This window comes from Alosa pseudoharengus, unplaced genomic scaffold, assembly GCF_046254945.1.
Source record: "Alosa pseudoharengus isolate Yale_2024_CS ecotype anadromous, Long Island Sound unplaced genomic scaffold, YU_APseudo_1.1 YU_APseudo_1.1_scf_18, whole genome shotgun sequence".
NCBI classification, from domain to species: Eukaryota; Metazoa; Chordata; class Actinopteri; order Clupeiformes; family Clupeidae; genus Alosa; species Alosa pseudoharengus.
Genome location: NW_027468650.1, coordinates 22,549,282 through 22,668,215, shown reverse-complemented (window position 1 = coordinate 22,668,215; position 118,934 = coordinate 22,549,282). Strand labels below are relative to the sequence as shown.

The 118,934-nt window shown below is 42.6% G+C and overlaps 8 protein-coding genes and 2 long non-coding RNA genes across 12 annotated transcripts; 6 read left to right on the top strand and 4 right to left on the bottom strand.

Moving 5' to 3' along the window:
• The first annotated feature begins 5,685 nt into the window (after positions 1 to 5,685).
• csrnp1b (cysteine-serine-rich nuclear protein 1b) lies at positions 5,686 to 21,909 on the top strand. Its single transcript, XM_076290588.1, has 5 exons — positions 5,686 to 5,843; positions 14,517 to 14,695; positions 17,258 to 17,517; positions 17,853 to 18,149; positions 18,556 to 21,909. Exons 2-5 carry the CDS (start codon positions 14,530 to 14,532, stop codon positions 19,588 to 19,590), a joined length of 1,758 nt encoding a protein of 585 aa, XP_076146703.1. The 5' UTR covers positions 5,686 to 5,843; positions 14,517 to 14,529; the 3' UTR covers positions 19,591 to 21,909.
• A 20,347-nt stretch (positions 21,910 to 42,256) lies between these two features.
• On the top strand, positions 42,257 to 48,286 carry ngdn (neuroguidin, EIF4E binding protein). The gene is made up of 11 exons (XM_076290587.1): positions 42,257 to 42,297; positions 44,303 to 44,362; positions 44,481 to 44,552; positions 44,657 to 44,794; positions 44,888 to 44,972; positions 45,070 to 45,122; positions 45,199 to 45,316; positions 45,509 to 45,683; positions 47,098 to 47,245; positions 47,354 to 47,414; positions 48,140 to 48,286. Exons 1-11 carry the CDS (start codon positions 42,274 to 42,276, stop codon positions 48,157 to 48,159), a joined length of 954 nt encoding a protein of 317 aa, XP_076146702.1. The 5' UTR covers positions 42,257 to 42,273; the 3' UTR covers positions 48,160 to 48,286.
• Positions 48,287 to 48,970: 684 nt separating this feature from the next.
• pabpn1 (poly(A) binding protein, nuclear 1) lies at positions 48,971 to 60,640 on the bottom strand. 2 transcript variants are annotated; one of them, XM_076290585.1, is made up of 7 exons: positions 60,182 to 60,640; positions 57,997 to 58,105; positions 57,273 to 57,340; positions 56,836 to 56,942; positions 55,594 to 55,681; positions 54,886 to 55,034; positions 48,971 to 49,794 (listed from the first exon to the last, which is right to left on the bottom strand). In XM_076290585.1, the coding sequence occupies exons 1-7, from the start codon at positions 60,314 to 60,316 to the stop codon at positions 49,599 to 49,601; spliced, it is 852 nt and encodes a 283-aa protein (XP_076146700.1). In that variant the 5' UTR covers positions 60,317 to 60,640; the 3' UTR covers positions 48,971 to 49,598. The 2 variants fall into 2 exon arrangements, with proteins under 2 accessions (XP_076146700.1, XP_076146701.1); XM_076290586.1 differs by lacking the exon at positions 48,971 to 49,794 and adding an exon at positions 50,959 to 51,000.
• Positions 60,641 to 62,849: 2,209 nt separating this feature from the next.
• Positions 62,850 to 72,938, bottom strand: zfhx2 (zinc finger homeobox 2). Of its 2 annotated transcripts, none has more exons than XM_076290583.1 (5): positions 72,852 to 72,938; positions 70,386 to 70,544; positions 70,013 to 70,073; positions 65,662 to 69,896; positions 62,850 to 65,498 (listed from the first exon to the last, which is right to left on the bottom strand). In XM_076290583.1, the coding sequence occupies exons 1-5, from the start codon at positions 72,855 to 72,857 to the stop codon at positions 65,112 to 65,114; spliced, it is 4,848 nt and encodes a 1,615-aa protein (XP_076146698.1). In that variant the 5' UTR covers positions 72,858 to 72,938; the 3' UTR covers positions 62,850 to 65,111. The 2 variants fall into 2 exon arrangements, with proteins under 2 accessions (XP_076146698.1, XP_076146699.1); XM_076290584.1 differs by lacking the exon at positions 72,852 to 72,938 and adding an exon at positions 71,232 to 72,837.
• Positions 72,939 to 73,731: 793 nt separating this feature from the next.
• On the top strand, positions 73,732 to 75,825 carry thtpa (thiamine triphosphatase). Its single transcript, XM_076290582.1, has 4 exons — positions 73,732 to 73,837; positions 74,145 to 74,220; positions 74,435 to 74,956; positions 75,130 to 75,825. The coding sequence occupies exons 1-4, from the start codon at positions 73,808 to 73,810 to the stop codon at positions 75,228 to 75,230; spliced, it is 729 nt and encodes a 242-aa protein (XP_076146697.1). The 5' UTR covers positions 73,732 to 73,807; the 3' UTR covers positions 75,231 to 75,825.
• Positions 75,826 to 75,949: 124 nt separating this feature from the next.
• Positions 75,950 to 91,702, top strand: dcaf11 (ddb1 and cul4 associated factor 11). Its single transcript, XM_076290581.1, has 15 exons — positions 75,950 to 76,148; positions 76,743 to 76,947; positions 77,216 to 77,343; positions 77,728 to 77,846; positions 78,615 to 78,679; positions 78,928 to 79,028; positions 81,111 to 81,257; positions 81,989 to 82,043; positions 82,701 to 82,769; positions 83,259 to 83,316; positions 84,086 to 84,271; positions 86,494 to 86,647; positions 87,775 to 87,927; positions 89,917 to 90,023; positions 90,621 to 91,702. The coding sequence occupies exons 2-15, from the start codon at positions 76,754 to 76,756 to the stop codon at positions 90,696 to 90,698; spliced, it is 1,614 nt and encodes a 537-aa protein (XP_076146696.1). The 5' UTR covers positions 75,950 to 76,148; positions 76,743 to 76,753; the 3' UTR covers positions 90,699 to 91,702.
• A 2,144-nt stretch (positions 91,703 to 93,846) lies between these two features.
• Positions 93,847 to 95,530, top strand: LOC143131149 (uncharacterized). The gene is made up of 2 exons (XR_012988042.1): positions 93,847 to 94,425; positions 94,939 to 95,530. It is a non-coding gene; the product is annotated as an uncharacterized LOC143131149 (long non-coding RNA).
• Positions 95,531 to 95,574: 44 nt separating this feature from the next.
• LOC143131148 (uncharacterized) lies at positions 95,575 to 97,489 on the bottom strand. The gene is made up of 2 exons (XR_012988041.1): positions 96,928 to 97,489; positions 95,575 to 96,517 (listed from the first exon to the last, which is right to left on the bottom strand). It is a non-coding gene; the product is annotated as an uncharacterized LOC143131148 (long non-coding RNA).
• Positions 97,490 to 103,663: 6,174 nt separating this feature from the next.
• On the top strand, positions 103,664 to 105,411 carry fitm1 (fat storage inducing transmembrane protein 1). The gene is made up of 2 exons (XM_076290579.1): positions 103,664 to 104,159; positions 104,409 to 105,411. The coding sequence occupies exons 1-2, from the start codon at positions 103,924 to 103,926 to the stop codon at positions 105,088 to 105,090; spliced, it is 918 nt and encodes a 305-aa protein (XP_076146694.1). The 5' UTR covers positions 103,664 to 103,923; the 3' UTR covers positions 105,091 to 105,411.
• psme1 (proteasome activator subunit 1) lies at positions 105,257 to 109,396 on the bottom strand. Its single transcript, XM_076290580.1, has 11 exons — positions 108,693 to 109,396; positions 108,446 to 108,478; positions 108,291 to 108,353; positions 107,972 to 108,073; positions 107,746 to 107,800; positions 107,410 to 107,510; positions 107,134 to 107,202; positions 106,708 to 106,775; positions 106,403 to 106,457; positions 105,652 to 105,738; positions 105,257 to 105,530 (listed from the first exon to the last, which is right to left on the bottom strand). Exons 1-11 carry the CDS (start codon positions 108,729 to 108,731, stop codon positions 105,450 to 105,452), a joined length of 753 nt encoding a protein of 250 aa, XP_076146695.1. The 5' UTR covers positions 108,732 to 109,396; the 3' UTR covers positions 105,257 to 105,449.
• Between the last annotated feature and the right edge of the window lie 9,538 nt (positions 109,397 to 118,934).

The window sequence follows — 118,934 nt, the reverse complement described above, 5'->3', positions numbered from 1 at the left end:
AAACTAATCCAAACAAAACTACATTCCAGGTTTCAGGTGGAACTGGTATCAATACACTTGTCTATTTCCTTCTGAGGTTTGACACCCAAGTAAGCATGAAACAGTCTGTTTAACCATCAATGCATGGATGCAAGGCCAGTACTTAAGTTTCATTTTACATAAAGTGCCCATCCAGGTGTTTGAGTGATACGTATTGCCCTGAAACGTCTCCAAGAGTGTGGAGTGTGTGTTATTATGTGTGCATGTGTGTGTGTGTGTGTGTGTGTGTGTTCTGCCTTGTGAGAATACTGTGAAGTCTCAGCGCAGAAGAGCCAAGTGGTTGGAGACACGTGCACTGCATGTAAACAAGCCCAGATGAGGAAGTGCTCTCGCTGTTTTCAAGAAATGACCTGACATACACCCAACAGGAGCATCGACCCAATGACGTGCGGTAGAGCAATTATCTCCATTATAAGATTGCAGACATGTGTGTAGGCAGGTGTTGTACCACTCTATTAGCCTTCAGCATGGAAAAGATGGTGCATTAGCTGCAGTCAGTCATTCAACATGATGTTTTCTTCTAGTTTTGTCTCCTAAAACATTTTGATCTGGTTTTATTCCATATCTCTAAGTATGAGATTTGTTATGAATTGATTTATCCTGGTGACACTGAATGCTAGTTGCTTGGCCAAACATAGTTGACTTAACCTATTAGAAATATGTTTGTAGAACCTCTGATAACAATGTCAATTCGGTTTTACATAGAAGATTACAGAAGTGAATATTAATAGTCGACCGAGTCTAAAGGTTGGTTAGATTGGTGTTGTGTGTTGAGAGCAGGATTTGCTTGGTAATCACAACAAAGTGAGGCAAACATTGATGCATGATTGGTGCAAAGAGCAGTAAGGACGCGAAAGACTCTTGGGGGTTGGGAGAGAGAGAAATTGAAAGAGAAAAGCAAAGAGAGAGAAAGAAAGAGAGATAGAGAGGCTTGAAGGGGTTGGGGGGAGGGGGGTGCTACATATCTAGGCAGTGGAGGCCATTTTAATCCCCCTGTCACTCATCATTAACCTATACAGCTCCAGATTTGTGACCCAAGCTCACTTTCAATTCGATCTCACCAAACGTATACTTAAGGACAAGGTGGTAAAGCAGGAGTTAATTCACAGGATCATTTTGGCCATATTAATAAGTTCAGGTTCACACCAACGAGCAATCAGACTGATTAAAAGTTGGTGTCCTTTCAGCTTTGTGCCCACTCATTTTCTACTCGTGACTTAACTCATTTCTGATGCATGGAAACCTTCTCGAAGTCTTAATTGTGCAATCAATTACACCAAGTCGGAAGGTATCTATAATAAACTGTAAATCAATGCATGGAAAATGGAATATAACTTTCTGAAATGGACTCATGAGTGCAGCTTTCTTCCCACCTTGCCTCTCTGCCAAGCAAACAACAAAGTCAAGTCGCCCCTCTTTTTTTGCCCCCTCTCCCTTCCCCTCCCTCTGCCAGAGACGTGCACAGAGAGTCTGTGAAGGGGAAAAACACATATACACATGGAGGGCAGGCCGCACAGAATGACTGTTTGTTGGGGCTGTGAAAGGGAGCCTTTTTTTGCACACAGTGAGTGTGTCGCCTCGACATGCAAATGAAACCAAGAAAACGCCGGTTTTCTCTAGTGAGAAGGTTGCTGTGTGCCAGTTGTAAACAAATATGGTACATCTGACAACTAGCACACCTCATCAACACTACTGTCTGCACTTATATTATTATATTTATATTATTAAATGTTAATATATTTGAAGGATTTTATATTCAATCGGGAAAACCCCACAACTAAGTTTTGTTATTATGCTATTTTCTCTCAGCGTTGCAAAAGAAATCAGGTTTAAGAAATAAATATTTCTGCTCAGACTGTTTTTCCATATGGGCTCTTGCCTTAAACCTTCCAATACACTGGTTCTAATCAAAAGGATATATATTATCTGTCCTCAGCACACTCAACAAAGGCAAGGGCTCGCACGTTTAACAAACAGGTCTTTGTTTCCAAACCTCCAATGACAGAGTTACCAGGGAGAGAAGAAGAAGGAAAAAACCTCACATTTCCCCAACTCTTCTTCAAAAGAATTGGGAGTAGGGGACGGGGAAAGGGGGGGGGGGTAACCTCTCCTTTCATGGGTAGCTGATGATGTCATATCACTGGTTGGATTCTTCGGTCTCCAAGCAAAGCTATTCCTCTGGTCGGTGATTGGCTGGAGGGTGTACTGGAGGGGGAGGGTGTCCGTTTCTCCGACTCTCTCTCTCTCTCTCTCTCTCTCTCTCTCTCTCTCTCACTGCCTGTTCATTAACCCTTTGCCTCACTTAGTCAATCTCCAATTACAGCCATGTTGTTTTTTTCTTCTTACAATCTTAGAACTTCTTAGAAAACAAAAGGAGAGAATAGTACTTTTGAGACTGTTCTCTAGCACTTTACAATAACATGTTGTTATCTGACCACTTCTGTTTTCTAAAACATTGACTTATCTTCAGAATTGTGAACCAAATGCCAATTTTGGTAAAATTACAGAATATGTCAAGTAAATGGTATTGGCAATTGTTCAAAAGAAATATGTGTACGAAAAGCTCCAGCCATATAAACAAATACAAACTATAGATGAGCCATAAGAATTTCTATATAACTGTGTTCTGGTATGATTTTGTGACAGAGGCCTAAACTGTGTGATTAATTTATTACGGGTTTGTTTTGACTATCAGGTCCCAGTGGTTCTAGACAGGCAGGCAGTAGGGAGGCAGTGTGCGCTGATTGGCCTCCCACTGAATAACAATACCCCGAACGCGGCGGCAGAGCAGGCTGCAGCCACAGGTGACCAGCTGTCCAGCTTTCTTACTCTTGCCTTAGGGACAGCTGGAGCCATCAATCTGGCGTGAGTGTGTGTCTCTTTCCCTGTCTCTCTCTCTCTCTCTCTCTCTCTCTCACACACACACACACACACGCACACACACACACACACACACTGCACTTTGCACTTCACCCTGACTGACTGGCACCCCAGTCCAGACTGTGTGAGGGTATCATAATGTGAAGACACATTTTTTGGGGGGGACAGAATAACTTTGAATGTCTTACCATGGTATATATTCACAATATGCATATTTTGTACTATCAGTCATACATGTATGTGTGTATGTAAGCATTTATGCCTACATTTGTTTATATATTGCGTGTGTACAAATAAATACATTGTGTGTTTGTATTTCTGTATTGCGTGTAGGTATACATGTTTTGTATGTATAAGTGAGAGAGATTCATTTTCACAAAAGTGATGATTATAATATTGTAGATAGCATAAATAAACCCTACAGGCATATGAAGATGTAACACATCAAACATGTGTAAATAGAGGTGTTGTTGAGGTAGTCCACACACAGCACGTGCAGCTGTGGTCTTCTTTTTTTTTGTTCCGTCCGCAGATGGAAAGTATTGAGGGCCATCATTGTGCTCTTTGTGGGGCCATCTTCCAGTGAAGTCTCTGGCACACTTTTAAAGAGTGAGCCGGTAATGTATTCAAGGCCGATTTGTTGTCGCTGGCAACAGGGACCCCTCCCCCCTGCTCATTGACGGAGGAGGTGGTGGTGGTGATGGTAGGGGTTGGAAGAGAAGACAATCATTTGTGAGTGTCAGTGTTTGCCAAAACTTTTCTTCTTCATTAAATGGCGCTCTCTCTCTCTCTTTCTCTTGCTCTCTCTCTCTCTCTCTCTCTCTCTCCCTCTCTTAGTTGTTCAGTTATTAAAATGGAAATATATATCAGCATTTGCCAGTCATGCTCTGTCAACATTAGTGCAATTTTGGTATTTTCCATTTCAGCATGCCATCATCATTATTTCATTACATAACAAGGCCATTTAATGTAGCCCCTTTTCAGAAGAATCAAACGGCTTGTTTGTGAACGTGCACCGGCCGATGAACAAAATCCCTGTAATGACACGTTTTAGGTGGACCGTGCTGTTTGCGCCCAGTATAAACCCCCTAAGCACTAGTCAGCCCTTCTGCGGTTTGAGGCGGTGAGGTGGATGTTGATTAGTGTTGTGGTTGTGTTAGTGCCGAGTGCAGAGTTGAGTTGAGCCAATGGGGCTGAATTCCTCAGTAATCATAGGGGGGGTGGGGGTGGGGGGGGGGGCAGTGTCATACGACAGGGCCACTCAGGACTCTCAGACGGGACATTATTTGTGTCTAAATGTGCCGAGGCAACAGCAGCTAATCATAGAGTTGGGGAACGTATGTAAGTCACACTCTAAACTCTCTCTCTGACACAGGCCTACATATACAGACACACTCACTAACATTGACCTACTAATATGATACACAGACAAACATACAAACAGAACAAGCATCATAAACTCACACACACACACACACACACACTCATACATACACACACACACACACAAAAACACACCCAAACAGGCACACTTCAGGTGAAGCTCTACCCATTACAACACTACTTAAGTAAATTACGAGTGTGCCACATTTCCAGAGCTGTCTCTTGCTACGCCGTCAGACATCCGTCTCTTCACCAGAAAATCTAATGTGTTACACAACAATTACAATGGAACCGGGTGTCGGACCTTATAGTGAACTGGGTGTGTTGCTGGGAATGAAGGCAACAGTGATGACACATTACAGTACATCTTCACGTTAATTGCTCCATCTCCTTAGCCAGCTGATGTCTACAACTGTGTTGACATGGGTAAGGCACCCTGTTCACTTTCAACTAGCCAATGGCAAAAGAGAGGAGTTTCATCGCAAGAAGTGAAAGGTATAGTCTTTGTCAAGCAAATCACTGTTCCCACACATTGTGATGTCATTAGGTGTGGCCCATTTAGGTATCTGTGTGGTCAGGGGTGTAAACACCATGGCAACAGCAGCCTAGATTGTGATTCATTTGTATTAGATAATAGCCTACATAGCATAACAGGCTAAATATAGGCTTATTCCACATCTATGTGTAAAACACTCACGTTCTCATATGGGCAAAGTTTGCTCTTCTAATATAAAAAAGAAAAAAATATATAGCCTAACCAACCTGGAGTTTGGATCAAATAGATAACTAATCACTAAATCAAATGGTCTTGAATGCGTAGTGTTGAAACGTTGTTGTGTCGTCACAACTAAAATGGGATTCAAACACTGGCTGTTACAGTAATCTGACTCATCATTTCTAATGAAGCTGACTCAATGGTGCATTTTGACGGTAAATCGTGGTGGACAGAACAGAACACTGTGAACATCTTTAACAGGCAAGACTATAAACATATTAGGATATCTGCGTTAATACCATAACATTATCACCATAATACAGAATTTCTACAGTAGCCTAACTCTAGCTCAATGTGTTACAAACTGAAAGTCTACGTGAATTTCAGAGGTGACAGACCAGGGGGCGGTCACGCTATTATTGTCATTATGTAGGCTACGCTACCTTTTTAAGTATTTAGACATAAAATTGCTATGACATCTAAAATGGATATGTAATAAAAGTGATTGCTATCAGGGTGCTTCTGCGGCAGGACTGCCAGTTCAGTCGGAACTGAGGCAGGAAGCAGCGTGGGCAGTCTCTCCCTCTGTCACCGCCTGCGTCAGACGCCAGGAGGGAGTTTTCCACTGACGAAAAAGGTTGCGCTGCCGAGCAGACTGGTTCAGACAAGGGAAACGCTTCAGCTGGTACGGTGTCCATACAATAGCGAGACAAAAACCGAAGGCTCTGTGCACGGATAAAGCAACATTGTGTCGCCTGGATTACTATTATTTCATCTGCTTATTTCTTCTATTGTTACTAATGGTGATCGGATACGTTAGTCCTTGGTAAGTGTCGGGATCCACTACACTTGTAATTATGTCCAATAGGCTCTGGGGTGTAGGGTAGCCAAATAGTTTGAATGCTCCTTTTCCTATGTCACTGGAACAGATACGCTGTCGTTGTAATGATTTTTTTTTCTTAGGGAAGTTTGTTTGTCTGTGAGATGTGAGGCATCTGTTTGTCGATGTAACTTTATGCTGTTATTACACTTTTTATGCAATGTAGCAGATCTGTCGGCGCTAAAAGGGCACTATGTAATTCTTAGCGAGTGGTGCTAAAATATTAAAACCTAACATGTTAATGTTCTCTCTTGTGAGATATTAGGTTAGGTTACTAGACCTATATCGATATATTTGTCATTCAATAATTATAGCCAATATTTGACCATGAGCCATGTAATAAGGCTTACATTTTCAACCACTGTAAGGAGCGTGTCGCTTAACATAACAAACTGATAACGTTATGTTGACTCGCAGTTGTCCGCTAGTGTAGCCTGTTACATCTGGGATGACTGGTTTCTCGCAGGGGGGTGTATTTCCCATCAAATCAGACTTTATTCGCGGTGGATGCGCTCACAATTGCGATAGCCTAGACCTTGTTATCCAATAGTTTGGATTTGGTATGATAACTGCTCCTGTTAGTTGTAGCCTATGAGAGCCAAAGTAAATTGATTCCATGTAGTTCTCTGCGGTGGCGCGTCTCTCGTAACTAGAGCGACTCCTGAAGGTACTACAGGACTTTTCAGGGAGTGAGTGTTGTAATTAGCTTTAATCATTGGGATCATCGGGCTTCTATGAGCAATAGTGTGCTTGCCAGTTTGCCACCGGCAGGTTAACCAGACAGACGCGTTGTGACGTGATTGATTGCCAGTGAATTCATCCATCAGCGGTAGCCTATTAGTCGCCTTTGATGAAGACACTGATTGCGTTACAATGTGTCGCCTGTTTAATGAGCAGGTGATTCCACATTAGTTGCGTAGGCCTACCCGAGCCATGTTCATTCAGGTAAGCGTGTGTAACCTGCCTACCGAACGTAGGCGCTCGGTTACAATATTTATATCAGCCTACCTGTTGGGATTGTTTTGTTTTATCGACGATAGCATAGCCTTAGGGTAGTATAACAGTGATGCTCAGGAATTTCTGGAAAGTTCAGTTTATTTTTTAATTATCACCAAAATTATTTTCTCTGAGGCTTTATCCCTTACTTATCGCTTGTTGAAAAAAAATATTCTACTGTGCGGGCGATTTTAACACGGAACTCTGATGGTATGCTGTATTGCTGTCTCTAGCGCGACCTCACTCGCTTGTTTGTGGGAATCATGTTCTTTCAGATTATGGTCGCTTGAATGAGTCTTTGTTTAGACTCTGCTCTAATAGGCTGCTGTGCGGCTTGTTGGTTCGTCGTTTGCCTGGCTATTTTTTTTCCATGTGAAATGACTTTACTATCGTTCCTCTTAACAAGCCTACTGAGCATGTCCAGGGCTGCAATTAAATGTTTTGCTGTGTGTGCCTGTTAAACCACAACGTCTTTAAAAATATAACACTAGATCTAAAGAGCTTGATATTTAGATGTGTAGCCTACATTTGAACTGATTTTGAGTAAGAGAAAATAAGTAGAGAAAATAAATGGATTAATTATATGTTGGAAATGCAATGTGATGGAATCCTCTTTATTGAAATAAACCAGTGAGAATACACAGACTGTAGGGCAGACAGGTGTGGCTGCAAGGTTAGGGGATTAAGATACTGTCTCACTGATATCCTGTCCAATGCCACCTCACAGGTCTCACATATAGGCTAAGTCGACACACAGCCTCCTTCCTCAGATAGGCAAGTGGCGGCCAGAATCGCCCTGGCCCTTGAGTCGCTTGTTTTCACCCGAACAGGAAGTAGTAGTGTTTTTACTGGAAACCACATGCTTTTGCTGAGCCACTCTGTCTGTTTTCTTTTCCCTTCACATCTCCTCTTGTAAAACAGAGTCGGTGGTGGGGTTTATCAGTGGTTCCTTGCCACTGTCTGCTTGTCTGCTATGCTTGTCCCACCATCCAACCATCCAATGTGTTTGCATGTTCACTGGCTGTGCTGGGGCTTTTGTGTCTTGGGATGGGGGGGGGGGTGAGAGGGGTAAGCTAGCAGAGGGGTCCCATCTGTTTTGTCATTCTCCAGCATTCCTTACAGCTTGTGAGGTACCAGCGAGTGGCCCAGACAAGGGGTGACCCCTCTAACACACACACACACACACACACAGAGGGGGGAAACTTGGAGAGAGACTGACCTCCCTAGGGAGTCTCCAAGCATTAGAGACTATTGTCTGACTCATTTTCTATGAGTGAGCTAGTTAGCCAATCTCTTTGCCATGTCACAAGTCCAAAAATATAATGTCCATGCTGATCTATATGTGATTGCTTTTGTTACTTGTGTGTGTGTGTGTGTGTGTGTGTAACACACATGCAACATTTGTTTGTGTAATTTAATTTGGTTCAGCTGATGCAGTCTATGCAGGGCCAATTGGGACTTCGTTCATGCAGTTAATGACAAGCTGACAAACTCCCCAGACAGCAGTTTGCACTGGCTCTGATCTGGCCCTGATCTGTTGTGAACCGAGCGAGCCAACTCTGGTGGCGTGCATGTGTCACACACGGAGCTCTTATCAGAGTCTCTGGAAGCTATAAAGCCCAACTCGTGCTGCCACCACTTGAGCTGGATTTGTTATTTCAGTGCTATTCATGGATGCATTTGGGAATCTGGAGGAATTTGGTGTGTTTGGTTCCTCCTCAGTGAAAAGACATTAGCCATGGTAGTTTTTCATGCCCACCATCAGTAGGGGGGTGGGGCAGGCGGCGTAAGCTGCTTGTGGAATTTACGAACTACGTACTGCCAGCATCACCCACATGTGCTTGTGCAGTATGTGGTGGTCAGGCAAGAATGCAACTAACAGGCACAAAAGCAATCCTCCAGCATAAGGTCTGCATCAGGCCCTAACAGGTGTGCCCTTAAAAGGCATCTCTGGCTCTTGCGTGTGTCCCGGCAGGGACACTAGTGCACCAGAGAGCGGAGGGAGCGCATCTGGGTTCAATCGAGTCCCTTCCATCCCACATTACAGAGGGGCTCGCCCTGCCAGAATGGAATGCCTGTGGCTTGGAGGCATCGAATTATTTGTTTGTTTAAAGTCCCTCGCTGCACCAGCACTACTATCTGGGAAGGATATGCACACAAGGTTTGTGTGTGTGTTTGTGTGTGAGAGAGAGAAACTGAGAGACACAGGAACAGAATGTTTCTCTGGCAAAAGTGGACTTTTTTTTCAGATGGGCTCTTGATTGTGGTTGGAAGCAGCCATCTCTGGAGAGAGAGCTGGGGTGTTTGGTGCTGTTGAGCCACCAGGTGGAGTTTTTCTGTCTCTTTATCGCGCAGCAGTTGTGAAATTTCATGACTTCCTCATGAGTTGTATCTGGATATCACCCACCCCACCCATTAGATTGCATTCTAAGTGCTGTTACAGTACAACAGTGCACATAACGAGAGAGAGAGAGGGAGAGAAAGTGGTAGAGAACGGGGTGTAATTGCACAAAGGGGTGCTTTGATCTGCCACAGATGATTGCAAGGCGCCCACGCCCCCCCAGGTGTAATAGCTGGCTATCAACACTTTTTGTGAATGGCATGCAAATACGACGTGCAGATCGGGTTAGCGTACGTTCAGTGCTGAAGAGCTCTCTTATCAGCTGTTGACGTGCTGCTGCGTAACCAGCTGCTAGGGCAAAGTCAACTTTCCAGCACCAATTCTGTGTGTCCGAGCGAGTGTGTGCAGAAGCATCAGCTCAGTATAGCTCAAGCAGGCTGCTTGGCTGGGTTCACTCTGGCTTGATCCACCCCGGTGCTGGATTTGCACAAAGGGTTGGTGAGTCCAGCAGTTTTAACTGCAATTTATTTCAGGATTTGTATGCACCTCTGGAGAACTGTTTAGTAATCTGTGTTGAAGCTTATTGTAAAACGATTTCATTTTGGGATATGTAGGTGTGCAACTCCCATAATTTGACTTTCAAACTATATGGGTTTTTTTTTTTTTTTGTGGCTTGTTTAAGAAGATAAAATAAGTGATAATGCTATTAATGAAAATGAGTATCATCCGTTGATCCTTTGAAGAGAGTTAATGCTGTTCAAGAGTGCTTCAACAGAGAACTCCCACCTGTGGGTTTTGATAGGTGTGTGTGTTTGTGTGTGTAGAGAGAGAGAGAGGGGGGATATTTTTATACTATATACTGGATCACTGCCAAAAGGTTTTCACAGTTCCCCAGTGTTCTTTTGTTGCGCAGAACAGAGAGTTTGTGAAAGCATACCACCAGCCTCTGTTTGTAACATCTAGGCAGAGTCATCTCAACCTACCCTGCTGACCTGATCAGGTGTGTGTGTGTGTGTGTGTGTGTGTGTGTGTGTGTGTGTGTGTGTGTGTGTGTGTGTGTGTGTGTGTGTGTATGTGTGTGTGTGTGTGTGTGTGTGTGTGTGTGTGTGTGTGTGTGTGTGTGTGTGTGTGCACTATCTGTGTTTGTGGAGCTCCTCCAGTGGACGACCCTTTTATTTTCATTGCCCCCTGCGTGAGATTTATCTTTCTCAGATGGATGACAGCTGGGAATACCTCATCTTATGGTGTGTGTCTGTGTGTCTGTGTTGCCTCTGCCTTTTTATTGGTCTTTCTTAGCAGCTTTGATGGAATGACAGCGATGCATAATTTATGGAGTAGCGAAATCGCTTGCTGTTCCCCCATCTCGCCTGTCTGATCAGATCCCTCTCATCTCCAGGGCCTGGCGAAAGGTCTCGTCCTCCGCAGCCTCCACATGAGGTCCTCAGAGGTGGACGAAATGGGGGTCGCGTCCATGTTTTATTTTAATTTGTTCATTATGTTGCATCTCTTTCTGCATCCTTCTCAATCCACGTGGTTGTGCTGGAGGGGTGGGGGGGGTGGGGGGTGGTGAGGGACCCCAGATGTGACTCTCTCAGACTGTAAGGTTATGTCCTCAACCCCCCTTCCCCTCCTCTCTTCACCTCTCTCTCCCTCGCTCTTTGGGATTAGCTCCTCTTCATTGTTTCTGCCCGTTGAACAAGATTAACAAATCAATGTGTCAGGTAGGCTGCAGTCAAAAGACAATGACCCAGTTCTGACACCATAGATGCCCCCCTCTCTCCCCTCCTCCTTTCATTCTCCCTTGCCCTCCCTCTATGGCCACAGCCTTTAATTAAAACTCATCTCTCTCTCTCTCTCTCTCTCTCTCTCTCTCTCTCTCTCTCTCTCTCTCTCTCTCTCTCTCTCTCTCTCTCTCTCTCTCTCTCTCTCTCTCTCTCTCTCTCTCTCTCTCTCTCTCTCTCTCTCTCTCTCTCTCTCTCTCTCTCTCTCTCTCTCTCTCTCTCTCTTTTCTCTTTTCACTTCTTTCCTCAGGGGCATCCTTGCAGTTTTGTCTGTCCTCTTTACACAAATGTGTGTGTTGGTGTGTCAATGTTACATTGACAGGGCTTGTGTCTCTTAACGTTTTGTTTTGGGAGAGGCTTGGCGATCCATACACTCCAGGCTTTGGAGCCCTGATAAAGCTGAATGCAAATGCCTGGAGATTAGTCTGTGGTTGGAAAAAGTATACAGGTGCGATTTCATAGTCAAATGAGAAGATTGTGATCAGTCTTTTTACTGTAGCTTTATGAAGTGAAACAAAAATAATAGCATGCCATTGAAGGCTGCCTCCGTGCACCCTGTGTGAGCGAGATAGGGGGAGGGAGATCTCTCTAGGTGTCAAGGTCATCTCTTGCAACTTCTCAGAGGAAGTCCTTGAGTCTTTGTCACTGCCTCTTTGGCAGCTCACAGCTCAACATATCACTATATATAGTGAGTATATAAAGCCTTTGGTTGTCTAAACAAGGGTGCCGTAGTGCTGAATCGGTGCATGCTCAGCGTTATGAGCGAGGCCACCCCATTGGTCTCAGTCCGTGCCCTGTGCAACCGAGTCTTGTGCCGTGGCCATGCGCTGCTGCTGTCCTTGCGTAACGGCTCACATTGACTGTGGCGGCGGAGACACCGTGGCGCATGGAGAGGGACTTTGAAGTACCAGGCAATTATTATTTTATTTTTTTTATTGTTTGCTGTGGGGACGCTTACGTAATACAGGCAGATAAGGCCACTCAGGCGTGGAGTCCCATGCGGATTTACAGTTCCTTGAAAGACACTGGGGTGGGTGAGCGGGCGGTGGGGGGGGGGGGGGGGGTGGTAAGGGAGATTTGGCTGCTGGATGGGAACACCTTGGCCCTGGCACCTACTGTGTGTGAGAGCTTGGCAGTGCAGCCTGGGGCACAGATGACACTGACAGTGTCTCGCCGTCTGACACATTGGTGACATCACATGCCTCCCTCTGTGCCCTCCTGCTGTTTCTCTGCTACTTAGCTTCTACTGACTAAAAAACATTTAGAAGGAGATTCAACAGAAGGGATCTCTTGTTACAAAGTGTGTGGTTTGTTTATTTATCTCCCTAAATGTTCTCTAGTCTGTACCCACTAGTGAGTCACTTGTCTGAGAGTCTTTATTAGTATGCGTCATCTTCAGTAGAGTGTGCTTTCTTGTCTGGGAGGGGTTTGGCATGGAGGGGGTGAGTCGTTGTGTACAGACCTTACTGATGACGATCTCATCTTGAAGTCTTGACCGTCTCATTTTTTTTTCTTCCTGGAAGTGTGGTGGAGTAGACAGTCGGCCAGGGAACCAGTCAGTCATGCACTCACTTGACAGACTGGGTCATTGCTGCAAGCTTTATTTATCACCCAGATTCCAGCCTTTCAGGAACATGCGTTCTTCGGTTGTGGTCCCTGGAAACGAACATGATTTCTTTGCCTTGATGGCCTAAGAACAGACGTCACATCTGTTTATGAGGCTGTTGAACACGAGAGGGCTTCAAAGACACGGGGCTGTGCGGTTAATTAGGACACTGGAGGGAGGTGTGTGTATGTTTGTGTGACTGAGAGACAGACTTACAAGTTCTAAAGAGGCAATAACAACAACTTGAGCCCAGGAGACGAGGTCAAAAGGAAACCCTGTGTGTGTGTGTGTCCTTGTTTTTGTACACACAATGCATAATCCTGAGATCTTGCACGTCTTAATAGTCATGATCGTCCTAGTATTCTGTATCCGAGCCTCTGTACTCCTGCCTTCTTCAGAGTCCAGACACTGGCTGGGTCAGCAGGTGCAGTCGTAGGGACAAAAAAAGAGGCAGAGCTTGTAAACAAATTGATCTCTCTCCTTCTTGCTCTTCATCTCCCTTTCTCTTGATCACCCTCTCGCTCTCCATCTCCATCTCTCTCTCTATCTTCATATCCCTCTCTCTTCATCTCCATTTCTCTCTCCATTTCCCCCCCTCTCTTCATATCTCTCTCTCTCTCTATGTGGGGGAGGTGGAGTATGTATGAAGGAGTGAGCAGACAGCAGTGTAGTGACCTCCGGTGGAAAAATCAACAGATTATTCAGTGGCAGATGCTGATTCTCTCTCTCTCTCGCGCTCTCTCTCTCTCGCTCTCTCGCTCTCGCTCTCTCGCTCTCTCGCTCTCTCTCTCTCTCTCTCTCTCTCTCGCTCTCTCTCTCTCTCCCCTGCTCTCTCTCGCTCGCTCGTCAGGAGGCTTTGCTCAGAGAGAGGGGTGACCGCCTAGTGACCGAGCCCTTCTCGTTCCCCTCAAAGGATTGATTGTTTTTACTGCTGAACAAGCGGCTTCTCCTTCTGCAGCTGGAGGGAGGATGGAAGAAAACTGCGTTCAGTGGAGTTGCATAACAATCATGTTTATTATGCCAGAATCTGTATACATAGTTACTTCTTAGTGCCTCAACACACAAGCACACGCTCACTTGCTCATACCTGCAAGACTCACAGAATCTTCCAAACATGCCTGGTGTAAAACTGGTGTGTTAAGTGTGAGGTGGGGAGCTGAAGGCTACATCCTTCTTGAGGGTGCTTGTGCTAGGCTGCCATCTCTGTGTGCGCACTTCTTCGCTGCTGATCAATGCTTTCGTTTGGCTGATTGGATTTGTAAGCAGGTGAAGGGTCTGGTAATTGTTGACTTGGCCTGATTGATTGCTTCCTGTTCCCCTCGAGGCCTCCAAGGGGCTACTGAGCACGCACTCGGCGGCGCCCAATCAGAAAGGCCAGTGAGAGAGAGAACACTCCTGCTCCAGTTTGGCTCCTCGGAAGTGCCATTGTTGGAAATGTTTAACAGGCTTGGCGTGCGTGGCGGTCTGCTCGACATGTTTGATTTGATCAGAGGTCGCTGCTGGAGGTTGTTGGTTATATGGGTTGGGTTTGGTTTGGCTTGGCCCTGTTCCCAACAGCTGTTGTGTTTATTAGCCTTGAAATGTGTTTAAAGTTGAGTCTTTGTTATATAAATGGACATGAAGCACAAAGTTGATGACAAAGCGTATTGGGAATGGAGAACATGCTGTGGTCATACCAATTACACACACACACACACACACACACACACACACACACACACACACACACAGTGCCCCTGAGGCATGACATATTTTTTGCTGATGATGTCAAATTAGCATGTTTGTATGTAATGAGAAACAAAGTAATTACTATGCTAATGACATTAGCCTCAAATAAGATTGATAATTAATGTCTCCCACCCCCTCTCCATCTCCATCTCTTTTTTCTGCTGCAGATCATCTACCGCCATGAGTGGGGTTCTGAAGAGGAAGTTTGACGAGGTGGATGATGACCAGTGCTACTCCTCGTCCTCCCCGTCGTCCCTTACCTCCTCTGCGGGATGGGACTCGGATGGTGAGAGCTGCTTTTCTGACACGCTGGACTCTCCTAGTTCGCCGGCAACAGCTCCAACCAGTAAGTGTCCCATCCATCCTTTTTTTTCCCCATAGTTAGTTGATACACACGGCACACACTGCACACGCACACACACGCACACACACACACGCACACACACGCACACACACACACGCACACACACACACACACACACACACACACACACGGCCCACACACACACACACACACACACACACACGGCACACACAGAAGGCACACGTCACACACACACGGCACACACACACACACACGGCACACACACACACACACACACACGGCACACACAGAAGGCACACGTCACAAAGCTGGTCCTTATCTCTGTGAATGGGCTCCCAGTGTCCCAACTGATAAGGCCTAGGTTAGATGGGCTGCTGATTGCCATGCAGTAGTTAAACTTACACATTGCAAATGCAACCCACTGCCTCTGTGCTTGCAGCCTAACAAAATAACACACATGTCAGTTACGTTGGTAACAAGGGATTTGAAGGACCCATACATTTTTTAGCAGTAGCATTCCTTTTGGAAAGGCTTGGCAGCAAAAAAGCCAGTGTGGCTTTGTGTAAAGACTGTTGTTCTCTGTGTAGAGTCCATGCCACTTGAGGCCTGCTTTTTCTGCCCCCACTGTGCACACATGCACACATGCTCTATGGCGTCCTAAGAAATCATGGGAGGAGGGGGGCCGGGGGAGCAAGGGCAAGCAGTTGTGACGTTCCCAGGATGACTGGGCACAGAGCCAGTGAGCGTCAGTGTGGCAAAGAGCCAGTTGGTCCAGCACAGACGGGGCCTTGTCCGAGAGGCCTGTGCATACACTCGGCACAGGTGCTGCAGGAGGTCAGGAGGAGAGATGGCGGGGGGGAGGGGGAGGGGGGGGGGGGATAAGAGATGAGAGTTAATCTGGAGAGGTGTGTGTTTGTTGGGGGTGGCTGAGCATGTGTCAGGAGTCTGATGTGGTCAAGACCCTGCAGAGCTGCTCAGCCTGTCTTATTCACAAGTAGCGCTAGAGAGAATGTCTGTCTCTGAGAAAGAAAAGTTATTTCTGCTCAATTCTTCTGTCTGCGCGATCAGAGTCAGGTTCAGACATGTCCACCGGTCCGCATTGTATATTCACACCAGTAGTCTCCAGCTGCAGAAGCCAGCTAATTTTACAGATTTATTACATTAATTATCACGCTTGTCTCTGGTTGCCTTTGAAGTCGAGCCTTGTGGTCGTCTTTTGGCAGATTTTTAATTAATGTGACAGACGTGAAGGCTTTTGAGATACACTTTTTTCTTACTGAGCTAGACTGAGAGGAAGCCAGTGTTCTTAAGAATACAGTCAAGGACCGAGAGTATGAAGTAGAATTCCCAGTGAGAGATTTGGAGTAAAATGACAAAAAGCTGAGCTGGAGTCGAATGGAATAATCTGATCTGTCAACAGAAAATCAGTGAGCTGGTGTTCTGGTTCTAGTTCTGCTGGTGCTAGAATTCATAGAGAGAAAGGGACAAACAATTTTGCTGCTGTTGCTCAAATGTTGTGTTCCTGCTGTGCTTTGATCTCCATAGAGCTTTTATGTTGACTGTGTCTCGCATGAAAATGGCCTTCCGGTGTCTGATGGGTAAATGCGTCTGTGGGAGAAGTGGTGCTGCCTGCCTGTTGACAATGACTGGTGGTCCTGTTGTGCTGTGAGGGTGGGGGGTTGTTTGTCAGGGTTGTCGAGGCATATAAAGTTGGGCAGAGTGGCCTCTTATTCCCAGCCTCTCTCTCTCTTTCTCTCTCTCTCTGTGTCTCTCTCTCTCTCTCTCTCTCTCTCTCTATCTCTCTCTCTCTCTCTCTCTCTCTCTCTCTCTCTCTCTCTCTCTCTCTCTCTCTCTGTGTCTGTCTCTCTGTCTCTCTTGCTCTCTGTGCGCTTGCATTTGGCCTTCCCTGCTCTGCTGTGCTCTTACAAACGTTTACACACTGGTTTGAGATTCTGGCGGTTCTGCTTCCGATGCTCCCAACAGTCGCCGCCTGCCAAAGGGAAATTCCTGGCTGGGCTGTTTGTGTGAGGAGAAGCTTAGTGTGCTGGTTATCCCATATCACCTTTGCGGGTGAATTCTGAGAACTTCACCCTTAAATATCTTTTCATTGTCTTTAGAGGAATGTTTTTACAAGATTTGTGGTCATCATGACCTAATAGGCTTACTATTGCCTCAGTAGTGCTAGTACTCACTGTGGAATGGTAGTGGTGGTTCATTTTGCTGTGTGTAGTCTGCCATCTAGTGGTCCTCTGAGAAATCGCGTCTCATTAGTTGGAGGGCATTTACTTGAGACACTCTCTCTCCCCCCTCAGCACTGGTAAACTTCACATCAAATACTTGCCTGCATGATTTCTGAAGAGCAGCTCGCTCACTCTCTGTCTCTCTTTATTTTAGTCTAGAATCATTTCATTGAATTACTTTTAGTGATTTTGTTTGACTGAATTAGTTCTCTCTCTCTCTCTCTCTCTCTCTCTCTCTCTCTCTCTCTCTCTCTCTCTCTCTCTCTCTCTCTCTCTCTCTCTCTCTCTCTCTCTCTCAATATTGTTAAAGCATTAAACATTTATCTCTTTCTCTCTCTTCCAGCAACGTCCATCCTTAAGAAGTCAAAACGGACGAGGAGGGGCAACGTGCAATTTGACCAGGTGGAGGTGTACTTCTTCCCACGGTGCCAAGGCTTCACCAGCGTGCCCAGCCGTGGCGGCTGCTCCCTGGGCATGATGCAGAGGCACAGCGCCCAGCGCAGCTACACGCTGGCAGAGTTTGCCGTGGAACAGCGCCTCCTGCGGCGTGAGAAGATGAAGCACCGCATGAGGGAGGAGAAGCTGGAGGCCCTCAGGCACAAAGTGAGTTTGGGGGCAGCTGCTTGTTCTAGGGATCAAATTCCGATTTCATGGTAGCTTTTTTTTTGTTTCTTCATACATGTTAAGACCATGTTTTTATTCAGGTGACTTCTGAATAAATAAAGCATCTTTTGTGTCAAACATAATAATTCTGCATCATGGTGTAGTGTTCATTGTTAGTTATTACATTTTTTTCATTGTCTTACTTTAATAAGAAAACTGTATTAATATAAAATTTCATATATTTAAAACATCAGCCTGAGGACTGTTGTAACTTCTCTTGCTGTTAAGCTTAGAGACTTTTGTTAAAGTGTTTCCTCGACTTTCCTTGCCCCCAGCTGACGAAGAACGGTACTCAGGAGTCGGAAGAGGCCGACCAGCTGACGCTGGACGACATTCCTGAAGACGAGATCGACCTGAGCGGCGTGAACGTGGACGACGGTTCTTTCCTGCAGCCGTTCCCGTCCAAACGGCGACACGCACTGCTCAAGGCCGCCGGCGTCAAGAAGATCGACAAGGAGGAGAAGCGCCAGCTGCACGAGCTGAGGCTTTCGCGGGAGAACTGCGGCTGCGACTGCCAAGTGTTCTGCGAGCCCGAGACCTGCAGCTGCAGCCTGGCAGGCATCAAGTGCCAGGTGAGGAGTCCACCTGTGCCTTAAATCAGGACAGATAGCACACCTGTAGCTATGTGATCCTGAAGGATTGAACTGTAACCATTTACACTGACCCGAGACAGTACTGAATGGTGCATCAGGGTTTTTTTTCTTTCATTAGGCTATTCATGTTGCAGGTGTGTCTAGAACTCAGTACAGCTGTAAAGTAGATGTAATGATATTGTATTTTCTGGTACAAACATACTGTGTAATAATATATTTAGAGACATTGTTTAATCTTTTTGATTGTTTACCCTAGAAGGGGAGATTGGTAGTTAGTATTAATGATATGCACCACTGTTTACATTTCAAAGCTGCTCTCAGAGAGATGTGATGGAACTGAATTATTAAGCCTTTAATGTTTGGGTTGTTGTTTTCTTTGTCTCAGATGGACCACTCGTCCTTCCCCTGTGGCTGCTCAAAGGACGGCTGTGGGAACACGGAGGGCCGCATCGAGTTCAACTCGAGCCGCGTGCAAACGCACTACATCCACACCATCATGAAGCTGGAGCTGGAGAAGCGCCTGGAGGAGCACTCGGACCAGGGCGACCGGTCCCCGCCCCCTCAGGAGCATCACGCGCAGGAGTCCCACCCCCACCAGCAGACATCAGCACCGGCCATGCCCGATGTGCCCACTTTCCACTTCAGCTCAGAGCTGACATCGGTCGGGGAGAACAGCTGCAGCAGTGACATGACGGACACGTCAAGCTCGTCGGGCCAGAGTGAGGACTCTGAGGAGAGTCCTGCGGTCGGGGAGCACTCTCCGCTGGACGTGGACGAGAACGGCCTCACGCGCATCCTCAGCTTCACCGACACCGACAGTGAGGATGCCAACTGTGGAAACGGTGACATCCGACATGACTGCACCAATGATAATGACAACTGCCAGAAGAGAACCAAGTCATCATCAACAATGACTACAACTGGCTTCAGCATCTTTGGAACATGTTCGGAGGACAATGACAACTTGTGTGCCACATTCTCAGGCAGGCACGCGGACCTAGACGACAACAGGTCCTCCTCCATGTCTGAACTCTTAGACGAGAACGCCAACCAGGGCAACGCATTATTCCACAGCTGCACGGTCCCCAACACACCTTCACCGTCGTTCGACCACTCGTCCAGCTACATGGACCTGAGTCTGTCCTCGGAGTCAGACCTGGAGTTTTTCGATGGCTTCCCCTGCCTGGGCCCCAGCTCACTGTACAACTCCCTCAAGGAGTACGAACACATGGACAACTTTTTTCAGTTCCAGTTGCCTAGCTATCCCAACCTGCCCCAGGGCAATGACCCAGGGACCTGCCTCCTGGAGTCTCTGATTGGCCTATCAGAATCGGTTCCAGAGCCCCCGCCTACTTTCACAGACAATCAATTGCTGGAAGAAGCTATGAAGTTGTCTGTGATGGAATCTGTAAAAGTCTAATGTGAACCAAGATTGTGAAATGGACAGTATTGTACATATTTAAAAAAAAAACTTTGGGGACTGGATGTGCACATGTATTTACTTTGATGTGAAACATTTTGATGGCTTTGATGTCACTTGCCCCCTCCTGGTATTGAGATTTCTCGTTTGCCTTTTGAAACTTCAGCAGAGCAGTATGTTTAAAGTCATGATCCAATCGGTAGCTAATATTTGTATTGATATGGGGGAAGCCAGCAAGGTAAAACAAAAAAATAATAATTGGCTTTTGAAAGCTCTATGCCCACGGATCAGGGCTCTGGGTATCCCAGTTGGTTTCCCCCGAAGCTTAATTGGTCAGCTACATTTAATTTATATTGTCTTCAGAGGGGGCACGGGGGAGGAAGTCTACCAATATCACAGAATGTGAACCTCAGGGAATTGTTCTAGCTTTTGAAAGAAGCGCTTGGAGACCTGTCCTTTAGATGGGAACTCTTGCTTGACTCTTCAATGGGGCTTTTCACCACGGAAACGATGCCAACATTTTCAAGGCCTAATTTTAAGAAACCTTAATTTTTTCAATCACAAAGCTAGAGGTGAACTCCAGATCCCTCATGATGGCGAACTTAAGAATCTGATATATGGTACACAGTTCCCCCAAAGGCTCCTCAATCAGCACTTTATCTTTGAAGATAGTCATGAAATAAACAAAAGTATAAGGCAGAGGAGCGTGTCTTCATCTCCTTTTGTGTCTTTGAAGTCGAGATTGTTGTAAACTGCCTCTGATGATGGGTCAACAGTTCAGAAGTTTACCAGCTAGAATTACTGAGCTTTTTTTATTTATTGTCAAACCAAGAATATTACCGCTGTAAATCATTCAAAAATGATAGTATAACTAATATCTATTATCAATATCGCTTTTTATTTATTCCTTAAGTTTTATTAGTTTTCTTTTTTTAATTTATTTCTCTAAACACCGATTCAAAGATGAGCATTGTATAACCAGCTAATGCAACCATTTCTATTTTGTCCTTAATGTTTTTTTTTTTATCCTTGTACACTTTGTTCTTTTCTGTGAATGGGAAAGATGAGCATACAAGACGTATTTAATAGTCTATACTATTTCACATTTTTAACATTTTTATTAAATTATTCCTCACTTCAGCAGTAATTTAATTTATTACATTTTGGGGGCAATAACAGAGGGATGTGAAAAAGAAAAGTTTACTATTATGTGCCTGTTCATCAAAGGAGCCATGTTTGCCCATTTCTTGTACACAGTGGTTGTTTTCCAGCAGTTGGATTGGACTAAACCTACCTATCTGAAGAACTGTGGGTCTGCATTATAGCTTATCATGTAGCTAGGAACTTATACTAAGATTTTCTAACTAATTTGTGTAGATGTAAAAAAAAAAGAATTCTAATCTGTATCAATGATAAATTATTTTATTAAAAAATGAAATCTGCAATTTTCTTCAAATATTGACACATTTGTAATATATTAATATAGAAAAAAGTATATGAAGACCCTTCATTATTGGGTGAAAGGCCTTTTACAAAGCCCCTCTATGGGGGTAGATGGTCTTCTATTAAACTAAAAACTATGTAAATTTGCTAAGCCAAATTTGATTGTACTCAGAATGTTGAGATATAAACAACTGATCAACCTAACTGTGGCTGTAAATTATTTTCTCTTTTTTCTTTTTGGATCAAGCCTGCATATATTATGCAACTTGTACCATATTATGCAAAACTGTTGCCTGTGTTTGTTTTCATGATAACCTTAAGGCAGATGGAAACTTATTGCTATTCGCCCAATAAGGTGTGATTGGAAAATCACTAGACCAATACATATTCCCATTCAAATGTACATATCCCATCAGAAACATGTCCTGTTCCAACCACAAGTTCTGACTTTATTGGGAGAAGATGCATGTGGGACCCATACATATGTTAGTCTGAGTGGCATAATTTCAAAGAGCAAAATGCACAATCTGAAAAGTATTTGCCTTTTGCTTTCCTTTGCTGTTCTTGAATTCTATTTCATGTCCAAGTGGACTTTGTTTTTTTATTATTATTTTTTAAACACTTTCCCATGAAGATATGAAAACAATGGGTATTTCTTGAGCGTGAATTATTGTATGTTTTCAACAACACTGCTTTTTTGAAGTGTTTCTTATGTTTGCCTTTTTTGTTGTACATATTTCTTCAGCTTCAGTGGTACTACAGAGCAAACAATGCTGCTTTTTATATTTTCACTCTTTAACTGTTAAAGCTGTTCATTTCAAATCATTCAACAGTAGTTTGTCCCTGCAAATAAAACAGTTCAGCTTTTTTCTTAAATTATCTGACTTCTGACTCTTTTGTTATAATTTCAGTACATTTCTTAGAATGGTTTACAGTTTACTGAGCATGTTTGGACCAATTCATGTTTTGTAAAATAGTGTTTAACATATAAATTAAGGGAAGTCTACTTCTTTATACACCAGTATCAAACTATCAAACAACTATCTACTGTGGTATCATATAGCCATAACAACCTTTTGCCAGATAAGCAACATCCAGCTTTAAAATACTGGCTTTTTTGCCATCCATCCTCAAGTCTGGAGGTAACTCGGGACTCTTGCCTGTACCCCAATTTAAGCCACTGAATTTTGAAGATTTCTCTGGATGATACAGTGGTGGCTTAATTCCCACACCGATTGATATCTGCCTTAATGCTTGGTTTGGAGTATCCTACATCTCGTGCAGTGTTTCTCAAAGTGTGGTCTGCAGGGCTATCCCACGTGGTCCACGAGCAGACGTAAAATATAATATAGATAAGTTGTTTGCAATATTGAACTAACTTGTATGTTAATCCAAACAGTTTGACGGATCTTCAAATCTTGCATAGCTAATCACAAGGTTCAATACATTATTTGAGTAATCAAGGTTATGGAGTCAAAGATCAAGGTCCTTTGCAGTGTTTGCTCAGTATCTTCCAAGTCTCTTGAGGGATCTTCATCAAACCTACCATAGTTAATAATACACTAGATTGCCTGGTTGGATACTAATGCTCACAGGGTCAAAGGTCAAGGTGTGAGGTAGGCCTACTACTTAAAACATGTTTGGGGCATAAATGTGGGTCTTAAAAAATCTGAATATCGTGGAAAGGTTCATTTATCCCCCCTGATGTATCTCAAAAAGTGAATCTCCAGATGAATTAGATATAAATTGAAATATTTCAATCCATTTTTTGTTTTAATTTTTTGTTTCTATGGCTTACAGCTCATGAATACAAATGAGTATCTCTAAATATTAGAATGATATTGCTGCAGTTCACTGGGTGCTTGACAAGTATAATCATTCTATGTTGTTTTTTATATGTTTTAATTATTACTTTTTAAACACTTTTAAACTATTGCCATATGTGTTTTAATTATTATTTCTTAAACACTTTTAAACTATTGCCCTTTTATACTTTTATGTATTATTACCTTGTGTGTTTTTTCTTTTTTATTCTTTTATTCTTGTGTTTATTGTTTATGTATAGCACATTGAATGTAGCCTGGCTCCGTCTGTCAAACTAATTTAAAGTAGTTAATTTAAACACTCAATACTTAGTTGGACTGATTTTGCACAAATTACTGCATCATGCAGTGTGTAGTATGGGGTGTTATGTGTTGGTAATTGTCTGGTACCAAAGTTAGCTGGAAACTCAGTCAAGATGAAGGTCAATCAAGAAACAGGTTTATTCTTGTCAATGAGGCGCGTCAAGTGAGAATACAGCTTTCAGCTCGGAAGCTTCGACTACAATTCTAAAGACTACAGGAAGAGGCTGGCCTTTTATGCTCAATTTGTAGGGGTGCGGTTCACGTGGTGGTCATAGGTACAACGTCCTATGATTGGCTTTCTCTTCCCGCCGTTTCCGTCAGCCACACCCAGACACACCTACACACACCTACTTGATATTAAAGCGATGGTTCGGAGTAATTTCACAAACGTTGATGCAGCGGTATAGTAGCAGATAATCAGGCAAGTCTTATTTAAATAAACTCCTGGTGCACTTACAAACTTTCTAATGCCTCGTTATTGGACTAAAGGTCGTAGTTGTACTACTGCAGAAGTTTCGTACCATTCAGGGCATTATTAGTGGGGTAATTTACGAGATAAAAGTTGGTTCCATCATGACTGCAGAACGTCATTAGTTTCTGACAGCGCTACTTGACCAGGGCTCGACCAAGGGAAAAAAGGTTCTGGGAGGGTGTTTGGCTCGGGGTCATGGTGCAAAGAACCCTAGGGTGAAATTACTCCGAACGCTTTAATATATTAGGCAGGCTCCTCAGGTAGAAATGTTATACAGGATGTTCTAAACATTCTTACACTTAATTCATTGTACTCCTTGTACTGAGACTATAAAAATGATACCAAACATGAATACATGTACAGTTAATAACACAAACATATAATTCAGCTAAAGTTAACTCTAAGGTCTTTGTCTAACCCAAAGACAGAACAAAGGAGATTGTGGACAGATGGTAGGAGCAAATGGTGCCCAGCCAGTGGGGAGCATTTCACACCTACATCTGCATTGAATAAATCAAAGGGAAAGGGAGAGAATACTCTCTAAATGAAAAGAGGCCGTTTACACGACACCGCCGGGTGGATTTTCTCTTACCGCTTTCACACCTTTAACGACTCCGGCAAGAAAAAACCTTGCGTGTACACACAGAGGTGTAACCGGCTAAATGTGCTGTAGTGCATATGCCAGACCAGTCAATGGCGCCGCTGTGCAGAAGCTTCACGATAATTTCGTGAATCGCGTAGAAGAAAACATTGTTATAACCGTTTGTTAGGTTATTCTACTGGTAAAAGGCTGCATTGACTTTGGACTTGATAAAAAAACACATTGGACCAACACCAGCATATGACACGGCACCCCAAATCATCGCTGACTGTGGAAACATCAAACAGGACTTCAAGCAACTTGGATTCTGTTCCTCTCCACTCTTCCTTCAGACTCTTGAGACCTTGATTGGACCCTGATATCCAAATTAAAAGCAACATTTGTTTTTATGTGAAAAGAGGGGTTTGGACCACTGAGCAATGGTCCAGTTCTGTCTCTTATTAGCCCAGGTAAAACACACTAATGGTCTCTGATTCAGGAGTGGCTTGACACTAGGAATATGCCACTTGTACATGGGCGGATTATGAACCTTCGGGCCCCTGGGCCCAGATGTATTAAGGGCCCCCCACTAATTGTCGCATATGTGGGAGGGGGGGTTTGGGGGTCCTCCGCCAGAAAATTTTTAGTTTGTTTGATGTGATTTCCTGTATTCTGGTGCATTTTGGGGATGGCCAATACTAAATTCAATCAGATTCATAGCCTACATCCTGATTTGTTGATATTGAGGCAATGATTCCATGCAAAGGCTTGGGCTTCAGGGCCCCCTGACCCCTTGGGCCTCTGGGCCCGGTAGGCCCATCCAGTAATCCATCCCTGCACTTGTAGCCTATTTCCAGGACACACACATCTGTGCATGATGGCTCTTGATGCAGACTCCAGCCTCAGTCCACTCCTTGTGAAGTTCCCCCAAGTTTTTGAATCGATGTTGCTTGACAATTCTCTTAAGGCTGCTGTCATCCTTGTTGCACACCTTTTCCTACCACACTTTTCCATTCCAGTCAACTTTCCATGAATGTGCTTTCATACAGCACTCAGTGAACACCCTGCCCACCTTCTGTGGCTACCCTCTTTGTGGAGGGTTTCAATGAGGGCCTTCTGGAAAACTATCAAGTCTGCAGTCTTTCCCATGATTGCGGTTGTGTTTACTGAATCAGACTAAGAGTTTAAAGGCTCAGGAAACCAACATTTCTGTATTATAACCTCTTTATTCTAATATTTTGAGATACTAATTTTTGGTTTTAATGACCTGTAAGCAATAACCTAGCCTCGTGAGACCATCCTGATCTCGCGAGCTTCAGGGTTTCACTCGCAGATCAGTCTGGATACTTTCCGTTAAAGAGAATTTGGAGCAGTTCACCAAACGAACGTCCAATCAGCGTTGGCTTTGAGGCGGGTTGAGGTGTGACGCAACGAACAACATGACGGCATCCACAGAGATGAGCATAGCTATCGCGCAAGTTTTATTCAAATTAGAAAGTATTCCTGGGTAAGCTGTGAAGCTATGAGTCTCAGCCATGCAGCTGGGAGGAATGAAAAACACAGACATCCTCCACGGCTGATTCCAGTTCAAAATGGAGGAATATACTTTCTTCAGAAGTGTAGGGCCTACCGTGAAAACTTGATGTGAATTGTCGTTGATTAGGTTCATGTCACATACAAATGGTAAGTTAAAACATCTTAACGTTAGTCACGTTACCTAACTTAATTGTATGTTAAACGAAGGCATTAGAAGAACACTTTGTTCATCTAATTGGTTGATTTGGCCCGTCGATAACCAACAAAGGTAGTGATAGACAGATGGTTTATCCAATCAGCTAACCAGTATTTCCGCCCCTTCCCAAAAGTTCTTCAATGAAAAGTTCCCAGATGGATATGCGGAGCAAATCCATCTGGCGGAGTCAGGTTAGCAATAACCATCAAGATTACAACAAAAATTGGCTTGAAATATTTCACTTTATATCTAATGAATCTAGAATATATGAAAGATCCACTTTTTGAACTCAGTTAGCGGGGAAAATGAACTTTTCTACGATATTCGCATTTTTTGAAACCCAAAGACCAGGTCGTTTCTATTTTATATCTATTCAAGTTCCACGTGCATACCGTAATTCACATCTCAGACTGAAGTTTGGTATGGGCCCTAGTGGGGAATAGAGACATGACAGGTGGGCCACTTACATTTTTCCAATCATCCTCGATATTTGCAAAACAGTAAGTGCATTTCTCAAAACAATTCGTACAAACACCATGGATTACCTGCAAAAGCCAGTCTCTTGCTCAACATCCTTAGTCAATGAACATGTCAGAATGACAAATCCTTGTGTCATTGTGTACGCCAAAGACAGTCAAATTGCTTAGTCATGTTGTCAATATAACAGTGTACTCTGGAGGGATTTTCTGATGTAAACTATGGCTATGGTTTTGATGATACAGTTTTTTTCAGTCGCTTTGGTGCTTTTCTCACATCACCATTAACATTTGCACAGCAGTTACTCCATTTCTCAAAACAATTTAGTGCAAAATGCAAAACCTAGTGGATAACCTGCAAAAGCATGTCACTTGCTCAAAATGGGTAGTTCATTCCTCAAAAGCAAGTATTCAATGCACTCAAAACTATGAGTGATGATGAGTGTCATCAAAATGAGAAGTCTTGACACCATCGTTTATGAACAAGATAGTCAAATGGCTTTGTCATGTTTTCATCATGACAGTTTATTCTCTCAGTGTTTTCCAATGCTCACTGGAGGAATGCGACACTGGTGGAATGCGACACAACAAAATGAAGTGAAGTGCTAGTGGATCTGTAACGGTACAGATCCACTAGCGCACTTCACTTCATTTTGTCGTATGGCATTCCACTCTAGTCCTATGGGTGACGTCAAGCGACTTTAACGCGCCCGCAAAGCATTCCGGGAAGGCAGCGATGCATTTGAAAATATGTCACGCGTCAAAAAGCTGGGCGAAGCCCATCTTTATGCAAATGAATCCGTTGAACGCGAGGCGACTCTCCAATGAAAGGACGAGGTTGTAGGTCCTTTGTTCTACCACAACGGTGCCTGTGATTTGGTTCCGCTTAAAAGACAAATAATGTTTTAACGATCTCTTCCACGACCACCTAGTAGTCCATAAAACAAACGAAACTAGGATTTGGATTCATATATTGACTGTTGGTGTTTCTGGTGAGGATTTGAGATTGCATTGAGTAGTTTAAATAAAACACGATTTTGATAGTTTGTTTAGGGACCGTTCGTTATTTATAAACGGGGTCACCGGAGGAAAATAGGGGAGGGTCATGTCTTTTTATTCTTTGTTGAGGGGAGGGTCACCTAACTTTTTTTTGTCTAGAAGGGAGGGTCACCCATCTTTTGTATTAATGAAAACAGCAAAAAATCAAAGTGGCTTGTTTGATTGTTGATTTCTTTCGCCATATAACGTTCTCTTTCGTTCCATAGCTCTGTCAACATTGAACAATGAAAAATAAGGGAGATTTCCCGGGTTTCTCACGCAAAATACGGAAAATGTCAACATTCGTCCCCATTAACGTTGAAAGGGTTGGAGCAACAAAGTAGCCTACTTTATTCACGCCTAACAGCCTATATCCATTTGGTCAACTTTATCCAGCCCTAAAAAAGCTAAATTTAACTTTGGTTTACTTGTAGTTTACCGTGTAGCCTAACTTTAAACAGTCTGCATGCTTAACATAGCCTAAAGCATACTTGTGCTTCATTCATCCACACATCCAGCTCCTAACGTTTTGACAAGCATTTCTACCAATTGACCTTGTTCCTGCCCATCTCTAGCTTTGCTGTCTCCATCCTTTCTGTTTTTGTTGTTTGCAAAAAAATATATTGTATTTATTGGTAACCAGCAACAAGTGCAATTTGTTATTCGCTGTCATTCTCTCTCCTGCCAACAAAAACGTTCCAAGTAGCAGTGTGTAATTCTGCTTCATAAAGTTGAACAAATACATTTGGTCATATAAATAGCCAGTTTATGGTCTACAGTGTAGTTGTTAAGTTATGGTAGGCCAACTTGGAGTGAATATACAGGGGGAATTCTTTGTCTAGCTGAGTAGCCTGGCAGGTGCGCACGTAGCCTACGGCCGAACACTGCAAGCGCTAATAATTCGTGCTCTCACGACAACCACGTCGTTAACTTAAATAGGCCTAACATCACTCTGAGTTCGCATTCAAGCAAGCAAAACGATGATTTGAATACATCTGTTTCTCTGGAAGGGCAAGGGATAACAACAGGACAACACAGAGACAGGCCAGAATGCAGGACTAATGTTATGAGAGTATTACACTAATATGGGATATTCTACGGAAAAATATATTAAAACGGCAAGACAGCGGGGAAACGTTAAAATGATAAACCCGGAAAAAGTTGGCATGTTAGGTATTTTTCGGTCCCTGTGATTATTTGTGAAATTGTGCAAACGGTTTTTCAAGTCATTTGAGAAGGAAGAAGTGTAGCAAGCTCCCAAATTGACGCTCGTCTGAGAAATTGAGTTTTGGATAATGTTCAGCTTCGGCAGCTTACAATAACTGAGGAAGCCTAGAGACGAGTCCATAGCAACAAGTTCATGTGTTGAATTTGTTATTACCCAGTGTGCTTTGTTGAATGGTCTCAATGCTTTATTGTTTTATTTCATGTGAATAATTACTAGAGGAGTAACTTTTCAAGTAGGCTAATGCAGTTGCAGGAAGTGTGCATTTAGTTTCCATTGTGTTTCCACAACAATATTAGTGAGTAAATACTGAAATGGCCACCATCTTGGTGAAGTATGATGTGTAAGATCAGAAAGCAGAGGTTGAATTTAGGGCGGTAGCATATGTAGCATATGTTGATGTGTCTTCATAGCACGGAAGAAATTGACAATTGGCCAGAGAGGGTGATGTCATTTTTGAAAATACTGCTGGAGGGTCGTTGAAATTTATATATCAGGCAGGGGAGGGTCATGCAAATTTTGATCGAAGCACTTAAAATCCCTCCGGTGACCCCGTTTATAAATGACGAACAGTCCCTTAGGCTATTAATGTGTTGTATACTGTTAAGTACATGCCTAAAATTGTGGTCCATTTGTGGAAAAACACTTAAGAAACGTTAAAACGAACTGAATATGAGCTGCTAACTGACATTTTAAACAAAACGCCAACACATGACTGAACGAGGGAAGGCAGCGCGACCCCATGCGTATGTCGTGTCATGCAAGTGGATCGGTACCGGCTCCTACACACAGCTGCGTGTGTGGCGCCATAGAAGGTTGTGGCTGTTGTTAAGTACTTTGTTTCTTGTTTTGGTCAGACCCCCCATTCTTATTTTTGGTCTTTTAGAATTAAGACTCACAATATGCAGTACCGGAAAGTGTCATGGGGTGGCGCTGTGAGATAACGCTGGTATTAGGTAGCCACTAGCCAGCAGCAAGTCTCGGTTAGTTATTCGAAGCCAACGAGACGAACGAGTATCAAGCCACTCATGCACTTTTGTTTTGATGCTTTATTTGATTTCAGGTGAGTCCGAAATCACAGGAAGGATATATAATTAATTTGTTAGTAATGTGTGTAATGTGTGAGCAGATGATACACGCTGTAAAATGTGTTCACTCGTTAAATACATGTTTATTTGTAATCGATGCTAGCTATCTGCTCGAACCAGTAACTAGCCATCATAGCCTGATGTGAACGAGTAGGCTGGTTGGGATATTTGCGGGTGATTATGCGAACGAGAATGTTAATGCATTGCTGTTTGTAATGCGAGTTAATGTTGATGTAAAACAATAAGTCTCGGTTAGTTATTCGAAGCCAACGAGACGAACGAGTATCAAGCCACTCATGCACTTTTGTTTTGATGCTTTATTTGATTTCAGATCAAACTTTAAAAAAATAAAATATGTGGCACTGAAGAATATTGTCTCTTCTCTGCGTGTGCAACATATTTTTGGCGAGCCAGCCAGGAGAAGACTTCTGAGTACTTGAGGAGACGGTATCCGGACGGACACTCCTGCTTAGAGAAGAAATCGGAAGATATGGAGGAATTACAAGACACTGTGAGCACAAAGCTACTGACACTGCAAACTCCTGATCTCATCAAAGTGTGCTATCACATTAAATGCAGCAAACCTGTGGGTGGATTTGAAGGACAGTCTAGGCGTGCATTGACAAGAATGGTGGAGAGGAGTTTGGATGAGATTGAGGCAAGTGAAGAAGATGCTGAGACGTTCTTACAATTCCTCAGAGACCTCTTGTCATTTATGGAGACATTGCAAGAAAAGCCAAATAAAACACCTTCAGACCCCAAAGACAAGAGCAGACAACAAGAGCTGGAGCAGTTAAAAAAAGAATATGCACAGCTGCAACAAGCACAGTCAGCAGCACAACGCACTCTGGAGGTACAGATAGAGGCCTTAGAGGAAAAGCTGAAGCTGAAAGACCCCACAGCCCCAGTGACTGGTCCGGTGCCTGAGGTTACCCTCAGAAAGGAATTCAGAATCTTTGGACAGATCGGAGAAGCCGGCCAGAAAGAAAAACTCTCCTACACAAGCCTCACCAACCAGATCGAGTCAGGTCTAAAGAAGGGCTACACTGAGACGGAAATCATTGAGGCTGTCATAAGGGCAGTGAGTCCTGGCCTTCACTTGAGAGAGCTACTGGAGATTAAGCGAAACATGACACTTCAGTCATTGAAGACCATATTGAAGGGGCATTACAAGATTGATTCATCGTCAGATCTGCTGCATAGGCTAATGAACATTACTCAAGAACCCAAAGAGTCGGCCCAGAACTTCTTGTTCAGGGCAATAGAATTGAGGGAGAAATTACTGCGCACATCAGATGATGATGAGGTTGATGAGCAATTTAGTCTAGAATTAATACAAAAGAAATTCCTTCGCTCTGTAGAGACTGGACTTCTAAGTGACTCAGTTAAATTTCAGATAAAGCCTTATCTCAGCAATCCCAACATTACAGATGAGGAGCTGATAGAGAAATTAGGTGAAGCTGCAAATTTAGAGTTTGAAAGACAAAACAAGCTGAAAAAAACAGTTGTACCAAGACCCCTCAAACTGAATGAAATACAGACAGGGACACATGATCCAGAAGAAGAAGCAGTGGGGAAGGAGACAGCTACATCACGGGAGAAGAAAAAGCAGGGACAGTGCAAATGGGCTGACATGGATACCACCAAAGCGATTGAGGACCTCAGAGCAGATATGAAGGAAATGACGAAGATGTTCTGTGAGACAATTCAGGCAACCAAGACAGTCACATATGCAAACGTGACACCACTGCCAGCTGAGAGGCGGCCGAGGGGATGCAGACCATGCCAAGATGCGCAGAGAGGTGAGACATGTAGTCACTGCTATCGTTGTGGGCAAGATGGGCATCTCTCTCGGGGATGCAGACAAAGAAGACCAGCACAGGGAAACGAGAGGGGGCTGCTGAACCGGGACCCCCAGTAGCCCACTCCCCCTCCTGGTCCCATGGAAGTTCAGCGTTCCTACAGGCCTCACAACCACCCCAAGCTAAGCATAACAGTAACGAGTGTGATATGCATAATGACACTGTTGAAAGCACCATTGCCGGCAATGCCAGCCGCCTTTCCCCTCAGCATCAAGCCAGACTCCTGGATCTTATCGGAAAGAGATGCCTGGTTCATTGCCAGCTGGATGATGTCATTGTGGAAGCCTTATGGGACACCGGGGCCCAGGCTAGCATTATAAATGATGGTTGGAGGAAGGAACATCTACCCACCAGCATTGTCAGACCAATTGAAGAGCTCCTGGGGCCGGGAACACTAACTGGATTAGCTGCAAATCAGACAGAGATCCCGTTTGATGGCTGGGTGGAGGTGAGATTTTGTTTGAGCAGTGAACCTCACACCAGGGAAACACTGCAGGTGCCCATGCTGGTGACAAGTGACTCGAATGTAGCAGAAAATCCAATCATTGGATTTAATGTTATTGAGGAGCTGATTAACAGATGGGACAAACAGCGATCAAAGCTGAATTCAGTTCAGGTTGTAAGCCAGGCCTTCTCAGTGTCTGCTAAAACAGCAAGGTCAATGATAAACCTCATGCAGACTGCAGATACAGATGGAAACGTGGGGACAGCATGGACCAGCAAGAAAAGTGTACACCTGGCTGCTGAGCAGATAACCACCATCTATGCTCGGGCACGTGTCGGTGAACAGTTCTTAGGTGAGAATCTGCTATTTGTGCCATGTATGTCCACACAAATGCCAGAGGGTTTAGTCATGCAAGAAGGCCTTGTTAGAGTAACAGGTGAGAGAATGATCTATGTGCCTGTGTCCATTGCTAATACCAACATGCATCGAGTGACCCTTGGCCCACGCCTGATGTTGGGCCACCTTCAATTGATAAAGACAACTTACCCAGCTACAACGGAGCTCAGCCAAAGAGATAAAACTCAGAGCGAGCTGGCAGCTCACTGGACACAGCCCACAATACAGCAATGCGAGGTAGCCCTCACCACAACAGGCTCACCACACCCTCAGACACCACGGCCAACCCAATATGACCCACCTGTTAAGCTAGACCATCTTAGTGAAACACAACAACAAACAGTGAGACAGCTGTTGAGAGAGGAATGCAATGCATTTGCTTTTGATGACCATGATGTTGGCTGTATCCCCTCCCTCAATATGCACATCACATTGCATGACAAGACACCTGTACGGAGGACATACATGTCAGTGCCAAAGCCCCTCCATCAGGAAGTTAAGGAATATCTCCAAGACTTACTGAATCGTGGATGGATAAGCAAGTCCAGATCACCCTACTCCTCTCCTATTGTCTGTGTTAGGAAGAAGGATGGTAGTCTGAGGCTATGCTGTGATTACCGGGAACTCAATCGCAAGTCAGTGCCTGACCGACACCCTATCCCAAGGATCCAGGATATGCTTGATTCCCTTCGTGGCAGCTCCTGGTTCTCTGTGCTGGACCAGGGGAAGGCCTACCACCAGGGCTTTCTGGAGGCAGAGAGCAGGCCACTAACAGCCTTTATAACACCGTGGGGGCTGTACCAGTGGAACAGAATCCCATTTGGCCTCAGTTCAGCCCCTGCCGAATTTCAAAGGAACATGGAAGACTGCTTAGAAGGCCTGCGGGATGTTATCTGCCAGCCATATTTAGATGATAACTTAGTCCATAGTACCTCTTTCAATGATCATGTCAGTCATATCAGAACAGTTTTGCAAAGGTATCAGCAACACGGGGTCAAGCTCAGTCCACACAAATGTGAAATATTCAGAAGAAAAGTACGGTTCCTGGGACGGATGGTGTCAGAAGACGGGTATTCAATGGATCCAGCTGAGATAGCTCCTGTTCAGGCCACGCACTGTGGGAGAACTTAGGAGGATGATGGGATTCCTCTCCTACTACAGGACATATATTCCCAATTTCTCTAGAGTAGCACAACCCTTATATCAGCTGTTGGCTGTACCCCCCAGTGAGTTTTCACCTCCCAAGCAAAATAAAAACAAGAAAAGACTCTGCACAAAGGCAAGGGGTCACATACCACCCGGTACCCCTATCAGCTGGACTCAAATCCACCAAAATGCATTGAACACACTAATAGACCACTTGACAGAGCCCCCTATCCTTGCTTACCCAGATTTTACACAACCATTTGTACTTCACTGTGATGCATCACAGGAAGGTCTAGGCTGTGTGTTATATCAGAGACAGACAGGGGAGATGTCAGTGATTGCATATGGTTCCAGAACTCTCACACCCCCGGAGAAAAACTATCATATGCATTCCGGAAAATTAGAGTTCCTGGCACTTAAGTGGGCCATTTGTGAACGCTTTAGGGATTATTTGTTTCATGCCCCACATTTTGTAGTTTACACGGATAATAATCCCTTAACATATGTCCTGACAACTGCAAAATTAAATGCCACAGGCCATAGGTGGGTTGCCGAGCTGGCCGATTTTAATTTCACGATCAAATATCGGCCCGGAAAACAAAATGCAGACGCAGATGGCCTCTCCCGCATGCCATTGGACTTCGATGAGTTTGTGAGGCAGTGTACAGAAGAGGTGAGCCACAGTGTCACCAGTGCATCTATGCAGGGAGTGATAATGAAATCCAGTGATCCCCCACTCTGGGCAAACATGGTGAGTCTACAGGCCATAGACCTTCTTAGAGACACTGACATACAGTCCCCTAGCCAGTCTTTTTCACCAGTGCAGATAAGGGCAAGTCAAGAGAGAGATGCCGTTATCAGCCGGCTTCTGCAGTACAAAAGCGGCGGTCACAGGCCACCTAGACAGACCCTCAGGATAGAGCACCCAGATGTGAAACTCTTGCTCAAACAGTGGGACAAACTTTATGTGAATGATAAAGGAATCCTGTATAGGAGAGTAGGAAACAGAGAGCAGCTCCTGCTACCACAAGAACACCGCATGGTGGTTTTCAGGGAATTACATAAAGAGATGGGGCATCTTGGGGTTGATAGAACACTGGCCTTAATCAGAGATAGGTTCTATTGGCCCAGAATGCAAAAGGATACTGAACACTTTGTCACGAGCGAATGTGAGTGCTTAAAAAGGAAAAAACCAAACAAAGTGACCCGCGCACCTCTGATGTCAATAAAGACAACACATCCATTTCAGCTAGTCTCAGTAGATTTTCTCCACCTGGAAACATGCAAACAGGGGTATGAATACATACTAGTCGTAATGGACCACTTTACACGGTTCGCCCAGGCTTATGCCACAAAGAATAAGTCTGCTAAGACTGTAGTGCAATGCCTGTTTAATGATTTCACATTGAAGTTTGGGTTCCCAGAGAAGATCCATCACGACATGGGGAGAGAGTTCGAAAACCAGTTGTTTGCTGACTTGCAGAAGGCGTCTGGTATGCGTGGTTCTCACACGACCCCCTATCATCCGATGGGAAATGGGCAAGTGGAGAGATTCAATAGGACCCTCTTATCCATGCTCAGGACACTGAATGATGATGAGAAAACAGACTGGAAACGTTCACTGCCAAAGGTAGTCCATGCGTACAATTGTACGCGCAGTGAAGCAACTGGGTTTTCCCCTTATTTCTTGTTGTTTGGTCGCTCTCCTCGTCTTCCTATTGACCTCATGTTCAACCTGCCAGCCAAAGAGAAACAGCAAAGCCATGCAGACTATGTCGCAGACTGGCAAGCGCGTATGCATGAGGCCTATGAAATTGCATCAAAAACAGCAGAGAAAGAGGCTTTGCGAGGAAAAAGATACTACGATAGGAAGGCTCAGGGTGTTGAACTCCAAGTTGGCAGCAGGGTCCTTCTTCGTAACCTGAGTGAGAGAGGAGGGCCGGGTAAACTCCGGTCATACTGGGAAAACACGGTGTACAAGATTTTGAGCAGAAAGGGCGCTGACAGCCCTGTGTATGAAATCAGACCGGAGACTGGTGGAAAAACCCGTGTAGTGCATAGGAATCTTCTTCTGCCATGCGACTGTTTACCTGTGGAAGAACCGCTGATGAAGAGGAAACATGTCACACAAAAGAGAGCAAAGATGCCACTTGGGAACAGACAGCAAACAACACCATCAGCCTGGGACACAGATGGAGACGATGAGGGTGAGAGTTATGTCCTGACCTACAATCCTCCATTGCCTAGAGAGGACGGTGATCGGCTCATCACTCTGAATGCAGAAGCAGAGCCCTTTGAACCAGCACAAGCAGTGGATTTAGACCATGGTCTCTCTGGGGAAGATGAATTGGAGGCTGAGAGAACAGTAGTGGAGGATGTCTTACAGCAGAATGAAGAAGCCATCGAAGAAGAATTAGACTACGAGGATGTGCAGCAGAGACATCAGGAAGCGGAGGAAGATGCCACGGAAGAAGAATCGGACTACGAGGATGTGCAGCAGTCACCACAGAGGTCTCCGTACCCCCAGAGGGAACGGCGCCAGCCCAAGATACTTACTTACAATGAGTTTGGAGAACCCACTGTGATATCAAGAAACACAGCAGTGAAAGGAATAAGTTTGACTCCTTCTTGTCGTCAGTTTCTGTGGAGACCCTGGACTGTTGAGAGACATTGAAATGAGTTATATACACACATAGCAGTCATTGGACTTAAATGAAAAAAAAAATGAAAAAAAACACAAGGCACAAACACTGTCTGCTCGGAGATGGGTTAATGTATTATTATGATATGATGTGTTGAATATGTACATTATGTGATTTTTTTTCTTTTGAAAACCAGCTAAATGGCAAGGTAGTACAAACTAATTACTTTGTATTCCATTTCGGTGGAAAGTAATTCATACTAGGGCTTAGGTTTATTACTAACCTGTTCAGCAATGTTGTAGAGATAATTGAAATTCTTTTAATTATTGGAAATGTCAGGAGACATTTTAAAAAGTGGGGGAGGGTGTGGCGCCATAGAAGGTTGTGGCTGTTGTTAAGTACTTTGTTTCTTGTTTTGGTCAGACCCCCCATTCTTATTTTTGGTCTTTTAGAATTAAGACTCACAATATGCAGTACCGGAAAGTGTCATGGGGTGGCGCTGTGAGATAACGCTGGTATTAGGTAGCCACTAGCCAGCAGCAAGTCTCGGTTAGTTATTCGAAGCCAACGAGACGAACGAGTATCAAGCCACTCATGCACTTTTGTTTTGATGCTTTATTTGATTTCAGGTGAGTCCGAAATCACAGGAAGGATATATAATTAATTTGTTAGTAATGTGTGTAATGTGTGAGCAGATGATACACGCTGTAAAATGTGTTCACTCGTTAAATACATGTTTATTTGTAATCGATGCTAGCTATCTGCTCGAACCAGTAACTAGCCATCATAGCCTGATGTGAACGAGTAGGCTGGTTGGGATATTTGCGGGTGATTATGCGAACGAGAATGTTAATGCATTGCTGTTTGTAATGCGAGTTAATGTTGATGTAAAACAATAAGTCTCGGTTAGTTATTCGAAGCCAACGAGACGAACGAGTATCAAGCCACTCATGCACTTTTGTTTTGATGCTTTATTTGATTTCAGATCAAACTTTAAAAAAATAAAATATGTGGCACTGAAGAATATTGTCTCTTCTCTGCGTGTGCAACACGTGCATTGCATTGCTGGAGACGCATCCCATTCACTTTACATGGGGTCACGTCATCTGTTGCCGAACTGAATTGTGGGTTCGTTGCGTCGCATTTCTCCCGTCGATCGCGTTGAGAAGTTCAGCCAAAGATCTAGGGGTTACAGTAAGTCATTGAGAGACCTCAGAACCATACAGACCAGCCTCAGACGAGTCCAGGAAGTGCATCAATTCCGGAAATAAGTACATCATTTACTTTACTCTTTATGGTACGGAAGCGTATTAGGGCCACATGAAGAGAAAATATTTTAGAAAATTCCGAGATAAAAGTAAAAATTTTCGAGATAAAAGTCAAAATTTTCGAGAATCTAAGTCAAAATTTTCGAGAAACAAAGTCAGAAATAATTTCTGAGATTAAAGTCAGAATTTCTGAGTAAAAAAGTCAAAATATTCGAGATAAAAGTCAAAAATTGAGATAAAAGTCAAAATTTTCAAGAAACAAAATCAGAAATAATTTCTGAGATTAAATTCAGAATTTCTGACTTTAAAGTCAAAATTTCTGACTTTAATCTCAGAAATTATTTCTGACTGTTTCTCGAAAATTTTGACTTTTATCTCAAAAATTTTGACTTTTCTTCTCAGAAATTCTGACTTTTATCTCAGAAATTATTTCTGACTTTGTTTCTCAAAGATTTTGACTTTTATCTCGAAAATTTTGACTTTTTTTCTCAGAAATTCTGACTTTAATCTCAGAAAATATTTCTGACTTTGTTTCTCGAAAATTTGGACTTTTATGTGGAAAATTTTTACTTTTATCTCAGAATTTTCAAAAATATTTTCTGTTTTCATGTGGCCCTAATACGCTTCCGTATTACGGAGAATACAGCGGGAAAAAACGTGTTTTCTTTTACAGTTCATGGAAAAAATAGTTTTGATAACATGGTTGATTACGAAGATACTTCCTGAGAGGCCATTTCCTGTCCCCGGGAATGTATGCAAATAGGGTAGCAGTAGTAGGCCTACACGCCCCGCACGAGGGGGGGGGGCACTATCCCCCATTTATGCAGTGATCGGCTCCCTTTTTAACATTGAGGTCTATGGCAGAATCCAAGAATTTCCCAGAATTTGTCAAAGCCTTATTTTTCTGAGCAATGGATGCACATTTCGGACACGGTATCATGATCTCCAAACCCTCCTCCCCATTTCAGGAGAATGTCGTGACAGTATGACCCTCCAGTCGGGAGAAAATCAACATTAATGAAGGTGTACACCAAGTCTGTTTTGTACTCCAGCTTCTGTCTGGCGTGGAACTGAGGCGTTCAAACGTCAGTCATACGTCAGTGACACGCCCCTGTGCAGGCGGAGACTGAACCAGAGCCCATCTCTGACTGAACTCCACTTTGCCCTCAGACATGAACTAGGACAACCCATCTTGCTACCATTAATTATCTTTGGTTCAGCTGTTGCTGCATGCACCGACAGACGGCACCGGCCAATCAAGCCAATCTACAGACGGCACCAACCAATCAAATTAAGGTTAGCCTATACTTCAAGTAATTTGCATAGCTACCGTCGGGAACACCCACTGGCATGCGTTGACGGAACGCAACTGTGTGTAGGAGTACAAGACACTGATTACGTAAGTTTCACATTTTTACTGTGCTCTTTGCAATTCTACAGCATTGTGACAATTTGATAACTAGTTCACCAATTTTGTATGAAACGACTCAAGCAATGAAATGAAGACTATTAGGCCTAGTTTTAACGACTATTCAGCATCCATAAGTAGTTCATTTTGACTGACATGACATAAGCAAATGATAATGTTAAACAGCAGAGAATTGTATGAAAGCAAATGATACATGTCCAAAAGCATTTGCAATTCGTTCAGAGGAAGGAGAAATTGCTATGATGTGCACAAATGACTAAATGTTGTGGAGGTTTAACTAATAGTTATGAGAATTTTCATTCTGATCTGAGAAAAGCACTAAAGTGACTGAGAAAAACTGTAATTATTAGAAATTGGTTACACCTTGTATGTGGGAGTTTGATTGCAAGAGACTGGACAAGATTCACATTTATACGCTACAGTTTGTACCAGGCGCGCCTGCAGGTGTACGTCCGTACACACTGTGCGTACTATCACTCAACGAGAGAAAATTTACCTTGTGTGTGTGTATATTCACACCATATTGGCCTACCATACCTTTCCAACTATGCACAGTATCCCATTAGTTGCATGCCATCAGGCTATTTACAATTTTCTATTAAGTAAAGTTAGTGAACACTTATCAAAATTAACGCGCACACATGCACACATGAGCAGGAGAGAATACGCACGCAGGCACGCATAGGCTACTTGTTTTCTTTTACTCGGCTTTCTATATGGTTATCAGCACACAATGTTGAGCTAATTCACTAACTCAATACTCATCATGGATATCACAAGTTTAAACAACGAAAACAGAAAGGATGGAGGCAGCAAAGCTGAAGGTGTCAGGATGATCAGAGGAATCAAATACAGATTACCGAATATCTTGCATGGTTTATTGGAGTGAAAACATTCAAAACTCCACAAACTTGGTCATCAACAAAAACAGGCTCTCGATAACAAAAAGACCTCTCCTCAGGTGGGATAAGTTCAAAACCAAACAGAGCACAAAAACGTAAAAGACAGCAGCGCTTACGACTGTCAGTAACAGGTAGTCTTAGGCTGGTCTCACAAACACAGACACGACGATCAGACAAAGAACAATGAACAACACAGGGTTTAAATACTCAACAAACGAACTGAGATAAAATGCAGGTGGGAAGGTAATTGGGAGACAATAGGCAAGACAGGAAACAGACCAAATAAGGACAAGGGTGTGGCAACAGGAAAAAACTGAAATGCGAAACAAAAAACATAGATCAACACCAGAGGGAGCCAAAAACAACCAGTCCTATAGGCTCCCTGACAAAAGGAGCTATTCAAGATGGGCAAGAACAAGGTTGGCTAAGCAATTGGTGTGCTTGTCAGAACGACTGCATTACAGCTGTTTAAAGCCAGACGTTACAGTAGCTATAACACAACTAAAGGTATCTTTAGCCTGTATAGGGATGTATAAAGTTGCCCAAATGAATAGGTAATTGTAGACGTTGTTGTTGCATTATTGCATGTGGATGTTGTTATGCTATGTATGCACGAACCTAAAGGAAAAATACTGTCCACGCGTGAACGTTTTTTGTTTTTGTTTTTTTTTTGGGGGGGGGGGGGGTGATGGGTGTGCGTACCATAGCATTACAGTTTTTCTCAGTCGCTTTGGTGCTTTTTTCAGATCAGAATGAAAATTCTCATAACTATTAGTTCAACCTCCACAACATTTAGTCATTTGTGCACATCAGAGTAGCAAATGCTTTTGGACATGTATCAGTTGCTTTCATACAATTCTCTGCTGTTTTTTAACATTATCATTTGCTTATGTCATGTCAGTCAAAATGAACTATACTTATGGATACTGAATAGTCGTTCCCTATAAAACTAATAGTCTTCATTTCATTGCTTGAGTCATTACATACAAAATTGGTGAACTAGTTATCAAATTCTGTCAAAATGCTGTAGAATTGCAAAGAGCATACAGTAAAAATGTACGTATTCAGTGTCTTGTACTCACTTACTCCCCTAACTACAGCAATGTGTAACTTTACTGTAGTTTTCAAATGGCTGTACAAGTACTGTATAGTGCTGTCTTGAGCATGTTCAGGTAGCGTCACCGAGTTCTGACCTTTTTTTTGCATTGGAAAACACTGAGAGAACTGTCATAATGAAAACATGACAAAGCCATTTGACTATCTTGTTCATAAATGATGGTGTCAAGACTTCTCATTTTGATGACACTGACAGTTTCATTGACATGAATACGTGCTTTTGAGGAATGGACTATCCATTTTCAGCAAGTGACGCACTTTTGCAGGTCATCCACTAGGTTTTGCAGTTTGCACTAATTGTTTTGAGAAATGCACTTACTGCTGTGCAAATGTTAATAGTGATGTGAGAATAGCACCAAAGCGACTGAGAAAAACTGTAATTCCTGCAGACGCCCCTGGTTTGTACTGTCATTTTTGACAGACCATGTCATTGCGATACAGAAAGGAAAAGACAGCACTGCATAGCACAAAGCAAAAAACAACAAAAGTAGAAATGTGAACATACAGTCTCCTTAGGGAAAACTGTACATGCAGTGCTAGGAAGTGCTGTCTTACATCTATAGCGTTCCTGTCTGTTGGCCCACAAATTTTCATCCACATCACAATGAACATCTTCTCTTGACATATCATGACAACTTGTTCAGCCATTTGCATGTAAAGACTTATGCTATGAACTAATGCCTAATGTTGTGGGGGAGACTATTCAACAGACCCATTATAATACATTTTAATCAACATGACATAAGCAATTGATAATGTAGAAAACAGCAGATAATTGTACATAATCATTTGCATGGATGTACCAAAGCATTTGCATCTTGTTCAAAGAAATGAGAAACTGCTTTTTTTGATGTGGACAAGTGGTACAAGTGACACAATGATGTGAAGATTGTATTTTGAGAATTTTAATTCTGATCTGAGAAATGTACCAAGCGACTGAGAAAAACTGTAATGCCTTTCTTTATTGAGAATAAAGATCATACACTAATAGGCCTACATAGCCTATACATTAAACACTCCACCACAAATCTGTGGGAGAGGTTGAGGTCTATTTGCATTAATGCAGAAAATGCTATTTAGGTTAGGCTACATCATTCGTCTTATTCGGAATATTGTTTTAACGGGTTGCTATTGGAATATTAATATTCAAACAAACCCATTGTTAGAATTATAAACTGGTTGATGTAACTAGAATCTGAATAAGTCACAGCATATAACATTTATTGACATTAGAAAGGCGAAGGGCCCATGTCCCATGTCACTTTCCGTAGTTAACACTTCCGGTCACGAAATCAAAATGGCGGCGTCCCAGGATGGCAACGTGAGTATCAGACAATTGCAAATTATAAACGATTTTAAGTTCTCCTTCGTTGGTTTGGTATATAACTGTTACCAGAGTAGTAGTATAGGTCTACAATACATTTAATTCTGTAGTCTAAAAGAATAGCGTAACACAATTCTATGATAAGAAGTGATAGGACATGAACTTTAGCGTGCTAGCCGGTGTAAGCTTATGTTTATTTACCCTCCACATATTTGCCGGTTAATGTTATGCATGTATTTAAGTAAGTATAAGTATATATACTCTTTTGATCCCGTGAGGGAAATTTGGTCTCTGCATTTATCCCAATCCGTGAATTAGTGAAACACACACAGCACACAGTGTACACAGTGAGGTGAAACACACACCAGGGTTCCCGCGGATCCTTAGTCTTAAATACAACTTTCGGTTTTTAAGGCCTAAAAAAGTCTTAAATTGGCTGGGATGTTTTGAATTTTCAAAAGGGAGGTATTAAATTTGCGTATGGGACCGCCAGCGGGTGCGCGAGGGCAAGAGAGCGAGTCAAATGTTTCCATCGGTTTTGTGTATTGTAGTGACTATAAGTCTGCGGGAGGAAGTGTAGTGGTTGCAGAGTGAAGATGTTTTTCACGGGTGTGGTTAAAGGTGTGAAAACGGTAATAATACAGTATGTACAAATATGCCTGACGTTTTCGTGGTGTAGCCGAGGCCTGAGACATACGCAGGTAGCCTACGTGAGAAAGAGTTGGTAAGCCAGTTAGCGATAGAGTGGCCATACGTTCGAATTTTGGCCGGACATGGATTTTAAAAGTCCTGTCCGGCGCAGAGTTGCACTGGGCATCTAGAATCTTTGCTTGGACACAGCATCGTTTCACAAACTATGGACACGAAGACTGCTGGTAAAATTATGCGCAGTGCTTCTGTCACTCGTCTGATAATTTGCTGCGCAATTTATGAAGGAACCACGGACTGACAGAAAAAGAAATCAAACGTTTTCGCAATCAGGAGGAAATACTGTACATGTTAATTTGATCTGTTTGCATCTTTCCAGTGTGTGTTGCTGGCCTAGCCTAGGGAAGAAAATATCTGTCTAAGTTATAATACCTGTAATATCTGCCAGCAGCTTGATGGCAGCGTTTCCCAGTAGGCCTACTTCGCAAAAGTTGTGAAATATAACCGCATTTTTTTTTATGTCATAATATGTGCGTGCTTGAGATGAAACCAGCAGTTTTCAAGAGGATCTGTCTCTTAATTAATTTAAAACAAGTCAATGGTTTTACAATGTTTCAGTCAAGCTTTGGTTGGTTTAGATACAACTGGTATGCTAAATGTAAAGCAGTGGATTAACTTTAATTTGCTGTGCTGCATATGGGACAATAGATGATAGTAAATTATATAAAGTAGGCCTATTAAAATATTTAAATAGCTTAGTCTAACTTTGAAAAAAATATTGAAGGGAATCCAGTCCAGTGCACATGTCTTAGGCAAGTAGCCTAGGCTACTACAGACACAGGTGAAGAACAGTCAGCCTCAGCCAGTAAGCACAACCAAATATGTACAGCCGGCTTCAAAAGCAAGCAGCCCAGACCCTAAAATTGGGCATTCATAGCTGTGAAGGTAATTCACACAGAATTATTTTTCTAAATCCAAAATGGGGTGGGGGTTAAAATTAGTAGAAAAAAAACTATTGCATAAAACAGTTTTAAGTTGTCGCATGTATTTTTTTGCCGTGGTATAGTCTTAATTTTTCCATTTAGATGTCTTGAAAAGGTCTTAAAAGTCTTTCAATTTGCACTTGGAAAATGTGCAGATACCCTGACACACTAATCCCGGCGCAGTGAGCTCGGGGAGCAGTGAGGGGTTAGGTGCCTTGCTCAAGTGGCCTTCAGCCGTGCCTACTGGTCGGGGTTCGAACCGGCAACCCTCCGGTTACAGGTCCGAAGTGCTAACCAGTAGTTCATGGCTGCCCTTAAATTTGGCTTGACTTGGGAAGAAACTTCATGCAACATAATTTTGTTTGTGCCAGGATTTGGTCGACAGTGATTTGCCCGCTGCTGTTAAACTATTGAACACTCTCACAGAACAAGTAAGTTTCTACAATAACATTTGTCAGTCAGAGTATAATGTTACGGACACGTACATCCTACTAGCATTTGTTTAGTATGTTTGTGCATTATTTTCTTTATTTTTAATCATTTTTGAAGGTAGTGTCAGTCACAAGTCACGTCCAGAACTTGATCAAGAAAGTAAAGGATAAAGCATATCAAACGTCCAAGGTAACGAGACAGTCCTTCCTAAATCGTTCATATTCGACAATACCACTTACTATTTTATGAGTTTAATATGTATTTCTGTAATAAACAAAATTATTCTGTTTTAGGGATTGTCCTACCTCGATCTGAGGTACCAGTTGCTGTTGTTCTACCTCCAAGATGTAACACACCTGATCAGTGTCAAATCGGAGGGGAAGAGCTTGAAAGACAACGATGCCATCCACAGACTTGTCACTGTCAGAACGGTGTGTACTGAAGCCTGTTTGCATACAACTAAGTGTCTCCTTGCCTGTGTGTTGTACCCATTATATGTAATGTTATTTGTTCATTTCCTCTAGATTTTAGAGAAGATGCGCCCACTGGACCAGAAGTTGAAATATCAGATTGATAAATTGGTCCGCACAGCAGTAACAGGAAGTCTTGGTAAGATACTAATACAACAGGTGTGGTTGTTATGGGTATAGTGTATATATAGTATTGGCACACAGTGACCTTTTTTTTTTCCCCTCATTGTTTTCAGCTAGACATGATCCGCTGCATTTTCGTCCTAATCCTGACAATCTTGTCAGCAAAGTAAGTAATCTCTCCATTCCTATTGACAGTAGTGTGCATTATTCATTATTATAATATTTTATTCTTGATTATTCAGCTGGATGAGTCTGAGGGTTCTGATGAGGATGACGACATGAATGTTGGAGATTCTGAGAAGAAGGACGGCTCCTCCGCAAAGAAATATGTGCCTCCCCGAATTGCCCCAATGCATTATGGTATAGAATAACTTATACCTCTTAACCTAGCATCTTAACAAAAATGTATCAAGTGAAATGGCTGCTGGTGATAGCATTAGGTTTTTATAATGTAAAATATCTTAAATGTTTATGTATTTAGACACAAATTAATAATATACTTGTCTGTTAGATTGTTGTATCTTTACTTTTGTCTTGTGACCTTCCCTTTAGATGGCGATCTGACAGAGTCCGACAGGAAGAAGGAGCTGACCGACAAGCACAGACGCGCCGCCCTACGTAGTTCTGTGATTCAGGAGCTGCGACAGCAGTACAGTGACGCGCCAGAGGAGATCCGGGATCGGCAGGATTTCCAGACTGAACGCGAGAGTCGGGAAGAACAGCATAGGTTAGTGAGCTTGGAGCTTTAGTGACCCCAAATCCCTAATTTGAAAGACGGCCAAAGTCACAAGTGTCAAACACTGAGACCAAACATTCTCTTTGCTGGGCAAATATACTTTTTTCAAGTTTCCCAGGAATAAAGTTTGATCCATACATTTGACTTTAAGACCCAAGACTGGGATCCCCTGGGATGACTTATGAACGTTTATGTCTGCTGAATGTATATGAAAGTATTTGAAGTATATTTGCATTTATCTTAAATGAGACATAACTGAAATTCTGTTGTCGGGATCCTAGTATGATACTCCAGTGGGTTGGGAATGGGAATAAATCTCTTAAAACCTTTTATTTGAAACGTTTAAATTCTTAAAGGTTGTATCAGCGATAGCGGGGATACGTCACTTCGGTTGATTGATGTTCAAACAAAACAGAGAGCTAGTTCGCTCCTCCCTCCTTAAGCAATTAAAACTCTCCTAAACGCGCATCTCGACGGTTATTGGTTGAAACTAGGGATGTAACGTTTTCGGTATTATCACGGTATTTCTAAAAGTGTGTTCAATAAGTTCAGAAAGGACTGATAGGCCTACACAATCTGAAATAGTTTCAAAAAGTGTCCCGTTCACTTTTTTCTTCATGTTTAATTGGCTATGTGCTTATAGCTTAACTTACCTTACCATAACTTGGAGTTTGCTATTTCTGTTATTTGGATCCAATGAGTGAGACCAAAGTAAGCGTTCAAAATAAAACTTTAGGCTACTGTATTCTCCTGATAACGTGAGTGGAATGGATTTAATGTGGACGTGAACATAAAAAGAAGCAGAGTGGCTACATGATACAGTGCACATTTTGCGGTGAAAAAGTTCCGCCTTTTAAAATCAGGTGTAGCCTAATCCGAAGCGTAGTTAAAACCATCAATTAGACAACAGAATCAGTAGGGTACCAGTTTTGTTCCATTGTACCAGGCCTACTGTATGTCAACTGCAGGCTCGGATGAAGCTGGGAGGGATTAAACACACGGTTTCCACACCGCGGTAATCAATAGTGATAATCATGATGTTTGAAATGAAAACGCTAATTATTATCTTCAACATTTTTATCACGGTTTACCATTATACCGGTAATCGTTACATCCCTAGTTGAAACACTTTATTTTGCCTTTGAGTGAGTTGCCAACCCTTGTTGGTAGCAATTGTTTTTGTGTACAGATCTCGGAGCCTAGGCTGCCTACAGAGACGCGTTTTTTTGACAGCCTGCTTATGGGGCAGACAGCTAGCGGATCGTTTAGATTAGATGAATATGACCATTTATGTTTCGGCCTTTTTTGGACCTGAAATCGCTGATAAAACCTTTAAAGTGTGTGTGGAGTTCTCCATCCCATACTGTCATTGCACTTTGTGAGTGAAGAGATTTGTGGTCCACAGGAAGAACTATGAGGAGACCATGATGGTTCGTCTTGGCATGACCCGGGACCAGAAGGTCAGGAAGAGAGGGCTGGTAGGAATGACCTCCCAGCTGAACAACATCACACGTTTTGGTGACATCACAGGACTGATTGGTGGGGAAGGACAGGTATGTTTGCCACTTCCTCTGTACACTGCTACTTTGTTGTTCTATTTATAACTGCTTCGTTACATTACAATTTCTAATGAAGATATTGCTGTCTGTTCTTCAATGTAGGAGATGGAAAAACCACGAACCAAAAAGAAGAAACTGATGAAGAAGAACACAAAAAGAAAGGGTATGTTTGATCATTGAAACTTTTCCCAGGCTTGAGCAGCTTATTTAAGTGTGTAAATTGAAATGAACAAAAAGAAATTACATTAGCACAGATCAGTTAGCTGCCTGGGAAGAGCCAGGATACTGGGAAATCCCCTGCTCTTTGCAATGAGAATTTTTGGTGTAAAATCTTATTGTCTCATTAGCCACATTTACTTTTACTTTAATCTTAATGAAAGAGGTGGTGTAGTCCGTTCATATTCAAATTGAACAGCCATGTATACGCTCAATCGGACTACCCGCTGTATCTTCTCAAGGAAAAGTAGGCAACAACGGCTATTCCACAATCAAAGATTGTAAAGCGCTTGAGGGCACCTGATCGGAATAGAACATACCCTGTGTAAACAGACAGCACACATTTTTCAATCGGAATGACAACAAAAAAAAAACTGTCCATGTAAACGTGGCTAGTGTAGCCATCGCTGCATTGGTATTGTTTTGTGACCAGAGAGAGGACTACCCTCTACTAGCCTACCAACTTACCCAGGTCTCCCACACAGTACTAACCAAACCCACACCTGTTATTCAGCAGACAGGATATCCATTGGTCTGTCTGCCTGCAAACATACTATACTGTATTATAGACCTAGGTTTAGGTCTGAATGGTATGGAATTATGAAATAGTGTTTTCCAAACAGATTAAGATGTCCACACTTTTAAGTCATATTTTTGGTGTTCTTTCAACAGCTTTCAAGAAACGTCGTTAGAGCGAGCTGGTACAAGCCCAACGGCTGAAATTCCACTACATACCAGCTCACTTTCAACTTGGTGCATAAATATATTCAGCTTTCACTGTTGTCATTTGGTTTATTAAATGTGTATGCTGCAAATTAATCTCGCTTCTTGGGTTTTTTCATTTTTAAGGAAATAAACCTGTCAAAAGGGTTACTGAATTGGCCTTTCTTTAATCAGACATACATGTACTGTCGGATATTTTAGATTTGTGTAAAATGTATTTGCTATGAAATTAATTTTGAGTTATGTGATTCATTTTAGCCACCGTCATCCTTTCACCGAACTGGAACTCAGGGTTCCTACTCAAATGAACTAAAATTCCATTCATTTTCCCTGACAAAAAACCTGAATTTTTATGACATGAATGGTACAATATACCGACCAATGATTTCAGAGTAGCTGCGTAGCGTTCAAGAATCTTGTATCAAATAAATGGGCATTGAATAAACAAGGTTAGGCTAACCACAACCACTTAAGCAAGCAGTAAAGCTAATAATGAGCTACATGAATTCTGCATGAAAATATATGTATTTTGGGAAGTAGAACTTTAAACTGCTACAACAAAATTCCCTGATAATTCATGACTTTGCCCCAAAAATTAATTTTTTTCTTGACTTATTCCAGACACTTTCCATGTCTGGAATAACTTGGATCAAATTTCCATATTCCAGAAATTCCATGACCTGTGGGAACCCTGACAACTGTAATAGTTATTTAACTATTTCAGTCAAAACAATCACAAGATAAAACATTGTTACAGATAGAAAACACTGACAACCTTCATTTATTTTTACACAATGTTCTTTTTATTTTATTTTTTTTTCTAATTACAGACTCATGGGTTAAAAATAAAATAAAAAAAGCAAAACATCTTTTCTCTTTTTGTGTTCAAACCCGCTCCCCCGTCTCAAAAAAACCAAACCTTTCCACACAAACCCCACCCCGACCCACCCCAATCCCCAAGGAAATAAAAGCCCTGTCCTGCTCTCCACCATTAAATAAATTGATGCCTACAGCCCCAAACCCCCTCACTAAGATCTCCTGCCATGCCATGGACTGCCCTGCGCACTGAAAGAGAAAAGTGAGAGAGAGATAGACAGAAACAGAGAGAGAGACAGGGGCCCGGGCCCTGGAACCCTCCCCAACTCTCTCCGCTCCCCCTGCTGGGTCTTCCTCACTCATCCAAACTCCGCCTCTGCCGCTAGTGGGGCTTAGCTCTCTTAGCCTGGCTCATCCTCTCTCTCTAGATTTATATATATTAATATATGTGGTGGGATGTATGCCGTGCTGTTGGCCTAGTGTTTGTGTACGTATGTGTGTGTGCATGTATCTGTGTGTTTGTGTGCACGTGTAATATGTCTGGGTTTTTTTTCTTGTGTGTGTTTGCTTGCTTGTTTGTTTGTGTGAGAGATCAACGCTTGTTGTTGTAGTAAATACCAGCAGCAGTGGGCCTGTGGTCGCCCTGCCCCCCACCCCCGCCCCCCCACACGGACAGAATGGGGTGAGTGTGCATAGCAGGAGCGGAGAGAGAGAGAGACGCCGCCGAGACAGTAGGGGGCGCCGCCGCCACTTGAGGAGGAGTGGTCAGCCTCCACTGGTCCTGAAACCTGAAACGACAAGAAGTGGTCTAATATACAGAGAAAGATAGAGATAAAGGATAGAATGAGAGTGAAGGATAGAGAGGTTGAGAAGACAGGGTTTTGGGTGACAGTAAGAGATTCATGGGGAGAGGGGTTTAGACACAGGAAGCGGGACTCCATGAGGGGGAAGATAAAAAGAAAGGGAGGGTTACTAAGCAGGGCAGGAAAAAAGGGTAAAAAAAAAAAAAAGAAAAATCCAAAACAGTGAAGATGGCAAACATGTTTCTGGCCATGCTTTTCTGCAGAAAGAATGATGAACACTACGCAGGCGCGGCCCGAGAGGGAGGCGAACAACAGATGAGTGTGGAAATAACCAAACAAGCATGATCCACTGAACACTGAAAGGGCCACCATGTGACCACTGGGGGAGGGGGGGGACTGAACGCAGGCAAGCAAGGGATGAACCAGTGGGAAGAAAGGAACGCAAACCAAAAACAGCGATGGGAGGGAAAGGAGAGACAGAGGATGAGTGGTAACTGCTTCTTAGAGTACAAAAAAGGAAGGAGGAAGGGAGGAGAAAGAAAAACAAAAGAAAGTAATATATGATACTCCAATATCATAACTTAAAAAATTAAACAACATTCTTTGCTATTCGTTCGAAGTTCACATATTCAATACAGTAATCTTTTTCTTAAGGTTTTCTTTCAACTTTGCAGTTTTGATGTACTGAACACAAAACAGGAGAAAGCCTGTACTTGGTGTGAAAGAAAGAAGTGGGGGTGAGGGAGGTTCACAACCAGACCAAGGAGACATCTGCAGCCTGAGATAACATCTTTTTTTCTTTCTTTTTTTTTTTTTTCTCCAAAAAACAAAAACAAAAACAAAAAAATAATCAACAGATCAAGAAAGAAAATGCCACCCAAGCTCCCCCAAAACGGCCACTTGATACCTTACCAGGATGACCGCACCACGTCCGCACACGCACGCGCACACACAATCGCACACTGCATCCAGCCAGCCAGTCAGTCTGTCTGTCCAGGAGAGGGTCTTTTTTTTTCTCCTCTTTTTTTGTCTTTTTTTTCTTCTGAGATTTTTTTTCTTCCTTTATTGGGGGGGTACTTTTTTCTTTTCTTTTTTTTTTGTTAAGGGAATAGGGGGAGATGATAGTAAAGAAGAGTGGGGGGGGGGGGTTATTAGTAAGGGGAATACCACGATGTTGATCGCCCTCGGCCCCTGGAAAAGAGAGAGAAAAAGAGGGTGAGTTTTTTTCTTAATTATTTCTTTAAAATATTTGGTTGGTTTGATTTGAGAGTTAAAAAAAAAAAAAAAAAAAAAAAAGAACACCAATTTTCATGTATGGTGCAGTTGTGCGTGGTAGTGTTTGGGTAATGTCTATGGTCAGAGAGGTTGGTCATCAATACTTGAAAAAAAAAAGGGGGGAAAGGATCAAATACAGTATAAATAGTGCATAATTTCATCTGTAAATTTCTCATCTGTAATATGTATACCATTGTTGTGATTAAGGCCCTTACAGGCATAAACAATAATCACAATGATCAACTGTGTGCAAAGTAATTCAAGTGGCTGGAGACACTGAAAGAGTTTCTCCCAACATTATGTGATGTGTGTGTGTGTATGTATGTATGTGCGCGCAGCTACAGCTGATTAGAGTGTGCGCCTGTGTTAGGGGACAGGGAGGGGGGGTGGGGCAGTGAAGGCACTCTCTCTCCCTCTTTCTCTCTCTCTGTGTAAGGGCGGCTCCTGTGGTCTCTGTAGGGAGAAATCCCTGGAACAGACATCAACTGCCCCACAAGTACAGACACACACGCGCATGCACACCCACACACTCGCACTTAACACATCCAAGACTTTTGGGCAAAAACTGCAAACACAAACCACACGAGAAGCCTTAACAAACCTTAACATAAAGCACTCATGTTCCACATGTCCATACACAAATGCTACTTATTGCAAATCACATCACTGCCCAATTTGTAAACACACACGCACAAACACACGGCATGGGCCAGACTCTTGACAGATCATGGAAGAATACAGCTAAGACCCAAGCACATCCCGTTTTTTAACATACACACATATCTGCATGCATTCAACTAGTCTGAAATCTTCAAACAACGTGCTGGCTCCACAAACACACAGATACACACATATAATACAACACTACATGGACATCCATTCCAACAGCCATACATAACACAAAACCAACACAGCTTGCTTGGCATTCACAACCCCCCCCCAACCCTCTACTGTTTAGGTATAATACTCCAGCACACCCTAAAATGTCAGGGCTCAAAGCTGGAGCTGACACCAGAGGTCAGATAGGCCAAATAGATCAGCGTCAGAGGTCAACATCAGGCTGCAGGAATGAACCCTCCATTCTGTTTGTGATTGGTCAGGAGAAAGTCACATGGACTTTAGTGGACTTGGCGTGCCCTCTGGTGAGCCCCTGCTTGCCCAAGGCTGCAGCTTGCAGCATAAACTCTGGGCACTGAATTGCATGTTCAGTGTGTGTCTTTATTGCTATAACTCAAATTAAGAAATAAAATAATAAATTAAAATTAACTAAAAAGCAGGATTGTGTGAGCGGTCGTTGTGGGCCGATGAATGCTGGTCACCATCCAGAGTGCTTTGTTTCAAAAGGTCTAAGAATTGATCGTTCCAGACTTTTGATGCCAACAGTGCAACCAGGCACTGGAATGTGACACTCACTGAGCTTGAATCAATTTGTGATGACAAGGGTTTTTTTTTTCTTCCATTCATTTAATGCAGTTAATGAACACTGGATCTTTAACCACCCAGTATAATCAATAACAGCTGGGCGAAAACAACATTTTAGCTCAGCAAAGCTTACTTGATGTCCAAGCTTAGAGTTTTTCTGTTAAAAGGCCAGATTGCTGTGGGTTTTTCAAGAAATGTTCCCACTCACTCCAGGCAAAAACAGAGACTCGACGGCCTGCTCGGTACCTCTCACACCCATGCCAGGGTTCAGAACATATGAGGCGATGACTAGGAGATGATCTGTATGGTGATGGTGTTTGCAACGTATGCTGTGTATGTGTGTTGCATGCGTGCAAACACCTACGTTGAAGTATTTCTCTCAACCAAACTAAATGAATTGATAAACAAACAAAAGCAGCAATAAATAAAAACAAGAGCGCACGCATGGGTGGGGGTGGGGGAAGGCAGGAGGTAACAGATCGTGTGTATATATACGTACACGTTTGTTTTGTGTATCTGTATTGTGAGCATGTCTTCCTCACTTAGCACTAACAGTTAGGGGGCGGTTAAGTGATTAAGTCTCAGCCACATTTTTGTCCAAACAACCTCTGTAAGAAGAACACTTTTGTACAGACTGATACATGATCATAACAGCACAGGGTCTGATCCTTCTCTTACTTAGGCGAAACAACTACCACAGACCGACACAGAATTTACAAAATCTCCAACTCCATTTTCATCCAATGAAACTCCGTTAAGCGTTAAAAGGCAACCAGAGAAGACCAACAAACAAGGCATGCACTCAGCTCCTTTTGCCAATCCCATCAATGGCCCTGTCAATCACACAAGCACTCAACAGGGCCAGGACAACCAATAAGCATCAGCAAGAGTGAAGGGCCTCGCCACCCCCCATCACTAGGGATGCACCGATTGTGAAATTCTGGGCCGATATCAATACCGATGTCAATAACCGATACTGATATTTTTTTTAACATTCATTAAAAAAAGCTGAACCATTTTCAAATCGTTCAGGCCTTCATAGCACAAGATTTTCCAAATGCAGCATTGATGCAACCTAACAGATAAACACGGCCATCAGTAAATCTTATAAATTTGTAATGCCAATATCAGTCAACAAGGCCGATATATCGGTGCATTCCTACTCATGACAGGTCAATGCTTCAGGTGAAACAGGCTGCAGAACTAAACAGTATACACCACTGCACTACTGTGGATCCCAACCTGGCCAAGTGGATTCAACGGCAGTAATGACCTGGGCATTCAGCTTAGACATGGCTGGAGAACAATCACTATATTGGCGAAGCTTCCATTTTCGAAATGCTTTGTTTTGCCCCTGATATTTCAGTTGGAGAAAACACTTGCACAAGAATGACAGGGCACTCTACAGTTTTACATGCAAGCGACTGACTTCACTACTGTGCACAAACATAACTATTGAAGGTCGCCCACCCCCCCTGCAGGCTCCTCTCTCGACTACCTGACTACAGCTGCCACTAGTATCATTCACAGGCCCACACCAGCTCAGAGAACAAGGGCAGCTCAAACCACAGCAGGGTACAATATGCTAGAACTACATCAATGTTAACAACTCATTTACCAGCAATAACAATGAGACTACAAGACCTGCCGTGTACAGCCAAACACATCCATCATATCACCATTACAGGGCATCCTTTGCAGTCTCCAATGCCATTTGACTTCAGCCTATTGGTTTGACCAAAGAGTAGCAGACTTACTGTTCAGCAAAAACAGTCCTTCATAACATTTTGTTTGGAGAGTGCAATTGGTCAGCAGTTAGCTGTTAGAGAATAGAACTGCCCTGCCCTATAATAGTCCTGAATGACCAGACTTTAACACAGCCATCACATGCAAGCCCCTATATAAAGCAAGCACCTGCCAGGCTGGAGTAAAAATCTAGAGCAGGTCCTGCTGTGTGTACACCACACTCTACCCTAGTAACAGAGTTTAACACCCGTCTTCTAAATTACTACCAGCCAAGAGAGTTTAGCCAAAACCACAACCAGACACACTTGCTTCTACCTTTCCTGGAGAAGTCGTGAACTCTGGTTTAAACCCATCTTATCTGTCTGGAGTCTGACTGAAGATCAGGACCTGCTGCAGTAACAATGCCTACTCCAGACACACCACCCCCTTAAAATACTCTCTTCCTGGTGTGTCATTAATGCTTCTCTCACTCAAAGACCCAATCTCCATCCCTCTTTTACTCTTTTCTTAAGCAATGCTCAGACTTAACTCAATCTTCATCTCACTACACCTCCTCTCTTTCCTTGTGTGTGTGTGTGTGTGTGTGTGTGTGTGTGTGACAGAGAGAAAGTGGAACTGGCCGTCCGCTCTCACCTGAAGGCCCGTCCTCTGCCTCTGGGTGGCGTGTAGCCGCTGTAGTAGCGTGACCGGGATGAGAAGTTGACCCGCGAGCGGAACCGAGCACGGGGGAACCCGCGGTCTGTGGTGCTGATTCCTGGTCGGTTTGTTCTCTTGGCGCCGACCTGCCCAAAGGAAGAAAAACTGTGAGCTACTCTTAAAATAAGCTCTTCAAAGGAAGTACCTAAAAATATTCTTGACACTACCATGTATAGAGCAAGATGGGAGCAGAACTAGACTCACTGGGACACATCAGTATGCATACTATTATAGATAACACACACACTTATACTGATTTTGTTATGTCTGTACATTAAAACAACAATATGCATTCTGTACATTGAGCAAGGTATTGCCATTGGGGCCGACTGAATGCAAATGGAGCCGACTGAAATTAATTTAGTTTCTGCGTTACATATCAAGAATGATTGATTGCAAATTCAATAGCGGAGGAATTATAATGGCCCGAACAAATTCCACAACTGGCTTTAATGTGCTGGCCTGTTTTTTATTTCCATAAGAATTTCAATGAAACCAACCTTGTATCCAAAGTCGTCATACTGATACTGGGCAGTGTACATACGAGCATGGGATATGGAATATGATTGCGTACGAAGATAATCTACTTGATGTTTGAGTAGGAGAAATCACTTACAAGAGGGAGACAGAGCGCTCAACACTCACCTTAATCTGTCGTCCTCTGAAGAGGGATTCGTCTAGTGCCATGGCTGTCCTCACAGACTCCTTATCTGCAAACTCGATGTAAGCAAACCTGTAACCAGACCGCACACACAAAAATCAATACTCATTAAAAGACTCTTTTTAAAGTCAATATCTCAGGTAATGAAATAGATGCCTAATGCATGATCATATCAACAGTTTTTCCACCAGATTTATTGGAAGGATGGAAGAGCACAATTGACTACTTTATTGTTGCTGGGGTATTGTTCTTTAAACCTACAGTTGCACATTACTGTTGTACTCCCCATACTAAATGCAATCCTTTTAAAAGTATATTTTGTCCCCCCCCCTTTATTCAGATAGGACAGCGAAGACTGACAAGGAAGCAAGCGGAAGAGAGATGGGACAAGAGCAGGAAACGACCATGGGTCAGACCCCAACCCTTGTCCCCCACAGGACCCAAATAGGGTCCTCCTGTGCCACAGCTTCCTCATCTCGTGTGCATTTCTGCCACCGTCAGATAGGCTCCCCAAACTCACTGAACTGTAATAAAGAGAGATGTCCAAAGGCCATTAGGCCCAGTGCTGACCTACATAGCTACTCCTCCTGCTTTTTAGGACAACTCCAGGGGACAACTAGCCTTCCTGACACCGTCTGTCTGCTTTAGACAAAAACTGTTACAATTAGATGCCAAACTAGCCCAAAGGAGGAAGCTTTGCATTATTCAAGTAGGACAAGAGAACAGCTATACCACATGACTAACTACCACACAACCTTATTGAAGAAAGGTCAGCCCACTCAGCGGTCTTAAACCAGTCATATGTGAAATGTAAATCTACATAAATAGATTTATATTAATCCACTGTAAAGCTACATGCTGGGACGAACCTGCTAAACTAGATTTAAAAAAAAAAAAGTCAATCAATATGATGTCCTTGCATGTCCACATGTGATTATAGCTCAAATAGATTTTAGATGATCATTTTTTAATTAAATGCATGCGTCTGATTAGCCACTCCCTTCCTGATGTAGGACCAGTCACATTCTCTGGCAGCTGACAACATTGATATCTACATAAAGACAGGCTTTACACATAGCAAATGTAGCAAACATGTAGCAAGTTCCTTTGTAACTTTGTGAACATATAGGGCTTGGTGAATAACATTTTGATTTACACTTGGATCTCAAACATTACTACATCCTTAGTGAGAAAATAGCAGAGAAACCACAACAGTGGCGTAATACCCTTTGGGGTGGCCTGTGTACTTGTCACACAGGATAGTGACTCTGTTTACGGAGCCGCAGCCGTGGAAGTGAGCCTCAAGCTCCTCTGCAGTGGCACCATAGTCCACCTGGTGGACAGAGGGAGAAAGTGAGGTCACTCAAACCAAAACCGCACAGGAAGTAGAATCATTTTAATGCATTTTTTTTTTGTCATTTCATATTTGACTGTACTGGTACATAAAAGACAACAAAGAATACACACTGTCTTTCAAATGCAATGAATGACTATTTACTTATATTAATGGACCCAAACAAATCAGTTGGCATCACCTGCGTGGGTTGGTAATTCATTTATTAGTTATTGATTATTAATACCCTGCATAAACTGAAGATGGAGAACCAATCAAACCATTCCCATGTGTCCTGAACAGTACTGAAAGAACAAAATACACACTTACGTTTCCGACGTAGATTGACCTCCCATCTGCCTCCATCTTCTCTTCAATGGACATGATGACCGGACCAGCTGGAGAAAGGACCACATCGTTATTTAGCCGTTGGGACCACATAGTTATTTAGAGATGTATGCTCATACCCAGCATACATCTTGTTTTAACACATTGCATCTGAACACAAGCTGGAGAATACTTGTGTGAGAATTCTACAATAGATGCAATTCAAGACAAACACCATCCACAAGATACGATACACCAATTTGGGCTCGACTGTGATTGCAAAGGTACTAGGACAATAAAATTTAATTCAGCATCGAACAACATACTGTAAAAAAGGTAAGCGCCCGACAGCCAATTACTTGTAAAGTTGAGGAGGTACTCATATCTCAGATTTGTGTTTATCTTTTGTGGAACATAAGGAGAGCTGAAAAATGCAAAGGTTCATATTTTAAACACAAATACCTGGTAAGTGACTACAAGCCTGTTTGACATAAGAGCTTATAAGGCTGAACGGATGCCTCATCTGAACAGATACCCGGGATGCCAAACAGGACCATAGTGGTCTCTGTCTCCCTCTGCTAGATGCAACTGGTACATGATACCGTCTCTGATGCAAGTGCAGTGAATTGACTGCAGTGCTCTCCTTGAGCTGCACGACACTTGCTGTTCTCCTGCTCGTTTCTTGTCATCTCACCCCCCCCCCCTCCCCACACACACACAAACTCACTGGGTGGAGGGCTCAGGTTCATCTGTTTCTCCACCTCGTTCTGTAGCTCCTTCAACTTCTCCGCTTCCTCCTCCATCTCTCGCACCCGGGCTTTGATCGCCTCCAGTTCCTACAGTCCATAGTGGGGTAGACAGAAAAGAAGATGGGACAGAAGCAAAAACAAATTAAAACACACACACACAGTACACTACACACCAATGTTAACCACTAATGAATTCCTCAATTTCCTCTTAATCAACTACACCCTTAATCAACACCCTATCCAAATTACATAAATTCAAATTGTATTTTGTGTATAATTTCTAAATCATAAAAGTGCATAAAACTAATCACATCGACAAATAATCTAGACGATTCTCCATAGTGGAGATGGGAAAACTAGCTGGATGCTGGCACATTCATCTCAGTAACGTCGGGGCATTACGCCACAAGCGGCTGCAGCCCCGTTTGACCCCGTTCCAGCAGCTACCACGGGCAAACTGAAGGCATGCACGTACAGACACGATGGGCCGAGGTCTTTCAGTGGCATGTCCATTAACCATTCAACTTCAGACTGTCCACTCAGCAAAGACGCCCCCGTCGCTGCTGCAGTGCTACTGTCGTGGACACTACCGACATGCCTGTCTGCATGCACGGTGGCATCCTCTCACACGAACACATACAGTTTCTCTCTCACACACACACGCGCGCGCACACACACACACACACACACACACGAGCCTGCCCTCCCATCTCTGCTGCATTGCAGGGCAACGAGAGCCGCTCCAGCTCCATCCTAAATCGACTCGCATGTGATGCCCTCTCTTATCACAATTGAATCCAGTCCAGGTCTTCACGATGCCACATAAAGGAGTTACTAATTCAATTCACAGCTGATTTTTAAGGGACATAGCATAACACCTATATCACTAAAATGACTGTAAATCGTCTGCCTTTGTCAGCACCTGAAACACGACGAAATCATACTAAATTTGTTTGACAAACACCTTCCGAAGAAAAAGACAACGTTCTGCAAGGGAAAGAGATGCATCCTCTGGAGTACCGCACCCCATGTCTTGTGAGCACAGATCTTGAGCTAGCTACACCATACACACGCCAAACACATTCGTGGATTAAAACAAATCTTCAAATGATATTACCTTGCAGGCTAAGTAAATGCATGTTAAGATGCATCAAAAGCATTCTATAAAAATAAGAAATACATACATATACATATATATATATATATATATACACATATATACATACATACACATACACACACACACACACACACATTTAATTGCATTATCTAGTGGTCTAACGTCAGGGTAATAAGAGTTTCTATGACTTACCCTTTGCTGGAAACAACTAACGTTAACGTTACATTAAGTAGCAGCTTGTCTCGCTATCCAGCATCACAATTATTTAATAGGTTTAAATCTGCCATTCCACCTCCGAGATTAAGCCACTTTATCCAACTTGCCGGCCATCTCACAATGTCCCTTAGCAGCTAACAAGAAGGCCATTTGTGGCTAACGTTAACGTTACCAGTGATAGTCGCATCACCATAACTATTAACCCGCTTGCAAGGCTCAACATTAACTCTGTTCACTGATGTCAGTGCCGCATACCGTTTACATTCATGTTAGCTACTTTGCTAACGACTGACAATGGCCATATCTTTCCAAAAAGTTGACAATGTAAGAACAAGTCTTTCCTAGCACCACACTGAAAAGCTGCTGTAAACAGACCCAATTCGAATAAGAAAGGAGGCGTGTTTACCGTCAACTCTTTCCTTCTCGGCGGATAGACTCACACTGCTGCTAATGGCGGCCTGTCCTATCCTCGCCCCTGTCTCTTACATCTCCGTCTCGCATTTTTGCGACGAAGATTTTTTTCCCCACTAGGTCGACAGCTCTGGCGCAGGGAACCACAACCAACGCTGCGCCAACATGGCCGCCAACACCACGCATGTCACCATCCGATTCTGCTGCACTGCGTGAGCCACAATGGCGGATAACGCAACCCGGCGGTAGCAGTTACATGGTGTGTAGCACGAGTTTAATTGTGTGTATGTTTTAGCATTTAGTCACCTTGGGAAAAACCCAAATGTTGTGTTCAATCATGATACACTGACTTCCAACAACACGCACGCCATACAGCTAGACGTATTTAACGTTAACGTTATGTGTCCTTCACTCACCGGGTCCTCAATAGCGGCCTCTCCCTCTTCTAATCCTGGCTCTTCGTCGCCGACACCTGGGTCTTCAAGTTCTGGGTGTCCTGGATCTGAGTCCAGCAGAGATTCCTCCGCCAATCCGTTACCAAACTCCGCCATCGCCCGATTCCCGCTGGTCCAACACGCCTCGTGGCTACACTACAGGCCCCTACTCACACGGAGGGGATAGTGAGTGGGGCTAGCGAGAAAAAAAAAAACGGCGGAAAACGCCGCTCAGGAAAGTTAAAATGGGGAATAAAGGCCCGCCTCGATTCAAAAGCCTGTACGATTTCTCAGACAGAAAAATGTGACGACTCAGACCGGCTGGTTTTTCTTAATAATGTTCGTAAGACAGAGTCCAGATTGTAGGAGAATTACATTAAAATAAAATTTAAAAGCAACGATTTTCTTCGCGAGCACCGTGTCTTCCAGAACAGAAATGGATGCCGGGGGTGGAGTTTCAGATCACTGCGGGCGACACATTGATTGCTTATTCGTCACTTGCACATTGAAGACACACCTCCACCATGATTTGAGGGTAGCGATTGGTTCTATGGCAGGGCATTTCTGTCCTCTGGCTAATGTGGTTTTACAATTCAAACTACAATTCGACGACGGTAGCGTCATTCAGATGAGGGCAGAGTGGAAGCCTGTCTACGTGTATGTCGTAAATTTGGCCTAATGTGGATGGGAGAGTGTCAGCACTTCATCTCTACTCCCAGACACTACAATTAAAAACTGGTATCGATTCGAATATATAAGCTGATTAATTCTTAAAGATTAATAGACCAGACACAAACATATATATATATATTTATATGTGACTAGTATAGTGAAGTGATGTGAAACTGAAATGTTAATCGGAATGCTGTTGAACAGCCTCAAAAGCTCCGTCTCAAAAACAGCCTCTATCTGAGTAGAAAATATATAATAGGACATTTTTTAATTATTTGGGGAAAAAACAAACTGGACACACCATGACTAAGACCCACTCACATTTTTATTTGCTGTAATTTTAAAAAAGCACTCGTTTAAACATTGTTGATACATTGAGAAGTGTAACCTGCATGTACATCTTTAGGTGTTCTGGGGATGGATTTCAATGGCTTGAACTTCATAGGCTGTAAAACCTGACATTCCCTATTGAAGCCAGTATTATACTATAATATTGCCATGTTGGGAAGAAGGCTGCCATGAAGACATTTAGTCTGTTGTGAGCTTAAAACAGGGGTGTCAAAGCTTTATGTCTTGTTTGCTCTTAAGTAGGCATAGTAAACAAGTATATCACCAGACAACAATCTGATACCCATGCAGGAAAATGGAACGAAAGACTAACCAATAGCATATAGGTTTCAGCATTTCATGCATAATGGCGCAATGTGCTATATAGTAAGCATCTTATGTTTCTGGGCATGCAGTGAAAAAAACCCCATCAGTTCTTGGCATGGTTGCTGGGTTGCAGAGCATCTGTATCCATGGAGTAATGTGGTAAGCATGTGTTAAAACTCGTATTATATGGTAGAAAATTATAATAATGTCCTTAATGTCACTGACACTCATAGTAATTTGAAGATTGTAATAACTTCCACCAGAAACTACTACTAGCCCCCCAACGTGTCAGACAAGTGAGGTTCCCCATATCCTTAAATGTCCCCTCTATGGGCAGGAAGGGAAAATAAAAAACAATGTCCTTAAATGTAACCCTCTATAAAGATACACAAAAAAATAACCATTTAATGTGCATCTCCTCACATACCCAAGGAACACATGTTTGCTATGCGATATCCTCCTACAACATAGCACCAGACCCTGCTGCTGAAATGGGGCAGGGCAGGTCACTGAGACGCTACTGCGCTGATGCTACTGTATCAGGTGTCCGAGGTGACGCCGGCATAGACAGACTGTGCCAGACAGACAGATGGGCAGGCATCAGCAGAGACGATGTCAGAGACAGCAGGACCCTGGGATCATGATATCAGTGCATACTTTGGTTGCAGTAGAGCCAGCACATGCATGGGAACATCAGCTGACAGATCATTTTTAGACAAGAAGGTGCACAAACATGTGGTAAAACTAAATTACCAGTACTGAGGTTTATGCATCACCAGTGGTAAACTACTGCATAGTAACTACTGCTCTATTGTAATAGGAGGTAAGGGCAATGGAGTGGTCAGAAGAATTGCACAATTGTGGTGGTAGAGAGGCCCCAGTGTGATATTGGTTCAGATGAGCAGGCATCTTAAACACATTTTGGGTTCGGGCTTCATCATCTCAAACAGCTCTAATGATAAAAGTCAAGTACATGTTACACATTTTTCTGAAGTGAAAACCATTACTGGTATAACTAACTTAAACTAAGTGATCAAACATTTATTTATGACAAATGAGAAAATGTAAATATGTGGACATTACTGTAAATTAACATTAGTCATTTTTTTTTTATTTAAAGTAACACAAAGTTTCTGTCTGTACCCATTTCTGTCAATTTTTCAATGTACTGTCTACAACTGTTATGTAGTGCAATACCAGGCATTCCAGGAACACATTGGCGATGTCAGAAATTCCAGTATCAGAAGAAATGTGGTTACTTAACAAAATGGAAAATTCTACAAAAAAGGTCCACCTGTCAATTTAACAGATACCAAACATTCAATTGTTTTTTTTTTTTTATTTCACTTCTGTGTAAGAAAACAGAATGGGAATCAACACAAAATGAAGGTACAAGAGTGAGGAAAGAAAAGAAAACAAGCTTAATCAAAAAATCTAATAAGTTTAAACAACACTGCCACCATTATTGTTCAATATTCATACCAATGCCATCTCAAAGGTTAAGAGATGCAATTAAAACCGTCATGAATCAATAGTAATCAAAACAGTGATGAATAAATGGCAATAGTAGTACAGTTAACAAGTGATAATCAAGTGATGAAAAATGATTAGAATAAAAAAAGAAACAAACCACCTATCTACTTTGAACAGTGCAACACTGCGTGTTCCCATTTCTGTAGCGTATAGCACTGCAACCCAGTCCATGTTTTGTGTGCATGAGCTACAGCTCAACACAACGTGTTACAAAAGTATAAGCAATTAACAAGAGTATATTAAAAGCATCTAGTCGTTGAATACACAATCAAGTGCCCCATGTTGTGTTGGCTGAAATGCATTCATCATCTGTAGCTCATGCGTAAAATCTTGGACTAGCTCAAAGTGTCAAGGTTTTGAGAGTTCCTGTACAGTTTGCATTAAGAGTGTCTCTTCCGCTCTCTGTCAACCTCAAGATTGCTTTTTGGTTTTTTAATGACAGACAGCAAAGGAAGAATAACTTTGGAATATCTTTTTTTTTTTCATAATAGAATTCTTTAAAAAAGTTTTAATTTTTTAACTTTGCATTTTGTTAAACTATTAATAGCATTATTAATAATAACAATATACAACTTAAAAAGGAAAAAACATCTTTAGTATTTTATGTCCTTCAAACGGCACTTCCTTTTTGCTCCATCCATCCAAATAACAATATACTGATTTGTGAAAGTCCATAACAGTAAAGGGACACCTTAACATTAACACCATACCCTCTTCTTGCTGGTTATCCAGAACTGCCTGACTGCAGAAAACAGAAAACTTTGCAAGAGCATACAATGCATCAAGACAATGAATGAAAAATATATACCTACGCAAATGACAGACCCTGTACTTTCTTGTCAATACCAACTGATTTCTGAGAGTGATCTCATTTGGGATACATTATTGTACATCAACTAAATTTCTGTATATTAACTTAATTAAAAAATTTTTTTACTTATCTTAAGAGCAAATAAAAAAGTGAAACTGGATGACTGTTATACCGTATATAGTCTTTTTAGCTGATCTTAAAAATGTGTTCCTGTTTATTACTGGTGATTTAGGTCAGTAGGAGGACCACAAAGCAGGTATAGTATCTGATTGATTACAGTAAAATATGTTATGCAACATGTATTTTGCGCAGCAATTTCATTTTAAAAGCTTAGTCTCTCTCACTTAAACAACCAAAGTGCTATATGAAAAGTATCTGATTTTATTAGTCTATATCTATTCTCTCTCTCTCTCAGATTGTCATTGTGACTCTGATTCAAAATGTCTGCTTCCTGATGGAAGCCATTGTAACAGCACTTCCAGATTTCCAAGCAGTCTCTCTAATTTCTCCTGAAATTCCAAATGAACCTTCATATCAGTCAACCAGTGTTTCATCCATTCTGGCCAAAGGCTTTCCTTCCCCACCCTACCACTAAAATGGAAACACCTGTCCAACACATACCTCATCACAGGTTTCTGATCATTTGACTGGGGGGAAAAAAATCCTCATCTAACCACCTACTTATGGGAAAACCACTGTAGACATTGGCAGGAAAACATACATACGAAGGGACATATGGAGGCATACTTTGACAAAAGTAAAAGCTGTAATAAGTTTTGAGGATGCCGTCTCAAAAGATGATAGTACCAAGTTCATATTTCAACTCTTTGAAATGAGAACATATCCCATTAAGAGGCACACCTGCCTAAATATATGGTCCATGAACACACGTTACAACTGTGAAATTCAGAATCAACACATCTCTAAACACGATGGGTAATGACCACAACCACAAAATCCTGAGCTAAGGTCAAGATGATGTGGTCATGTAATTACTTTAGGTAAAGTCATGTGGGGTAAAACGTAACCGAATGAGCCCTGTTGGATTAAAATCATCTTCAGTTCACACCCAGCAGAAGACCAGAAAGAGAGAGGGAAAAGGATGGTGAGCAATTTGGGGGCCCCTTCGGTATTGGAGACACAAAGAAGGTTTGCTTGAAAGACCAGCACCCATTTCAAGTCTATTAAAAGCTCAAGGTCTTAATGTGTCCAATGTCTTTTTGCTTAGACTAGGTCTAGACCTTAGCTGGTGGTGCTGCTGGCTGGCGATGGGGTCGAAGACACGGCTGCAACACTCGCATTAGAACCCGCTCCCCCGGTGCTAGAGCCATTGTTGAGAAGCGCTGCTGGTTGGCCAAAGTTAGTGGTTCTAAGTGTGGCGAGATGGCGTGGGGAGAAAACGTGTGCACGTGCAGCCGCTCTGGACTCGAACGTCGCGTTGCAGGCTTCGCAACGGCCCCGGAGGGTCTCACGGCCTGCTGGCTGTCCCACACCTGGCGGCTGTGAGGGCTCCACGACTGTCAGCTGGACCGGTTTGGGGAGGATGGGACGGTTGGCTCTTAGAGCATTATACTGCAGGTAGCTGGCTGCGCTGATTTCGACCTTCTTAGAGGGGTCTGAACTTGGAGACTAGAAGTAGTAGGATACATAAAACAATTTAGGTGATTATAAACAATGTGGTTATATTTTTTTTACAGTTATACACAGTAAGCAACATTATAAACAACTATACAGTGACAGTTACACATATGAATCAGAGATCACATGTGCAAATTGTGCCCACAGGACTTACCAGCTTTTCCTGCTGAAGCCTCCATCTCTTTTCCTTGGCCCGCGTATTTTGGAACCAGATTTGCACAACTTTGAGCGGCAACCCCAGCTCAGTTCCGACAGCCTCACATTCGAGTGCGTTGGGATGAGCGCACGTCTCGTAGCACGACTGCAGAATGGACAGCTGGAGACAAGTAAGGTGCGTGCGTGGTCGCCTTGGTGTGGAGTGTGTCAGAAATCCAACATCCCTTTGGCTGGATTTTGCAACGGTGGGCGTGGAGGTGGAAGTGACAATTGCTGTGTTAGACGGGGGAATCCGCGCTGGGGTAGAGGGGGGGTTTCGTTGTGGTGTGGTAGTGGTGGGGTTCCGTGGTGCTGGGGTGGGTGTGGGGTTCCGTGACGTGGTGGGGTTAAGATTGCGAGTACAAAATGTAGAGAGTCCCAACTGCTCGCGTGACAAAGTGTTGATCTTGAAGGGGCTTTTGGGGGTCCAATAATTGAGCCCATTGTGTTGCTGGGACTCACCTATGGCTTTCTCAGACCCAGTGCTGGCAGGTGCTGTGGATGACTTGGGTGCTGCCGCGCGGTTAGCGGCTCCTGGCCTGGGTCCGGGGCTGTCCCGATCTGTTTCCGCCCCCTGTTCTGGATTGTCATGTTCCTCTTCAGGGTTAGGTTTCTGAGATGGAGAGGATGAAGTAGGAGTGCTATCCTTGGCTGACATTTGGATTGCAGGATGAATGGCTTTGGGGGCAATTTTGACCATTGTAACAGGCGTTTGTGAGTCAGTTTTAGTCTTGGGCACTACTAATGTTCCTCCGCCACTAGTAACGGCTGAAGCAGATGCACCTTCTTTTGGTCTGTTAGCCCCCTGGTTCACAGACACCTTATCCTCTTTACCTGGTATTGCTTTAGGGTGAACATTTACAGATGTGGCTCCAGCAGTGGAGTTGGAGTTGGTGCTATTTTTAGGGGAGCTCGAGAAGATGGGCTGCGTCAGGGGCCATGTGAACTTAATGAGTGGCTTGCCCACGGCTGCCAGAGTGCCATCGCTAATGAAACGCACCTCCCCTTTCCTTTCTCTGGCTCGCATGTTCTGAAACCAGATCTGTACCACTTTCTTTGGAAGATGTACCCACTCGGAGATTTGTTCAAATTCGTGCTTTCCTGGGTTTGGGTCTTTGAAGTAACAGCCGTAAAGCACATCGAGCTGCTCCGCCTGAATAATGGTTCTGGATCTCCTCATGTCTTTGAACCGTCTCGCCTTGGGTCTCCTCTGCTCTTTTTCCTTCTCTCTTTCTTTGTCTTTCTCTCGGTCAATTGTGGACGACGGCTCTCTCTCGGCAGCCCTCATTAACACAGTGTTGGTCTTCGCCAAGTTATTGTGGTTGATGAAGTTGCTGTTGTTGGCAGCCGGAATAGCGATAGCAGAGTCTGGCTTCACTTGGAGAACAATAAGACCGCCTTCGCTTGGAACCCCAACCGCTGCCGGCCTGAGCCCGAGTCCGTCCAACAAGCGTCCTTTTTGTGCCGCGGTCTTATCAGCCACACTGACAGATGTGGAAGCCTTTGTGGAGCTATGGTTCTTTCCCATGCTGAGGTCCAATGCGGTCTCACAGTCCCCGCCATTAGACATATACTGAGCATGCTGTGAGTGGGAGGACAAAGAATGTGAATTGAGAGCTTCTGAGAATGCAGCTGAGCAGTGAGCGATGGTCTGGGCATTTGGAAAGGCCGCTACCTTTCCACCGTCGCCCTCTGCCACTCCAACCCCCACCACGGACGAGGGCAGCGAGAGAACATATGGACTGAACAACTGCGTGGAGAATGGGGCGAGAGAGAGGGAGAGAGGCAGCGAATGGAGAATACTACTGGGGAGGCCTCTCTGGTCAATGGAAACCGAAAGGGGAGTGGGGGGATCAGCCTGAGCTTCCAACTCCAGATCCAGGTCGGGATCCGGTCGATCCCTCTTGGCCTCCACGTCCTCTCCATCAGGATCTCTTTTCCTCCTTTTTCTTTTCCCCACGTGGCTCCCACCCTCTTCCTCCTCGTCGTCATCTTCAGCATCAGAAAGGAAAACCGTAGTGGACCGGAGTACCTTTCCCCCACCTGAGCTCTTCTCCCCAACTTGCTCTCTCTGTGGTGCTTCTTTAGCGGGACTGCTTGGCTCCTCTCTCATGGAGCTACCCTGGCTTTCCTCATCTGTCACAATGACAGAGGTGTAAACCTCCTCGTTCTCAGAATCAGAGGTCAAGCAGGAGTCACCCTGACTTTCCCGCTCCTTCTCCCTCCGTCTGTCTCCCCCACTGGACAAGTCGATGGCGTGGGCTGCAGACCTGACTGGACTCTCATCAATTGTAAGTGCGCTTTCTTCATCATCGTCCTGGTCATAATCTCTCCCATCCGTTTTCCTAAGTTCTCCAGCTTTCTGCCTCTCTTTGGCTTGATGGGCGTCTTCTAACCATTTGCGGACCTCCTCTTCTGTGAGCCCGACCTCCCTCCCGAGTGCTTCACAGTCCTCTCGTGGGGGGCTTGCAGCATCTGCCTCGCTTCTAGACTCCAGAAAGGCCAACAAAACCTGGTACTGGAACTCAGAAAGCACAGGGGCTCCTGGAGAAAAGGGAGGCCTAGACCTGGAGCAACCGAGGCCTGACCGGCCTAAGGCAAGGGAGGCATTTAAGGGGCGTGACTTGATCTCAGTGCTGTTTACTGTCTGTCTGTGTTTAGGAGTATAGCACTGGGCCTGCTCAAGGTCAGACAATGTGCCATCACTAAGGAGAGACTGGCTGGGAGCTGCCAGAGAATTTGTTACATTTGTGCAAGGCAACTTCTTTGTATCAGACTCTGCACTCTCCCGTTCCATTGTGCTCTCTTCATCAGTGTCACTCTCCTGACCTTTCTCCATGTGCTCCACACCATCCTCGACCCTGTTGTCCTCGGTTTTTAAGGCGCTGCTCAGTTCAGTGGCGCTCACTTTACCCTGCTCCTCCTCTTTACACTCTTTTTTCAGACCCTCACTTTCCACTACCCTTTCTGACTTCACCTCACATTTAATGTCCAGCTTTAGTGGCAACGACTCCTCTTTTGGCTCGATTTTTATCTGCTCACAGGGTCTTTGTAAGCCACTTGTTTTCTCTGCACCCTCTGAATCCTCTGCATCAGGCTGTACGGAGGCCTGAAGACCAACAGATGACCACTGACTTTGTAAACCACTGAGTCTTTGGGCAAGAAGAGCTTGCTGTGCGGCCGAGAGACCCAGCACAGGGAGAGACTGGGACAGTTCGGGGCTTGGACTCTGCGGGTTCTGGGTCTGCAGCCCATTCAGAATCAGCGGCATAAGCACCTGTGCCTGGGGGACGAGCTGGGGGCCTGCCGCCGTCCCGGGTGTGGCGCCCGCTCCGGTGGCAAACAGAGAGGGGAGGATGGAATGCGGGATGGAGTTGGGACTGGAGGTCAGGAGAGTGAGGAAGGCAGAGACTGCCTGAGCCGAGGCCACGGGAGAGGTGAGGAGCGAAGGTGCTGGCTGAATTTGCTCTCCATCTTTGGTTGTGGCTGCAGATGCAGTCAGGCTGGGCTGGGTGATGCAATTGCTGGTGGTAGTGTTTACTAACTGTGTGGCATTGCCCGTGGTGGCAACAACTAAATTGGGCACTATGCTGCTGCTGCTGTTGTTGTTGCTGCTGCTGCTGCTTGAACTGCTAGCAGTCTTGTTGGCTGAATTGTTAGCATTTCTGCTTCGCGTTTGGTGCAACACAGATTTTAAATGACTCTCAAGCGTGATGGCGTGATTGTATGAGACTCGACACACAGCACACTGGTAGGGCTTGTTGGAGACGTAAGGGCGGGAGGGATATGGTCCTGAAGCATCATTTTCCCCAGCCTGCTTAGAAGACCCAGTTCTCATCCTCTGAATGTGGGTGGTGGAGTTGTAATGTACACTAAGTGCTGTTTTAGTGGGAAACGACTCCAAACATGCGTTGCACTTGAATGGACGGTTGCTGTTGCTTTCGGTTCCAGCTTCGTTTTTACCCATGGACTTGTCGTTGCCGACAGCACCTCTAGAGGCTTTTGAGGACTGAGCAGCACTCTCCTGATCCGACTCCAAACCACCCACGTCAGCCTCTGGGTCTTGCATCCCCTCCACCTCATCATCCATGTCCTTTTCCAGGGTGGCAGCGTCTTTGTCTCCTGCGCTCATTTGAGAACCGTCAGCAATTTTTTTGGAATACTCTTCATCCAGGGTGGGTTCCAAACAGGCATCTAAAAACAGAGATATAAACAATTACTTTCAGTGTTCCATCACTGTGTATTTTCTGTGTTTAACAGCTATATGCAGGGTGTTGGAAGTTCCATGGCAGAGAAAGGGTTAAAGTCACCTGCAGCTCCTGTCTGGACTCTGGCTTTAGCATCCTCACCCGAGGAATGCGTCTGGACAGCCTTATCAAAGGTTGCAGAAAGGGGACACATGTTAGTCTGACTTAACAAACTTACTCCACAAACACAGTAGACTAGTAGAGAGTAGTCTGATAAGAACAAACTCGAGCTGAAGGATTTACATTAAACTGCTCGGAAATACAAACCGATTACATTCTGTGCTATAATAAGATTATAGAAAAAAGATTGTGTTCCAAATAGGCCTATTTATAGATAGCATTCATTTATTTATTTATTATTTATTTATTCACTCTTTTTGTTATACAATTTTGTTACACAAGACAAAAATATGAAACATTTCATGATGTGACTCACAATATCCAGTAATTTGTCCAGGCAGGCAGGAAGTACACTGTGTTTGCCTGTCAGATGCAGAGAAAGTCCGTCTCTGTCGGGCTGCCCTTGCTGACAAAGTGGACACAACCACATTGACACCCCGTTACTGTCACTGCTTATAGTCTCACCTGCCTCCTCCTGCAATAAGAAAGTGCAGTTACTGAAATGACATATGCATCATACATTTTATATTGTTGGTAATAACCACAAAGTTACCATAAACCACACATTTATTAGAACTTTGTAATATAATGATAAATCATGTATTGTCATGGATATCATGTAATTAACTAATCTCACACAGATCATTATTACTGCTTATCTAAATGCATGCATGCATGTATAGATCACACATTTAATTTTGATCAACCTAAACCTCAATAAACGACTATACAAGCAATTTATACATGTCAGCTAAATATTTCAGTGGGTTATATTTTTGTAAAATCATGTTATGTTAGAACAACCGCCTTTACTTCATGTATGAATATAGTGGACACTTTTATTATGATAAATGCAACACATCCCAAACATCCCGTACAGCAAAGGGTGGAATTCAATGTAGGCTACAGTGATTACAAAGACATAATAAACCCATAGAATATCTGAACAAAATGCAAATAAATATATTTCTCAAATAGATCAACTCAATTAATACGGTTTAAAGTGGTTACCCAGTTGTTAGTGTAGTTTCTATGTTTAGCTTGCAGCAGTTACTAATTAACATATTAAACATTGGAACATGGTTCCTTCAATTAATGAGTTATCAGACAAAACTTAAAATTGCACAATAACAAGTGGAAAACATATGGCCTAAATATTGACCTTGAAGGATTTTTTTCAAAGTGTGCTGACTTCAGTTGGATCATGCAATAGATAATGCTGATCTTTAAATATATAAATGCATGCTTCTTGTCAAAGAAATGGAAAAAAATGGCCAACACGTTGCAACCCCCCACGAGAAATCTCATTGCAGTGTTGACGATTTACAATAATAAATAAATAAGTCGTCGACTGCACTGTAATTTAGGGCACGTATAATAAACAGCATAATTGACCAATGCTATTGACACAACACAATCACAACTTCATACAAAGTATATATGATAACAGACGAATGTTGACTTTTATCATGTAACTGTCCACGAACATTCCAACACCAAATACCAACACTGTCCACTTATCTGCTAACGTTAGCTGCGTTGGCGAGTCAATTAGCTTGACTGCTACAAATATCGTCTAAATTCTAGCTTGTTAATATGGTAACATATGCCGTTTATGTAGAGGCCATATAATCATTGTAGAAATCCATCATACATAATTATCCGAGAGAAAACGATCGTGTGCCCTACCAACAGTCCTGATTATTCAGCTAATTAACGTCAGTCTAATTAGCAAAACCCACCGGTGGTGGATCAATTAGCAGGCTAGCTTGCTAACCTCAATAGCGACGTCTTTAATAGTTGTATGTATGGTTCGCATAACAAAAAGCATTGGCTATGTTAAAACACAGCTGGCAAAGTACTTCACTAGGCAAGTCTAGAGAAATAACAGCCCATTTATAACTCACATCGACGACAATCCGAAATGGCTTGCTGTTCATTGACGTTATACCATTAAACAAAAGATCCAAATAACATTCGTGGCACTTAACTTAGCTAACGTTACACTTGGAGCGCTAACAACACTGAACAGATTGGCTAGCTAACATTGAGTGATCATACATCACGTTTTAATCTACATTCGGCTGTCAATCTAAACTGCAGCGGGCGTGCTAGTTGCCTCCCAGACACTGCACCCGGATAACGTTTCAATACGAATGTACTGTGCAATAAAATTGTTCCTGAAATAGGTTTAGTAATCTACCACAAAACCTCGGCCTTGAGTACGTCCCTTATCCCAAAGCTTGCGTACTGTTGAACGGGTATCCAGTTTTACACCGATCGCTGCCTGCATAGTAGCGGAAATTGAGGCCTACAACGACTAAGCTATTTAATTAATGAATTTGGATGCCTTTTACAGATGTGTAAAAAACACGTCCACCCCTCCTCCCGGGTTACTGAACAGACCTAATTAATGTATTTTACCGTCAAACTTCATACCAACAAACAGTTGTAATATATTAATGGCACTCTTAACAATCATTTTACATAGCATCGCATAACAATTAACGACAGTATTAATAGCTAGGCTACTTGAAATGCGCTACGTGCACAATACTGGTAAAGGGGTGGTGGGGTGAAGAGAAAGGGAGACGGAGGCAGAAAAGTTTGGAATTTAAGATCAGAATTCGAACTAAAACGAACATTCCAATTAAGTTCACTTCGAAAACAATCGTCTGGATCAATCTATCAACTCCGCATCGTAATTACGATCACAACAAGAAGAAAAGAACAGCACCGAAATCGTTTAATTAAGATCAGTGCAATTAGCTAATGCGTTTACCTGCATGGTCGCCACTCCAGCGCACGCTTCCTCTCGCTCTTTAAAACTGAAAAGTTTTCTCTCTCTCCCCTGCTCGCCCTCTCCCTCCCTCCCTCGTTCGTTCTCTTCCCTCTAGTAAACACACGACAGCTCCCCCGTAAGCTGACTGCTGACACGCTGCAGAATCCACTCGTTAACAGTCAATTAAGACACCAAACCGTATCTAAAAAAAATATGAAGAAGAATACTAATAATGTATGCCATACATCTTGGCCTACTCCGTTCTTCATGGGTTTACTCAAAACAAATAGGTTTGTGTAGTCACTCGGATTGGGCTGTATTAGGAGCCATTCAGAATATTAAAAAGGACACATGGGCCATCATAAAGCTAGAGTAGATAAGGAAACAAGAGCAATCCACAACGTGTCACTTCGATGCTTGATATCATGATCTAAAAATATTTTCCTATAGGTAACTAATCTTGATTGCAATGTAATTCGTTTCGCTACCCTTTAACGGCACACATACAGTGGTAATTGTTATCACCAATCGCGTGACATAGCGACTTTAATTAATTGTATAGGCTAACAGAGTATTTATATCCGCCCTTAGAAAACCACATGCGAACAAGGTCGGACATTACCTATCAAATATAATAGGGAACTCATACCCTATCAAGCTACAACTTTTAACCGTGTTCATGCTGGGTAAAACAAATGCAGAATTACAATAGGCTACTGATTTCATCAGAACGTTGTAACAAAGTACAAAGACACCCGCACTGACACAAGCCATTAATGGGCTAACGTTTTCGCGAAGAGCTTAATTACAATCTGCGCAATTTGCTGCGCATACAGTAAGCGTAAAATACAGACACTAAGCTGTCTAGAGCTGTGCCTGAGTAAAACAGACTGCAGAGTTGGGAAAACCTTATGTGGTTACATTCCACTATCTTTCTAGTTTCTATCGCGTGCTAAATGTCAGTCTCACCCAGTCCTTTTCCAGAGGCAAGTACATCTCAGAAATTATACTTTGATTGAGGAGACAGAGCGCATGTCATTTCATGGATTCCTCTTGTGGCTATCACCACATCGATGGATATTGAATACATTGTAGCTATCGCTGGCATAGAACCAAGTCCAGCTGGCATAGAACTATTTCCTCTCGATATTCTGTTGAAGTAGAACCGATCCTATTGCCTGTTGGGTAGGCAATATGCAGCCTAACTTCTCATTTCAAAGCTTATGTATTTCATGCTATTAAATGTCTCATTGTGCTGACTGTCTCACTGTAAACATTAACCTTACATTCCAGGTAACTATGAACGTGGAAGTGGAACGGAAATTTGTGTGTGATCCAGACATTCAGAAAAAGCTAAAGGATATTGGAGGTGTGGTGATGTTATTGAACTTATAATTCTTTACCACTAAATAAAAGTGACATACTTTCATATATTAATGAATGAACTAGGCCTACTGAGTATAGTGGCTATAGCCTATACTTTTGCAATCAGAATTCTAGATGCTTAAAGCATGCATTAGATCAATTTCTGAAACCTGACATGTCAAGCACTTCCTCCTTAAACCTAATTTATTGTCTTACAGCTGTGTGCATTGGCCAACGGCAATTTCAAGACCAATATTTTGATACCCCAGACTTTGACCTCACCTTAAAAGACTTTTGGTTGCGAAGCAGGGAAGGTTGCTGGGAACTCAAATGTCCTGTGCCCAAGAAAACCACAAACATTCAGAAAGACACTAAGGCAGAAGGACTGTGTTCTCGCTATAGGGAGATAACTAGTTTACCTCAAATAAAGGCTGAACTGATAAAGGTTATGACAGAGAGACTGGCCCAAGCCAATGAAAACACAGAGAGAGATACAGGAATGGCTGTGTGTGACCCATGGGAGGATTGGCTGAAGGGGATGAGTTTGGGTTGCTTTGCCAAGTACACCACTGAGAGATGTTCATTTTCGCTGGAGGAGGAGGGAGAGGAGGGGGCAGTATGCATTGATCTCGACCAGGCTGACTTTGGATACTGTGTAGGCGAGATTGAGATACTAGTGCCAGACGGAGTTGATATCCAGGCTGCTCTACAGAGAATCGGAAGAACTGTTGACAAACTTGGTGAGGATTCTCTTGAGTTATATGAGTTATTGTTATGGGGTAATATAGTGTGTGGTCTCAGTGTTTATAACTTTGCTTGATTTACATGTTTGACATGGTTCTTTATGTATATAATGTGTTGTCTGTAACCATAATGTGTTTTGTGTTTGTGTTTGTATTGTGTCTCTCTGCAGGACTCAGTGGTGACCAGAGAGTTCAAGGGAAAATGGATGTCTATCTCCAGAGATACAGCCCCGATCATTACACTAAACTACTTGCTGCCCATATATTGTAGAACTGGGAATTTTCAAGGATTACATTGTGACTGTTCTGCCACTGACTGTCAAACCATTTGGTTTGTAGAGATGTAAAACATGCAGACACATTGTTTGAACATTTATTTACAACTCTGTTGAACTGTACAACTTTGCAAGTCATTGCTATGAACACAATACTGTGAGTACACTATTAGAAGTCCTGGTGAGCACTTTCTCCAGATATAGAAAAACTGTTTTAAATCAATAAGGTAGGCCTACCAATTTAGTCCAGAAAGGGATAGGCTATAAATTGCACTTGTGAGAAATGTAAATGCAACTGTAATATATGCCATCCAACATCAAATGGATAAGGTTTAATAAGTCACAGATTTTACTTTACAATTTTCATTTGTGCTATTGTGCTAATAAAGCAAAATCTGAGTCGAAAATCTTGACTTTACAGTTTACAAAGCTGTGGCCCTTTGATGCAGGCCTGGCCTATTTAGAGTGGGCTCTCTCAAGTTATTACACTGAAGTAACTTTGTACAAGTTATTTGCCAGTTAGTATAATCGGAACACTGTAGGCTACATCATTCATAGAATATGATAAAAACAAGTCGAGTCTACTGCAAAACGACAACTAGGCCTAGGCTATAATTACATGACCAGGCACTACCCAACTCTGCCCCCAAATATCGACCGTTCTCGCGGGAATGGATCATGTGATAACGAAAGACAGGGGTCCAGAATAGTAAACAACATGGCGCACTACCAACACAGAACGGACTAGGGGCATATCGAAAATACAGCTGTGACAAGCACCCTAAACACATAGTAAATATTTTCATAGTTTTCGCTGTAGTGATAACGTACCAGGGTAGAGCATTTACTTGGAGACGAGAAAGACTGTCACAACGAACAAGCTGTCAACAACTCTATCCACTGGAACAGGATAGGTACGTTGACGCTAGCTCTCCTGCTAGCTATATGAATTGTTATTAGTACAGTAATCTTGCTTGCTTACACCTGATTAATCTATCCTAGCACAATAACGTGCACACTTGCCAAGCATGGCATCCATGAAATGTTCCATTGTGGCAGTGGTAGATAAACAAGCGCCGTTTCATTATTCTAAACAACCCGAATGTTGAAATAGTCGACTCGTCGACAGATCTCCATGCCACATGAAACTAGGATTTACCACTGATATGTTCATTCTGCCACTGTCCATTAACATTGTCATATTATTACCATTACAAATGGTGAAATTACAAAGGGTTGTATTTCACCATTAGTTAATGAAATTGCATCTGTCTGATTTGTCTGAAATCATGCACTTATGAAACGACACGCGGAGGCGTGGTTGTAGTTGACTTTCACACGCAACACACCTCACTACAGTACTTGCAAAAGTCATGTTATATGCTCAGTTTATCCATTAAACTGTCACCTAGGATAATTATGATGGCGGTTACTTTTTACAAAGCAAGACATTGCATTGTCTTGCGTCAAAACATTGTAACCTATTCATGTTTCATACCATTTCTCAGGCTATCGGCCTATGGGCTCGCAGTCCAGTTCTGGGATGTCCGGTCGGGGTTCAAGCGGAAACCCAGACCAGTCTGAACCAGAACCAGAATCCAACCAGAACTCTAATCAAAGGAATCGCAGACCAGCTGAGAGGCAGACAGAAAGACAGTCAGCCGCTGAGGAGGACGTCGACTTAGCTCAAGTGCTGGCTTACTTACTGAGAAGGTATAGCCTGCACAAATGCACAAACTCAGAGCTTTTACATGCAAAGACGCAAGCATATGTATAGAGAGACCCTTGTAATGTTTAACATTACATTAAGGAAATACATACTAAATGTTTGCTTGAATTTACTATCTACTGATTTACTTTGTAATCTTAAAAAAAAAAATAGCCTATTGTATCAAAAACAAAAATCAATGTATTTTCCTTATGGATGTAATTAACACTTTGTCACCTGAGACTGATGTTGACCACCGTTTTCACTCATCAGGGGCCAGGTCAGACTGGTCCATGGAAGTGGAGCAACAGGCCTGCAGCTTGTCCAGTCCTATTCTGACTCGGATGAGGACAGCGACGGGGCCTGGGAAGGTCGCCTCGGAGACCGCTACAATCCCCCTGGTAATAAGCTACTAACGACAATACTGCATAGTAGTGACAGAGAAGGGGTTTTGAAGGGTATTTTATACAGTGATACTCTTTATTTATTGCATAATGTTTCTTTCTTCTTTTTTTACAAAGAAATTCTGGGTCTGATAAATTGTGGATACATTTTTTGTTAACCCGATTTAGAACATGTTAGTTGGTTTATAATGGTCACTGGTTCGGTTATAACTAATCTTTGTAGGTTGAGTGGAATCCAAACATAGTAGAGCAACTGTGTTCAACCAACAAACAAATACATGACCTGCTGTGCTCTGATGTCCCACACATATTTTATATATACCAGTATATACTGTATGACTGCTAATTTGCCAACTGAACAAAACTTCTCTTCCTGATCAGTGGACTCCCAACCTGACACTCAGGATGTGGATCGAAGTGAGATTCGCACTCAGATTCTGCTGGCCACTGCCTCGTCCGGCCTTAAAGGGAGACACAGCTTCACTCACATGCTGACACAGGTGAGAACCAAGGAGTGCCCAAACATGATGGACAGTATGACTTCAATTATTTTACAGTAAGATTTTTAAATGTAATTTTAAAATGTAATGTTTCTTCGGGTGTACATTCAAACTCAGTCTAATGTTGACAAATTGACAATGGTGTTTAAAGTTGTATATGTTTGAGGGCCCCTATGCATCCTGGAAAACACCTGGAATTTGGAGAACTCAAAAGTGCCAGGACCACAAAATTGAAACTCGGATGACAATGATGCTTAAAGTTGTATATGTTGGTCACATATAGTTGTTATAATGGGCATGCTTCAAAGGCCAGACTAATGAAAAGATCTGGTCCACTGGAGTCCACTTAAAGTCAACAAGCAGTCTTTGATTGGGTCCAAGTCCGCCTTAGATGAAATTCATTAACAGAAAAGCCATCACTTGGGGACCCGCCGTTTTTAGAAACCTATTCTGGGTGCCAATTTCTCATTATGTATGTGCATAAGGGCACATTCTGGATCTCCACCGTTTTTAGAAAGGTCTTGACTTGTTATTTTGTTTTTTTGTATTATTGTGGTGGTTTCTAAACATGACTCAAAGCTGACAGGTTGGCCACTGCATTTCTTGGCGATGGCATTTCCTAGAGCTCAACAGTGAGGAACGGTTTCAGTATGAACTGCCCTTTTACAGTAAACTATACCATTGCCTGCTTATTCTATTTACTGGTTGTGAACTTTCTCGTTGGTCTTCGACTGCTCTCCCGTCTGACTGTGTGTTGTCTGGTTACAGAGGGAACAGGGCCGGTGTCGAGGTTCCAGTTTCTCTCACGGGGAGTGCAGTCGCATTCGATCACAGTGAGTGTACCAATTACCGCCCTGCAACTGACCTGCTTTATCTGTTAAATAATTATTAGGTCCTTCACCGATAAGGAAATGATCTGATCAGTCATTTCTATTGAAGCTAGATAATGCAGTTCATAGAAGCCATTAATAAATAATATGTCAATACACTGTCAGAGAGTAATCACTGAAAAGTCAGTAAAGTTGCTAAAGTGCACTGTATGGCGAGGGCCAGACATAACATTGTCTGTTTTATTTTCCAGTTTCCTGCCGAATCATGTTGCCTTCAAGGACACATATCAGCAGAAAGCCTTCTGTGGGCTATACAGCAACGATGGACACATGTTCCTCTCTGCTTGTCAAGGTAATATGTCCATTTGCAACAAAAACTGGATTTATCAGGGAGCCAGGGCTCTCAACAACCACACCTGTATATGCTTCACTCATCGTCACTCGTCACTCATTTCCGGGAATTCATTACTAAACAGAAACAATTTCTCTGACTTCCTGTTGGACTTGTGTTAGCAGCATAGCTGATAGCAATATCATTTGAACCTGTTTGTCAACACAAACCCCACCTTTTATGACTGGGTGTATTGTTCATCTTAATCAAGCCATTAGGCCCTTACACACTGCCAAAATTATGTACCAAATTCGCGGAACGCCTGTCCTTTTCACATATACCGAGAATACCATAATAGGCTATCCTAAAATCCAGCGATAAAACAATTGCATGAAATCATGAGCGTCTGTCTGCCCTATATGTATATCCTCTGATTGTAATGTTTACAGATATCTAGGCGATATTTGCAACATTTATTTTGTATTTGGCCTGTTATAAAATCATGTAGGCCTATTGAACAATTTAAACACATTGTTGGAGACATGCATATAGACATTGCTGCAAATTTAAAACCGGATTACTCTGGAATGGCTAACTGTACAGGGAAATGCTTTACACCTTTATGTTTGGTAAGGTCAGCTGTGTATTCTGATATATGGTTTGTCATGTGTTGAGGGAAAGTTCATGAAGTATTCCACCAAGATGAATGGGTAGGGAGACGGGCGCAGAAAATATGATTAAATTAAATTTACTTTTCTTTACCACAACAACTAACCACTAACATCGTTTAAAAGCTGAGAAAAAGCTCTTTCGTGTGATACATGTGATGTCTGTGATGAATAGGCTACTTAGCAAGTAGTTCAGCAAATTTGGGTGGGACAGAAATACCCTGAGCAGCAGCTCTGGCCATATCGGCTCTGGTGTAGGTGTCACATGATGTAGGCTACATTGCTTTAAACAAGAAACAAGAAAGAAAAGAAAAAAGAAACCAATGAGCTTATGTCGCGATTTCTGATAGGCCTAGGCCTAGAGAAAAGACAGCTATGGTAACCTTACAATTAGGATTTGCTTTGCCTACACTGCTGTTTGGTTGTCCCAAACTCGAATTAACTGAATATTATCAACCCGAACTGCGATGTTCCAACCAGGGTGACAGGATGCAATGCCTAATAATCTCACTGCCTTCGGCATAACTGCTAACAGTGCACCTAGGCCTAGGCCTACTGTTAAACACCTGAAAAAATATTAAGCTGCTGTTTTCTTTTCATGACGAGCACTAGGCCTACGCTTGAATGATTTATGACTGAATGGAACGTTGCGTTTTTAAGCGCCAGAACTGCTTATCACATCGTGTGACAGTTTACACCAGTCATCATCTTCTAATGTATCCTTATGTTGAGATGTCCATTCTCTTGGCCCTAGGCTACCATTTGTGCGCGAAGCATGTTTCAATTAAGACAGTACACAAACTATTTTTATTGTTGTAATATTGAATGATTTCATGAATAAATTGTATGCACAGTGCATACAGGATTACGGCTGGCGGCGCCACTGACCAAGGCCACAGTAGCCTGTGAACCTCTGATTTTCAAAGGGGAATCACGGCCAACGCAGGGGGCAACTCTTCTCTTCAATTTGTCTTCCAAATTACTTTTTATTGTCTGAAGACAACTATCGCAAGAATCTTAACATTCTAAGCAACAGCAAAGCAAATGCAAGCTAACCAAAGTGCAGTCGGTTCTCCCGCCATGGTTTTGGAAATCACACACCTGCTGCATCTGAAGGCCCACGCATAATAAGGCCTACGACTATCACTCTACACGCCCCCTGTTGCATGTCACATTTTAATTTGCTAGCTGATCCTGCCTCCTGGCTCCCCAAAATGCATCATGTGAACAGATCAGCAGGCCGGCAAATTTTCACCTCGCTTTCAGACACAAAAAGACGGCAAAAAGATGTCTCCTCTTCCCGCAAATTTAGCGTGATCTCTGTGTGAAAAGGCCTATTATCTCCCTCCTTTTGATATATGAAATGAATCAGCTGCTGGACGTCCTCGTGTTTATGACCTCTGACCTCTCTGACCTTTGCCCCCTGCTGCCACAGATCAGAACATCCGTCTGTACGACACCAGCAGGGGACGTTTTTCTCTGAAGAGGACGGTCAAGGCGCGGGACGTGGGTTGGAGCGTGCTGGACGTCTGCTTCACCCCCGACTCCCGCAGCGTGCTCTACTCCAGCTGGTCTGACTACAGTAAGAAAGGGCATGTGCGTGCGTGCGTGCGTGCGTGCGTGCGTGCGTGCGTGCTTGTGTGTGTGTATGCGTGTGTGTGCATGTGTATCTGTGAATTTGTGTGTGTGCACTGCGCTCTACTCCAGTGGTCTGACTACAGTATGGAAGGGCATTACTACAGTGTGTAGGTGAATGTGTATGCCTGTGTATGTCTGTGTCTGCGTGTGTTCGTGTAGTCTACTGGTCTGACTACAGTAAGACAGGTGCTCTTGTGTGTGTGTGAGTGTGTGTACAAGTGCATGCCTCAACTTCATATGTTTGGGTTTGAGCCTCACCACAATACCATGTGTACGCAGGTGTGGAAATTTTCAGGCGTCAAGGTTGCATTGAGACACAACCAGAATCCCAACCCATATGTTGTGTGTGTGTGTGTGTGTGTGTGTGTGTGTGTGTGTGTGTGTGTGTGTGTGTGTGTGTGTGTGTGTGTGTGTGTGTGTGTGTGTTTTATTCTTATATCACTGCTGTTTCGACTACATTGCAGCAACCCCAGATTAACCACAAACAGCTGACTGGTGTCTCTACCAACTGTTCAACTCCAGTCCATCTGTCTTGAATCTACAGTTCTACTGGCTACTATTTGATGCGCTTCCTGTGGTTTCACAGTGCTGCCAACAACAAAAAAACTATCTCTGACTGTGCTTGCTGAACCTGACTGACATGCCTTGTGTTTCTCTCGTCTCTATCTCCTTCAGTCCATGTGTGCAGTATAGATGGCGACAGCGAATCTCACACCGCCCTGGACCTCAAGTTAGTGTTACCCCCCTCATAGTACATTTTAGCATTGCGGATCAGGTAAAGACCCCCAACACTGCCAACTCAGCTGCCTTTCTGGTTTCCACTGTGCGTGTGGTTCTGTGATAGCTTAGAGCCGTCTCCATACCCATCATAACCTCCATCTGTACCCATAAGTGGTATGTCTGATAGACACACGCGCATGTTTTAGTGATGACAAGCCTTTCAAAGCCATTTATTGTATCTGTAGCTATCAGTTTTCTTGGCACCTCATGCATTCTATGCTCTTGAATCAGGACACTATCTGTGTGTCGTTGTTTAAGCACAGCAGACAGACAGGCTTTGTGTGTGTACTGTGTAGTGCTAGTCCTCTGTGTCGGCAGTCATGGAAGGATTTTATTTTACCCTCCAAAGTCTCTGTTTTTAATTTGGCAGTTGGATCAATTCCATGCCGACCACACCCCTGCTGAGGCGCCAAGAAAAGAATCTGAGTCGCAGATCATTTGTGTGTTTGTTTTTTCTGCCCCAGTTCCAGAGGAAACTGTTGTAGGTGGAGAAGATATCAATCTGTTTTGAGTTGGCTTAATGCTCTTATTTCTCTCTCTTTCTTTCTTTCTTTCTTTCTTTCTTTCTTTCTCTCTTCTCTCTCTCTCTCTTTTTGTCCCCTCTCAGTCCAGACGAAAGGAGGTTCTGTGTCTTTTCTCTCACCGCATCTGTAGATGGGAAGGAGATTCTCGGAGGGTGAGCAGATAAACTTCAGCTCCTGCTGATCTCTGTTGAAATGTGAATGACTGCTCCCCACAAATTCGAACCTAGAAAAGCCCCACCCCAGCCCAAGTATAATGTTTGCCGCCACAAATAGATTTATGTGGCTTTAATAGTCGCCAGTCCCTGTCCTCTTTGGGTAGATATTGCATAATGACTCCTTGCCCCACCAAAAATACCCTGGGGTGTAAAAAAGTGCAGACAAACCAGGGTTTAGTCCTCCAGGCAAGAATTACAGGAGATAAATGAAAACTGTAGGGTGAAAAGGCTAAAAGCATTATCATATCATGCAGATGCTATCTATTCGAATTACTGTTTTAAAAGACTCATGGAGCTATGTCAATGATCTATATTCATATGTCTATCTTTCTTTCTCTCTCTCTCTCTATCTATCTATCTCTTTATCTCTCTCCTCTCCACCCTTGTCATAACCCCTTCTCTGTCGGTATTCCTCTTCTTCTTCAGGGCAAATGATGGGTGCTTGTATGTTTTTGACCGTGAACAGAACAAACGGACGCTGAAGGTCAGTGTGTGCATGCATTTGTTTGTTGTGTTATGTGTATATATCTGCTGTTTCCACAGGGCACAGACACTTCGGAGTGTGTGTGTGTGTGTGTGTGTGTGTGTGCGTGTGTGTGTGTGTGTGTGTGTGTGTGTGTGTGTGTTCATTGTCACTTCCACACTACTCTACTGTGTCCCATTTCCTCTTTCCCATGACAGTGTAATGTAGGGGAAGGGGACCTTTTTAGCTGGGAGAGCCATAAATACCAAATAGTCATAGATTGTTTTCATGAAGAGGCATATAATAGTTAATTTGATAATTTAATTTGGTAAGACAGCAATCTCAATGTGTCACCTATAGCAGTGTTTCTCAAACTGTGGTCCGCAAGCTATCCCAAGTGGTCCGTGAGCAGACGTGGTAAAATATAATATAGATGAGTTGTTTGCAATATTTAACCAACTTGTATGTAAATCCAAACAGTTCTGCAACACTGCCTATGTAAGTTACGCCACTTTAAATGAATCCTCTGACACAGTAAAAAGACAATAAGCAAGGTGGTTCAGGCCTATTGTGTAAAACTGTAGTAGTGACTACTGTAACAGTAGGACTACTGTTTTTTTTTAGATAGTCCGTGGTCCGTGTTTTTTTTTTTTTATTGGTTAAGTGGTCCTTGGTCTGAAAAAGTTTGAGAAACACTGACCTATAGCATACCAAGTTACTCAATTGACTAGTTGTACAAAAGGCTCTCGGTGAGCTCATTTACCATTCTCTCCCCACCTACTTGTCATAGATCGACGCTCACGAGGACGATGTGAACGCAGTAGCATTTGCCGACAGCTCGTCGCAGCTGCTCTTCTCGGGGAGTGACGACGCACTCTGCAAGGTGTGGGACAGGCGCACGCTCCGCGAGGACCGCCCTCAGCCCGTGGGTCACCTGGCTGGACACCGCGACGGGATCACCTTCATCCATAGCAAGGTGAAGCCACATGCACGCAAACAGGGCTTAAAGTTCTCAGGCACTGTGCTGGAATTCAGGCGTGGGCCAGGCCATTTAAGATTTAGAAACCAATAATGACTGTATTTGATCATATTTTCTCAAGTATAAAGAAACTTGTCAGATAAGCTAATCAAGATCCACAATGCCCAAGAATGTAAGGAAACGTTATCTTTTCACTTTCCCAATATCATTCATACAGCCCTTAACATTTCTCCACACAACATCTAATGCGATTTTCTCTTTTACCATATAGATTAGAGCTAATCACATCCCCCCCCCCTACAGTTTGAGTATACTCACTTGTTCAATACAGCTCATGTACTCAGTATTAAGGTCTCTGTGGCCCGTGATAAATCATTGACTAACCGACCCCCACTGATTCAATCTCAGTGTGCCCAGCCGCAGTGAGCACAGTGAGTGAGCACAGGTGACTCAGCATGAAAGCAGGGTATGCTGGGATTACCCAGACTGAAGAGTGAGACTGTGTGGGAGCTGTTGTGAGGGGGCACAACATGCCATATCTGAACTCCTATTGTCCAGATATTAAGACCTATTATTAAGACCTTCACCCAAAGCAAATTCCATGACAAATGATAAAAGCTAAGGTGTAATTTATACATAATAAATAATAATAATAACACTTATTTATATAGCACTGTTCAAGCACAGAGCACAAAGTGCTTTACAGACAAACTAGAAACCTAATAATAATAATAATAATAATCATAATAATAAAATAGTAATAAATAAAAGGACAAACTACCAAACACAAACTTAACTCAATATAAGAAACAAAAGGAAAAATCAGGTTCAGTCTAAAAAAACTCAGGAAAACTCAGGTCAGCCTGTAGTTATTGAATTGATGGAGTCAGTGCTCAGCCCTCTGTTTAATCTCTCTTCAAACACTAAAAGCTATTGACTGGCTCATAGCCTGGTGCGCCGATTCCCACATGGGATCTCCATCAGGTCACCTCCTGAAAGTGGCGAGCAGAGCAGGCATCAGCAGGGACAGCCCTTCAGGGTCCTTTTTTCCCATGTAGGGTCAGATCCTCCCTGTGTTCAAAACATCCACTCATTCACTATGTAGTGCACTATATCATCCGAATGTTATTACTATTATTTTTAACTAATAATGTAGTGTGTAAATATTCTAAGGCACTACTATATAGTGCACTTTGTAGTTAATGAGTGGATATATAATAGTCACTCCCAGATTGAGCTGACTAGAGAGGCTGTGTGCCCAGATAAGAAGGCACACACACAAAGACAAAATGAGGTGTAAAGTCCACACCTATTAGCGTCGGGCTAATGAGCAACCCTCGTCATCATCATATCACTCGTATTGAATTTCAAAACCCTAATGAGTCGGCAAAGTGGCTTTATGTAACCGACACCCTGCCCTCAACTCCAGGCACTTACATTACATAACATTGCACTTAATTAAATGAATGTGTGAAATTAAGGGATCGTGTGTGTGCGGCCTCTGGCTAGCTTGCTGCGACTTGCCGTGGCATTTCTCAATGAGTGTGTGTGTGTGTGTGTGTGTGTGTGTGTGTGTGTGTAGCTACAGGCAGATCCCATATTATCCATTCAGCTGAGTTAATGTATGCCATTAATAAAGTACGACTAATTAGCCTGTTATGACATTGTGTCCTTTTCACAAGCATGCTGTCTGGTATGTCAGTTAAATTAATGGTCCGTTTCCTCCTGGGGGCTGATCAAGTGTCTAGCAGCGTTTTCTATTCATTCCCTATCTCTGCTAAATGAACAGAGTCTCCTGTGTTTTCAGTGGTTGTGTTCATAAATGTGATCAGTCACTCTGGGACTAGCCTGACCTTACAAGGCTATTAATGTTGACCTTTGTGGAGTGTTATGATGGTGTATTATCTTGAGTAAATAGTAGGTGATACAGTATGCATCACCCTAGATCAGTTTATGACATGACAGTGTTCTTATGTGTGTTTATAGGTGGGCTGCATATTACATAATCAGTAACTCTAAGGACGTCTTTCATATCTACATGTGTCTGTCTCTCTGTCTGTCTGTCTGTCTTCATTAGTCTAATCTGTGAAATGAGAATGTTCTCAGATGTGTTAGCGGGGCGATGTTATCTGACACAATATGGCTATTTCCATGTATCAATCTTGCTAATGAAATGTACATATCCTTGTGTGTGTGTGTGTGTGTGTGTGTGTGTTCAGGGCGATGCACGCTACCTGATCAGTAACTCTAAAGACCAATCCATCAAGCTGTGGGACGTGAGGAAGTTCTCCCCTAAAGAGGGTCTGGCTGCTTCTCGGCTGGCCGTCACACAGCAGAACTGGGACTACCGCTGGCAGCAGGTCCCCCAAAAAGGTAACATCTACGGGAGTGTGTGTGTGCGTGTGTGTGTGTGTGTGTGTGTGTAGAACATGTAAGCAGCTAGCAGCTCTGAGGATTATGTTGGTTTAAAACAAGGGTCTGTGTGTGACAATTGAGCATTGTGGCACAATCAAAGGAGAGAATACGGCACAGTTCAGGGCCAAGTGGGAACTTAAGTCACTGCACAGAATCCTATTAAAGATTAAACAAAACACCTCGGCTTGCCAGTTTGAAGCATCAGGTCCCCCAGCACACATAAACAACCCCCTAGCACCAGAGCAGAGGCCGGTTCCAGATCCGTTCTCTCACACACACACACTCTTTCTTACCCTGTCTCTGTTCCGAATTGAAAATCCCCCAGGAATTGAAATTATCCTCACCTGGGCCTCAATAGGTTGCCAAGGAAACATAATTACTTTGGAGGCCCAGGTGCATCTTGTTTTTGGGTAACTGACTGTGGCTTACCACCCCCCTTTTTAATAATGTACTATCCACGATATTCCTTACCCAACAATGGGCGTCGCCATGACACCTCAGTATTCAGAAATCTGTTTTTCTATTTCCGGCAGAAGCTGCGTTGTATTAATTTTAATGCGCCGTTAGACAGTATCCTAAGCCATGTAAAAGCAAACTTTTTTCTATTTTTTTCTGTCAGTCATATATTATATAGAATATCCATATTGAGTGCAGAATTTACAACATTTCGAAGAGTTGAAGCATATTCTAGTTAGCCTGCTGAGCCTGCATTAAGTTATAATGCAAACAGAATGGACGAAGATGAAAACCGGACGGATTTCCGTTTAATGAATAAGGAGGATATAATACATTTATTTTGTGTGTGTGTCCATATGGTATGACCATAGCCAATTACCTGTATTTATGTGTTGCTCATATGAAATTGTTCAGTGTTTGGGTGTAATAGTATTCAACATGTCAAACGAATCCAACAGTGCTTTTGTATGACTGATTTGATGTTCCTCTCTCTTTCCTTTGTCTCCTCTCCTCTCTTCCCCTCCTCTTCTCTATTCTTTCTTTTTTTTTTTCACTTCACCCTTCTTCTTTATTCCCTCTCTCCTCCCCTCTTCCTCTCGCTCTGCCTGCCTGCCTGGCTCCTGCCGCAGCCCTGAAGAGGCACAAGCTGACGGGCGACACGTCGGTGATGACGTACCGGGGCCACGGCGTGCTGCACACACTCATCCGGTGCCGCTTCTCGCCCGAGTTCAGCACCGGACAGAAGTACATCTACACCGGCTGCTCCACCGGCAAGATCATCAGTGAGTGTCTCTTTCTTTCTTTTTCTCTCTCTCTCTCTCTCTCTCTCTCTCTCTCTCTCCCAAATTCTCTCTCTCTCTCTCACTCTCTCAATTAAATTCAATAAGTCCATTTCACAGTGTCCAGGTGTCCGGCCTCGTTGATGTTAATGATGCCTTAATTGGCAGGGTAAAACATCTTCCTGTTCCTGTCCTTCCTGTGGACTGTGCTGTTATATGAGTTTACATCTTCTAACCTAAACCTCAGTGAACTTGACAAAGACTTTTTGACGAAGCGCTGCATTTTTAATTAGTCTGTTTGTTGACAGCAGACAGCTGGCAAGTAGAAATAGCTTTGAAATTCCAGTGGAAGTTGGTTTACACGATGGCAATATCTTGTGAAATGGGCTAATTCAATTCAATAGAGCTTTATTTGGACAACATAAATACACTTTGTATTGTCAAAGCATTTCTAATTATACAGGTAGGTAGTGTTTTATAAAGGAAAGACTATATGCATGTCTGTGGATGGGAGTGCATGTAAGTGTGTTTTGTGGGTATGTGTGCATGTAAGCATGTGTGTGTGTATCACTCTGTGTCCTGTGTCAGTGTTCGTCTGTATGGCAATATTTTGTGTGTGTGTGTGTGTGTGTGTGTAAATGTAAATCAGGTTTCTAGGCCAAGTATACTTGCGTATACAAGGAATTTGGTCTCTGCATTTATCCCATCTGTGAATTAGTGAACACACAGAGCACACAGTGAACACACAGTGAGGTGAAGCACACACTATCCTGGAACAGTGAGCTGTCTTGCTACAGTGACGCTCGGGGAGCGGTGAGGGGTTAGGTGCCTTGCTCAAGGGCACTTCAGCCGTTCCCACTGGTCGGGCAAACCTTCGGTTACAAGCCCGAAGCCCTAACCACTAGGCCACGACTGCCCAGTAGGCCACTGTGTGTGTGTGTGTGTGTGTCTGTGTCTGTGTTGGTAGGTATATCGTTGTACTTGTATGTGTGTGGGTTTGTATATATTTGTACTTGTGTGTGTGTAAGGAGGGGGGGGGGGGGTTGTTTATATGTTGGTATATCTGTGTGTGTTTGTGTGTGTGTACAGCTGCTCCACAAGCAAGGTCATCTGCTTGTACAAATCCATCAAAGAGTGTGTGTGTGCTCTGTACAAGATGGTCTGTGATCAAATGAAGCTGTGTTAAAACATTAATTCATTCAGCAGTTTACTTCTACATGCTTGCTTGATGGCCCTTGGTTAAATAAAGCTTGACTCATTGACTAAGCTTGAGCATTGGTAGAAATAGCATTGACCAAAATACAATACCTTATACTTTCAACTTTTTGAAAGTATTTATCTTTTCAACTGCTATGTTTTAAATGTAGAGGCTATGGGCAACACAAAAATGGTGTGTTTGTTTCTGGTTATTCCAAGCCTTAGAACATAGCATGTGCAGCTTCAGGGGCCAAAGACAGCCAGGGGGAATTTAACGACTAACCCAACAGAAAGCAGAAACACACACTAATGCCCTAACCGGACGGACGCACGCACATGCACACACACAACGCGCACACACACAACATGCACGCAGATATACACAGATACACACACACATATACTCACACACAGACTTGCACACGCACACACACATACACACACACATAGCTGCTGGTGATTATGCTATTAGGCAGTGCTCCTGATTCGTCCTAAAGATTAATGAGGCCCAGGTGCAGCTAATTAGGGGGCCTCCGCCCTTCTCTCATCACATTGTTCATGACAGAACAACAGGGGCAGTGAACTCAGTGTGTGTGTGCGTGCGCGTGTGGAGTAGCTAGTATTGCAAAGGCCTTTGTAAGGGTCCCTATACGATTAAAATGAATAAATGAACAGCATGAACGTGTTAATGAATGGCTGAAGAAAGCAATACATGAATGAATGAAGAGATAAACTTAAGCATGAACGCTGATGCCACTTTTATATCCTCTGTTGTCCCTGTGTCCTTTTCCCCAGTCTATGATGTCCTGACCGGCACCATCGTGTCCAAACTCTCAGGCCATGACGCATGTGTGAGAGATGTAAGCTGGCATCCCTACCAGGAGAACATCGTCAGCAGCTCAGTAAGTCTCCGTTTCTCCCAGCCTCCACCTGTCTGGTTTTATGCGGTTTGTGTGCCTTTATTCATATGCCTGTCTGTTTGTTATTTTCTTTCTTTACAGTTGTTTTGTCTCTGTTGATCTTTGTATTGTTTATTTGTCTGTACCTCTATATCTCTTTCTAGCTGTATAAAGGGCCATTCACACTAAGAATGATAACTATAAGTATAACGAGAATGGCAACAGCAAAAAATATATCGATCTAACTAATAGGAATGACAATGTCCACACATAAACTATAATAACGACATGAAGAACGATATTGTCAGGGATCACTTTCAGAACAATTTTGAGAATTATAAAAAGCTGACAGCCAATCAGAATCCAACAAATTTTAGACATCATGTATGGCCACTCATATCGTTACAGACACATAGTTATCTTTATAGTGAATGTTCCTGGTGTGAACGGCCCTTAATTGATTTTTGTTTGTCATGCTAGTATTACCTCTTTGTATGTCTTTTTCATTTAACCTTGTTTGTGTTTTTATGACTCTTTCCCCTCAATCTCTCCCTCTCTTTTCCTTTACCCCCCTACCTCTCTCGCTTTCTTCCTCTGCAGTGGGACGGAGCAGTTCGGCTGTGGGAACACAGGCAGACACACCCTCTGGACGAGGAGAGAGAAAGGGAGCGGGAATGAGAGTGAGAGAGAGAAAGGAAAAGAAAGAGGGCGAAAAAAAGAGGGAAGGTGCAGAGGAGTTTTAGGACAAAGCTTTTGTTTGCGTCTGAGCTGATAAGCTCCAACACATTACAGGATGCTACTTGTTGCTGTTTGTTTCTGGCAAGTGTTAGATCCATAAGTTCAACTCTTCAATGTTATTTCTTACAAGAACATCACTTCAAAATCAATAACAGCCATGCTGTGGACGGACCACAGAGTAGTTTATCAGGAGGAGATGAGGAGTGATGTGTTTTCAGTTGTCTTTTGGTAGATCTTTCTCAGTCAGTGCGACTGAGTGTTTAGTTAATGCAAAGGTTGTTTTTTTAATGGCCGAAGTCTGTTGGCTGTTCAGGTTTCCTTTTCCTTTGAGAAGGGTGTGGTCATGGGGTGGGCTCTGGCGTTCCAACAAGGTGCTTTTTGAAGAAAGGCATTAACAGCTAAAAAACAGAGTAAGGTGTTTTTAAAAAGGTAGAAAAAAACATGATCACATGGCAGGGGGTTGGGGTGGGAGGGTCAATTCTATGATCATGTAAAATATTTTATTGGAATTAATGTCGAAATGTTGATAAATTTGTAATCTAGTGTTCACATTCTCAGCCAAAAGATGTGATTGTCTTTTTTTTTTTCGTGTGAGGAGATAAGCTGGTCACAGGGAAAAGTGTGTGTGTGTGTGTGTGTGTGTGTGTATATGTGTCTGTCTGTGTTTGTGAGAGAGAGAACATATGTATGTGCATATACACAATAATTAGTGTATATGGTGAGCCTGTCTGTCTGTCTGTGTGTTTTGGGTCATTCTCACTAAATTCTTTTTTTTTTCAGTAATTATTAAAATCCCACATAAACTCGTTGTCTATTCTATTTTATTAAAATGTTTGTTAACAGCCATCAGTTAATTTGTTTAATGGCATGACTTCAGTGTAACTAGTTCAAATGCATGCTCCATGGTTTCTGATGACTGTAAAGGGCCGTTCACACCAGGAATGATAACCATAACAATAACGATAACGATAAAAGCATCCACACTGACCAACTAAGCAAATAAAAGTCTCTCCTTGTGTCACAACTAATGTGATGGTTAAAATGTGATGAGTTGTGATTGGCTGTTAGCTTTTTATTGTTTAAAATCACTCTGAAAGTGATCCCCAATGATATCGTTCTTCATGTCGTTATCGTTAGTTTATGTGTGAATGTCGTCATTCATTAACATGAAAAATATAATTTTTTTATAGTTATTGTTATAGTTATCATTCTTGGTGTGAGCGGCCCTTAATACTGATATATTCTGAAGCTGATATTTATCAGAATTCTCCTTTACACTTTCCTTTAATGGTCAATTTCCCAAACATGGATCACTCTTAGTCCTAGACTATAAATTGTTTTCAATGGAGATTTTAATTTAAGTTTGTTTGTAGTCTAGGACCAGGTTCAGGCCTTTCTTTTACTGTCTATGGTAACTATAGACCTGGGGTTTAATCCATCCATATCCATAGAAACTGGCAAAGGAAGGTAGACATATTCTCCTAGCACTCCTTGCCAATTGTATTACCTGTGCAATCAGGTCAGGGAAATATATCCATAACAGCAGTGGCAGCAGTTGCTCCCTTTCTAAGATGCAGGGCGGATCATGTTGTGGTGGTGTTCGTGGGCAAAGCTGAGGGATTGGAGGCGGGATGGGACAGAACTTTTAGGCCAAGTTAAAAATCACCTAAAAAATAAATAATATGACGTCATCACACACTTTCCATGATAGGTTGTGATCATGGAGGTATTATATATAACTGGAGAGAGTGACTAAGTCCCGCCCCCATTCATTTCAATGGCCCATGCTAGGCTAGCTACTTCAGCCAAAAAAGCATGAAATTGACCGCAGCCATCTTTACGAAAATGGCGTTTCATTGGTGTTCGTTTCCGGCACCAGCTAGAATTAGCCTATTAGATTCCACGTTACAGACGGAGACAACGTAAGGTACAACGGTATGTCGTTGATGAAGATTGGACATTCCCTCAGAGGAAAAGAAGTTGTTCGGGAACGCGCTTCACGTCGTTATAAGCGCAAATTCATTTAATTGGTTGGGATAACATTTTGCGAATGGTGGTAAAGTTTGCCCTGTCTCTGAAGTCCTAGATTATTTAATGTGATGTTCATATGTGATAATAAACGATGCGACAATATTGTGTCACTTTAGGCTTCACAAATAATAATCCCTAAATACTATATTTGGACAGGTTGTAGGCCTATTACGCAATAGGCTATCCAACGAAAATGACTATTAATTAAGTAGACATGGTATGTAAGAAACGTGTGGATAGCTGGGATTTTTGCTGCACCCAGTGTGAATTTGCAGCTTGTTAAGCCTAGGCTACATTTGCAGGCAGACGAAATGAAGCCAACGCAAGTTAAACTTCCGATAGAAGCGCACATCCCTCGGGTATTGTGGTTCGAGCAGGCATAGAGTCTGCAACTGTTGTTGGACATTTGGCTTTTGCCTCGACTGGCAGCAGTGGCGGAGCTAGGGGGTGGCTTAGGGGGCTTAAGCCCCGAATCTTTTTTTAGTGTTTTAAATTCCCGGCAATTCTTATTTCCAATATAACTTCCCCTCGGTTTCTCTATAAATGTCACAAAATGCTCTATTACTGAGGAAATATATCCCTTATTTTCAAAGCCCAATATTGAAAAATAATTTGACTTGCTACACGATCTATGCCAGGTCTCTGGGCTATCCGCTATGGTGATTTCAATGGTTAGATTGATTTGTTTAGATCCAGTGAAAATGCTGCCTTGACAACGCTATGTCATGGCTTCGGTGTTCCAAAAAGCCTCTGTCAGAAGTCTGTCACTTTTACAGTCTGTGATAAAACACTTTGTGTACATGTTGTTGAAACGTTATGGATATTAGAAAGTTTTTCAAAAGACCACCCAGCTCCGTTCAAGCAACAGCATTGCCCAGTGAACTGACGGATAGTGTTGTTTCAGGCAGGGGCGTAGATTTGCGTGGGGACCGAAGGACGTGTCCACACCAATGTCAAATTACGACTGAAATGTCCCCACCAATATTCAGGTTGATCTTGTAATGTGCAGTAGCCTATAAGGGTAAATCGCGCTGATTTGAAGTTACCTATAATAACTTAGCCTGACGTAGTCATACTCAATTCTAGTCAGAATTTGAGTCTGATACTGCTCCATAGAGCTGTGATTATGGGGCGTGTTTCAAACGAACCAGGAAAAAAAATGCCTCTGCACTCAATTGGATAGACCTACAACCAATCAGAGCAACGGAGTGTGTGACGTATGTTAAGCGACGCATAGTTGATGTCAACAGAACTCAACTGCACGCTAGAAGAAGAAAATGTGAGCGATTTTCGCAGGTGTAAAAATAATGTAAGGATACACGGAGTTCTTCAACACACGAACCTCATTTTTGAGAGAAACAGTAAAGGTGAATGCATATACGATCAAGTTATCCGTTTAGGATTACAACTCCACAACACTGCAAACAAATCGCATCGCATTTGTCGGTCCTGTCAGAACTTTATAACACGGTTGGAACGCGACATGCCCGTGTTTAAAAAATGGACAGAAGACGAAGGAGACCAGCCTGAAGAACCGTGTTCATCTGAGGCATCAGAGACGCCCCGGACTCTGAAGAAGTTCTGCCCCAATCCGTCAACTCCAACCGGTACAAAAACGCGAAGAAGCATTACAGAGGTAAGCTTGTTAATACATTTCTACTTCTTATGATATGACTATGAGAATAACCTCGATTGCCACGTTTCACATGAGTTAATAGTGAGTCGTGATTATTGTCCAATGTGATAAACACTGTGCATTCCCACACTCCTCATTTCCGTGAAATCTATCTATGATTAAATCATCTAGTCATATTTTGACATGCCTAGTATTCTGGAAGCCAGCCCGAATTTCAGTGTAGTGTGAGCAAATGTTACCAGGATAAACTTGTACCTGATGTGTAAGTTGGCCTCTGTCACTTTGTCAATATGTAGAAACTTCATTTTGTAATGGACTAGCATGTTATCCAACCCCCACTTCTGTGCTCTGCACCTCTGTGGGGGGTGGGCAGTGCTTCTCTGACCTGCTCAGCAATTGCATCTGGTGTCACCATATTTAACAGTCTGTATTTTCCAATGTATTGTCAATGCACGTTATACTTATTAGGCTATACTGTAATTCTTCACACTGATGTGTTCACTTATATTTCAGGTTGTCACCCATTTTCCATCCACTTGACCTCCACCTGGAACACCTAAACAATTTTCTCAAATCATTTATGAGAGGATTGGGACCAAACATGTCAGAAATGTCAGCAGCCAGAATCAGTAGGTCCATTGGCATCGTCAAAGAGCTAATGGACAAAACGGACACAGAGCTGGAGCTGACAAGGCCGGCTGGCATTCATCATGTGGCCCGAGAACAGGACGTTTTAACACTGGTAAACGTTTTCAGGGAGACACAACTTTCCCAACAAAAATCACCCAGGCAGGCAGTCTCATGCATTCCCGAATTTCAAGAGAAACGTATTGGCAAAGCTGAATTACCAGGAGAAAATAATGGACTGGCAAAATGTGCCTATTTAAATAATTAAGTAAATGTGAAATGTAAATGGTGATGGTAATTTGTAAATATTGTTTTCGTAAATGACAATGTAATTAATTGTTTTCATATAATAGTTTAGTAGTATCCACATTCTTGAAAACATTTTTGTGTTTTCTTATTGGTTGTATGTTCAAAGTTCAGCGTATATCTTCAAACATTACCTATTATGTGTAGATATTAAAAATCTTTATTGACATGTCTTATTGTTTGTCTTTAAATGCAGAAACATCACCAACCAGTAGAGAAGTATAAACCATTTTAATTTTATTCAAAAATATTAATGTAACAGAGGTAAAAAAAAAGGCATTTGCACAACAACAGGACCCTGAAGCTACAAATTTGAGCCTGAATTTGAAGCTAGCCTGAGATCTTCAACATTGACAAGCCTGATTCCAAGTTACTTGGGGATGATTGTATCTTATCATCCTCATCCTCGTCAAAGTAACCAGTGTAATCCATGTCAACCTGAACACGGTCATCCTGAACAACAGTCATCAAACAAATTAGTTTGACTCTGTTCGATGTCATCAAAAACCTCATGCATAATTCATAGTATCTCTTTTGCATGTTCCAGCTTGTATGTAGGGAGATTATGGATAATGAAGTCCAGGTCAAATATCTGTGTGCACTGTTCTAAAACTGATCAATGAGTTCATCTCCAAAACCAGTGCAGGCTGTGTCGACTGTGTAAAGTGGTATGTTTTTATGGTCCTGAAGTAAACTACTCCTGTAAGTTTGTAACAGTTCCCTGATCAAAAGTGTGCCCTTAGGTGTGACTATTCTGTGTTTGTGGTGTGATGAAACCTCCCCTTGAAAGTGTTCATATTTGGGGATTAGCTCCCCACAACCTTCAGGTTCACAAGAACAAACAGAATGGCAGTGAGTGCAGCACAGATGTCCTAGATCAACAGATGTGGTGTGTTCCTCAAAATGGCAGTACAAAGCTTTCCGCAGACAACTAGTGACTCCATTAAAGTACCGTCTTAACTGCTGGGTCAAGCTTTGTACTAACATCCCTCACAATCCAGTGTAGGCACTCCAGTGTATGGCCAGGTCAGACCCACTCTGATGTTTGTTCTGTTTGGGCTCAGGGCCAAATTTATTGGATTGTCCATCTGAAGCTGTTTCATAACCCTGGCTCTGGATTCCCGATCAGCAGAAGCGGTCAATGTCAGCACAGGTGTACCTGGAATATATAGCAGTACAAAAAGCAACCAATAAGTAACAGTAAAAATAAGAAATTATGAGTAGTATCATTTAGTAGTTTTTAATGACTGTACTGACATCTAAAAAGAATACATCACTTATAAGGGGTACAGTGACTAGCCTACCAATATGGGTATGGTGCTTGAGTACATAAAGCAACACCCAAATGCCCTTCTGCCCTTTTGCAGCCTGACCACTGATAGAAATAAAACAGTAACCTACATTTGAATGTTTTAACAGCTAGTTCGCTACAATCACACTAACGTTATGATTGTACCAAGTCTGAGTTAGCGAACGTACAACGATACCTAGGCTACTATGTTTACAACATGGGATTCATATCACGACATTGGGAGTTATTTACTAAGTCAGACAGTTAGACTCTCTTACCATTTGTAAGTTAGATGAACTTCGTCCATGACGATACCCATTACGTTGGCTTGAAAAACATCGGAGCCTAGCATGTCCCTCCACTTGTTGTTCAGCAGCCAGGATTCCGGGCTTCAAAAAAGGACCTGGCAACGACCGCTGGCTATATCCACCTCGTCGAGCACGCCGAGTTGCATCGCCGTGATGCCCATTTCAGTTGCTTCGGCAAAAAACATCTTTCTTATCAACAAATGCCTTGATCCCGTTACTCTGTTCCTCTTTTAAAATTAATTCGCTGTCGATATCTTCTAGAACAGACCTGATAGCAGAATCTACACATCTCAATTCTCCAGCGGCAGCCATCGTTGTTGTAAACGAATTCAACCTAAGCGCTCTTTGGTGACGTGGTGGATTACGTTACTGTTGAGCATCTGTCCATCATCATATAAAGCCCGCCCTGACAATTTGATTGGCCCGCCAGTATTTGGGCGAGCATACTCGCGCCACTATTGATCAATGCCAGACCGAACTTCCCGACCTCAAACGTTGTGGGCGGGACTAAGTTCGGAATGGCACCCAGGCTAATAATAACTACCAGTGAGCCGCAGTCTCCTGCGCAGCATGCAGCGCTTCAGCTTTACTTCACTACAAGCATGAAGTGCGTCCAAATTCACCCATTCTTCTCTGTTGAACTCCTCGAGAAGTAGGCTACTCATCACACATGTATAACATGAAAGAGCCTTTTCTCAGCTTTTAAACGGTGCTAGCTAGCCACTGTTTGCTGTAATAAACAGTTCGCAAGAAAAATAACTTCAAGAGATTTAATAATTATTCTCTGCGCCCATCTCCACATCCATTCGTCTCGGTTGAAATATATTAGGCCTACACACTCTTCACGCAACACATGACAAACCATATATCAGAATAAACAGCAGACCTTACCGAACACAAAGGTGTAATGCATTCCCGTGTATAGTTAGCTGTTCCAGAGTAATCCGATTTTGAAATAAATTATAGCAAAATTCAACATGGTCTTTTGGCTGCATTTCTTAAAACTGAGCTGTGCTTACATCGCCTATATATCTGTAAATATTAGAATCACAGAATATACAGGCAGCTCACAGTGAAGAGTTTGTCAATGTAGCCTTAATGATTTCTTTTCACAAAATGCTAAGCATGCATGTATTTAAGTTTCTTAAAACTGAGCTGTGCTTAAATGGGCATGATTTCATAACAGACCAAATAGAAAATAAATGTTAAATATATATCTGTAGCCTACATATTAAAATCAGATTATGTAGGCTACACAGTGTAGTTACATCAAGTTGGACAGTAGCACATTTCAATCATGGATAGTAGTTGGACAGTAGCACATTTTAATAATTATATATATCTATAGTGGCTGGTGAAAGAGTTGAGTGTTTTTTTGTTTTGTTTTTTCGGGGGGGGGGGGGGGGGGGGTTAGTGGGTAGTGTCCCCCCCAAAGCTCAGACCAAACCTACGCCCTTGGTTTCAGGTTGGTGATTTCACATTAAGAGCTTTCAGTCAGTTAGGCAGGCTAACGTTAGGCTACTTGGCTAGCTCCCTAGCACTAAATGCTTAACGTTTACGTTAAATGTCCTCGTTCGTCGGCGGAAAAGGCAAATTCAGTACTCTCATAGGCTAGCTAAGCCTACTGCAGAATAAGAAATTCCAGCTCCCAAAACAAAGTGATCCTCGTCTTGTAGCTAATAAATTAGGCTTGAAATGTCAGAAAAACCGTTACAGTTATCTGCCCATGTCAACTTTTCAGTGTCATATGTTGCACAAAAGAATGTTAACTGTTAGCCTACCTTAAAACCTTGTTGATATCCTATCCACCACCACAGATCTTATAATCCAAGAGTCCACAAAATATAAAAGTCATGTTATGTTGTTTTGGCTGCCTAACTAATTATTAACTAAAAAAAACAAACATTACAATGATATATTGAGAGGAAAGGGCCCTTTCCATAAGTGTGTTAATCAAGCACCATGCAGTCTGCATTCATAATCTAGGTGCTTGATTTTATGCACCTGTGTAAAGGGACCTATGAATAATCTTGCTAAATTACATTTAGAAACGCCTATGTCAAGATGATAATGCATTCCTTCTAAAATACCCTTGTATCATGATGACTGGCCATACTGTAAAATATATCATAATATTATGTATATTATAGTATAATATATTCTATATATTTGTCACACAGATGAGATCAGGGAAGAGGAAGAAGGAGAATAGCAATAATAAACAATAATGTCATATCAAACAATAGCCTAATGAAAATAAACAAATACTATAATATACAAACCATAAGAAACGCTTAATTAACTAAGTACATGCTAAACCGATATGAACAGATATTGCCTCTTGAAAGACCTAAAACTATAATTTTACACAGTGTAGTGCCAGTCAGATACCTTGAATCTGTTGAATGTTAGTTTCACATTTTTTAAGTCTCAATGTGTCCATTAGTTTACACAAAATTCACTAGAAGTCATTATTTAAGGGGTTATTTAAAAAAATGTTTTAAATGGGCTAAGCCCCGAATGTTTACAATGTCTGGCTCCGCCCCTGACTGGCAGCCTGAACATTTAAATCAAATGCATAGCCTAATCATGTCAATGTTGCAAGAAAGCAAACGAAATAACTCATTGACATTTATTTCGTTTTAAATCACTTGGGGAGACAGGTTATATGATCCAGAAGTTGCGTTCTACAGAACTACAGCCTGTGCTTAAAATAGTCTTCATACACAACGCAATGAGTAGGCTAATAATTGGATATAGGTCATTGCTATGCATCTGCCAAAGTGTATGGTCATAGTCAGTTACTTTAAGGTAATTACTTGGCATATACGGCAAATATAGCCTAATATGACAACATTAACATTTTTCTTTTATTTACCACAAAGTCCGGTAATACAGCCTAAACCATGTAGGCATTAAGTCAAGTATCAGTAGCTTAATCCAAGTAGTTAGTTGTTTTATTTGTCGTCTTCCAGAAATGCAAACCAACATGGACGCGCGAGGACGCTCGTGCCCAACACTAAACTCGTGCATGAGCTGTCATCTACCAATCAGCATGTAAAAACTGGTGCCGGAAGTTGCAACCATGTAACGCCATGTTTTCAAAAATGTCGGCGACCAAATGCCATGCTAAGTGGCTGAAGCTAACCGATCAAATCCTGACCCCCTGGTTGTGGTACAAGCATGGAGGTATTATATATAACTGGAGAGAGTGAATAAGTCCCGCCCTCCATACAAATGAATGGTGGAGGCTAGGCTAGTAAATCCGGCCAATTCATAGTCAACGCCATCTTGAACACTGGGGTTCTGATCCAGCGCCAGTCGACTCTGACCATGCGCCAGTTACAAAGCTGGAAATGACGCATGGACCAACTTCGATTTTTATTGGATATTCTGTAAAAAGAGTGTCATCCTCCAGTAAGAGGGTGGCGATAATGCACATAAAGTCCTTGCCTCATAACAAGAAGAAGAAAAAGTTGCTCGGGAACGCGCATGGAGTCTGAGTGGAGTCGCCCTGAAGCGCAACTTAATTTCATTGGATAACACAGCGGCTCTAACTAGGAGCGGTCTGCTTGCTGTCCTGCTGCAAATATGCATTCGAACTTGACGTGAAATATCCGTAGTCGAACTATAAATAAACTATTCGGTTTTTAGTGCCAAGTGTAGCGCATTTTTACAGTCTATGATTAGTTTGTTTTTTATTTTATTGTTTGCCATCTCATAGCGGGTGCTCTAAACGTATTCTAGCGTTGGCCCATGACCAAATCAAGCCAATAATAGCCAGTAGCCACAATAATGACTGGAGCCAGAGCCCTCAATAGCCACCCTGTTTTGAAAATAATATTGAAGATAGTATTGAAGATAACGCACAAAACGGTCAGCCTGAGCGGACAATTACGTCCCCAACTCATCTAAAATGTGGATCTAAAATTACTTTGAGTTGTACACCGCAGATGGTAAAGTAACGGTTAAAGAGAATGCTGTCTGCGGACTCAGCAAAAAACAGTTTACTTACGCATCCACGACGTCCAATCTTCGCGCTCACCTGTGGAGTTACCATCGAAATGAAGCAGCGGTGTCAGAGGCACAGTAGACGGCCAGAGCATCGTCAGGCGGCCAACATCGTATGATTGCATTTCCGTAAATCCTAAATTATGTCCAGGGTCTGCTATTTACTTAGGCTGCAAAGCACAGGTATTTATTTGAGGTATGCTTATTCGAGGCAGACCTTTATTTATTTACATTGTACGTTATTGTGAGACATGCGTTTTGTTTGGAGCGGCATACCAGGCTATCAAACGCAGACGATTTTCGGCTTTGGTATGGGATTTAATTTACTTTTTGACTTTTATTATATAGTTAAATGTTGAGGGTGATGGGCATTTAAATATAGAGGGTATTTGATGATCACTGTAAAGTTTCGTGTAGTTGAAAAAGTGTTGGAATTTCCAGCTGTTTATTGCGAGACAAGGCCATTTTCTTTCATTGAACGTGCGCTGTGCTCTAATGGAATCCTTATTGCATAGAGAAGTAGCCTAAATTGAGTTTTTTTTTAAATTATGCATGGTTTACTTTTTATTAAATTCGTAGGCTGGAATGCCTCGCGGCAATAATTGTGTTTAAATGTAGTAGCCTAGTGCTTCAGCCTCTGGCAAGCTCCAAAGGGGGCGGCTATAGGTTGAGAGGTCTTTATGCCGCTGTTGTGTAATTTATTGTCTTTAATCATGTTTAGGCTACGTTTGTTCGGGACAAACAACAACGAAACAAGATCAATACAATTTTCTTTATTTGTTTATTTGTCATATGATGGATAAACAACCATAATATGCACGTCTTCTCATAGGATCCTCAAGAAATACGCACAGAATAACGTTTGGCTGTAGCCGCCGGATAGGTACCCGCCCACCAACATGTACGCGCATGAGAGCTCGTGCCCAACACGGATTTTCGTGCATGGAGCTGGTTCCAAATGCTCCATGCAGCGCCATATTTGAAAATGGCGTATGCTAACATGCCGAAGCTAATCTGCACGCTCTTGACCCCCTGGGTACAAGTCTCAAACGAATATGAGAGTAACTTCCTGATTGGTTGCCATCTGCTCAGGCATGGACTCTAGCCAATCATTTCATTAGGCAGTACAGTCCTACCCTGCCTCTGCCCCCAACACCCCATCCGCCCCTGAACAGCCAGGCTGAGAGTGACCACATGAGGACCAAAGGGCAAGGCGGTGAGAGGAATGTGGTTAGCGCTCTAAAATTAGCCACTGATAGTGCAGCCTGCCTGCCGCTGCTCAGGGTAGGGAGAGAATGAGAGCACCAGGGACAAAGCTGGAGGATTAGGGGGTGAGGCCAACCTCTCTCTGACTCATTGTCATTTGACTGGACCCTGCAGAGTTCGAGCAACCAGTCCTCTTTTGAAGCGGCTGAATAGAGATGTGCTGCTATTGTTTGTTTGTTTATTTGTGTGGCCTCTGGGTGTTTTACTTGGCTCCCTAGTGAGTAAAATATGAATTACAGGATTTTTTACTGGCAGAAATGTCTGGCCTGTTGTGTGTCTGGCACAATTTGAACAAGTAAATTCCCCTGACACAAAACATTAGGTAAACTAAACAGTGTTGATAGTTACGCCACTCCAGTGGGAAAGATAAGATGCTATTCTAATTTAAGATGCCACTGTGTTTATTTAAGAGTGCTTGGAGTAACAGCTCTCAACCAACTGTAACAACAGAACTGTAGCCATAAAAATGTTGCAAAAGAGTGCTAAATCAACCCTCAGCACTTTTCGACTCCATTCAACTAAAAACTAGATGTGTGAGCACCAAAAACATCCCAGAGACCAGACTTAAAAAGGACATTGGAGTGTTAATTCAGTATTCTGTCACCCCCTGACCAAACTTAAAAAACGACATTGGAGTGTTAATTCAGTATTCTGTCACCCCCTATTCATTTCATTGAAGTGCTGACTGCAGAGGCATTCACAAAGCTCTCAAAACATTACATCATGTAAACTGCAGTGTAGAGCGGTTAACCTAGTTTGTTAACTGACATCCACAGAAAACCTTAAAACTGGTTTGGGATGTTTTTCATGAAGCCTGCATTCCGGTCAACTGAGAGCTGGAACAATGCAGTGCTTGTTGCCTGTGGACATCACTCTTATGCAAGAATAAAAAGATATTTTAATGCATAGGACATTCGGCCTGCCTTGATTGTTGATGTTGAGAAACTGGCATAGCTGATCGGTATCACATATGATCAGTAAAGTTGCTTACCTTAAAATAAAACTAAAGAAAATATTCTAAAAAAGGGACGTGGGGTAATCTGAGTTAAATAAAACAGCATGTTTTGTCTTTGACCTAGTTTTGCTCAGTGACTGTGATGAAATACACATCTGCTGGTACCCTAATTGAAAAAAAACAACAAAATCCAGATTAGAATGTTTCCAGAAATGGAAGTGAGACTTAACAGTGAGTATGAGATGTTAAAAAAAACTTTCTGATATGCTGTTGAAACAAAATTCGAAGCATCTTCATAGACAGGTGGAAGAAATCAAAAACAGTGAAACAGTTCCCAGTGAGGTTTCATGCCTGAGGCACAGTGGAGGGTGTGGCCTTTAGGGGGGGGGGGGGGCTGCAAAAACGTGGGGATGGGTGTCACTACATGAGACCACACTCACTCACTGCTGACTGTTGAAGTTGAACAGAGAAGAGGGGAAGAGCGAGAGAGAACAGAGCAGGAAAAACAGGGAGCACAGCAGTACCAGCCAGTCGCTTTGGAACAAGCCATTTGATTTCACACCTCAGCTTTACTATTAAGACCCTGTAGAGGAGTTATTTTGAGAGGACCTCTAGATGGACCACATCAACCCAAAGTGTCTGTGACTTGGGGAGTGTGGATTCTCTCTCATTGGACACTGGCTCTGGATCATTGACCTCTGAGAAGAGAGGACCTGAGGGGGAAAATCGGCAAGATGTCTCTCAGTTGGCTCAGGAAGGCTGCGGATGTCCTCCAGAACCACCCAGCCGTCTTGTTCGCCCTCTCCACCCTGGTGGTGGTGAGCGACCTCACAGCCGCATTCCTTAGCCACAGCTCCTTCAGACACCACTTCCACCTGGTACTCTCCTTCCTGCTGCTGTCTGGGCCTGCCCTGAAAATGTGGGTCTCCAAGTACAGTGTGTTCGCTAACAAGAACCACTACCTCTACAGGTGAGATGTGGATGTTGAGTGTGTGTGTGTGTGTGTGTTAGGGGGACGGTGATGTGTAAAGATTGTTTTATAGGTGTGATCTTTTTTTAACAAAAAGATGCTTTTTTTAATTTCACATGATTGCAATTATCTGTGTCCCTGTCTGTCTATTCTTTTCACCATGTTAATACCGAATACCTTTGGGCCTCATATTTTGTGAGTGAGAGCGAGTCCCTTATCTTCACTTGACTCCTTGTTGCTTCCAATTAGAATGTTCCTGAGTTCTGGTTGGGGCTGGACCTGCGTGCTCGTTGGATCCTTCATGTTCCTGCTCTCCTTCTCCCTCCGCCGCTCCCTGTTTCTCTCCCTCCGTCACCTCAGTCGGCTGGCTGCAGCCAGTGCTGTGTGGCTGGGCCTCCGCTGGCTCTTAACCTCCCTGGAAGACGCCTCTGGCAGCTGTTTCGAGCCTCTCAGCACCGCTCTGAAAGCCTGCATGGAGGCCACATCTCCTGGGGAAGGCTCAAGATTGCTGCTCCGGGACGGGGAGAGTAAGATGAGCTGCCTGCGCGCCGGGTTCCAGTGGCGCGGCTGCGAGGTATCCCAGGAGGCTCTCCTGCTGTGCCTGTGCAGCCTGTTGCTGTTGGAAGAGGTGTCTGTGTTTGGCCGGTGCGTGCGCACCCCGGGAGCCCCCCTCCGACTGCTCTTCCTGCTCTGCGTCTCCCTGCTCGGACTGTGGGTCTTTCAGCTCCTCTGCCTACTGGCTCACTTCTCGCAGTTCCACTCCCAGCTAATTGGGGGCGCTCTAGGTTGCCTGGCCTGGAGAGTGCTCTACCGGGGTTGGTTTAGATTGGACCCAAGCTGGTGCAGTCCGGGAAGGCCCACCAGTGGACTAGTAGCTCCCACAGAACGGAAAGGAGAGGTGAAGAATGGACATGGAGAGATGTTTTTCTAATGTGAGTTGATTAAGTCAAGTTTTTAAAAAGGTTACTACAGCTGACAGACTTTTAGAATTGCAGGGAGACTGAGAAAAATCTCCAGGATGTACATGGGTGGGAAACATCAGTCTTTACAGGGACTGATCAGAACAATATTATAATATAAGATAACAAAATCAAGAGTAATATAATAATTGTTTTATTTTGTAAATGGCATTAAAGCATTCTAATACAGCACAGTGGTTTCTGAAACTGAAAATGACTATGAGCACTTTCTCACTGCTAAAGGGATCAAATGGCATCTCAAAACGACACATAAGAAGGTATGTTTCACTGCCAATGTAAAAAGGTGTGTGTGTGGTTTGTTCTCCTGTCCTCAGTAGATGAGAGCTTTGCAGTCTCCCCTGGGTTTCTTGATTTTGTCGTAGTTCTTGTTGATAATGTCATACAACACAGCCTGAGTTCAGAAAACTCAATCAGAAACAGCAGAACTTACAGATTAAAGAATTACAGAACCAATCCAAATATATAGGAATCTAATCTTAGGCTACAAAAACAGCCATCCCATCTGAACTCACGTATGTGTTGCGGATCTCCAGAACAACAATGCGAAGCTCGCCATACTGATACTGGTCCAGGTCATGAACAAGCTGCCTGTAATCTCCCTGTCAGGGCAGATGCAACAAAAAGAGGTTGAGTTATGCAACAACACTCATTGGCACGGCTATGGCATTCAACAGTGCTGGTTATATGCTTTCAGTAGCCTCCTTTACATGCACACATTTTGTCGGATCGAAGTTCTTCTGATTATGGCATGAATCAGGTTCTAATCAGGTTAAATGTGTCCATGTAAACCCACCTAAAGTTGCTTTCTATCCTCTATTCTCCAGCAGTGATCGCATTACAACTCATTAACTTAGCCACTGTGCTTGTTTATAAGCCCTCATGTGTGGCGTCCATGTAACTAACATGGTGTTGACATAGTGTGAACAATTAACAATTCCAAGATTTCCTTATTGGTTACCTGAGCCAGAATTTGTGGGAAAATGTATTCACTGATTTGAGACCATTGGAGAATCCCACAGATACTTTCATATGTTTATGGTTATGTTTATAATATTTAGCAGACGCTTTTGTCCAAGTGACATCGGGGAACATTACATTAACATTTAAATTAACCGTTTATTGTATAATCAAACAAGCTGAACAATATTATTAATAGACTAAATATAATTGAACCATAAACACATACAAACCACGATGAAAAAATAATTAGTTAGAAACAAGAATTTCTCAGGCCATACATTTTTTTGTAATGGAACAACTCACCACATGTGCTTGTTTGGAGGCTTTGGCCACCGCATCGCCCCTCTCACTGTAGTACCTATAGGGAACAAAACATTACATACATTCAAAACATTAAAACATAACATGATGTCCATATATGCTGTCTATGGTGGCTGAGTTGAGCTAACTTATTCACTCTGAAGAGTTTTCAGTACTTAGTAGTTATTACTACAGTAATTTATTTTAGATTTAGAACAATTTCAGATGTCAGATTCAGATTGATATTAGATTAGATTAGATTTCAGATTTTTCTAAACAGGGGTAATGGGTGGCTTTTTCAGACTTACTTTGAAATCTGTGTCTGGAATCCCTCAATCTTGGTTCGAGTGTTGGTCAGCAGCTCAAACACTTTCTCCTGAAATCATCACACATTTATGAAACATTCTATGAAATAGACCTCATAAAAAGGGAGAATACAGTAGATATTCGAAGTGAAAATGATTAACTATAATGTATCTGTGCCACTTATCAATATATGTGTCTTTATACAAAAGAACATTTAGACATGGGTTAGGGATGACAAGAACCATAAGTTAATGCAATTTTAATTTTCAACTATTAAAGTTTCAGTTTCCTTCAAGCAAATCTAAATTGAAACACAATAAATGTATCATGTGACTATGATCAAAGCAATGTTCTGTATCAGTTCTATATCTGAATTATTCTGCCATTTCTATAACTGCATTACTGAAAAGGAGGAGTTGCAGTCTAACCTGAACTGCCACGCCAAAGTTATTCCCATCCTCAATCCTGGGGATCTGAAGTTGCACCCACATCGACACCTATAAGAGAAAAAGAGAGCAATGCTGGCATGATCACTGAGGTAAAATGTTTAGCCACAAACATTATGTGCATAGTAAGTGGGAATGACAGAATTGTGTGAATATGAGGCTGTGAGTGTGTGTGTGTGTGCGCGTGTGTGTGTGTGTTCATTGCATCCCTCTAATACTGATAAGAGCACTTGAGGCAGAGCCAAGTTGTGACGTTACCGTGTTCAATTTCTCCTTCAGGGTCTGGATGTGAGGCTTAATCTCCTTCAGCAGAGCTTCCAGCCTCTCATTGCAGCCAATGGGACCACAGGGAGGACCAGCTTAACCACAGATAGGTCAGGTCATGTACAGTGCCATGAGGGTCAAAGAAACATTTGCTAATGATGATATCGATGATAATGATGAACAATACTTGAAATCAGATGTTGTTTCTATTACATGACAACCATCTCCAAGTCACTTTAAGGATTAGTTATAAAAAGCAAATCTAGGAATTATTCATTTATGCCAGCTAAAATCTGTATGGGCCCATCAGTATTTCACTATTTTAAATACCATCTTCATCTTCTTTATCACTGTCCTTGTCTTTCTTTCCTTCCTTGGCCTCTTTCTGTTGAAAAAGAGATAAAAAATAAACATGTTAATAAATAACCTATGCAATAGAACCTGTTGAATAGAGTTTGTGACAAATAGAGACTGGAAAACATGCTAAAGCAAGCTAATACTGTATATGTTTAGAAAATTTTGACTTGGGATCTGAATGAGATTGACTTTCAGTGACCTCCTCTTTCTTCTTCCTCTTGAGTTCTTCCTTGGCCGGGTCTGGGATCGGGATGTCAAGGGGAGCCTTCAGCGCAGTCATGTCTTCCAGACTGAGAGAAGACTGAAGAGAACCAACAGTTGAAATCATTGGGAGATGTGCTTTGACTCCACTCTTTATTTAATCACTTGGAGTTATTAATCCCTTAATGTTCCCAGCACTTTACCTCCAGAGAGGATTCACAAAAATGTGTCATCAGATAGTTCAAGTATTAGTGTACAAATACATGTATGCTACTTTGGAAAAAATACTGCTCAGTGGCATGGGTCTTTCATTTTACCTTCAACAGGGCATCCATCTCTGCAATTTTTTGAGGGAAGAATGTTGAGATCAGTTGTTCTGCCTAGAATAGATATAATACAAATGAATACAGCAGACTGACGTCAACACGGAGCCAGAACATTTGGGCAACTACAGGCTGATAGATTGACTTACCTCTGAGGTGAGCTTCTTGCAAAAGCCATCAACCTGATATGAGACAGAATTTTTAGCATTTCCTTTTGATGCCACAATGTTTTGATACTAGGTCACTAGGCCTATCAGTCAAGTTCAGAGTCAGTCAGGGTCAGGTTTCTGCATGCAAACACGCTATCCCCACTCAGTTTAAGTTCTCTAGCTTGTTACATTATATCATAGATCTGTTAAAATATAGACCCACGTTCCTCAAAATGTCTTCGCTTACCTGTTTCTTTGACGCAGGGCTCATGTCCATGGATGTCATTGTAACAATGCGAAAGTATAGGCAATTTGGTTACACAAGAAATATTTTGTAGATAAATTATGTAAACCGTTGATCATTAATAGACGTGCAATATGCAATGGACCTTTCTTGCCAGTTATATCACAACGTTATTCGTATAGCCTACGAAATACGCAGCCGTTACTCAGCAAAAGAAGTGAAAATGAAAGTAAACTAAACGATTATGGGACTTCCCGATTGTCTGTCTTTATTTTAATTCCGGCTGTTGCACACTGGGAATTGTAGGATAGCCTACTGTTTATCATTTCAAATATCATTCGACAGTAAAACCCTGCTTGTCAAAATACTTCTTTCGCATCCGACTTACTTTCAGACATCATTAAAACATAGGCCCTATAGGCTACGATTTTGCCCACTGGTCTGATGTTCAGACGTGTTTAGGTTCTGAAAACAAACGCACTATAGGCTATAAAAAAAGAAAAGAGCAACTTTGAGCATTTCGCACCAGAGGAATTTTTGCAGTTCCTAGAACATAACGTTGAACCCCCTTTTTTTGCATTCACACCAGACTAATTTCGGGATCTAGCTCCTCTGCCAGCAGCTCCTGTAACTCTTTCAGCTCCTACCACAGGGCAGGGTATTTTCCAGGGGGTCAGGATTTGATCGGTTAGCTTCAGCCACTTAGCATGGCATTTGGCCGCCGACATTTTTGAAAACATGGCGTTACATGGTTGCAACTTCCGGCACCAGTTTTTACATGCTGATTGGTAGATGACAGCTCATGCACGAGTTTAGTGTTGGGCACGAGCGTCCTCGCGCGTCCATGTTGGTTTGCATTTCTGGAAGACGACAAATAAAACAACTAACTACTTGGATTAAGCTACTGATACTTGACTTAATGCCTACATGGTTTAGGCTGTATTACCGGACTTTGTGGTAAATAAAAGAAAAATGTTAATGTTGTCATATTAGGCTATATTTGCCGTATATGCCAAGTAATTACCTTAAAGTAACTGACTATGACCATACACTTTGGCAGATGCATAGCAATGACCTATATCCAATTATTAGCCTACTCATTGCGTTGTGTATGAAGACTATTTTAAGCACAGGCTGTAGTTCTGTAGAACGCAACGTCTGGATCATATAACCTGTCTCCCCAAGTGATTTAAAACGAAATAAATGTCAATGACTTATTTCGTTTGCTTTCTTGCAACATTGACATGATTAGGCTATGCATTTGATTTAAATGTTCAGGCTGCCAGTCGAGGCAAAAGCCAAATGTCCAACAACAGTTGCAGACTCTATGCCTGCTCGAACCACAATACCCGAGGGATGTGCGCTTCTATCGGAAGTTTAACTTGCGTTGGCTTCATTTCGTCTGCCTGCAAATGTAGCCTAGGCTTAACAAGCTGCAAATTCACACTGGGTGCAGCAAAAATCCCAGCTATCAACACGTTTCTTACATACCATGTCTACTTAATTAATAGTCATTTTCGTTGGATAGCCTATTGCGTAATAGGCCTACAACCTGTCCAAATATAGTATTTAGGGATTATTATTTGTGAAGCCTAAAGTGACACAATATTGATTCGCATCGTTTATTATCACATATGAACATCACATTAAATAACCTAGGACTTCAGAGACAGGGCAAACTTTACCACCATTCGCAAAATGTTATCCCAACCAATTAAATGAATTTGCGCTTATAACGAGGTGAAGCGCGTTCCCGAACAACTTCTTTTCCTCTGAGGGAATGTTCAATCTTCATCAACGACATACCGTTGTACCTTACGTTGTCTCCGTCTGTAACGTGGAATCTAATAGGCTAATTCTAGCTGGTGCCGGAAACGAACACCCATGAAACGCCATTTTCGTAAAGATGGCTGCTGTCAATTTCATGCTTTTTTGGCTGAAGTAGCTAGCCTAGCATGGGCCATTGAAATGAATGGGGGCGGGACTTAGTCACTCTCTCCAGTTATATATAATACCTCCATGGTATTTTCCCTTCACATAGGAACCTTAGGTCTACGTTGATTGGTCCAACTCATAAGCCAAACCCACTGTCAAATCTGTATTCACAGCCGCACCATCTTTAAAATTTGTGCTACCTGCATAAGCAAAGCATATGGAAATAATGTTTTTCTCAAAGTCAAGGATTCGTGTTTGGTAGAACGAGTCCTGTCGAGTCGAATCCTTCAAAGACGAGGCAAGACTTCTTCTTAACATAGCCTACGGAAACAATGGAACAGACTAGCTAGTGTGCAGGAAGCTGCAGGTGCATTATTAAAAATCATGTGCGCACAGAATTGTGGGTGTTCCAAGCATCTCAAAATGAAGGACTCAGTAGGCTATAGAATTTTAAAGCACCCTTGACATTGGAACAGTGCTTGGCGAGATTCAATGAGGTAACATCCTTGAAAGAGCGGCTTTGAAGGACCCATCCTTGACTTTGAGAGGTCTATATAGCCTACTGTCAGAGACTTTATTGACTCTGCTTCGGTGTGACCCAAATGGATGGTGACCAGACTTGTGCAATGGCATAATGTCTGCTACACAAACAATAGGCCTACATCACACAATTAAAACCTTATATTTAGGCTGGGTATTGAAATGGTCCTTTTGACTAAATGGCGCCCTCTTTGGTAACCACAATTGAATTATAATTGCTTTGTGATATTTGACATCACATGTAGGCTTTTTTCTAATTTGCCCATGTTTTAGTGGCTATTTTTAAGTTCAAGATTTTCATATGAAGGAGGGCACAACCATGCCTCATGTTCATGATGGCTCTTTGGTTATGCACAACCTCTAAAATTCATCAAAACCAGGGCAAAAGTGGTTTCCATTCTATGTCTCCTTTAAAGTCGCATGCAAATAGAGCTTTGGGATGCACCTCTTGTCTTCTGTTATTGTCACTTCCTGTTGTGCTTTGGTTACTTCCTGTCCCCTGTATGTGCTCCTTTGTTTACCCCTGTCATGTGCTTTTGTTCCTTGTCTCTGCCCCTCATCTGAACAGTGTTCCCTGATATTTGCCTTGATTGCTTTCCATCTGTGCCTTGTTAATCTTGTTAAGTGTTAATTATTATTATTAATAATAATAATAGCGCCTTCATGCCACTTCAGATATTTAGAAATGCTGACCCCCGACAGAAGAAAAATGACTTGAACACAAAGTCGGGTCGGAGTTTTTGCTCTGTGACTCGTGCAGAAGTCTTGTGTCCCAAGGTACCAGACTTGATGCCACTATCATATTCTCCAACCATGGTGGCCTTCCTTGCAACAACACAAGAGAGGAATCTCACTCTCAAATAGGCAAGGTAAAGTATCACTAAATTAACACTACAGATAGAAACACTCGCCGGAGCCATTTTCCTTCTTGCTCAACCATTAATTATTAAGTCTCCACAATTTCAGTTCTATTGCTGAAAGAGATGTTATTGTGAGCCTTAAAGGGACACCAGGCAAGCCTGATGCTTTTTCTCTACGAAACTCCCCCTCGCTCGGTCTGAAGCTCTTTTCCGTTTCTTTGCATCTTCCGTCAAGGATTTTCGCTGTTTTTTTGCCGGCTCTGCCATTATACACACGTTTGCAATCGCTTGTTTCGTTAGCCTGCCTCTGTGCTGTGGATGCAGGATGTAAACTGATCCTGCTTCGGTCGGCGGGTATGATACACAGAACTTGCAAGTAGGATATTCTTCCTACAGGCAGTAGGGGCGGGCGAGAGAGTCTTCATTCACCCTGTAATGAGTCATTTAACCATATACCGACTTGCGAAGATGAGTAATTAACACAAAAACGTTGCCCGGTGTCCCTTTAAAGACAAACATGCAGGGCATTACCCAATCCATATACTACATACTACCTGCATGAAAACATTTACTGGTATGGGATCTGCACATCGCCATGGATTATCCATGAATAAACCTGCCTGTCAGATTTTGTGTTGGTTTTTCTCAGAAATGCCAACACCCAAGGCCACCTGTAAGTGTTTGTGTGCGTGTGTGTATGTGTGTGTGTGTGTGTTAGTTATGACAGAAACAATGTCATCCCATTCATGCCACAGAGTTCTTGGACAGAACAAAATCTGTTTTACCACACTTTCTACAACCTTGTGTGTGCCCATACTCACAAAGCTTGTTATGTTACTGAGTACTCCTCACTTAAAGTTTTTACTAAACATTTTCTCTTAAAAGTTTTTCAAAAATCTGCTAAGACTAACTTTTAGAAAGGAAAAATGACAGCTCAAATGATAAGAGAAAGGCTCCATTCCTATGGTCAACATTGATTCTCAAAGCACAAATTTGCTTGCAGTGACCGCCGTGATTGGCTGATGAGCAACATGTCTGTGCTGATGAATAGGCATGCTGCGCTAAATGACGTAAAGGACAAGAGACAAATACATAAATAAAGTAGACAGGCTACAAACAAATGCCTTACCTAATGACAAAGTATGTTTGCAAAAAACCTAAACACATCTTTATGATGACACCTTAGCATTGACAGGAAAGTTAATTTACAATAAAATGTTGCATAGCAGTTAACATTGATTAAATTTTGCTTGTTGGTGTTATTGTATCCCTTTCAAGCTACACAATTATTGCCTCGCAAATGTGTGTGTGTGTGTGTGGATGTTTTTTTGGTGTGTTTAATTGTGTCTGTATCTCCTTGGTAACTAGGAGAGTTTCTAGAGTATGATTGACTCATGAACATGACAGAGATGATGAGTCAGCAAGTTTGAGAATCAGTTATTGTGTTTTTATTTCTTCAGAAATGGCAACACCTAAAGCTAACTGTAAGTGTGTGTGTATGAGAGGGTAGTTATAACCCTTTACAGAACAAAACCTGTTTTTACCAGTTTGTAACCATGGATGTTGTTCTTACATTCAACCACGTCCTTGCCAAACATGGCTCCCAAGTCTCATGCATTGGCTGTGAGAAATGTGCAATTGACAGACCTCACATGACACTACGCTTTTGTTTTCTCAAATGTAATGTTATAATTTGATTATGAAATAAGAGATTAACTGACGATGGAATATATTCAGTTTGTACATTTAGTTTGCATAGACCATAAGCATTAGTGTTGGTATGGTGTTACAACATTAAATGTCCCATTTAAGTGTAGTTACGTAGGCCTATAGAATTTATTCTAGTTAACAATTTGTGATAGGCTACAGCAGCAAGTGACTATTTTGGACAGCATGAGTGACAGGCTATTATTTACACATCCCCCCAAAGGTATATTCTGATTACGGGGGCAAAATGATCCAATTCTCTTTCTCAGACCACACCACCATTGTTCAAGTGCAATGTCCAATGTAACCAGTGGGTGGTAGAAGAGCTTTCGTTGGGTAAAATAAACATTTCCATTAAGAGATTACATGATAAGCTTCATCAGGGTAAATCATCTTCTCCTTAGTTGTTGTTGCTGTGCTGCCATGAGTTTTGCAAGCAGTTCAAAGCTGCAGCATTGTTAGATAGTTGCTGACAGATATCATTGAACTTTCAATCAACCCATTGGGTACAAGTTCCACCAAAGGCAAACAGGGACACAAAGAACAATACCAAGCAAAGGAACCTCCTAAAGCTGTCAACAAACAAAAGACAGCACATCAGTAGATTAGATCAGCAGTATCAGCAAAGCAGCAATGAAAGAACTTTCCATGCATTGCTTCAGACTAAACATCCAGATGGGGCTTTTATTATCACTGGACTTCAACCATTGCAACCTTAAAACTGTTCAACCTAAATTTCACCAAAATGTCTCATGCTCCACAAGAGGCAGTATAACATTGGTCCCTTTCCCACCGTAACGTTCCCAGAACCAATTTGGGGATTATTAAGTTCCTCTGACCACAGTTCCTGTAATTCTTTCAGCTTCTACTTCAGGGCAGGGTCTTTTCCCTTTTCTGCATAGGAACCCTTAGTGACCTAGGTCTATGTTGATTGGTCCAACTTATAAGTCACATCCACTGTCAACCCAAATTGAATGGGCAATTTGAAATTGAATGGGCAATGGGGCAGTAGGCCACGACTGGGGCAGTAGGCCCCAGGGCCTACTGGTTAGGGCTTCGGGCTTGGAACCGAAGGATTGCCGGTTTGATCCCCGACCAGTAGGAACGGCTGAAGTTCCCTTGAGCAAGGCACCTAACCTCACTGCTCCCCGAGCGCCGCTGTAGCAAGGCAGCTCACTGCTCCGGGTTAGTGTGTGCTTCACCTCACTGTGTGTTCACTGTGTGCTCTGTGTGTTCACTAATTCATGGATGGGATAAATGCAGAGACCAAATTCCTTGTATATGCAAGTATACTTGGCCTTGAAACCTGATTTACATTTACATTTTACAACCAGTTCCTATGGCCACTTGGCCAGTGCGAATGCAAATGGCAATGGCAGTTAGTAGAACTGTCACAGTCCTCCCCCACCTTGGTCATTCTGACCATCTCTCTTTTGTTTCTCAAGTACACCTAGCCTGGCTCCGCCCTCCTACGTACTTCCGCTTAATTTTCATTTTTCTTCAGTACGTCGTCTGGGATTTCGGTATATTCGCGGGTTTTCTCAGGCCAAATGTTACCTGTCCAATCAGCGAACAGAGGGGGTGGCTGAGAACGATGATGTTGAGGTCGTGCGCTAGTTTGAGCATGACACACGTCACAACCAAACGTTAGCGATTGGTTAAGGCAGATCCAGAGTGGCTCTGGGCAGATCCAATAGTTTTAAACTTCAACAGAGGACTCGCCTTCAAGGACATTAACGCTAGACAATGGAAAGTGGCCAGACTCTCTGTACATTATGAAATGTACGAGAGTCTGGTAAAGTACACCCCGGTCATCAAACGTGTAAAACCAACACAACCAACACGAAAAACCAACCAGTCATAATATTCCTGCTGATCTCTAAACACAGGGACAGTACAGATATCATACAGTCATTACATAGAATCATACTTTTAGTATCAAAGTGACTCACTAATGAGAAATGCAGAACATTAAACCACATATTGGAATATTGGACATAATGCAGAACATTAAACCACATATTGGAATATTGGACTTAATTCTATTCCACTTTCTCTCACCTCCAAGATGATCTCCAAGCTCGGCCAGCTTGGCATCAGCAACTAATTCTGCAACTGGATTATGGACTTCCTTACTAACAGACCCCGGACTGTTAAATTAGGGAGTCTCTCCTCCTCCGCTATCACCCTGAACACTGGCGTGCTGCAGGGCTGTGTTGAGCCCTCTGCTCTACTCCCTCTTCACCCACGACTGCGCCCCTGTCTATGGCTCCAATGCCATAATCAAGTTGACACCACAGTGGTGGGCCCGATCAGAGAGGAGGATGAAACAGCATAATAGGGATGAAGTTCAGCACCTAGCTATGTGGTGTAAAAACAATAAACTGGCACTCAACAACCAGAAGACCAATGAGATCATTGTGGACTTCAGGAAAACTAAAAGCAAGGCACACACCCCCCTCCACATCAGCGATGCTGAGGTGGAACGTGTGTCTAGCTTCAAGTTCCTTGGGATCCACATCACAGAAAATCTTTCTTGGTCTCTCAACTTAAGTCTGGTGAAGAACTACGGACCCTTAAGAGGGCACACCTATGTCCTAAGATTCTATCAGACTTCTACTGTTGTACCATTAAGAGCATACTCACAAACTGCATCTCTGTATGGTACGGCAACTGCAACACCGCCGATCACAAGGCACTACAAAGAGTAGTGAAATGGAAAAGGACCATATAGGCCCAAAGGACCATTGGCTCCCAACTCCCCTCCATCCACAACACATATCATAAACACTGTACAAACAAAGCCAAATCCATTGTCAAGGATGCCATGGTCTTTTCAGCCTACTCCCATCTGGCAGGCAATACAGGTGCCTGCCCTCCCACACCAGCAGGCTCAGGTACAGCTCCTTTCCAGAGGCTGTAACACGGATGAACAAAACTACACCTCCTGTCTAGCATTTGCACTTTAGCTGTTTACTTGTTTACCTGTTTACTTTTTACTTCTGCACTGTTTACCTGCTTAGATTGACTGCACTGCACTATTTACCTGTTTACATTTACTCCTGTACTGTTTCATCAATGCCTTTGTACTGCTAACACCCAAAACTACACAATATATTTATTTTTTTATATTCCATAACCTGACCATAAACCTGTGCAGTTCACACACACACACATATATATATATATATATATATATAATGTTATTTATATAGAATGTATATTTATACTCTCTGTACATACTCCTTATCTGTCACTGTAGACATGTCATCTGGAAAAATTGTATTTATCTAACTATACACTGTTGTACATAATTAATATCCATCATACACAGAATACTATACTCAACCTGCACTTTGGTATTTAATGCTTCTTTGCACATCTGGTTGGATGTGAACTGCATTTCATTGGCTCTGTATCTGTACTCTGCTAAATGACAATAACATTGAATCTAATCTCATCTAATCTAAAGATTTATTTATCTGCTATTTGGACATTAGTGATGTAGCCTATAAATCCATCATCCTGTTGACTGGGCCAGTGTGTTTTCTGATCAAGTCAGTCAAGTGGAAAAGATGTTGTAAGAAAAATTGAGTGCAAGCAGACAGAGGCAGGTTTGAAAACTGAAAACATGGTGAAACATTTATTGGTTAACAATGGTGTTAGAACTACGAGTTCGGAGGCCAGCATATGAGCTCGGAGGCCAGCATAGCTCACCGCTTATGGCGGCGGCCAACTGAACCTCCAGAGCTGCGTCTTCCCTCTGCATTTAAAGCCTAGCCCACCTTCTTTGATTGTGTCAAGAGGAAAGGACTCATCATCAAATGATTAATTGTCATCATGTGTCCTCATGTGGTTATCATGATTGTCTAAGTTACAATGGGTCATGTGAGCATTTGATTGACAAAGGTCACAAGGGCAGTTTGGTTGACAAAAGGTTTGGCATGATCAAAGGCTGGGGTGATGATTAAAATGAATGTTAAAATGCCTACACTCTAGAATGTTAAAATGCATACACTCTGGAATGTCTCACTACAAAGACAAGCCATGTTCCACTAAAGTGGCATCATCTTATCACACAGCAGATTCAGCTTATTTTAGTGCAATGACTTTATTCACCAGGTAATACAGTACTTCCAGCATTGTTTAGACTGTCAACTGAAAGGGCTTGACATACTTGCTCTCAAGTTTGAGTGTATGCAGGGTCCTTCACTCTCCGCTTGTCAGACACAGAAATAATCTTTATTGCACGTCTGTATATTAAAGCCTATCACTTGGCTGACAATTTAGGGGTTAGACTAATTATCTCAAAGTATTGCAGAGCCATAACATTGGGAACATGAGCTGAAATAGGATCATATTTCTTACTTGAACACTTTGCAAGACAGAAGGAGGTTGAGGTGTAGGCCAATTAGACAGTTGGACAAGCTCTTTGATAAGAAGTGACATTTTGCACTGCTCAGAGGAATTCACTGACATTCTGAACCTCCTAAGTGGAGAGCGTGGACAATTACCCATTACAACACTGACTGGAATATTTGGATGAAAAACAGTCTGCCAATCTGTACTTGTACACTACTTGTTTATCACTGGGGTGCTTTTACAGTATTTATTTTCTTTGTACCGAAAGTTCAAAAGTCAACCTGAAGTTCTTGGACCATCAGTTATTTATTGATTTGATAATGTATTCCCGGCGATTACATTGTGACTCTGATACTAGAGCTTTAGTCTCCCAACAAAGTCCATGGGGCAAAGGCTGCTCTGCAAAAGTAAAGCTGTGCAGAATGAAAAACAAGTGAGGGGATGCGAGGGGATTCTAACAAATATCAAAATATGAAACATTTCTTTGTACAGAAAACCTTATAGTTACACATGCAAAAGTAATTGATTGTGTTTTTTTAAAACATGCAATTTTGAACAATAGGTCTGAACACTGAACAATAGGTCTGAACACTGTGCAAATATTCAACAATATACACAAGTTGCCAAACAAGGAAGTGGCAAAGTGATGGGACATTTTATTTCAACCTAAATGCACCAATGTCTAGTGAAGAATATAATCAGAGCCAAGTATTACTTGGAATACTTCATGCAGCCAGCCCCAATTAAGGGCTATTTTATACGGCCTAGATCTATTATGGCCATTTCTGCAGAACGTCATAAAAACAGAAATGTATACAGTATTTTTTATATACAGAAAAGA

What these genes read in the sequence shown, in the direction of transcription:
- psme1 (XM_076290580.1), bottom strand. Translation starts at nt 108,731, where the DNA reads ATGACATCCATGGACATGAGCCCTGCGTCAAAGAAACAG. An exon ending in TGATAAAGAAGATGAAGATG is followed by an intron (nt 107,511 to 107,745) that starts GTATTTAAAATA and finishes TCTGTGGTTAAG; the next exon opens with CTGGTCCTCCCTGTGGTCCC. An exon ending in TGAAGGAGAAATTGAACACG is followed by an intron (nt 107,203 to 107,409) that starts GTAACGTCACAA and finishes TTTCTCTTATAG; the next exon opens with GTGTCGATGTGGGTGCAACT.
- ngdn (XM_076290587.1), top strand. Translation starts at nt 42,274, where the DNA reads ATGGCGGCGTCCCAGGATGGCAAC. An exon ending in AGCAGTAACAGGAAGTCTTG is followed by an intron (nt 44,973 to 45,069) that starts GTAAGATACTAA and finishes CATTGTTTTCAG; the next exon opens with CTAGACATGATCCGCTGCAT. An exon ending in TGATTGGTGGGGAAGGACAG is followed by an intron (nt 47,246 to 47,353) that starts GTATGTTTGCCA and finishes TCTTCAATGTAG; the next exon opens with GAGATGGAAAAACCACGAAC.
- pabpn1 (XM_076290585.1), bottom strand. Translation starts at nt 60,316, where the DNA reads ATGGCGGAGTTTGGTAACGGATTGGCGGAGGAATCTCTGCTGGACTCA. An exon ending in AGGCCGCTATTGAGGACCCG is followed by an intron (nt 58,106 to 60,181) that starts GTGAGTGAAGGA and finishes TATGGACTGTAG; the next exon opens with GAACTGGAGGCGATCAAAGC. An exon ending in GGTCAATCTACGTCGGAAAC is followed by an intron (nt 56,943 to 57,272) that starts GTAAGTGTGTAT and finishes TCTGTCCACCAG; the next exon opens with GTGGACTATGGTGCCACTGC.
- dcaf11 (XM_076290581.1), top strand. Translation starts at nt 76,754, where the DNA reads ATGGGCTCGCAGTCCAGTTCTGGGATGTCCGGTCGGGGTTCAAGCGGA. An exon ending in GGGAAGGAGATTCTCGGAGG is followed by an intron (nt 82,770 to 83,258) that starts GTGAGCAGATAA and finishes CTTCTTCTTCAG; the next exon opens with GGCAAATGATGGGTGCTTGT. An exon ending in AGAACAAACGGACGCTGAAG is followed by an intron (nt 83,317 to 84,085) that starts GTCAGTGTGTGC and finishes TACTTGTCATAG; the next exon opens with ATCGACGCTCACGAGGACGA.
- zfhx2 (XM_076290583.1), bottom strand. An exon ending in TGGACAAATTACTGGATATT is followed by an intron (nt 70,074 to 70,385) that starts GTGAGTCACATC and finishes ACCTTTGATAAG; the next exon opens with GCTGTCCAGACGCATTCCTC. An exon ending in AGTCCAGACAGGAGCTGCAG is followed by an intron (nt 69,897 to 70,012) that starts GTGACTTTAACC and finishes CTCTGTTTTTAG; the next exon opens with ATGCCTGTTTGGAACCCACC.
- thtpa (XM_076290582.1), top strand. Translation starts at nt 73,808, where the DNA reads ATGTCAGTCTCACCCAGTCCTTTTCCAGAG. An exon ending in CACCCAGTCCTTTTCCAGAG is followed by an intron (nt 73,838 to 74,144) that starts GCAAGTACATCT and finishes CTTACATTCCAG; the next exon opens with GTAACTATGAACGTGGAAGT. An exon ending in AAGAACTGTTGACAAACTTG is followed by an intron (nt 74,957 to 75,129) that starts GTGAGGATTCTC and finishes GTCTCTCTGCAG; the next exon opens with GACTCAGTGGTGACCAGAGA.
- fitm1 (XM_076290579.1), top strand. Translation starts at nt 103,924, where the DNA reads ATGTCTCTCAGTTGGCTCAGGAAGGCTGCGGATGTCCTCCAGAACCAC. An exon ending in AAGAACCACTACCTCTACAG is followed by an intron (nt 104,160 to 104,408) that starts GTGAGATGTGGA and finishes GCTTCCAATTAG; the next exon opens with AATGTTCCTGAGTTCTGGTT.
- csrnp1b (XM_076290588.1), top strand. Translation starts at nt 14,530, where the DNA reads ATGAGTGGGGTTCTGAAGAGGAAGTTTGACGAGGTGGATGATGACCAG. An exon ending in GCCGGCAACAGCTCCAACCA is followed by an intron (nt 14,696 to 17,257) that starts GTAAGTGTCCCA and finishes TCTCTCTTCCAG; the next exon opens with CAACGTCCATCCTTAAGAAG. An exon ending in TGGAGGCCCTCAGGCACAAA is followed by an intron (nt 17,518 to 17,852) that starts GTGAGTTTGGGG and finishes CCTTGCCCCCAG; the next exon opens with CTGACGAAGAACGGTACTCA.